Genomic DNA, 142,929 nt, shown 5'->3' with positions numbered 1-142,929 from the left:
GATTGCCCATTCCCCTACTCACCACAATTTAAGCCTAGGATGAGGCCCCATGAACACGCCCATTCCCCCCCCCCTCTGACCCAACAGCACACTGACGCACCTCACTTCCTACACACAACAAAGCTGTCTAGGACCCACCACTAACAACTTTGTCGGCCACATTTTCCGAGCCCAACGACTACTTCTTGATCAGACGATTATCGGGAATCGTTGGATGATCCAACCCTCTAAATTCATTTTTTTTAATTATATTAAATCAAACGAATGAGATTGCATATGAGAAATCTAACAGTAAAAACCAAATTTTGATAGCCTAAAGTTAAATCCAACCGCTAAAATCTAAATCAAATTTCACTAAAAAATTCTATAAATACTTATGTATTCATTAAAAAATCCACACAAATTTCACTTTCGTCATATAATTCTTTCATTTTCCTTTCATGTGGTAGGTTTAGTGATTCTTCATTATTTATTGAAATTTATATATTTTTAGGTTAAAATATTCATAAAATTAAATTAGTATAATCTACATACATTTTATTTATGACAAAAAATTAGACTAAAATCATTCTTTAAGAATCTTGGGCTAAAATTTTAAGCCATAACTATTAGAAGAGAAAAGTTGTTTCTAAGTTATGGCTAAATTTTTTTTGTACTTTTAAGCTTTATCCCAGACTAGTAAACATGGTTTTAGAATTCCTACGTAATCTTTATTCAAGATTTACAAAAGTACATGTGTTATAATTTGACTACTACATTATTATTATTATATATGTATATGTATATGTATATATACATATAAATCATATAATTAGTATAGAGAAAACGATTGACTATATATGTTGAAGGGTTAGGATCAGAAAACACTTTTTTTTTTAACACACACTCTATAAGGATCACTCTGTAACCTTTATCAGGGATCCTAGCTATCTATATTTTAATTCATCATTAAATTATCCTTACAAATATTTAGACAAATCCAAAACTACTAAAACAGTTAGTTGTAATGAAAAATGGACGGATACGGTTTTGCAAAGGAACAATAGTTTGATATCATTCAATTATTCAGTCGTACAGTTTTAAATTTGGGCAATTCTCTTTACTAAGTGAGCCCTACAAAATGTGTGTCAAATATATATATATGGAAATTTTTTAAAATGTCATGTAAACTTGTGGGCATTTTTTCAATTTGTAATATTGTTTGAGCCCAAAATATTATTTTGGGCCATCCTGGGATTATTCTCGGCCCAATGGCATTTATCTAGAATTTTCTTGTGGGCCGTCCAGTTAAAGCCAGCCGAATCCTGTTGCAAAGGGAATTGGTTTATATGAGAGTGAAGTAGTCAAAATCTAGTGCAACAAAGAGTCGTAAGGTTAAGGATGCTGAGAACTAGGTGATGAATCTAGTTTGTTTAAAAGCTTAGTTCAGAGTTCTATTAGAGTCAAGATTAGCTGAGACCTAATTAGATTAGGTTGAGGAGTTCTGATCAACACACAATTCAACACACAAATTACCCTGTGCAAAGAAGGGAGTGCATTATTCAAGCCCCTCCAATTCAACACACAAATTACCCTGTGCAAAGCTTCTCAACAATCCTTGAGATTTTATCCTTCTCCCATTTCTTCTGCCAACACATTTTCAGTTTGGATCAACAATAATGTGAAGGCAACCGGCGACCTCTCCAGTTTGGATAGACAGCACTAGAGTCGTAGAATCAGCTGATCAAGGAGCACCTTTAGTTTGGATAGACAATACTACTTCAAGACTAATTGATTATTTATCCAAGTCTCGGTCAACAAGGATTTCTAAGTCCTTGTTGGTAGAGGTCATCTTACCAGCTTTCTCGGCGAAGTAAGGTATTACCAAGTTACTACATTTGACACATTGAAAGCCAATTTTGAAATTGAACTTCACAGAACTAGCTGCCTTGTCTTCAGGTTTTAGAAGCCGAAAGCCGAGACGTGTTCCTTCCTTGGCCGCAGTCGTAGACCAAAAAGTCAGTAACGCGCCTAACTCCACATCAACATATTTTACTCTCCAGCCGAACTCAGCCAAATAGTTGGCACGCCCCGCATATAACCGAGTGACGTAGTTAGCTTATTAGTTACTCGATATGCACACCACGTAGGCTTGGTAATTTTTAGGATCAACATTTTGGCACACCCAGTGGGACCCAATGCTAAAGCTACGAAGTTTATGACCATTGAAACACGATCAGTAAAAAAGAAAACAGTCACAGGTAAGTCAACAATTAATCATCCACCAACCGTCCAAAACCCAAGACAAGATGGCTTGCCACAGGCACAGAATCCTTATGTTGCCATGACACCTGAAGCCACAAGTGTAACACGCCAAGAGAAGGAAATTAGTCTCAACGGTCAGTCTCGTGATGCAGAAATCCCCCCCAAAACAACAAAAGGCATTTTTGTTGAAGGATTAATGAAGGATTGTGACGAAGATGGCGGTGAGGCCACTGATCCACCAACTAGGTCGTTTCTTCAACGACGATTTGAAGAACAATTTCAGTAATTTGAACAAATGTTTAGCCGAGAGATAAAAAGCATACTCGAAGAGACGTGCAATAATAGTGCTATACATACCAGGTTGCTCGAACTACTGGTTAATAAAGCCCACGAAGGTGGACTCGTCGATTGTTCTCGACAGCCCCTACTTAAAAATAATCTGCTGCCAATGATACAAGTTGAGACAGGATCTGCTAGGCTCAAAATAATCAATTTAGAAAAAAGAGGTGGGTCAAGCAGTAGATTAGACAAATTTGACCAAGGAGCAAAACCGACAACTATTGATATGGTCGAGGTTCAGAGAATGATTGATTCGGCCTTAAAAAAGGGGCCGAAGTTTTCGAAATTCATTCACCCATATCTAACCTTTATAGAAAAGTTCGAGTACCCCAAGGGATTCAAAATTCCAGACTTCAGCCTTTTCGCTGGAGAGTCATCCCTATCATCGTTAAAACATGTGGCTCGATTCACTGCCCAATATGGGGACGTCAATAGTGATTTCCATAAGCTTTGATTGTTCAATTTCTCGTTAACTGGCTCAGCATTCGCATGATATATCAACCTTCCACCCAACTCCATCCAAAGTTAGGAGAAACTAATCAAGAAATTTCATGAGCAATTCTATTGACCAGGGATGGACGTGTCAGTATCTTTTTTGGCCTGAATGGCTCAAGCCTCTGATGAATCGCCAATGGAATACCTTACAAGGTTTAAGTTGGCCATAAACTGGTGCCGAGTACCTCTCCCTGAAGTCGAGTTCATTAGGCTCGCATTACAGCCTGGATGTGGAGTACAAAAAGAAATTCTTGGGGACAAACTTCTGAGATATGTTCAAACTAGCTCAACATGTTGAGCAATACGATTACTTGCTCTGGGAAGAAAAGATCTCGAAGTCCCCATCCCAAGGAACGATCTACAAGAACCCTCTGAAGAAGCTACCATCAAAACGTCGAAAGTTTATACTTTTAACATCACCAAGGCTGACGCCATCTTCGACTAGTTATTGCTCGTGAAAATTGTCAAGCACTGGCCAGGGCATAACATTCCCAAGGTCGATGATCTTAAAGGCAAGATATATTGCAAATACCATAATTTGAACAAGCATACGACAAATAATTGTGTCGTATTTCGCGATGCTATTCAAAGCTGGATCAATAATGGTAAGCTCAAGTTCCCCGAGAAACAAATAAGCATTGACACCGATCTTTTTCCTACGGCGACAGTAAGCATGGTAGATGCTCATCTACCAAGGAATAAAGGAAAAAGAAAGGCTGAGTTTGTTCTAATGCAATTTGTCCCAAAGCAGAACTCTCGGCCACGATTGAAGATTGATTTATTTTCAAACGAGCTACCCCAAGATCTGTCGGACTCCAATGCTGAAGAAACCGACGAGCCGATGGTCTTATGTAGTCAGTGCAAAATGAGCGTTGTCTTAACTGAGCCGAAAGAAATGCTACTTTATACTGAAATACCACGACAGCCACCCACAACTGTGGCATTATCCTAAAAGGTACTTAGGACAGGCCAATGCCAAAAAGTTTTTTATATGCTTAGCCTTCAAGCACAAGACAAAAGGCCATCTTCAGCGAGATGAAGCCTTGATTTCGACGCACCGTTTTACAACGAGGATTATTATGTGTGTAACTCTGGCAATTCGAGTTCACCCACGAACCAGCGCATTTTTATACCCCCTAAGCGACGTGATCAGCTTTGGTACACCTACAACTCCCTTACCGGTATATACCTGCGTTGTCCAAATCGCAGAAATGTTGACGCCAAAGAATAAACTGTATGGCCCGCCAACGAGTAGCCCAGGATACATCGATCACCAAATGGCAGCCGAAAGAAATGGTCGCCAACGAAGACGACCAACAATCCCCGGCAATCATGATTAAATTAATTCAAGGAAAAAAAGTAATTGATCCCAATTTTGAAACCATAATTAAAGAATCCGAGAAGCAAATCAAACTCCTTCTTCAACTTGGGGAAATGAAAATTCACCTCGAACACTTTCAGAAAGAATCCGAAAGCAAACTTCCTCTACTACCCTTACAAGAGCCACTAATTAAAGTCCAACGAAATCTCACAGGAAACATTCAGCGAATGACTTATACGGTTTGCTGAAAGCATGCCAAGATACTCTTGATCTCGTTTTAACTTGCCCTGATGCTGAACGGATCATCCAAAAGGCCTCGGATCTGGGGATAAAAACCAGGTTCCAACATATACATGAGGCTCGAGTTCTCGGCTTTGAGGTAGATCTATATATTGATATTGAAGCAGCTGAACTTCCCTTCCCTCATGAGGACCTTCAGTATTTGCGATACCATTTCGAATTCTTTTCAACTATCTCCCTTTTTGGCCTTACGGCAAATGAAAAGGAACGCGTAATACGACTGGATACTTACCTTGACACGAGATACACCCACATCGCATATCAGGAGCAAACTCGTATGACGCCATAAGAGCAAAACCCAATTCCAACATTAGGCAAACCCGAGGTCGACACGTGGAATGAAAAGGCTTCGGTGGATGTATCGTAGAAACATACCCTGGCGCTAGTTGAAGAAGATCAAATAAATATTATCCACGTGCAGGATACCTCGCCAGAAAGTCTAGAGGAAAAAGATGGCGACCCGATAGGTTATTCGGTCATCGATAACATAGAGATTAGCATGGTCCATGTCTTACCTACCAAGTTCTAGCTAACCGCATCACAACCACATTTCCTAGACGACGACATGGTTGTCGAAGAAGCCAAGGAAGCTGATTTTGTGGCTGCCGAAGAAATTGAGCTGGCAACAAAAGAAGATAAACTCAAAGCAGCTCTCGTAGAATTGTTTCCTTGCTCTTCATCAGTTAATCTCCATTATTTGAAGCCATTATATGTTACGGCTTATATTGAAGGATATTTGGTCTCCAAATTTTTCATTGATTGTGGAGCAATAGTCAACATCATACCCATTGCTATCATGAAGGCATTACGTCGTTCCAACAACGAACTTATTCCATCAGGGGTCACCATGAGCAGCTTTGTCGGTGACAAATCCCAGGCCAAGAAAGTGTTTTCGTTGGAAGTAAATATCGCAGGTCGTAATCACACAACAACGTTTTTCATAGTCAATTTGAAGACCGAGTATAATGCATTGCTTGGTCCTGACTGGATCCATTAGACGAGTTGCATCCCCTAGTCATTATATCAGGTCCTCATATTCTAGGAAAGCAAATCAATCGTGGTTTATTTGGTTGACAATCAGCCGTTCGAAGCTAATATGATTCAGGCTTGCTATTATGACGATCACGTTGGCTACATCACCTTACAAGGTTTTGACGATGAATGACGGTTGACTCGAATCTCAATTTAGAAAGCCATCGAGGTTGGTGCCGAGACTATTCACCAGGATTCGGTAAGGCTTAAGTTGGTGATGCGGGATTTATACGCGCACAAATTAAACCCTCTTTTTGTCAAATTATAGTATAAGTATAAGTAGGGATCGTTCTGGACCGGGGATTAGGAGGGATTGTTAATCACTTGGATTTGACTCAAAAACGTAAAAACACAAACTAAAACACTATACTAAACTCGAAGAATTCAAAACTAAAAATAAGAAAGATTAAGACTAAGACTTAAACGAAATATGGGGGGATTGATTTTGGACGAATTTAAACTAAAATGGATAGATTGTAAAGAAAACAAATTGTAAATATGAAATTGACGGAAATGAATGGATGGTATGGCTAGCTAAGGGGTTCATCTCCATACATGTTACACTTGCATAATAAAATGATTTCTAATTGTATTTCAATAAACCATGAATTCTCAACACCCCGGGTTAATTAGGTCCGCTTAAATTAACCGTCAAGTTTTCCTTAAGTTAATGAATTGGATGATTGCATACGACAACCCAAAGCATTCCTCACAAGTTCCCTACATGAATTGCATAATAGAGATACAAGCAAGAATCATTAAGCATCATGAAAACTATAAGTGTTGACGAGGCATTCGTTACTATGATTGCATGAAACTTATGCCAAGAATTTGTTTAACGCGATTGTTTATAAGCAACCTCCACTACTTGTGAATATAAGTTCATAACTATTACGTGAAACTCACTTATATTCTAGCGTCAAATTCATGCATGAAAATTAAGCGTTCATTCTTAATAAACATACATAAATAGGTTATCAATCAAACAGTTAAACAAATTGAATTCACAATTTATGAAACGTAATTAAAAGTAATCAAATCATATTACAAACATAAACATAATTTCAAATCACCCCCAAGCTAAAGGGGGGTTTAGTTCCTCATACAAAACAAAGAGAATTGAAATTAAACATTGAAATCAAAGAAACGCCTAAACATTCCAACAACTCAAACTTGAATTGTATGAACGTTTAGGCCCTCTTCTCTTCCTCTTTATTGTAGCATAAGGTCTAGGGATAATTGGTTTGGGGGATGGAAGTGTGGAATGGAAAAATGGTGTTTGGATTATAAGGGGAGAGATGGGAAGCTCACGGCTAGGGAAGGGAGAATGTGTTTGTAATGTGTTGTGTATGAAAATGAGATGTGAATTGAATGAATGAATGCAAGGGTATTTATAGGAGTGGTGGAGGGAACATATGGCTATGTCATTTGTAGGTGAAGTAGGTGGATGTTGTAGGTGAGTAGGTGGATGTTGTAGGTGAGTAGGTGGATGTTGTAGGTGAAGTAGGTGGATGTTGTAGGTGATTATGAGTGATAAGTGATAAGTGTATGATATGTTAAGTGATAAGTGAATGATTATGATAAGTGATAAATGAATGTATGATATGATAAGTGGTGAATGATAAGTGGTAGTGTTTAAGTATTTAAAATAGGGAACAAAGCCCTTCCTTGCATGGCAAGGAAGGGAGACACAAGGAAACACACGACAATGTCCTAAGGTTGCTAGGAATGTTGTTTTTGTGTTCTAAAATGCGTAGGAGTTTTCAATGATGCTCAAACATGAGGTCTTTTTAGGATTTAACTTTCCTACTTCAAGTCTTCAATTTCGTCCATCCTTTTGGCTCCAAGCATATGATATCCATTCCAATCTCTAATTTGCTCCAAAAGGCTCCAAAAGGCATCCTTTTGCATACTTTGCCCTTAGAACCTGAAAACACACAAAAGAAGCATAAAGAACTAAAATAATTAAAGAAACATAACGTAAATGTACGAGAACAAGCCATTTAAGTCGCATAAATATGCTCCTATCAAATACCCCCACACTTAGCTTTTGCTAGTCCTCGAGCAAAACAGAAAAACAAAACAAAAAGAACAAAACACAACCTACACCTTCCAACAATCGTATCAGGGACTTCCAATGCACATGACAAATTAAAAATCATTATTCTCACAGATTTGAGCCATCTTTATACTTAAGTACATTCTTACTCATAGTCACCACATACTAGTTCACAATTAAGCATTTAAAACCATGTTTTGAATGTAGTAACATGCCTTAGAGAATTCCCTCAATTTCTTACTAGATGTACTCTCGTTTTTCACACAGATTTTCTGACTACACACCCTACACTAGGTATATGTGAGAAGATTGATGTAATCATAAAAACAAACATTCACATATATGTATTTCAAAGGAAGCAATTTCTGGAGTTAATAAGCATGTTTAGATATGATCTCATGAATGGAATGCTACTATTTAGACGCGAGAACCAGTGATACCATAAGCTCATACCAAGTTCAAACTCCACAAATTGAAATACACAACACTCAAGATAGAAGTCAAGGGTTGTAACGGGGCTTGGGGTATGTGGATAACAAAGAAGGGATATGGAAAACAAAGGTTTTTAAAGAAATAGTGAGCAAAGCATTTGAATCAACTTAGAATTCACTTTTGAAAGAAAACTCAACTTTTGAACAAAAATGGAGAATTTAGACAATTTACACCCAGAATTGGTGTTTTGGAACCTTTCTTCAATCACTTATTCTTTCATTTTTTTCTTTTCTCTTTCTTTTTTTTTTTTTTTTTTTTTCTTTTCTTTTGAATCTCAAAACATCAACACTTAAACATTCTCTCCCCCACACTTATTTTCTTTCATAATGTAACTCAAAAGGAATTCAATTAAGTCATGCTCACTATCTTTTAAGAACAAGGGTGGGGATTGTCCTAAACTAGGCTAGGTGAGGAAAATGTGGGTAAACAAAGAATAAAGGCTAAACAAGGCTCAACGGGGTTAAAACTTACAACATATACGAAGTATGGGAAGTAAGGCTATTTGGCTATGGTGGTGGTCACTACACAACTTCTTCTTGAATATGTGTTATGCAAATCAATAACATGCTTTGAATGAAATGGGCATGAGTTCTAGCATTTGGAACTATATGATAAAACGCCTTCTAAGTAGTAACCAAGCAAAGAATAATGAGATCATGCAACGACTTTAGAAAACAAGAAATCACAGATTATACTCTCCAACGAACGTTATAGGCTCAAGTCTCTCAGGGTTGTAGCGTTTGTTTGAGTTCCTTCCTTCAAGCATGTTACAAAAACGAATTTTTCTTTTATGATTGCATGTGAAGTCATACATTATAACCATAACCAAGCATATACCAGGAGTAAATCAAACTTTTCTCTATGTTTATAACTCTTTCTAACCGTCATGCAATTATAAACCAAATCCTTATCATTGTGTTGGAAGGTACCCTAAGACACAAACACACAAAAACAACTCAAAACACTCTTTTTAGGGTTTTTAAAACAAGTTTTTCAAATTTTTATGTGATTTTCGGAGTTATAAAACAAAACACACTAAAACACTCTAAAACAACTTAAAAACACCTTAAAACAGCAAGGAACAACATTTGAAGTTATGGGTGATAAAATCCCACGAATTTGCATTAAATAAACTTAGTTACCCCCCCACACTTAAATCAAACATTGTCCTCAATGTTTTAAGCATATGGTTCACACAAAACATAAGTAAACACACAAAAAACATTTAAACATACTAAACATGGCAGAATGTAATTAACAAAGAGAAGAGTTTAGGGACGCAAATCTGGTTATGGAGTGTAAATTCCCTCTTCTCCTTAGTTATTGCATTGAGGCTTTGATCTTTGTGATTCCACAGGCTTACTCTTGAACTGGTTTCCGCCCATCGTTGATTTTCCTTTGTGCTACTCTTGAACTGGGCAGCAGGATTCCTTTTAGGGTCTCCCCCGAAGGTCTGAGCTTCCTCCTGTTATCTGTTTCTTTGTTCAAACTTTGCAGGAGTGGTCCCTTCTCTGGAAGTGTATCAACCGTTGAAGATGACTACTCGAGAGCAACGCTAGGTAAGCAATCAGGAATAGATTCCAGGCAGTTGGCTCCAGATCGGTAGACTGACTCCAAGTGCCGGCTGATTGCTTCTTTTACTTTGCCATGCAAGTAAGAACAAGGACAAAGAAAAAGACAGGGAAAGAGCATGATATGAGATATTTTTGCTTTTGACCTTGATGATATGAGATACCTTTGCTTTGAAGAAGCGGTGAATGAATCAGCACATGCTTCAATCCGCCGTTTCCTCTTGGGTCATATGTACTCCAGGCATCTGGTATCATCTTTGGGGAAGAAGAAAGAATTGAGTATTTCGAAAGGCTTTGCTGGGAGTGCGCCCTCAGAGGTGAGAGAGAGTTGGGCATTTTCTTCAGGTTTGCCCTGCCATAAAAGACGAAGGTCGACATATATAGAGATAATATCAAGTGGTGGTACCTTTTACCCTTGTCGACAAACGTTTTGATCCCGCAAATCCGGCTTTTTGAAATAGTGGCGCCTCTTCGATCTTTGAATACGCCTCTTCGATTTCTGAGCAGGCGCCCCTTCGATTTCTGAACGACGCCCCTTCGCTTTCTGAACGACACGTGGTAGTGCAGATGCGGCTCCTTTTGACAAAGCTGCACACGTCTTCTGAAAAGCAGAGAAAGCGTCGCCGAACTTTGCGCTTTGTCGGCTAAAGATGTGTAGTTGCGATGATGGCCTCCACGTGTTTTCAGCTTTGTTTGAAATCTTTTGACAAAGTTGAACGCGTCTTCTGAAAAGCAGAGAACGCGTCGCCTAAATTACGCCGGAAATTCCGGCTTTTCGAATTGGTGGACGCGTCGCCTTGGCTTCTTATAGAGCTATCGATCACCACAACAAACACACTCTGAAGAATTCCCATTCTTGAAAATCGACTCCGGCCCTTTGAGAATTAACTCCATCCACCCCATCTCTTTGAACACTTTTGAAAAATGGCAAACCCATCGAACATTAGCTTAGAATTGAGTCTCAGCAGTGATACGGCCGCGCCGCGTCAAGGTAACGTATGGCGCCCTTCTTTCTTATCTTCTAACGGTCCTCTCACAGGTGAAGACTCCGTGATGCAGGACGCCACAACAGCTACAATAGTAGCTAGGAACCTCCTCACTCCAAAAGATAGTAGGCTGCTGTCAGGACGGTCCGATGAGTTGGCCGTTCAAGAGTCCCTCGCACTTAGTGTTCAGTGTGCGAGTTCTGTGTCCAACATGGGCCAACGCCTGCTTGCTCGGTCCCGCCAAGTGGAATCGTTGATGGCAGAGGTGGAAAGACTTAAGCAAGAGATCCAGCAGCTTAAGTACGAGAATAGAAGTTTGCATGTGCTTGCAAATAACTATTCGTCGGGGATGAAGAGGAAGCTTGATGAGCTGCAAGAATCTGAGGGTCGAATTCACAGTGACCGTCAAAGGCTTGCGTCTTATCTCCAGAGGCACCTTTTTCCTGGGTCATCCAGCGCTTGGCCAAGTATTGAGGCCTGGAATGCTCTAGCTCCGATGCCTCCCGCTCCGATGGCTTCTGCTCCGATGCCTCCCGCTTCTATGCCTCCCGCTTCTATGTCTTCCGCTTCTGCGCCTCGTAGTGGTGCTTCACGCAAACAACCTTTGTGAAGCTCCACCTTTCTCCATGTTTAGTATCTTTTTTTTTTTTTTTTTTTTTTTTTATTTTTTTATTTTTTTTTTATTAACATAAATAAAATCAAACGGCATGGAATTGGTCCTTGAATGGAAGGTGATACTTGAAGTAAACCGGCAATGGTTTGAATTCTAGTGTAGGTGCCTGATTCATAAAAAACAGCAAGTTAGTATAAAATGTAAAGGAATTTGAAAAAAACTTACTTGTTTTGTCCGACAAGAACTCAATGACAAACACCACTCCTTTGAAAGTTTCAGGGATATTGGACTTGGCCAGATTGCAAGTGATGGTTATGACTTGTCCAATGTCATCAAATTTAACTTCTTTGGATTTTGTGGTTTCAAGAACGTCCTCTTTGATGAATTCATGACATTCCCTACTTGTCACCTTTGAAAGGGCTTCCAAGATGTCTTTTTCACCTTCTTCTTCCTTGGAAGTCATGAATCTGCAAGGAATAGGGATACTTGTTGGAACGGGGTTAAAAATAATGAAATTTGGAACAACCATACCTGTATTAGATGGCATAGGAGCAATAGGTGCCTCCGGTAAAGGTGTTTCCACCCTTTCCGTGGGTTGGGTGTATTCCTCTTCCTTGTGATTTGATTTTGATGGTTGAGGGTCCGTTCCAACCTCCTTGTCACTTCTCAACATGATAGCATTGGTGTTTTCAAATTCTCCCTTCTGATTTGCAATGGTTGAACTAGGGAGTTCACCTTGGTCTCGAAACTGTCCTACGAACTCCGCGATCTGCCCAATTTGCTTATCCAAGTGGTCCAACCTTTGTGGTGGCTGCATAGGCATTGAATAGAACTCCTCATATGGCTGCCAATATCCTTCTTGTTGAGCCTCATTGTCTTGATTTTGTGAGCCCTGCACCAAACAAATTAATTCATTAAGCTTTTGATTATAATCTATTGACGAACTTGAGTTTGGTTGGGCATATTGAATATGAGGTTGTGGTGGCTGCCAATATCCTCCTTGTTGAGCATTTTGAGGTTCCCACCACATAGAGTTTGAATGATCACTCCAATCCGAATTGTAAGTATTGGAAAACACGTTATTCCTTGATTGAAGATTAGATATATCAACTCTTTGCATTTGGGACCTTTCCATGAGCTGTGACAAAAGAGAAGCGTTATCAAGTGCCATGTTGTTCTTAACAAACAAAACACAAATAAAAACTAAATCTAAAAGACAATACAGAAACAAACAATCCAAGGGATTAGCAAATTTTCTAATCCCCGGCAACGGCGCCAAAATTTGATGCGAGAATTTATACGCGCACAAATTAAACCCTCTTTTTGACAATTGTAGTATAAGTATAAGTAGGGATCGTTCTGGACCGGGGATTAGGAGGGATTGCAAATCACTTGGACTCAAAAACGTAAAAACACAGTTTAAAACACTAAACTAGACTCAAAGAATACAAAATTAAAGTTTAAAACACTAAGACAAACCAAAAACTCAAAATGCTTTAAAAACACAAACTAAATTGAATTCTAACTAAAATGAACATTAAAGCAAAAGGGGGATTGAGGTTTTACGAAATTTGAAATAACGAAACAAGTTAATAAACTAGACAGAATGTAAATATGAAATTTATGGATGAATGCTAGCTAAGGGGTTCATCTCCATACATGTTACACTTGCATACAAGATTGATTCTCAGTTGGTCTTTCGATAAATTATGAAACTCAACGCCCCGGGTTAATTAGGTCCGCTTAAATTAACCGTCAAGTTCTCCTTAAGTTAATGAATTGGATGGGTTAGCGCAACGCAATTCACCACATTCTCCAAAAGTCCTTTACGTGAAAAGCACAATAAAGATACAATCAAAGATCATTAAGCATCATGAAAACTATAAGTGTTGACGAGGCATTCGTTACTATGGAATACGCATGAAACTAATGCCAAGAATTCATTTAACGCGATTGTTTATAAGCAACCTCCACTACTTGTGAATATAAGCTCATAACGATTAGGTGAAATTCACTTATATTCTAGCGTCATATTTATGCATGAAAATTAAGCGCGCATTCTTAATAAACATTCATAAATAAGTTATCAATCAAACGGTTAAACAAATTGAATCCACAACTTATGAAATTCCAACGAAAGTTAATCAATTCATATTGCAAATATAAACATAGTTTCGAATCACCCCCTAGCTAAAGGGGGTTTAGTTCCTCATATCTTTGAAATCAAAGAAACGCCTAAACATTCCAACAACTCAAACTTGAATTGTATGAACGTTTAGGCACTCTTCTCTTCCATTCCTCATACGTACAACACAAAGAGAATTAAAATGAAACATTGAAATCAAAGAATCACCTAAACATTCCAACAACTCAAACTTGAATTGTATGAACGTTTAGGTCCTCTTCTCTTCCTCGTTGTTGTAGCACAAGGTCTAAGGTGAGGTTTGGGGGATTATGGAAATGGATGAGAAGTGGTGGAATGGGGAGCAATGGAGGAGAAGTGGAAGGGGGACTCACGGTTTTGGATTCTAAGGGGAAGTGTTTGTGTTAGTTGTGGTGTGAGAAATGGAGATGAAAATTGAATGAATGAATGCAAGGGTATTTATAGGAGTAGTGGAGGGAACATATGGCTATGTCATTTGTAGGTGAAGTAGGTGGATGTTGTAGGTGAAGTAGGTGGATGTTGTAGGTGAGTAGGTGGATGTTGTAGGTGAAGTAGGTGGATGTTGTAGGTGATTATGAGTGATAAGTGATAAGTGTATGATATGTTAAGTGATAAGTGAATGATTATGATAAGTGATAAATGAATGTATGATATGATAAGTGGTGAATGATAAGTGGTAGTGTTTAAGTATTTAAAATAGGGAACAAAGCCCTTCCTTGCATGGCAAGGAAGGGAGACACAAGGAAACACACGACAATGTCCTAAGGTTGCTAGGAATGTTGTTTTTGTGTTCTAAAATGCGTAGGAGTTTTCAATGATGCTCAAACATGAGGTCTTTTTAGGATTTAACTTTCCTACTTCAAGTCTTCAATTTCGTCCATCCTTTTGGCTCCAAGCATATGATATCCATTCCAATCTCTAATTTGCTCCAAAAGGCTCCAAAAGGCATCCTTTTGCATACTTTGCCCTTAGAACCTGAAAACACACAAAAGAAGCATAAAGAACTAAAATAATTAAAGAAACATAACGTAAATGTACGAGAACAAGCCATTTAAGTCGCATAAATATGCTCCTATCAGTTGGCTGACCTAATCCCCGATCCTAATGTCTGATACCAAAATAGACAAACACAGGGCCGTGGTTTCATCCATCATGGAACGATTGATGGCTCATTAGTATGCTATTTCTAAACAACCGAATTCAGGCATGAACTTGGTAGAGTTTCTCGCCAAATGAGACAATGATCCACTTTTATCACTTGACAAGGTTCAAGCTGCCTTCGCCGAGTTAAAAAATAATCGGCCCCAAGCCAATGACCCTTTAAAGGAAATAAATGTTAAACAGTCGAAGACCCACGACCTTTATTTATTAGTACTTTTTTACCCCAACCTATGAAAACAGAGCTTTGTAATTTACTTAAGGAATTTAAGGATTGTTTTGCTTGGAGTTACCATGAGATGCCTGGTTTAGACTGAACGCTCGTCAAGCACGAATTATGAATCAAACCTGGTTGTAAACCGTTCCGCCAACCCCCCTCGACGATTCTCGACCCAAAGTACAACTCAGCATAAAAAACATAAAAGATGAACTCGTTCGACTTTTAAAAGCTGAGTTTATTCATATAGCTTGATATGTCGAATGGTTAGCCAACTTCATCTCAGTTTTAAAGAAAAATGGTGCTCTACGTATTTGTATCGATTTTCGAAATTTGAATTTGGCAACCCCTAAATATGAATATATAATGCCAATCTCAGATTGACGCCGCAGCAAACCACGAGATATTATCCTTCATGGATGGCCATGCTGGTTACAATTAGATTTTCATTGCTAAGGTCAATGTCCACAAAACTGCTTTCCGTTGCCCGGGGGCACTCAAGACTTACGAATGGGTAGTCATGTTATTCGGTCTGAAAAACACCAGGGCCACATACCAATGTGCTATGAAGAGGTCTATATTGATGATGTTGTAGTCAAATCAAAACGTTGCCGAACCCATTTAAATGATCTTCGGTAGGATTTCCTTCGTATGCGCCAACATAACCTTAAAATGAATCCTGCCAAATGCGTCTTTGGTGTATCAGCCGGTAACTTCTTAGGTTTCCTTGTACATCAAGGTGGATACAAATAAAGCTCGGGTGATCATTGATGCCCTACCCTGACAAGCAAGAAGTAATTACAATCAATACTTGGTAAAATCAATTTCCTCTGCCGTTTCATTTCTAATATGGTAAGGAAGATGAAAGTTTTCTCCATGCCCTTGAAACTCAAGGACTCTGATAAATTCGAATGGCGCGAGGAACACTAGGAGGCTTTCACACAAATTAAGGCCTCCCTCATTACCCCACATGTCCTTGTGCCCTCTCGGTGCACCAAGCCTCTCAAGTTGTATATCTTGGCCATCGAGGAATCTGTTGGTTATCTTCTTGCATAAGACAATGACACAAGACGGGAGCAAGCCAAATTCTATCTTAGCCGAAATCTTAACTCGACTGAGATAAATTATTCACCTATCGAGAAACTTTGTTTGGTTTTGTTCTTCGCTACATCCAAGCTACGACATTACATGCTCCCTTTTGTTTTGCAAGTCATTGCTCAAACAGATGTTATTCGCTATATGCTTACTCGGCCAATAGTGAAAGGCCGAATCAGAAAATGGATAATGGCACTATCTAAGTTTAGTTTGCAATACGTGCCCTAGAAAGTTGTAAAAGGACAGGCGATGGTCGACTTCTTAGCCTAACATCCCTCCCCATACGGTTTGGGGGCAACGGTGTCGAAATTAGCATGGTGGAAACACGTGATAATCATTGGATGATGTATTTTGACAGTTCTAGTACTTCAACCTCAGCTGGCGTTGGGATAGTTATCCAATCCTCGGATCATTACCGATGGTATTTTGCTTTCAAGCTAGATTTCGATTGTACGAATAATCAGGTCGAGTATAAAGCCCTTATCATCGGCCTTAATGTCCTTCATGACTTAAAGGCAGCCCGTGTGCTCATTCTTGGCGATTTACAACTTGTGATTAACCAACTCAGTGGAACTTTTCGTTGCCTGAGTTGTACTCTGGCACCCTATCATATGGTTGCCAACTATTTGGCCGAATTGTTTGAAGACACCACATTCAAGCACATCTCACGAGTTTGAAACACTGATGTAGACTAATTGGCTCAAATAGCCTCCAAATCACAACTTTTGGGGGGGCAAGCTAATATGGGTTATACCAGTAGTGCGACAACCATACTGGCCTTGGTTAATCACCAAGTTTTCCAACACGACCACATGATCCATACACAAGTTATATCCCTACCTTCGTTGTTGGAACGAGAAGATCATGTAGATTTTTACGCGGTCGAGACACTACCCGACAACTGAAGAATGTCAATTATGCAATATCTTGATAATCTCAATGGCAACCATAACCGCAAAACAAGGGTACATGCCACAAATTACGTAATGTACCAAAATGAGTTGTATCGAAAGGGTGAAGATGGTCTGTTGTTATTATGTCTCAGCCTGGAAGAGGTAACCTAAGCGATTACAGAAGTACATGAAGGAATATGCGGGGCGCATATATCGGAACGCAAAATGCGTTGGTTGCTCCACCAACACGGATATTTCTGGCCAAGTATGTTAAAAAATTGCATTGAATACATGCGAGGGTGTGTACAATGTCGAATCCATGGGCCTATATAGAAGGTCACGGCCAAGTTACTTCACTCAGTCACCAAACCATGGCCGTTCAGAGGATGGGCCATGGATGTAATCGGCAAGATTGTGTCGTCTTCTGGATTAGCAAAGCATGCATGGATACTCGTAGCAACTGACTACTTCACCAAGTAGGTCGAGGCGAAATCTTACGTTGAATTAACATCTAAAGAAGTTTGTAATTTTGTGGAAGAAAACATTATGACCAGATTCGGCATACCAGAAACGATCATAACAGACAATGGTACGATTTTCACGGCTAACAGTTTTAGAGAATACGCGGCGAGTTTGAAAATTCAACTAGATCAGTCCACGCCATATTACCTACAGGCAAACGGACAAGTTGAAGCAAGTAATAAAGTTTTAATTGGTATCCTCGAAAAAATGATAAAAGAAAAGCTTGGGATGTGGTATTTGAAGTTAAATGAAGCATTATAGGCATATTGAACCTCATTTTGATCAGCAACAGGGACAACCCCATATGCGTTGACTTATGGGCATGACGTGATGCTAGCATTTGAGCTTAGAATAAACTCGTTATGAGTTATTGAACAAAGTAGTTTGTTCATTGCCGAATATAGTCAGGCCATGAGGCAAAAGTTAGAGAACTTAGAGGAAGCTTGGCTCAATGCATGTAATTTATTAGCAGCGCAAAAAAAAATCGTCGAGAGAGCCTATAATCGACTAGTTAGGCAAAAGACGTTCAGCGAAAGTGACTTAGTATGGCAAACCAAGTTACCAGTAAGGATTAAAGATCCCAGATTCGAAAAATAGTCGCCGAATTGGGAAGGACCATTTGTCGTCCACAAAATCCTCTACAATGGGGCATACCACCTCAGGGATCGGACAGGTTTGGTTCACAAATTACCAATCAATGGAAAATTCTTAAAGAATATTATCCAGTCACTTGGGAAATGCAGGAATAAAGAATTTTTATCGATTTTCAAAGGGCATATAAGCGAATTACAAAAATCAACCAACCTACAGCTAAAAACATTCTTAAGGGGTCGAAGCAAGGAAGGCTTCAAAAGCGGCTTTCAATTCTAACCACCTTACCTTGCCCATCGTGACTTCGGCTTGCCTTGTCCTTTATCAAGTTATAGTTGTTGTATTCGATTTGCGCCATCCGCATATTCCGCCAGTAGAGGCTTATTCGACTTGAAATCCTTTTCAAGCTCTGAAGCAACGGCCGACCTTTGGCGTTGGAGTTCAGCAATTTGACGGTCGAGGTCGGTCATTCCTTCTTTTCCTTTATTACCTCGAGCTTCGGTCGGATAGCTTTATATGAGACCATTGCAGCCTTGAGCTTATCCTCTATCCGAAGAGCCTTCTAAAAAATAGTGAAGTATTCCCGGGTTCACTCTAGGACATCGAATAGGTGAACAACACACTTGTTGCTCAACAAGCTGCTAGTTGCAAGGTCGTTTAGGCATTCCCCTACGAAGTAGAGGCCTTAGGTTGAAGGATTTCCGAGGCCAAAAGGGACAGCAGATCCTGTAGCTTGACAAAGACATCAGACTCGTTCATAATCGCAGAAAGCTTGGCTGTGGAGGCAGAAGGCCCAGGTGTCCCAAAAGTGCTGGAGAGAAGGGCGTCAAGCTCAACTTCCCAGGAAGGCTATATATATATTTAGAAAACAAAAATTAAAAGAACAGCAGATAAGGAAGTTATGTTAGATCTGCCGAGAAGAGACTTCGGCCATGTCTGCTGGTTCATTGCTTGAACCCAGAATGTTTAATGGCTGAGCCCAGTGTTTAAGGTAGCATTTTAATTTATACGGCCGATGAAGGTTATCTACGTTTGATGGCCACTAGGGTGGCTAAGAAATATAAATAACGCCCTCTGACGTATAAAATTTTCGGTGAAACGAATGATTAGGCACCTGGCATTTAATGTTTTTCTTGGTTTAGAGTTCTTTTGAGGTTTGGAAATTGATATAAGAAAACTAGGACAAGATTTACATAGGCCAAGGTAACTTCTTGAGGAGGGATGTTGAGATTTTGGTCTTGGGGATGAAACGACATCTCTGCTTCGCTTCTAGCTCGACTAAGGGCGTCGTTTCATATCCCAGATCCGCTTTGGTCGTAGGAAGGCTGTTAGCAATTCGGTCGGTCGGGGGTGCCTTACCAGCGAGGGTCCTTCACTCTCATCCTCCTAGGCATAAAGAAAGATTGTTTGCTAGTTGGGAGATCTAGTTAAGAGATAGGAAAATTATCAATGAAAATGATCATACCTCTTCTTCCAGGACGCCACTAATTTCTTTTTTGGATTTAGGGGAGGGTTTCTCTCGGTTGTGGTCCCCACTTTCTTCAAAGCAGTAGCTACTAGGCCGACTTCAGAAGCAACGGTCGGCCTTAGGGTTACAGGACCCTTGACTAATAGAGTGACGATTGGTTCGACAACAGTTTGAGTAGTAGGATGAACTTCAGCTGCCTAATCTGTTGGAGGGTTTTGCAGTACTCTTGTCGAGGCTTGGACGATAGGAAAAAGGAGAGGGACAATAAGAATAGTTACCTTTATGGTTTGACTTGAAATAACATGTATCTCCCCTTCTTCCTTCTTTGCCTTTTTCTTGATGCGTTTTTAGGGTGGGGCAACAGTGCCAGTCATTTCGGCTTCTGGGCAAGGCCGTTTGCTCAGTCCAATTGGTACGACAGGGGCCACTACTGAAGTTGGATCAGTTGAGGGAGGTGCGATGGTCGCAACCTTCTTGGGAGGAGGGGCAAGTTTCTTCTTAGTCTCGACCATTGCGACCACAGCGGCTCTTTTTATTGAGCGGCCAGCTGGAAAAACTAAGTTTGAGTCCGAACAAAGTTTGAATTTGAATAGATAAAAAAAAAAAAAAGATATATACCTTGTGCTGTGTCTTTGGATTTTGAGGCAAGGATTTTCTTTGGTCGATCATCAAAGAGCTTCTTTGAAATTTCCTCAGCTGAAATATCGAAGAAATCCTTGATGTAGGCATCCCACCAGTCGACAAAGGTGCTAGTACAGTCGATTTCTGGGGTATATGGCTGAAGGCAGAATTTAGAAAACCATTCTTGGAACTCTTTCTCGACTTCTTTGCATTCTTTCTAAGGAACCATAGAGGCGCTCTTGGCTCGGTAGCGAGCGAAAAGTAAGTAGTGGCAAATGATAACCTTGGAGGTAGCCCAGTTGATGAGCCATGAAGTGAAGATGGTTGACTTCCCAACTGGCCTATCGATCATCATAGCCGAATGGAAGATCGCGAGCCAAGATGAACGACCCCAAGACTATTGAAGGTCTGCGTCTTCAGATTCTCCCTACATTGATGTAAGAAGCCTAATGAAATGTGGATATTTCTGGTGGCAGCAAACTAGAAACTCCTCTTCAAATATATCTTCAAAGCTGAATAAATATTTAAATATGTCTTTGGCTGAGTGAGAAGGAAGGCGGTGCGAGGCCAGTTGAAGACACATCGCTTCAGAAGAGTTGAAGCTAGGTATCTCTGACCTCAACGTGCAGAAGTAGACTTGCAAACAAAATTGGAAAACCCAGAACGGGCCATTCTGGTATGGGTTGACCTTCCTAGTAGAAGCCTCAGCCAAGCACAGAGTGAGATTGGCAAGGATGGTCGAGTTGAGATCCAAGACGTGATCACTAACTAAAGCTTCAGCCACTGACATGTTCTCGGCCAAGCATTTGTTCGATTTTGTACAAAAGATAAACTTATTATACCAATAAAATAAGAAGGCCTCATGCTCTCCCTTCTTGAGGCCCTCTCATTCCGGACCAGCGAAGTGGTTGATCATGGTGCTGAAGTTGAAGAAATTTTTGTGCAGTTTTTGCACGTCTTCTTTCGACGGCCCTTGGTTTTTCTTCATCAAGGCTTCGACGACACTATCATCGAAGACTACTTTCAGGTCGAGGTCGAATTTGTATCGTGAGATAATAACGTCGACTAGGAGACTAGAAGGGGAGGTGCTAAGTATGGCCGTAACATCTAACACAGTTGGGTCGATGAGGCCGAGGGGAATGACCATTGTGTTGGTGGCTAAGCACCAGAAGCTGAGGGTGGCTATCAGAAATTCCCGATCTATGATAATTTCATGGGTCGAAAGCTTGATGGTGTCAAAAATTCCAAGGGTTTTCCATTCATCGTCGAAGTGTGGCTTCATGCAAGTGACCCAAGCTGCGATGGTCGATGGCTAAGCTCCTTGGCCGACTCCCCACTTTGACCAGTCATACCCTTGGAAAAAGGGTTCAAGGCAGTGGGCCTTCAGCATGTTAGTAATTGACTCTAGGACATTATCCTTGAAAAGTGGTCCCAGAGTTTGGTGGAGGGCGCTCGAATCACCCTCAGATTGAAAGGACTTGATGGTGTTTCAGTCGATAAAGTCCTTGCACTTGTTGCATTCCTCGACAAGGTTGGTGATAAAGGTGTTGTCAGCCATTGATGAAGGTTTGAAGGTTTTTGGGTTTCGAAGTTTGGTTTCTTTTCTGGGTTAAAAGTAAATAACAAGCGTGTTTGGAGGTTTTTCAAGCGTAAAAATCCAAATGAAACTGAGCTGAGTATTTATAGGCATTTAGGAGGAAGATCAATAGTTTAGTATTAAAAGAATAAAGGGTAAAATCGACCGGAGAGTTTTGTAATCATGACTGATATCCAAAGAGTCCAAATGAAGAGACCAAAAAGCTCGCGGATTGAGGATGCACGTTTGTGTATGACGACGAGGTTTATGGCGAATGGACGTTTCAATGTTTGCACGCTTCAAATGTCATTATTAAAGACGGAAAAGTAAGTTGAGAAACTGCCACGTGGAAAATAATCTAACATGTTTAAGGGATTGTGCAATCGTGCTCGATAAATGCGCCTAGGTGGTTGGAGCATTCGAGGTTTTTGGGTTTATTAGGAATGTGCTAAGGGATTATTTTGCTTCTTCAAGGTTGAGGCTTGGCTATGACTTGCAAGTCGAACACCTCAGAAGCGAGGGGGCAATGTTTGGGCCCAAAATATTATTTTGGGTTGAGCCTAGGATTATTCTCGGCCCAATGACATTTATCTAGAATTTTCCTGTGGGCCATCCAGTTAAGGTTGGCTGAATCCTGCTGCGAATGGAATTGGTTTAGATAAGAGCGAAGCATTCAAAACCTAATGCAACAAGGAGTCGTAAGGTTAAGGATGCTGAGAATTATGTGATGAATCTGGTTTGTTTAAAAGCTTGGTCCAGAGTCCTATTAGAGTCAGGATTGGCCGAGACCTAATTAGATTAGGTTGAGGAGTTCTAATCCGAATACGATTGTAGCTTGGCCATGAGGGGGTTGGCTACTATAAATAGAAAAGGGAGTGCATTATTCAAGCCTCTCCAATTCAACACACAAATTGCCCTGCACAAAGTTTCTCAACAACCTTTGAGATTTTATCCTTCTCCCTATTCTTCCACCAACACATCTTTAGTTTGGATAAACAGCACTGTGAAGGCAACCAGCGACAACTTCAATTTGGATAGACAGCACTGGAGCCGTAAAATTAGTCGATTGGGGAACACCTTCAGTTTGGATAAACAACACTGCTTTGAGACCGACTGGTTATTTATCCAAGTCCCAGAGTCCTTGTTGGTAGAGGCGACCTCATCAGCCTTCTCAGGAAAGTGAGGTGTTATCAAGTTATTACATTTGGCACATTGAAAGCCGAATTTGAAATAAGAGCTTTGTCTTCAAGCTCTAGAACTCGAAAGTCGAGATGTGTTCCTTCCTTGGCCACAGTCGCAAGGTCAAGAAGTCAGCAGCGCGCCTAACGCCACATCAACATGTTTTACACCCCGACCGAACTCGGCCGACGAGTTGGCACGCCCCGCATATAAGCGAATGACGTAGTTAGCTCATTAGTTACTCGGCTTATGCACCACGTAGGCTTGGTAGTTTTTAGGATCAACAAATATAAACTAAAATTTTAAGCAATTTGTCATACCAATTTTTTGAAATCATTCATTTGTCATCTCTCCCTAACTCCGTTAAGTTTTTCATCTAAATATAGGTCATGTGCCTCGCACATGACTTGTGTTTAGGGTTATTTCGGTCATTTTAATACCTTACTTCCCTTTTATTAAGTTGTATTCGACAAACAATTGTAGGGTTCTTAGGCAATAGAACAATATTTTTGATATGATAGCAATGAAATGATCATGCAATGCACTCTCTTCTAGTTATTCCAAATATGTAATGATACACAAGTGGTAGTTTGCATTTAAGCATGTCACGAAGACATAATTCCATACGAGCTCTATAAATGAGAAACAAGTTGACGCTTTGTGCTATAAATGGAGTTGTAGATGCATATGCGCTAAAGAAAAGTAAAAAAATTTAAGTGTTTGTACTAAAGAAAAGTAAAAAACTTGTGAAGGGATGTTAAAATGACCTAAATAACTATGAACACAAGTCATGTGTGAGGCACGTGACTTAAAAACTTAACGGAGTTAGAATGAGATGACAAATTAATGATTTTGTAAAGTTAGTATGTCAAATTGCTTAAATTTTTAGTTTGTATGAAAAATTGAAAAATATGAACAAGTTTATATGACATTTCAAAAGTTTTTCCATATACATACACGTCTTTAATGCAAAGGGATCCCCATTTTTTCAAAAAATGGAGATTAGGTGTGGGGATAATCCATATCGAACTTCAATGATCTGAACCATCTATGTTGTAAGTCTCAATTCATATCATCCTTACAAAAATTCAATTCAGTCTCAAACCATTTGCCTGTGTAATTATCAAGATAAAATTTCATTGTTTTTTTTTATATAACAAAGTATTCATTAATTTCTTTAAACTCAATTAGTTGTCTTAAATATTTCTGATTTAGCTAATATTTCACATACATTCGTTTTTGACACACATTTTCACAAATGTTTTGTAGGACCTACTCCGTAACAAAATATTTTAAGGATTACCTGTGAATCTTTTAGATTTTTCCTCAAAGTTCGCGTCTATAAAAATCACAAAACTTTGAAATTATATGACCATTGAATTAATTGATAGTCTTTCTTTCTATAAAATCGTATTTGTTCATTTTTTTTATTATAAATTAATGTTTTAATAATTTTGGCTCTATTTAATTTTTTTGCATAAATCATGTATAAATGATGTATTGAAAATATAAAAAAAAATTCAAAATGAACGTCACAAAATGTGTGTCACAAAATAGGTGTCTTTTGATCCCCCTTCCGTTGAAGGATTCATCAAATAATTTTAGTTGAGTAGCATCTGTGATACTCATTATGTAATTTATCTTAACAATCAAAGGGCTGGTTTGGTATTGCTGTATTTTGAAAAAAAGCTGCTTCTGCTGTGCTGTGAGAATAAGCAGCTGTGAAATAAATCAGCAGAGTGTTTGGTAAACTTTTTTTGTAAAAGTGCTTTTGAAAAAAAAAAAAAGCAGTATTAGAGTGTTTGGTAAACTTTTATGTAAAACAGATGTGAAAAAAGCCGGTTTTTCAAAGCTAGGTTTTGCAGCTTCTTGTTTTTGGCTTTTTTTTTCATCCAAAACTGTGAAAAAAAGTTGAAGCTGAGTGTTTACCAAACACAAAAACAGCTCTCAGCTTTTTTTGATAGCAGCTTTTTTCATAATCATCTCAGTACCAAACCAGGTCAAAGTCTCCTGTACTTACATCATTCATGAATAAAAGTAAAAAAAAAATTTATGGATCATTTTAATAAAAAATTATATTTTTATATTAAAAAGTCAAACTTGCTCCTATTCACTTTATCATTTTTTTTGTCCTTATCGTTAAAACTCAAAGTTGTCAAACTCTTTTCATTAGTTTTCCTAAAAATTTAAGGAAAACTAATGAAAATAGCTTAAAAACTTTGAGTTTTAACGATAAAGACAAAATAAAGGGTAAAATAAATAGTATAATGATTGACTTTTTAGTGTAAAAATGTGGTTTTTCTTTAAAGTGAACAGTACCGGGAGCTTTCGTTAAAATTCCCAAAAATTTAATGTACTGAAGGGAACCAAATAAAAAAAAAACCGAATATGTTGCCTTTCTCTTTCCTATAAACCAAAGAGTAAATTGTAGAAATGGTTCCTCAATTTTAGTAAAATTAAAGGAATGGTCCGTCAATTAAAAATTCACAACAATGGGTCCCTCAACACATCAAAATGTGTAGTTATGTTTATTTTTGTCAATTTCGTCAAAATTTTGTCAAAATAAGTTATGCTGGAATGACCATTGCTATAATTGAGATACATCAACTCATCAAGAAGTGTAACTATGGTCATTTTCAACAACTTCACCAGAATTTTGTCAAAATAAGATAAGTTAGACGAACCATTGCTACAATTGGATTAAAATTAAGGAACCATTACTCCAATTAGGTTAAAGTTGAGGAATCATTTTTGTAGTTAGATTAAAGTTGAGGAACAAATGATAATGTATGTTTAGTTGAGAGATTATAGTTGCACGTTTTGATGAATTGAGAGACTAATGATAATAGATTTTTAGTTAATGAACCATTGCTTTAATTGAGTTAAAATTAAAGTATCATTGCCATAATTTACACTAAGGGAAGTGTTATTAGCAGTTCAAAAATCTCATTCTATACTTCTCATAAGTGTATTTTTCTTTCTGAATATAGAAAAATGTTTGAAATGTAAAATAAGATTTTTAAAATTCTGACAATAATTCTCACTCTAAAACCAAAATAATATTCTTTCTCAAGGGTCGAGAGGGAAATAGCTGTATCTCTCTGGACTGAAAGTCTCGGCAGCCATTGGAAACTGGGGCGAGCGATGGCTGCAGCGGCACCTGGGCAGATAAACACGGAACCGTTAACTTCGTTGGGTTCTCGAAGCGTCGACTGCTTTAAGAAACTCGAGCACATTGGCGAAGGCACTTATGGGTCTGTCTCTTTCTCTCTCTCCCGCTCTCTCTCCTCCCTTAAATTTAATCATGAACGATGATTGCCCTTGTACTAATTAGGAACTTAAGTATGTAAATAATTCATGTTTATTTGAAAATTTATCTGTTAATCGACAAATTCGAAATATGTTGTGTAAAATTGTGAAATCATGATTGCTATAATTAGGTTTTAATCTTGTGTTCTTGGTTGTGAGGATTTGGCCTCCTTGTTGTTGTCGTTAGTATTTTCTGATAATAGTTTGTATAATTATTAGCATGGGAAGAAAAAGTAAAAATGTAGTTAATCTCGATCTTTAAATAATAAAATTGATTAAAAGTGGAGATTATTAGTTTCTTTAAGACAACAATGGTGATGTAAACAGAAGTCCAACAGTGTGGAAATTATGTCTAATGTTTTATTTTTATTTTTTTCAAACAAATATGTCTAATCTGAAGCAAAAGCAAATATGCTTTTACATCATGAAGTGCAAATACTTGTGTGGATTTTTCTTAATTATGAATTAATCAAGCTACGTTTTCATCTCCTGCATGATTGTTCTTTTGCAGTCAAGTGTTCACGGCCAGAGAAACCAGAACTGGGGAAATAGTTGCCTTGAAAAAAATACGCATGGATAATGAAAAAGAAGGGGTATTGTTCTTTCCATTTACCATGTGTTAATAAGTCAGAAATTGGTTTGGATTATGTGAAACTACGGGTATTGAAGTACACGCACGTGCACAGTGCACACACACACCCAAGCTTACTCCGTTACGTAAATACACACACATTGTGGATCGCACTTATTTCACATCTTATAATAACTTGCGGAACTTTTGCTTTGTTTATCTAGTTCCCTATTACTGCAATCCGGGAAATTAAAATTCTGAAGAAGCTTCATCATGAAAATGTTGTTAAGCTGAAAGAGATTGTAACTTCTGCAGGTACTTTTGTTTTTATCGTTCATGTTTTATCTCACATCACCATTTTATGCATTTGTAACATTTATATTGGTTATGTTTTGCTCATAGGTCCTGAAAGGGATGAGCTGAGGAATCAGGGTCGTGAAAGGGATGAGCAAGAGAATCAAGGTCCTGAAAGGGATAAGCAAGAGAATCAAGGTACACAAATCTGTTGCATGAAATCCTAGTCAGTTGTGCGTGTTACATCACTGTGTATGTGATTTCAGAGAGTGTCACTTTGTATCAATTTTTTGTCTGAGGTGGTTATTCTAACATTTGTTTTTTCGATTACAGATAGTAGTAAGTCCAAGGGTGGCATCTATATGGTTTTTGAGTACATGGATCATGATCTGACAGGCCTTACTGTTCGTTCTGGACAGACATTTACTGTTCCCCAAATAAAGGTATTAGATATTTTTTAGAATATTGGATGAGAGAAGATTCTGTAACATCAAGTTACTAACAGTTCTCTCACCTTGTATTCTTCAGTGTTATATGAAGCAGTTATTGACTGGGCTCCATTACTGTCATGTTAATAAAGTACTTCACCGTGACATCAAAGGTTAATTAACAAGTTATATCATCTCCTTTGTCGGAGAGAATTGTTAATATGTTGCACCAGGAGCTATATCAGAATAATGCCTATTCTTGCAGGTTCTAATCTTTTGATAGATAATGAGGGGAAGTTGAAGCTAGCAGACTTTGGGCTTGCAAAGTATTATTGTAGTAACCATGAGGGAAATCTTACAAATCGTGTCATTACTTTGTGGTATAGGTAAACATTTCCTTCATAATTACCATTTTGTGTTGCTAAAGCATTGATTCATTTAAGGAGTATGCCTGATGTTTGGTCAGTGATATGATTGGAGCAGGCCCCCGGAGTTGCTGCTTGGAGCCACAAAGTATGGTCCAGCTGTTGATATGTGGTCTGTTGGTTGCATCTTTGCTGAACTCCTGCATGGAAAGCCAATTTTACAAGGAAGAAATGAAGTTAGTTAGCCAGTCATTCTTCTCTACCCTGATAATTGGTTTTAGAATTGATGATTTTACCACATTTTGCATTACATTTTGGCTAATATTGTGAAACTGCGAGGTCTTAATTCAATTAGCTATAGATTGCTTCAGATTTAGTTACACTATATGTTATTGAAAGATATGCACTGTTTTTCCGCAATCTAAGATTAAGATCTCAATGCCTTTTTGGAAATATGCACAGTAAAATCAAATATCTGTTGAGGAGCATGTGTTTGAAGGAAGTGTTCGGTGGAGTTTTCTTCCAACTTGTTTCATTCTAAGGTGTAAAAGTTCTTGCTGTGCCCTATTAGAGGCTGTACCAGGACTTTTGTTTTTTTATTTTTTATGTTTAATTGTTTTGATGTGTCTAACTTTGATGCGGTTGGTTCAAGAATCAAGATAATTTGTTTTTTATTTTTATTTTTATTTTTTCTCAATTTGGTGGTTTTATAAAGTATAAAAGACATACATGACTAGGGAATGGAAACATTTGTGTGCCTTGGTGTGACGACCTTGTGTTCATAGTAAAGCATGTTTTTTTGGCTCATCATTTTGAAGTTATGATTCTGTGCACTGGTATGTATAAATTTGTGAGTCGCATAGATCTGGGGACATGGACAAACAATTTCACAAGGCTAAGTTTTGTGATATATGTTTTATTCATATTTATTGTAGCCTGACCAACTGAACAAGATATTCGAGCTTTGTGGATCACCTGATGAGATCAACTGGCCAGATGTTTCAAAACTTCCTTGGTATAATAATCTCAAGCCAACAAAAACCATGAAACGATGTGTTGGGGAAATTTTCGGACAGTAAGTAAACAATTGATGAGTTTTGTAAGTACTATGATTGAATATTAATGTCATAAGCTATTTGATTCTGTTTGCTCATTAGTTTTCTATGTCCATTTCAGTTTTGACTTTCATGCTTTGGATTTACTGGAGCACTTATTAACTCTTGATCCAAATCAGGTACCGCTTAAATTGGACATGCTTGTCATAATTATTTTTCTAGTATACCTGAGTCTAAATTTGTTCTAGAATCGGAGGAGTTTCTGTTTTGCTATGTTTTTTTAGTAGATCAGCCATACTAGCATGATTCATTTGCTACCATATTTTGGTATGGAAACCTGAATTCAAATATATACTGGCTCAAACAAATAGTTGAGCTGAATATTTGTTTGAAGATTATGATTAATCATATAATGCACATTATCAGGAGGCTTCAAGGAAAGTAATATAATTGTATACTGACCAACGTTATGGATCATCGCTAACTGAAAATCAAGCATTTTGGCCACATTTGCTGCTACTGTGGAGGAATGAATTTGATAATGTAGATTGAGAAATTTTCCACACACTTCTGTAGTATAGGGTTTAAATTTTGGGTGCTTCAATAATTTTTCTTCTTATCTATTGTCTCCTATGTAGAGATGGACTGCGAAGCAAGCACTGAATGCTGATTATTTCTGGGCTGACCCTTTACCCTGTGATCCAAAGAGGTGTTTTGCTATTTTAAATTGTCTGTACTCCGTTTGAGTTTATTGAATCACTTGGCACATTCAATAGTTGTCCGTCCCACAAACAGTTCCCCACTGATGGTGATAAAAACCCAGTTGTGTTGTGCCTACCCAGGATGACAATTTGTATTTTGCTCCTCGTTTCATTGACTTACAAAACTTACCCCATTTAGCGATTCTTGCTCATCAATTGTGCATCGCTAACCAGGTTTAGTCACCTACTAGTCTAATACGTGTCCCTTTATCTGAAAGTGGCGGCATAGCATTGGACCCATCATTGTGGGAATTTGAGTTGTCGTCGTTTAGGTCTTTTGGAATGCCTATGATTCCAGGTTTCTCTTCGTATTTATATATTTTGTTAACCTGTACTTGTCTTTTCATTGTACAGCCTGCCTCAGTATGAATCATCACATGAATTCCAAACAAAGAAAAGGAAGCAGCAGCAGCAGCAAACTGAAGACGTATCAAAGAGATCAAAGTCACAGCATTCTCATAAGAATGATTGCCCACCTCCCATTCAACATACCGCGCAAGCTCCTCCACAACGGCACGGGTCCCATCATCCGATGACTGATAGCCAGCCCCCATTATCTGCTGGACCTAGCCACCACCACTATGGAAAGCCGCACGGTCCTCCTGGAGGCCCAAGCAGGTATCCTCCCAGTGGAAACCAGAGTGGGCCTTACCATATGAATCGTGGAGATCAAGCTGGAGGTTACAGTGGCAGACCATATCCAACGCAAGGACATGCTCCACCATATGCTGGGAGTGGAACGAGTTGTCCTAGCACAAGAGGAGCCCCTGCTGGTTATGGAATTGGCCCTCCAAACCATTCCCAAAACAGTCAATATGGAGTTCCTGCTGCTGATAGAGGTGTGAGTACACGAAATCAACAGTATGGTCGGAAGTAGTGACAGTTGGAACTAATGCATGGAATTAGGAGGTTATACCAATGCAACAAAGATAGTTATGGAATCGCGGTCGTGTTAGGAAAATCAGTAGGGTTAAAAGTCGCAGAAACAAAATCTGGCTGTACATTCTTTTGGGAGTCGTTTTTGTTCCTGCACATGGTCCTAACGTTTTTCATGAAACGTTAAACAGAACTGTAGACCCTAACCCTGCCGACATGTTTGCCGTTATAGGACCCAACCTGATGGTTCAAACTAGTTTGTGCATGCATTGCTTTTGTATAAGTTCCCCAAGTAATAAGATGCTCGATTTCCTTTGTTTTCTTTCTGGTTACGTTTCTTTCATTGTTATGACAATCTAGTTTTGCACTCTTGAAACTTGGATCAGCTTTTGGAGGAATTTTTCTGAGTCCGTGGTATCTAAGCGGTCATTCCTTGCGTCATAATACAAGTTGGGGGACACGAAAAAGTTCATCATTTTCTCTATTTGTATTATGACATGTGAAGTGCCGCTTCAATTCCCGACACTAGGAACAGTCTCTCCAAGTTTGGATGTATAGCATAAAGAATGTTAGAAGAGTGGCATTGTCCAATGAGTGGCCACTCGATCGGAGGTGAAAAATTCTTGGGCTTTTGGTTAAAATGATCTAAAATCAAATCGCAATTGTATTTTATTTATCATATATAGACTATGCATCAATGAGATATCATGGTATACTAAAAACTAATCATTTTAACAATAACGGGTAGAAATTAGATCATTTGATTCAAAAGCTCAAAACTATTATATAAAAGAGTGATACTTTGTACACCCAAGTTTCGTCTCTTGACACATTTGTTTCTCTAGACGTCCAATTTACTCACATTTCTTCGGACAGCCAAAAAAATTTACCACACTTCCAAGAATACCCTTCTTTTACTTTTTATTAATTTATTTTTCTCTGGACACACAGTTTTGATTTTTTTTTTTTGCACCCATTCTGCCTTCCCTATCTGATCGCGAATATCTCAAATCAACACCAGAGCTAGATCCAAATTAAGTCGCGGTTACGTCGTGGTTTGTTTCCAAACCTTATTGGTGTCCAAAGGAAATAATTGTTTTCCTTAAAAGTTCACTAAGCCCTTTATGGTAATTTTATATACGGATATAAAAGTCTTTTTCTAAATAAGTAATGGGTGTCCGGAGGTAAAACCCGAATGTACAAAAATCACTATTTAAAAATTGTGATCTCTAATTTGGTACGACCTTTAATTACCTGAAAAAACCTGCTCAGATACATTTATATTGACAATTATTTCCCACAATATATGCCCATTTATTCATGATTTTAATGATTAATTAGATAAAAACAAATTCTAAGCATCTGTAACTTTGCCCATTTATCTCAAAGTACTAGTCAAATACAAAACAATCAAAATCTCAAAATAATAATACACCCGGGTCAAGCACACGCAGCTTGCCCTTAATTCTTCTTTCACTATATGAGTTGACTGTTGCTTTCCTCTTGTAAGTTGTAACTACTCAAATGACGATGGAAAATCAAGAAAAATTACAAGCAAACTAATCATTCTCGACTAGTCATCCTCGACAAGAACCTTCGGATCTTTATATGGATTCAAAACTGTTATGTAGACTCGACTTTGAGAAAAATCTTCATGAACTCGTACACAAGATAACTTATGGCAGCAGATGGTAAAACCTGAAGAGTAAGGACATAAGAAAAACGTTAAGGAACTTCACCGTAAACCTGATGAAATGAGAAAGAGCTCGACAAAAGATCGAAAATCATTCTCATCTAAAGAATTGTAAGGGCACCGTACCTGCAATAGGCTTGGTGTTAATCCTGCATAAAGAGCAGGCACACCTCCTTGCTCGACAATTTTAATACAAGTTGCAATCGCGCTTAACTTAGTTGCTCGAACTTGCATTTGAAGGTGTCTCCTCACAACTTCAAATGGATATGTAGCAGCTTCAGAACAGGCACCAGCGATTGCCCCATATAGTAATGTTCTAACGGGACCCAACTCCAGTTGTTCCAAAGCATTCAGTTTATCACCTTCTTGTTTCATATGTTGGATCCTTTTCCTCCCTTCAGGTGAATGAAGATAAGCTGATTTCAGTATATCATAAACACCGTAGAAAACTGCACCTGAAGGTGCCATGCTCACAATCGAGGGTAGTAAACCCTTGTAAAGAGAAAAGAACCCTTCAGTTTGGATCATGTGGCGGAAAGCACCGATTACACCACCCAAGGCTTCTCCACCAGGTGCTACCATCTTTGTCCTGATCTGAAAGAATCCACATTTTAGAATGTGACTTGCGAAAATTCTTAATCTATAAGCACAAAGCCTGGAGTTGGGCAAATTCCAATATCAACATATTTGAGGCACAAACCAAGGTTCCAAGCAATGGCCCAAAAACACGAAACATTACTTCATCCAACGTAGGAAGCCGAAAACAGCTTCACCCGGAAGAAAATTTCTTCTCAGATGCCTTGTAAAAGACAATGGAATGATTTACTCCCATTATTTGTTTCTTCTTTTTTTTCTCTCCCATTCGACTCAATTTCAACGAAGAAATTAATTTGACCACAAATTAAGAAAAGAGACGCCAGGAAACAAATGTGCTTATGAGATGAAATCAGCTGAACCAATAAGTAATAACAGTAGAAAGTTGCGACATACAGTGTCCATAGGTAAGCAGAGCAAGGTAGCTGTAATTCCAGCCGCAGCACCAGCAAGAAACCTCTCGTAATTTGTGGACTCCTCACTCCGAGACAGTTTCCTCAGATGATTTCTGTAAGTATCATAAGCACAGAAATTGATAGCCTTAAAGGGTGCTGTGCGAAGAATATTGACAAAATTTCCTTTCCAAAATCCCTTCAGCCCTTGAGAAGCTGCAATCGTCCTGATGAGTTCAATAAGGTTCTTCTGTTCGCCACGAACTACATATTCCAGCTTTAGCCTCTCAAGAGGAGCAACGAACGTCCTAAGAAAACACCAAGACACTAGAATGGTAAGGCATGAGCCCTTACTCAACTAAAAAAACAATCCAACAGCCAAAATAGTAATATTGATTAATCCAAAACTCTATATATACCAATCCAAATTATTACTCAAATATCCACAGAAAATAAAAAACACATCACAAAAATTTATTTTATCGGAATTTGAGTTTTTTTACGGCAAAATGTTGATAAGAATGTTTATTGCGTCCATCTGTATTGATGAATAGTGGAAAATAATTATCCCTATGCATAGGCTCACATGCATGATACATCTATTTGGATCAATTTAAAAAATAAAAATCACGATTTAACGGCTAAAACACTTGGATAGGAGCACTATAATATAATTCTCTTGTCAATCCAAAAGAGTCCGGAAATTCACAAACAAAGACAAATAATTATTCACAAAATCATAAGTAAATAAAGATGGAACTGGGTTTTGGGTTTGGAGTAACCGAACCTTGAAATCATAGCAGCAACAGCTCCAGACCAAAGATGCTTGGTGGTATTCATAGCACCCGATCCCTTCCGTGCAGTCTCAGCCTCATCCTTCTCGAACACCGCCACGACGGCGACCTCCTCCGATGAAAAGCTTTTATCCCCATTTTGCCCCAGGACTTGTCCCGATTCCGGAACATACTCTTCCTCACTTCCCTTTATCGACAAACTCACAGACAAAAACAACGACGTGCCGCCACCGCCGCTGCTTCCCTTCAAACCTTCAAAACGCAGCGTCCTGCTGCCGCGGCGCCTTAAACAACAACCCGAACCGGAACGCAAACGGACATTGGGTGAAATCAAGGAAAGGATGGAAGGAGGGACGGTGTTACTCGGGTGCAGGAACAGGCCTCCGAGGAAGATGGGATCAGAATCGGGACCGCGATCGGACGGGTGGATATTGACGAAATGGGTGAGGAGGTTGAAGCTGGAGTGGTCGGATGGGAGCATTTCCGGGGACGTGCAAACGGCGTCGTAGAAGGGTGGAGGAGCGTGGGAAATAAGGACATTTAGAGAGAATGTTTATAAGAGAGTGGGGAATTAAGTGGAGAGGAGGAAGAAGGAAGCTTGAAGAGGACGAGAGAGAGAGAGAGAGAATAGAATAATTTGAGGGAGAATGTATTCTCTCTGGAATTATTATTGTGCGAGGGGCAGGAGATGAAAGTGGCAAAAGGACAAAAGGTGGGAATTTTGAATTGGTGATGGTGCATTTGGTGCTTGGTTTCAATCGCCTTCATTTCGGTATCTCTTGTTTGGACGATTGCTTGATTGAACCCTCTCTTATCTGTTCGATCTTTCTCTCTCCCCTCCTCCATGAGCTAAAATAATTGCACTAATCTCTAAGTTGTTATGGCCACCAAAAGCATAAGTCACAGAATCCTTTCGGTACTTTATGTTGCCTAGTGAAAGAGACTGTCTTTGCCTTTAGATGTTGCTAATATTTAGTCATGTCATTATTGTGTAAATAGAAAAATAATTTTATTTTTTTCTCTACTAAATAATATGATGAATTCTATGTAAAGGTTGTCTTAATTGTATCAATCTATCTTATTTTACACACCTGGATTGTCTTTTTTTCTTGGATACAGTTGGGGGGGGGGGGGGGGGGGGGTGGGCGCAGTGTTGAAAATAAAAAAATCGGTATTGTTTCATCTACAATTGGGATGTTCAAAATGATTCTTTAATATTACCAAGGTTGACAAACTTATCAATAGTAAAAACCATCAAAATATATTTTTTTTCATGTAAAAAATATTTAATGTTCTGGACCAAGTCTAATTACACGTAATAAAAATTTGCATATATCGTTTACATTATGCCAAATGACGTATGTGGTCTTTAGATCTACAAAAGATCTTAGGTAGCAGGTAACACGTGTGACCAAAAGTTAAAAGGGCTACCAAATGACCTATGTAGTTTCAAAAGAATCTTTATGGGGAAAGTAGCGTCTGTGATTCAAGAAATGTCTCTCGTATGCGCATGAGTGCGTGCTCAAAAGCTAGTTCTTGTAAATTACAGAAAAAATTCAAACTAGTGCATAGAATGAACACTAAAACAAACTCAACCCAAAGTGTTTTTAGACGGATATAGCGAGCGATGCGTGCACAAGTTTTTGAGTTTCTTCACTGAGGTTTTTTTATCAAGCACTTGGTTTGTCTGTCATCATCTACATGTCGAGATTTCTTCACAGTTGTCGAGGCGTGGTGTCGCGATCTGTCAATAGTTGCGAAGGCGTGCTGTCGCAATATCAGTTATTACATAGGAGAGTGCTCATATAGGCATTTGTGTTAAGGTAATTATATTCAGTTTACTATCAATTATCATTAGGCTTTTTCCTTTTTTTTTTTTTTTTTTTGTTCTCGCAGATTTATGAATAAGGTTGGGTATTTATTGCTGGTGATTTTATGATTGAAGTGGGTTTCCATTCTCCACCTTACTGATTCATTTTTTCGCCCTTGATGCTGGGCAGTCGATTTTTTGGTACAAAATATTGTTGTTTTAAGTGATCGAATCATATTTAAGGAATAATGTGGTAAGTACTTCTCTTTTTTCTTAACATTTTAATAGAGGTTTGCTTAGATGTCTTCATAACAATAGGCCTAGATTCATCAGTACTTGGTGAATTTGACATCATTGACACACCCCGACCCGGAATGTCCACTTGGAAATCCAAATCGAGCTGTGCTGGCCGACACCTAGAAGGTGACAAAGCCAAAAAATGTAGTTTAGTGGAAAATGTGAATAAATTTAAACTTAAAGTGCCTAAATATAAGAGTGCGCTGTGATCGGGAATGAACCCATTTCACATGTGATGTTAGAGCATAAGTACAGTATAGTAAGATAGGATGAGAATTATACCATTGAAGGTAATCATATTCACCATGATTTGCCAAGAATCCTTGTTGATAAGAAAGCTCAGCTACTAAAACCTAGAGGGGCAAAAAAAATAAGGGTGAGTGAGCCTGAAAATAAAGTTTTATAAAAACCTTTCTGAAAACATTGTAACCCTTTGCCGTAAAACAAGTATAGTTTCCAAAATATACATACTACGTATACTATGAAAATACCTATCGTAGCCTGCAAAATCACAAGATTGCCATACGTCGCAAAATTGCGTAAATGAACATATAATAACCAATAACATATAATCTCGCCTAAGCAAACATATCATATCGAGTGCTTATCGATACATGCTGACACACAAGTTCATGTAGAGGTATTTTGACATGAACAGGACTAGGTGTAACAATAATATACGCTTTAGTGCTACAACCACGTGAAGACTGATGTTATTCACGGTCACATACGAGTTAGAGTCATGTACGACAGGACTGGCACCTACTTGGATCCAAGGCGAGCATGCGGTGCAGATGTGAACGTACACGTGAAAGACTGTTCTTGGCCTTGGGCGAGCACTAACACTGGTGCAGCAAACGATGAGAAAATAACATAATTATAATCATGCCACTTTCATTCAACAATTCTAGTCAATAGCATACTATTCATGACCATAAATATAATTAGGGCATCCCCTTATAGTAAGCTTACCTGTGCATCCCGTAGGATTATTTCATCATTTCCCAACAATAAGGCATTTCTTATAAACATAAGTTTAATCATGGCAATCACGTAGAGATTTATTAATAATTGTATATATGGAAACTAACCTATATATAAGAAAAGACCTATGCACAGATCATGTCGCCGAGTCGAACCCGTCTCGTAGCATCGAGAGTTCTTGCGATCCATTTCGCCTAGAAATGAAACCATTTAGGTAAATATAATGTGCTAATGAAATTATGCGTTTTCGTACAAAGTACAGCTAATAAAGGAACTATCCTACAACGGTTGTATTTCGAAAAACGAATGGTGGATTCGGAATCAGCACGTCGAAATACGCTAAGGAGGGTCTATAACCTTACACAAGTCAATCTGGAACATCCGCCCATGGATTTTCGATCCGTAACTTCCCAAAGTCCACACTATGCTTCTAGAACAACATACTAAAACTTCTTTACGATCCAACGGTCGGATCTCTACCAGTTGCTAGAATTAGGTTGCTATCAACGTTTAATTTATAAACTTAGAAATTCAATTTGGGAAGATCCGTAAGTTGGATTCCAATCCGTCAGTTCATATGGTCTTCAATTATTACGTATTATAATGTATTAAAGTTTGGTGACGATCCAATGGTTGGATCGTCAAATCATATAATAACCAAGTGGCGGCCCTTAACAGAATTATAACTAAACAACAGAATTTTGTCAATCGGATGTCTAATATGGAATCGGGGTACCCATTTTAGCCTAGGGAGGTCAAGTGGTGTCTCTGCCCACACTTTGCCGCCACGTGGCGGGAGCTGCCTTGGAAAAATTCAACTATTTCCAAAAATTCTCAAATTTAACAGGAATGAAGGTCTCAACAAGGGGACCAAGTTTCATACATGTGACCAAGTCCAATTTGGCCAAAAAAGGCCCCAAATTAGCTCGCACCTGTAAGAAACCCTAGAATGGGTAAACTTCAATTCGTCGTCGCTGATGCTCTGCCGCCCCTACCACCGGTCTTGTTCCTGGGTCCAAGGGGAGTTGATTAAGGGTGGTGGTGGGTGGTGAAACTCACGAGAACGGCGGAATAGCCATCGAGTACCTCTGGTGTTCCGGTGAAGTTCATTGCAAGTTTGAACCTAAAACCCCATGATCTTGGGCGGAAATGGTAGAGGGGATGTTGTGGAAGAGGTTGCAGGTGGTGGATGGGCAATTTGGCCTAAAAAATGGCGGAAATGGCCGGAAACCATTCCGGGTTGAACAGTTTGGGTGCAGGTTGCAGGGGGTTTGGGTTGCAGGGGGTTCGGGTTGGGTGCTCTGCACCTCTCTCATTTCTCTCCTTCTCTTCCTTCCCATTGGTATGTCTCTCTCCCCTTTTCTCCTAATTGGTATGTCCCTCTCTTCTCTGATTGGGTAGCCAATGCTCACTCTCTTCTTTCTCCTCTGCCCCTCTTCTTCTTCCCTTTCTTCCGTTCCTCACTCTCATTTCCCTCATTTCTCTCATCTTCTTTCCATCTCAACCACACACATGACACAAGAAGATTCTCCAACAAGAATCATCGCCTTTGCCTCAAGGGCATTTTCATAATTTTACTCATTTAAAATCAATAAAATCGTAAAGTTAGGGTCGGGTTGTCACATCATGGCACGTATGCTCTAAATAGTTAAATTTTCGATTTTTGTATATACATTTTGGCTTTAAAGTTTTCTTAAGTTTTTTATAATTTAAGTTTCTTAAGTTTTTGATAATTTAAGTTTCAATTTTCATTTTCGTATCCCTTATAGCTTAATTTCTTTCTTTCATTTTATAGTTTTATGAGTTCCTTATGCCTTCTTTTTACATTCTTATTTTGGAGAATTTTGCATATTGGTCGGATTCTTAAAGGAATTTTCTTACTTTACTCTTTGTACATATATCATGGAACTACACATATAGTGTATGCATGTTTTGTTTTTCACCAATCATTAAAACCTTCTCCCTTACTTTTCATATATCACCTGAAACGAAGTATGCTTACATTCGGTTTGATTTCAGTACATTTTATCCACCAAAACAAGAAAAGAGAATAAGTAGCATGGAGTTTCTTTTTTTTTTTTTTTTTTTTTTTTTTATGGACCAAATTGTGGTTTTGTATATTATGCTGATGCAGGACAAAATTCCGATTTGATTTGATTGCATACCTTGCCTTTTACTCAAGGCACCCAACCCGAGCCCAATTATTTTTGGGGCAATATTTTTTGACCTGATAATATTATTTTACTATTATTTAGCTTCTACAATCGACCCCAAATGGTCTCGATCTATTGAATTAATTAAAAGTGACCTACAGTTCATTAATCTGATAATGAATCCAAAATTATTGACCTGAAGATCACTTTTCGACATTAACGATTCAATATTTTATTTCTTTTCTTTGAACTGTTGACATCCTTTCGTAGTCCCGAAGTGTTCACACTTGAGTTCCCAAAGAACCTCAAATCCAGTACACTTAAATCAGCATATTGCATTCTGTGTTCTTGCAAGAACCTCTCTTTTATGAACTAAACGTTCATAAACTAAATTGAACCTGTAGTTTCAAATTTAGTGCCTTTGGAACCCGATGTTTTCTTAAAACAATACACCCATGAAAACCCGACGTTTTTCATGAAAATCATGTCTTGGAACTCGAATGTTCTAACTTTAATGCTTATGGATGATTCCTTCCCATAACACCAATCACAATCTTGTTCCCTCCAAATTCAATGGATTGTCGAACTGTCACAAGTAAGATTTCCCTGATTTGGATGTTTCTATTAGAAACCACTTTATGTGAGTACAAGACGTGAATCTCTACTTGACTATCAAGAAGCTGAGAAACCATTGTAGCCAACAATGGCAAGGAAGAGCTGAATAAGCCTCTGCCATGATTTTCATTCGAAGACTTGTGCTTAAAGCATTACAAATGGAAATACCTCATGAACGAGGATTCCATGGCTCTTTGGCTCGCTTTTATGGACCGTTTGATCATGAAAGACATTGCATGAAGCACACCATGATTATGTCCATGAATGAGTACAATTCTGAAGTTTACAAATCCGATTGAATTTTGACTAGAGAATACTTTTCTTGTCCTTCATGTTTGTAACTCGCCCCCTGAAGCAGCAGTGTAGAAAGAGGAAGTTTACCAAATTCTCGAATCTAATTACTACCACAAATGTAAGAGAAAGGTAAGGACCCAGTTCAGTTGGAGTCTACTGAATGGCTCGACCCAGTTCGGTCAAAGCTTAACCAAATAGTGATGCACTGCTTTGGCAGGGATACACCGAATGGCATACTCTATCATAATCCAATTTGGAGTTTGTTTTTACAACATATGGTAGAATCAGGGCCTGCCAAGGTGTGGCATCATACCCGAAGCGTGATCCTTGGCACCTACGACCTAAAACTTCAAGAATAAGGGATAGTATTCCCAAACCTTAACCCTGCATAATCTATTTCCGTCTTAATGGAACAAATCGTTGGTTATGCACATGTTCGTGCCCCTACCAATATTGTTAAGGAGTACCATTCTAGTAGTCAATATGTGAGACTAATTTTTCTTCACCAAACATTGTTGGAAGAGCAAAATTTTGACATGGATGGCCTTGTTGACCAAATCCACTAGTAACTTTGGTTTACTTTGTGAACATTTTTCCATATTCTTGGATTCAAGTTTGGTTTATGTTTTACTTATGGATAATCTTATTGATATTGTCCTCGAATATGAGTTAATTGAATCATGTTTCTTAATACAATAGACCGATTCAATTAAACACGTGATTAGGTAGGAATGTGGGAAAGTTAGTTGTTTGGATCAATGCGTACTATGCACACTAACTTTACACCTAAATCACATCTCTAATAACGACTTCAGGTTTATCCAACCTGATTAAGAGCATTGGCACGCTCCTCATTGTATGAATGGTACTGAATTACCATTTAAGGAACCTTAAATTCTCCCTAATGTTGAGTTTTTAAAGATATTTGAGATGACAATGATCATAAATGAAACCACTGAAGAAAATAGAGTGAAATATCTTTGCACCACCTCCAAAAATGAGCCTAAAGCTTTGATTTAGGGCCAATGGGTTGTCTCCCAATTGGGAATACACCACATGTGGCCGGCCTGGAGCCTAATGATCGAGAAGTTTACTTGTTTTGGCATGACCGTTTGGACACTTAGGTTGAACAATGATGCTACAATGCATCTCCTTATCTGAAGTAAGGATATTGTGCCTACAAGCACACTTTGCCAAGCATGCTCATTAGGGAAATTGATTTTCTATATCATTCCTCGTAAAGATACAACACGCTCTCTTTTCACAGTGGATTCAAGGGAATATATGTGGACTAATCCAACCAAAATGCGGACCATATAAATACTTATGGTTTTGGTTAATGAATCGACAAACTAGTCATATGTTTGTCCACACACATTGCTGCTAAACCTTTTGGCCGATTAAGGGCTTACCACCCTACTTATCCCTTAAGGTTCGGGAGACTGGATAATGTCGGAGAGTTTATATCGATGGTTTTCGATAAAGTATTGCACGTGTTTTGGGTTTATAATTTGAACAGCGAATTCCCATGTTCACCCCAAATAGCCTCGCCTAGAGATCATAAAGCGCAAATTTAAATGATCGCCTAAATTTTGGTAAAAGTACCAAGTTTTTGGTTTCTGCCTAGGGCTATGCAATCCTTGTATGCAATTATGTTGGTCTGCCTGGAGGCCCATTGCCACCCAACCTATACAACGTTACAGTTGGTTACTGGGTATGAACTTGACTATTTTCATATTTACACATTTGGGTGTGCATTCCATGTGCCAAGTTGCATCGCCGCAACGTACCACCATAGGTCCTCAAAAAAGGATGTGTATCTTTTGTCGATCATGATTTTCCTTCACACTAACTCTCTTAGAGCCCTTGCATGCGATCTTTTTACCGCTCATTTGAGGGTTGTCACTTTAATGAGACAGTCTTCCTGCCGTTAGGGGGGATATAAGCAACGTTCCTATAGAACAACGTGAAGTTGCATAGACATTACCCACCATGTCTCATCTTGATCCCCATACCGCACAAGTGTGATGAATTCTAGTTTTTAGAACGTTGCTCCAGACGCATTCCTCTGATTTAATTAAAGTGACGAGATCATATACCAGCTGCAAACATGCCTGCAAGGATAGACATACTTAACGGACATCGAGTCCACATCCTTGGAAGGTGTGCCGCCCCTGTTAGACGGTTTGGACGCCCCTGTTGAACTGTCCGGTACACCGGCGGATAGCCAATCAATTTGTTTTGGCCTAGAGCACGATAAATCACTCAATTCGTAGGATTTGCTTCCCTATAAGAGGAAGGCACGACATAAAATGAATCTAAACTCGATTGCCGTCTCAAATCATTTCCATCTTATGAGATTAATACGGATTTCTCCCGAGACTTAAAGTTCTTGGTCTAGTATACTAGTTTGGATGAGCTAAATGGAATTGAAATGAGATTATCATCGATGATGTTTTCACTTATATGGTAGCTTCCGACATAAATGAAAAGCGATGATATCGAACTGTGTTCCGTTGATTAAGTGACAATGTAGAACTGATTAGACAACTAAAGTTACAATCCAGGTCAAATTTCTTACCAAAGTGTGTATTGGACCTGTCGTTCCTACACTGCCTAAGGTAACCCTGTTATGTTACAAGTGGGAAAGGAAGCGTTATGAGATGAATGAAATAGTGCGATGTGATGCACTCCTTACGGTGCAAGGTTTCTCTCAAACGTCCTGTGATTGATAGCAGCATTATGAAACGTGGTCAGTGTTTTCTCCATAAGGATATAGATACAGAGATTTACGTGTAAGTTCTCGAAGAATTACATGGACTGTTTCAAATAGTTCCAAAACCACATAACACCCTCTTAACTTGTTTTAAGGCGTTCACTTATGGACATGAAAAATCCGACGGATGTGGTATACCCGTCTATGTGATTATTTGATCAGTCAGGGATATGAATTATGCCCTTGTGTGTTAAACTATGTAGTTTTATTCCAAATTGCTAGAGTTACAGTTTATGTCATTAACACAAATCTCACTTAGACTCCGAAAGAGCTTGAGAAAATTTGCCTCACACCTGAAGATGGAATTTGAGATGAAGGATTTTGGGAAACTCATTTATGCCTTGACTTGAAGTTGAAACATTGCTCTGATCGTATTTGGGTCTACTAGTCGAACTACACCCCGAATGTGTTACCTTTGAGTATACCTATGATCGTCCATACGTTATATGCAAATGAGACACTTGAAGAGGTTATGGAATTCGAAATTCCATATCTGAGTTCAACTTTACGCTTCATTGTACTTAGCTCATTGTATTTAGACAGGACATCTCATTCACTGTTGATTTTGGTAAAGATGCAGCACCGCGCCTACATGCAACCATTGAATTGGTATTAAAGACGTACCCTGAAGATACCACAAGGGTAAATCCCAATGCATCTCAAGTGGATCTAACCCCCCTGATCCTTGGAAAGATGCTTGCCTTGTTTGTTATGTTGACGTTGGTTACTTATCAAACCCGCATGAGGCGAAATCCTCGAATGGTTATGTCTTTACCGTTAGGGGTATCGCAATATCTTGGAGGTCCACGATATGACCTTAGTTGCAAAATCTTTGAATCATTCCAAGACTCACCTTACTTCACTATGCCATAAGTGAGATATGGTTAGAAGTTTTTGTTGAGCATATTCGAAGTACTTGCTGTGTTTTCATCCATCGTTGAGTCCAACAATGATCCATGAAGATTATGCCGCATGTATCCACCCGACCAAGACATGATACATCAACAAAGTCAACACCAAGACATATTGCGTCTACATCTACATCAGCAGAGCATCAGGAGATTGAAGTCATGCAAGCCGATCCCAGACAACCTTGCCAACCTCTACATGACATCATTGCTGAAGTTAACCTTCCAAAAGCTTGTCCGAGGAATTGGTATGCCTAACTACTCATATGCAATGCTTGTAGTTCTCATTTGGAAGTTATGTCAAACTCAGGGGGGTATCCAGAAGTATACTCACTTGATCTTAATGTACTTTTTTTCCCTACGATTAGGAGCATTTTTCCCACTGGGTTTTCGCTAACCAAATAGGTTTTAACGAGGCACCCCATCCTGGGTTGATCATACCTTTAAAAGCTCTTCTACTTACGTCCAAAAGATGTGTAGTTTTGACTTAATGCAACTTTTCACTTTTCTCCTTAAACTATGGGTTTTTCCCCACTTTAGGTTTTACCATAGCGAGGTTTTGTGAGTTTTACTTTTTATGCATTCTTCCGTTGATTTGAGACTCACATTCGCTCATTGTGCCGACGACTTCATCAAATGTACTTGCTTCATCACTAAAGACCTGATGCACCATTTACTTGAGTATTTACACACTCAAGGGGGATTGTTGCAGTCCTATTAATTAAGAATGTGAATGTGTAAATCCTAGTATATCTTGGAATATCTCTTATATTCCTATTAGGAGTAGATTACCTATTAAATGTTGTAATCCTAAAGGGAAAGGTTTTACCTATCCTACTACTATAAATAAAGGCACAATGGGGTGGAATAGAACACACCCACAATTACACATCTCTTTCCTTCTCCCTCTAGGCCGCACCCTCTCTTTTTATGGCCTCCATAATTGTTCGGTAAATTATACCTACAACATAAATCATAATATTTTAATCTCAATTTTTAATATTTCATTTAATAATAGGTAATCATAGATATTTTTATCACTACACAACCAAGATAACGAGATTACGATATTATATACTTATCTTTCAACCAAAAAATGTTTAGCGATTAAAATATAAAATATAAAATACCGAGTAATGCTACACTTATCATTTATTTGTACTATCATTTGTATTATCTCTAATAGATGTATGATCCACCAACACATATGTCTTCTTTTTTTCTTTTTTTTGAACAAATGATATTATCTATATTAAGAGGGGGTAGGTGGACTTAGCCGGACTAGTAATAATGTGGTTCAAATTCCCCTTCAGTGATAATCGAACTTAAGACCTCTCATTTACAAGTGAAGAGGAATACCACTAGTCCGTAATATTAAATAGCGAGTCCCATCTTTATTAGAGATGATACAAATAGATAATAAGAATATTATTTTTGATAAATACCACCGAATTAAACCGTGGGTATTGGGGGCAAATTATAGACTTGGGTTTGTTTTTGAAGACGGTCACAGGAGCCTTTGAAACAATTGAAACTTAGAAGAACCCGTGACCGTCTCTAGTCTCTCATGTTCCATCCACTTTTTGTCTCATTGTCCGTGCCAAAACCTTTTCCTTCTACTTTAATCTTCACGGGCACAAAAATGCTACATCAAGACAAATTTGACACTCACACAAGGTATTCCACCAAATTGCTCAAGCCTCAAGGTTTGTCTAAATAATATTATGCCCTTCATTCTTTTTCCATTTTCTCTCCATGTTTTATGTGTTTATATTGTGTTTGCATCAATATCATAAAAATTAAATGACATGGTTTAGTCCAGTTGTTCAAGAAGTAGGGTGATTGATTTAAAACTAATGAAAAGAGTTTGAAAACTTTGAATTTTAATCAAAATGACAAAAAAGTGTTGTAAGTGAATAGTACTATGAGTGATTTTTTATAGTAAAATTGTTCTTTTTAGTTAAAGTGAACAGTACCAGAAGTGTTTCATTAAAACTCTCTTAAACCAATAGTGAATTAGACTACTAATTTTAGATCTCAATTCCTTCAATAAATTTTGGGTGTGATTTCAAATCTTCAAACACTCTTTTTTTTTTTGTCATCAAATTAAACAAAAACAAGAACATGATTACATTTAGGCCAATGGAGATGACCACAAATCAGTCCAAAGGAGATGGCCTAAAGGTCCAAAACCCAAAAAGTAAACTGATATTGCACAAAAACTCAAGGGAAGTGTTATTGGCACTCCAAAAATCTCATTCTACATTCCTCATAAGTGCATTTTTCTTTCCAAATATAGATAGTTTGGAGTGTAGAATGAGATTTTTGGAGTGCCAATAACAATACCCAACTCATCTCTAACCGATGACTAAGCTATAATTTTATGAAGCACACCAGACCATTATTTGGCCAAAGAGACATTAGACTAGCCATGTGTAGCCTCCTCTTAGTCCCTTTTTTGGGTCCCAGCTCATCTGTTGCAATAAATAATCTAAATTCAACGGTTAAATTTGAAAACATTGAACGGTAGTTTATTAAATTAACCAATAAATTTAAAGTATAAATTTAAAGCTAATAAATTATTAAAGAGACTATGTTTAATGCATTCACCTAGAGATGATATATGAGTATGATCTGATATTGTTCATTTAAAAATACTTTTTTGCATGCCTATAATTTTGGACAGAATATATTTAAATTTTTCGATTGAAAGTGACCTTAGAGTCGCATATTGTTTTTATTAAAAAGAAAAAAGTAAATTCAATCTATGGTTGGAAGAAAAAACAGCAAAGGGGCAAAATGGTCACTAATGATGAAGGGGATGGAACTTGTCGACTTAAGTGGGGGACGACGTCACAGCCAGTAGCCTTACCTGGCGAATCGCGCCATTAATAAAAAGAAAAAAGCAAAAAAGAAAAGCAAAGCGCTCCATCTCCTCCTTGATCCATTTCGAATACCCATGTAACTTGTGTAACGTTAACTTCTCTCTCCTTCTCTCCCCCCCCCCCCCCCCCTATCGATTCTTGAAATTGCTGAAACTTGAAAGGCAAGCAGTAGTGGGTGACTGGGAGTGGGGACGAAGAACTATCTCTCCGCATCTTGAAATTGCTGAAACTTGAAAGGCAAGCAGTAGTGGGTGACTGGGAGTGGGGACGAAGAACTATCTCTCCGCAATTCCAAATTTTGCTGCAATGCCGGCTGTTAATACCTCCGATTCCAATGAGGTATTTTTCCAATCACATTCTCTCTCTCTATAATTTTAGGTAGCATTTTGAATTTCTCTACTCTTTCACCTACTCAGAAATTTAAATTTCCATGTTGAAACGACAAATCATCTTTCACCTACGACTCTGGCTAGAGTTTCGGAGACACCCAACTTTATATGCACGATTTCAGCGCCTAATTTGTCATTTCTCACCTATTTGGATTTGAATTGAAATGGGTTTTGTTTTGTTGAAACTGCATTACAGTTACAAAGCTGGTTTCTGATGGCTTCGATGGTGGATAATCTGGATTATCCCTTATTTTTATGTTTAGTATTTTGTGGGTTAGTTTCTCATAGATAGCCTTGGAGCGTAGCTATTTCTTCTTTTTTTTTTTTTTTGGTCAAAACATCATACATACAGCTAGTTCCTGCTTAGCTGATATGTGTATGTGTCATTGAGATTGAGTCAGTTCTAATTAATCAAGTTCGGAGGATTAATCCCACACCGGGGAAAGAGGGACATTTCATGTGCTTATAAGTAATTGGGCTACTCCTCATATTATCAATTAATTTTGTGGTGGAACCAACTTTCTTCATGGTATCAGAATGAAGCCCAACAGCCACATGTGTTTCACGTCATCCTGTTTGTGTTGTCCACGTGCTAGACTTGATTTGCGTTGTCCACGTGCTAGACTTGAAAATTTGCCACACGTGAAGGGGCGTGTGCTTATAAGTAATTGGGCTACTCCTCGTATTCCCAATTGGTTTATGGTGGAATCTCAACTTTCTTTATTGAGCTTTCGCCGGTTCTCTCGAGCTCTATTCACTAAAACCCTTTCTTTTTTTCTGATTTCACATTGGTTACTGTATAAATCTTTGATCTTGGTAAGATTATCTTAAAACATATAGGTTTTCTCCATGTTCACCTTCTTGAGCTACCATCACCAACTTTTATATCGGCCTCCCAGTGGGTTTAGACGAGAATTGAGTGATAGAGTTGCATTGGAGAGATGTTGATGTTGTTTGGCTTTTGTTGAACTCGTCTATTGCACGAAGAAAAATTGAAGAGATATTTCAGGCAGTTTTGTCAAATTGTTTAAAACTAAGTATATTTTTTATTAAACACAAAAACATCGAGAGGGGGCACGTGCCCCCATAGCCCTTCATCAGATTTGCCTCTGAATGCAATCACTATCAACACCAAGACTTGTAAAGACAGCTCAAATTCTACTAACCTTCCCTTTGATTTTCCCTTCATTCCAAAGATCAAAACACAATGGCTTTACAACATGATTTTCCATTAGTCCACCCACCCACCAACAGTAAAATGAAAATCTCTATCAACCAGCTAATCATAAATAGACTAACTAATTGTTACGGCTGTCAACTAATCAAGGTTTAGACTTGAATGACTAAGGGTACTAACTAACTTGCAACTAACAGTCCACGTCCACATAATCACACTGATGTGATATAAGGCTAACTACTAGACAGCCCTTTCTCATCAAGGTTGCCTAGTGCTTTCCTGTATGTTATGTTGCTTGAGATTGTAATTTGCTTGTTCAACTTTCGAATGGCAAGTCTATGTTGTCTTTCTCTATTATTAAGTTTGCCTCAGATTATTCTTCGGTAACCATCCATATAATTCAGGAAAAAGTTTCTGAGATATGTATTGTTATGGAGTTATATGTTATCGCTTTGACGTTGCCAAAATGACTTAAGCACAAATGTTGGATTCAGGTGCTTAATGTTGTATGTCTTGCTTGTTTAGTGCAAGAATGAATGTTTGAGTGCGATAGAGTGGATAAAATCAATTCTTAAAAAATCGTTGTCTAAATATATCTACCCTTATATTGGCCAAAAGAGGAAAAGGCGACCAGGAAAAAAAAAATGAACTAATTTTATCTCCTTGTTTTGAAGTTTTTGGGATTCCTTAGGCCTGGAAATCATTCGTACAACACAGATGTTGTTCCAGACATGATATCTATTCCAACCAATACCATACGTTGGGATTAAAATTTTATTTTGAGGTATATTTTTAAGCAGGTATACATCTAACCCCTACGTTATTGGCAGGGGAAACCATACATCCAAGGAACTGTGGATAGAGGTTGCAGCTTACCTGCTAGCTGTTCAAGTTTTAAGTTGCTAAAGCAAACTATTGATGAGGTCGACCGTCATTGTTCTCTAGGTCTCTCTCTCTCTCTCTCTCTCTCTCTCTCTCTCTCTCTCTCTCTACACCAAGGAAAAAAGACAGCTGTAGTCAATTAGTTTGATTTAATGGCTATGTACGCTCTCTTAAATTCTTCAACATTTATGGCATTTTGTTTCAGATATTCAGCCTATTCTGTTAGAGAAGGCTCACCTTCCAGCAAAGCCAAAATATCCCTTTCACGGTTCAGATGTAAGTTCCTCCTTCAAACAGTTAAAATTGTGCTGGAATAGTTTTATGCTATTTATAGGTTTGTATGGGTTTCATTGCTAGTTTAATACTTAAAGCATAGTCCCCTTTTTAAGAGGGGTCCTTTTCTCCAAGAAGTATACAGGAGAGCATTGATGGGTCCATCCTGCAACGTGATCCAATGATCCAGACCCTCTAAATTTTGGTAACGTTATTTAAGAATCATACTTGCAAAAAATAAAATGAAATGGAAGTCGTTGGACCATTTGATTATCATTTTCAGTGTTTTTGGGAACACTGTGTGTCTATTTATTCGATTATATTTAGTGACTAAATGTCTTCGGATTTAGTTATATAATTATTTTTATTTTCATAAGGGTGGTCCTTTGATAGTGTTAACAAATAGAAGGTTTGGATCATTAGATCACAGAAGGCCACTTGATAAACCAAACATATGAATGCACCAACTGATTTGTGATTTTGTCTTACATTAGGAACTAAAAATATGCATTAGGAACTAAAAATATGTGTAGAATTTGACATCTAAGTGTATATTACTTGCATTTATCCAACAGATGATATATAGACATGTATGAATAAATTGATGTTTTCATCATATACCTAGACAGAACCATTTGACTTCACCCATTATGTGTTGTTTCCAAGGTTCTAAAAGACGCTAGGCGCTAGTTGGGCGGCGGGTTGGGGCCTAGCGCCTAGGCAGATTTAAGTAAATTGATTATATATTGTATAAATAAGTGCCTATTTATACTTAAAAACACACATAATTAAATGGGATACATAAATTGCAAAATAAAATGTCATACAAATTATAAAGTATTAGAACATATCGAAAACATGGAGAACAAGCATATAATGAGTGTTCATCCAAGTATTCAACAAGTCTCTTACATTTTATTCTTGTAGATAGGCACCAAAGTGCTCTTTCGCCACTCATTTGGCATCTTCTTCGTTTTCAAAATCCTATTGAAAAGATCTATGAGCCATGCTATACCCGTCTCTCCCAAGACTTTCCACAGTTCGAAGTCTTACATTTTATTGAAAAATTAAAATGCAAATAGAGTTATCGATTTTAAGTCTAAGTCAGAGTTGTGACCTAAGCAAGTTCAAGCGGACACCTAAGCGGGTCCAGGCGCACTTTCTTAATTTATTGATTATGCTATAAAATTCATCAATAAATTAATTTTTGTTTTTGGATTCTCTCATTGACTTGTGTTGGTGACATGGGGTTTCTGAAGCCTCATCTACTTCAGCTTCCTCATTCCGTTGTCAGTATTGATTATGCTAACAAAATCTCATTGATGTTTCAAGTAAGGCTTTCCTGTTTCAATTTACAACATTTTGAAGTTTTCTGTTTGTGAAGGCTACAGATGTGTATAGCATTTCAATGTTAGCCACAGAAGGCAACAGTCCACAATGCCCTTCAGTATTGGGATTTTTGAACTTTTCAGAAGTTTCTAATTCATGTAAAAGTCAGATGTGCATGGATGCTCAGCTGAGTTGCCAGAACTGCAATGATTTACAAGCAAATAGGGAAGATTCTCATCCCCCATGCATCATTGAGATAGATCTGGAGAAGGGATATATTCAAGCACCAGAATCCAAAGAGGAAGCAATTGAAAGTTTAAAACGCAAGGGCTTACTAGCTGTAAGTTACAATAGGTCATGTTTTTATGCTATATGATATTATCTAGAATAAACTTGAAACTCCAGATGGTCCAAAAATTTCATACCAACTATATTTTGACATTTTCTGTTTATGTCGTAATTTTAATATCATTGGTATAACACTTTCAGAGAGTGTTTCGGAGACAGCCTAGCCTAAACATTGGTGGGAAACTTTTGCAGCTTCTATTCAACCATGGCATTTCAAGAGGTATGTAAGCATTTCTATACCTTCAAATTTGTACTGTTTATTTTCTAAATTATTAATCGTTGAGCTACTATTTTTCGATACATCGTTGCAAGCAAAAAGAATAGAATTTTCTGCTGGTGAGCAAGCCCTTAAAGAGGCTTAACGATGTTTTCTACTTGGATGTAGTGGGTTGAATATTAAACATATCTTTTTAAGCCATAAGTTATGATAATCCAGGTGATAAGTCATAATTTATACAGATTCTTTTGTACCGTAATATGTTGAATCTTCCAGGGTCTTCTTTATATCGATGCATATTGCATCGATATAATCAATTTCTCTAGCAGCACTAGATTGAGGCATCTGTCACTTTAATGGAAGAGATACATATGTTTGACTTGTCCATAAATCTTCTCTTTTATTGGGGAATTAAAGCCTTGCATAGTAGTTTAAACCATCTTGAGTCTCTCCATCCACTGCCGATTGAGTTTGGGCTGGATGATCACGTTCGAATAAAATGGGAAGTTGATTTTTATTCTCATATTTCAACAGATAACCCAGTGACAGAGAAAATTCATGAAGCACCAAATAACCGGTGGAAAAGATGCAAACGCAGTGCCTCATTTGATTCCAGAAAAGTCGTCTTCTTGTTCTCAATCTTGTAAGTAGCAAAACAAACAAGCTGCTTAAATATTTGCTTTTAAAATATTTAAATGTTTCTTCCACAATACTTTAATTTTACTACATGTCATGAGTATTTTAAACCAGTAGTTGACTTGATCAGACAAAGTGTAATTTATCATTACAACAATGAGATGAGGAATATTGACATTTTAATGTTTTTCTTGTTTTGCCGTCAATATCAAAGCTTAATGTTGTACTTTTTACGTTTTACTATCACTAGTTTTATATTAGTACTTGACTCGATTGGACAAAATATAATTCTCAGAACAATAGTAGGATGGAGAGGCATTTTATCTTAGGGTTTGATGAACTGAATATTAAAGCTTTCAAATAGTTTGCATTAACATAGTTTATTGAGTTCTCAGATTCCATTTCATGCTTAATGTTATAAGAGGCCAAAGTAGACCTCAGGTCTTCCTTCTTACCTTTCTTCTTTAGAGGTGTAATATATATATTTTATATATATTTGAGTGTAATATTATTGATTGAGAAGTAAAATCATGAAGTTATTATTGATTCAATTATTTTTATACTTCCTTTGGTATGATTCAATGTATGATTCAATCATTTTGTTAGGGCATGAACATTTTTGCAGCAAATTAGATTGTACTTGCTAGGCTACAGTTAATTTTGTGCTTGCTGTATTTGCTTGATAGCTAAGCTACAGTTGAAATTTTGGGTTTTGTTGCATGACTAGATTGCCCCTTTCATATCTAGACGTCCATCCGATAGAAATGGATGCAACAGAATGATATCACAAGCTGCATACACAATCAAAACCTCATCTCCTTCATTTGGGGATTTTGCATAACCCATAACGGACATAAACTGCAGTGTCTCTGTAGTTCTTCTACCAAGGTTGGTCCCTAGAAAGCAGAAAGAGGCTGCATTACCGCCTACTAGGGAAAAGCTTTGGGCCAAAAACAGGATGCCCAATACAAAAAATGTAATGCCGAACCTGCACCATTTATAATTCAGCGAGCAGGGGAAAATTGCTTCAAATAGAGGAAGATAAGGTTTTTCCAAGTGAAAGCATGATGGGATAGTGAAGATTGTTGGCCATTTGGGGTGAAAGAGTCGATACACTGTTGTTTTGTTCACCCTTCTTGGTCCAATGTGTCTGCTTTTGATATTGAGCTTCAAAGTTCAAAAATTATGAAATAGATGGGATGTAATACGTTGCTGGATTTGTAGGGAAACACCATTCTAGTTTTTAAGATGGACATGAGAGATATGGGTAGTGAGTATCAGTGGCATGGTGTGTTAATGGCTAGGAAAATACATGGTTTCTAGTCGGCACGGACCAGTTCAATCAGGGAGACCATGTTTTGTAGTGGGATTCTAGTTGTTCAGCATGCAATTAGATTTGGAATCCCAGTACCAGGTACTGATTTACCGAAAATTATAGCTATAAAAAATCTGTGGTGTCTTGCTAATTGGTGCTTTCAAAGTAAGGCATCAGCAGAATCGGTGGCCCTTCTCTTGTCTACTGTTCTATAGCCAGGAGTTATGGACCTTCATATTCTGAATTGGCCTGCTCTTTGCGCAAAGGGGTGCGTCTAAAAGCTAATAAAAAGTTATCCCTCTTTGCATCTTTTGGTGCTTACGGTTTGGGTGGAACAGCAGAGCTTTTGATGACGTGGAGAATTCTTTAATGGACTTAAAGTTCAACTTGCAACCTGGTTGAATGTACTAGGAAGACACCATCAACTTAATTCTTTCATTGGTTAGGTTCTATGTCTCTTTTGGTTCCTAATTTTCGTATACAGGTTTGTTCTGGGCTGGCGCCCTTTATCAGAGAAGAAAAACGGAGGAAAAATCAGGACATTGGATCTGAAATAGAATGGGGAACTGCAGATAGTAATAGGGTAGGCTTTAAAGGACTACATGCAAATCTAAAGTATATTAATCTATTCATACTATATTAGCACTTCCTCCCCATGTATTTTGAAGTTTGGTTTGAATCATGTCGGCGTGGTTTCTTGTTATTGTTTGATCATTTTTATCTTTGCGGTTATTCTGCTGCTCTACAGCAAGGTGTGCTGTGTGGGTTGGAACTTAGGTATCAAGCGTTTTTTTTGTCTGTTTTGTATCGCTTTGGTGAAATGAGTTATATTTTGATTGAAAATTTGGAAGTATCTGCACCTGTATTGATATGCTAAGTATTTGGACTTAACATATGTTGTAAACCCAGGAAATTCGATTTCACTTTTCTTCTCCTTTCTTTATCAATGACGATCAACAATCTCCATTTTGCAGGTCAAGTTTGGGGACAATGATTTTGATATACCTAACATTGAGAGTTAGGCAGAGTGCAGACGGTTTCATTCGTGTTTAATTCGATGCCATCTGATTCAGGATGCCTTCTCAGCTGCTGTTGCTGCGTCTCATGGACTGGTGTTGAAGTAACCTTCTTCCTAATGTAAATATTGGATATTTCACGGTGTCGTAGTTGTACTTTGGATAATCTCCTTGACTCTGCATAATATTAATAGGCAATGCTTCTTTTCTAATCAAGTTGTCTATTGGAACTTGGGAAAAAAAAAAAAAAAAAAGTTCTAACCCACTGGTTTCTGAAAAGAAACATCCATTCGAATTCTTGATTGAAAAAAAAATATATTTATTCTATTTCTAATAAACAACTTGGTAGGTTATATAAGCAGCTGAACTCGCGCGATGCCACAGGTTTTAAAACTATGTTAAGGTTTCGTTTGGTAGCTCGGACTATACTGGAATAAATAGTCATCGGATAGTACTGACTAAATTAGTCGAACGTTTGATGCAGTATCGAATTAATGACCATATTATTTATACTGTGTTTGGTTGGATACTCTAACAGATAAGAAAGACTTAAAAATATTATTATATTGTTGAATGATGAATTTTGAACAATACTGTGAAATTACATCAAATCCAGATCTTGCTGCAACCAAACCAGCACAAGCATTGATATTATGAATTCATCAAGCTTCATTCCAGATGTAATCGCTCAACCCATTTCTTCAACTGGGTTCGAATTTTCAACATACCCAATTTAGGATCTTTGCAATTTTCAACACATAGATCAAATTTATTTATTTTTTTTTTCGGATCTCGAAGAAGAAAAATAAGAGGATGGCAGAACATAGAGAGAAGAAGAAGAAAAATAGGAGGTGGAGGGCGGAACAGAGAGAAGAAGAAGGAGGACTTGGGATTCAGATGAGAGAGAAGAAGCAGGAAAAAGACAAAGAAGAAGAACCTGGGTTCAGATGAGAGAAGTAGAAGGAGGAGAAGACAAAGAAGGAGAACCTGGGATTCGAAGGAGAACCTGGGAGTTGGAGAGAGTGAGAGAGCCATGTTTTCAACCCGACTAAATAATACCATGGTTTTGGAAAGGATAGTTAAGCGGATGTCAGCCGTGTAGAATAGGTTGGGCCGAAGTATTTAGTCGGCTGACTAATTAATACATGAGGACACCAAACATCTGATACTGTATAATTAATCTTATCCGGTGTGTTATACGGTGTACCAAACAAGGCGTAAACGTATGGGAAGTGTTAAAAAATGTGCCAAAGTGTAGCGTATATATACATATATTACATGACAAAGTGAGGATGCCGAAATACCTTGGTTAGGGAGTGCTATTTACATTTTTATATTACATGACTAAAATTGGGATGGTAGCCGGAATGGTTTCGGTACGGTTACAGTACCAAAACCCTTGTACCAATTACCATATCAAATTTTTGGTATGGCAAAATTGATTATCATTATCGTGCCAAATTTTCGATATATCAAATTTCGATATACCAAATAGTTTGGTTGATATGGTGTGGTAATGGTAAATTATCACTTTGTTTTGGACCACTTTTTTGGACCACAATTTGATTTTTTATCTTCAACCCAATTCAAGTCCCATACGTCTTCTCCTTCAAGCCAATTCAGAAGGGTGGGATTTTGAAGGCGGGCTTGGGGTGCTGTGGGTTATTTACTTTTTTGGGTTCACATACTGCTCTGAGTGCTCCCCAAGTTTATATTCAGAAGGGTGGGATTGGGGTGTTGTTGGGGATTTGGTAGGTGGGTAGTGGTTGATTTAGGTGGTAGTGAGAGGCATCTAAAGGATTTTTATTTTTTTATTTTTTATTTTTTATTTTTTTCTTTCTAATACTGAAATATTATATACATTACTATTTAAATATTATATATATATATTTATATGTTTCAGCATGGCATGGTAATATTGTAATGATATCGAATACCAATACGTTATCAAAAAAATTTCGGTTCGGTATAATACAGTGCCATTACCGATTGGCACAAAATCAGTATTGTACGGTTGGCAATTCGGTTGATACAGTAATTTGGCAAAAAAAAATTCACCCCTAGATGCTAGTATGCCATAGTTAGGGAGTTTTATTTACATTCATGTTATAGATGACAAAAATTGGGGATATTAGTACGTCATTCTCAAGGATTGTTTTTGAAGTTATGGTCTTTTCTTCTAAAACTGTACAACGCTCAAAAAGTAAGATTTGTTCCACTAAAGACACTCATATGTGTAACTCCATTAGTGGTGCCTCCTTCGTTTTGTATGACAATGTTGAACTGAAGATGCCCTTTGCTTCTAGGAGAGTTAGTCGTGCCTTGAGTTGGAAGTGGTGTGGTGGAGCACGGTCCTTTTCTTTGAGTTGTTGAAATTCCCACTTCCTAAACAAATTCTGTTTCTTTCTTGCACGGATAGAGATGGAGGTCGAGATAGCCGCAACACCGCGACAATTCAATGAGCGAGCCAACTTCGTCCCTGTACTCGAGTCTTCCCCTTGACCCGTGTATCATATCAAGGGAAGGGTGATCGACGGGACCAGACTTTACATCTGTTTCTTGCCAATTGGCATTTTCTTCGTATGATTGTGTACCCAAAAATCATGGATAACTGAAAGCAGTAGAAAAACGAAGAAAAAGAAAATCAAATCCTCAACACTCAAAAGTGTAATTGTATCAGTATCAATGTGACTCCTTGTCCTCAATGCGTTGCGGTCATTTGAAATGCTATCATGGTTATATATGCACATTGTCTTGTGTTTTTTTCTTCTTCATATTTTCAAATTCGAATAATCAACAAAGAATTATAGTTTGAAAGTTTCCACTGATGTTGTCAAGATTAAAGATGCATAGCATTCTGTGTTCTTAAGATTTCCGTGTGTAGTATATCTGGGTGTATGTGCAATATGGACAGCCAAAAGAGCAACACAGAAGGATTCAACATTAGAATAGCTTTTTGTTTTCTCACAATCATTTTTCGTTCTTTTCTTTTCTTTTACAAATTAAATATATAGTAGTTGTATGTTTATTATTTAGCATGTAAGTAATACATATTAAATTTAATACATTATTCACGTATCTTTTCTAGATATTTCATAACTGGGAAGTAATAAGGAATGCGACATCCCTACATAACGTGGTCAAAAAGTTTGTCGAAGATACTAAATCAGGAAGTTCAATTTCGACAGAGCTCAATGCTTTTTCGCAACGAACAATTTCGTCTTGTACTTGTGTGAGTATTTGGGATACCGATTTGTCATTATCTTTGATCCCTCGCACTGAGAAAGCGAAACCGTCTACCGCAAAATCATATGAATCTGCACATTGTTTTATTGCTTCAAAGCCCTTAACAATACCTTTGCCGGTGGTGTTGAGCGCATTGACAAAGAAAGCTTTGCTTTGTTGTGCATTTGTTAGTGCTAATTTAACAATGGTTGTATCAAGATCCTTGAGATTAGATGTTGATCGAGTTGGAATATCTTTCCAAAGAGATTTTACGCATTGATTGTAGTTGTAGCCGAATCGGTCTTGGGTTTGCTTGCAAACAATACTAATTAATGAAGACGCTGTTGCATTTGCAATTGATGTTGGAGACGATGAGAGACATAAGAGCAAAGATGCAATGAAAGTTACATATCCGATTGAGGAGTCCATTGCTCAAGGTGTATGTTTCTTAAATTGATGCTAAAGTGATTACAAATTATTTGTCTGATTTAAGCAATGGATGAGTGGAGATCATATTTATAGGTAAAGAAACCTATTTCTTTTGACGTGTTTAGTTTTATGTTCCTTTAGTTTTTGCTTTCTCCCTTACATACTAACCAATAACGCATTGGATGCAAACCACCTAACCTATTCTAGTTTAATTAACCAACTCATTTCTAGAAACTACAACATAACCAAAAGTGATGCATGCTTATCAAAAGGATTGTTTTCATTACATCGCAAGGATTAATTTAACCCATTTCATTTGTTTTTTTTATAAATTCATCTACATCCATATTTACTTATCAATATATATGATATGTTAGGAGATTTAAGAAATTCAAATTGATAGTGTTAGAGGAGTCTCTTTTAGCCTATTTCATCTTGTTCGGTTAGCAGGTTGGGAGACTCGAGCCCTATTAAGCGCGGTTACGATAGGCGGCCTACGGGCGTGGGACATGGACCCCTTACTCGGAAGTCAAACGTAATCTGGCTTTCGGAAAATTTATTCAACTTAAGAGTTGCGGGTTATAACATTCAGTCATGGGGTTTATGCCATTTGAAGGAAAATAACCTAAAGGGGGATGGGGAAATCAGCCAAGGGAGCATAATCGAGACATTTTGTGTTTGATTTCCATACATATTCCATTCACACCTATGTTTTAAACATTGCTAGGATGTTATCGAGCGTTGGGTAAGGTCCTAACTGGTGGCCTAGGGTTTTTTATTTTATTTTGTTTCTTTATTTTTTTTATCTTAATTAAATTTATTATATGACATATAAATAAGTGCATATTTATACTTAAAACAAATAAATAAATAAATAAAAACTATACTAGTAATGGGGAAACATAACTGGCATAATATAATTAAGTTATAAAGTACTATAATTTATTGACAACATCAAATAACCGTAACAAAGAGAGATGAACACATCACATTCTTGGTTTTTTTTTCTTTTTTCTTTTTTTGTCTGAGAGAGAGTGAGTCAAGACTCAAAGTCAATTAAAAAAAACAAGACACCTTTTTTGTCTAGGCCCACATAGGCGCCATACCTGATTTTCTAACTGATTAGTATTTAATTGTGGTGTTGGCCACCCTGCTTTCACCATCCATCCTCCGCCTTTTCTTCATTGGTCATCAGACCACATATGATACCAATCTAATTGGTTAACAAACTAGCTCTTAAGCTTTAATTTTTGCATACGAATAAACTGGATGACATATGATACCTATCAAATGAAGGCAACTTTTTGATTATTTAACTATGCCAAATTTCATTTGTAGCCATAAAAAGAAATTGACAAATTGAACTTGGGTTCTTTAGATTTTGTATTAGGTATCGAAAGTTACGTGAAAAGCCTCAAAATAACCAACCAAACATCCAATTTAATAGACGCCTAAGAAAAGCACAAGCAAAAACCAATTTCCCAGCCCTCAATCATTTATCAAGCACACTAAGGTCTGGTTTGGTACTGAGGTGATTCTGAAAAAAGCTGGTATCAAAAAAAGTTAGGAGCTGTTTTTGTGTTTGGTAAACATTCAGCTTCAGCTTTTTTTCACAGTTTTGGGTGAAAAAAAAGCCAAAAACAAGAAGCTGCAAAACCCAGCTTTGAAAAACCAGCTTTTTCACATCTATTTTACATAAAAGTTTACCAAACACTATAATACTGCTTATTTTTTTCAAAAGCACTTTTACAAAAACGTTTACCAAACACTCTGCTGCTTTATTTCACAGCTACTTATTCTCACATCACAGCATAATGAACTTTCTTTCAAAGCACAGCAATACCAAACTAGACTATCAAAGAAAAGCACTTCATCATTTATCAAAATTGAATCACTTTTGACCAACTGAGCATGTGGCTCAAGTCTGGCAAATCTCCTTTGGCTTGTATAAGCCAAACCACACCAACTATATCTTTAGTCAAACGAACAGTTTACTATGCAACGTTTATAGGACAAGGTTCCCTGTTGAGAGACTATTCATTCAAGAAGATGAAGAGAGAGATTAATTTGAAGGGCGAGTTTGTGCTTGATCCTTGAAAACAGCTTGGATGAGTAGGTCATTTCAGCTCGTGTCATTTTTAAGTTTGAGTTGAAAAAATTTGACGATCTTTTGCTCGGAGCATTTCTTGTGGTAATTCATTTTGGTCATAAAAACCTTTGTCGATAAATAATTCTTCACATGTATTCCAAATATTTCTTCGGCTGATTTTCCAACAATGATGGCATTGGTTTCGTCTATGCCATGGAGAAAGGTCATCGGTGATGCTAATTTCTCCCAACCGCCCTTTTACAACTACATTGCACTTCTGTGGCACATATCTTACTGACAATAGTTCCTATTTTTGCCACATAAACAATTTTGACGTATCTATTAATGGATTCTGACGGTGGAGGATAATATGAGACACAAATTTAGATTTCAAGAGAATGAAGTGACAATTTGAATTTCAAATAGTTAAGTGAGGCTCGAATTGAATTTCAAGAATGTAGATGTGATTAAGCCAATTCATTAACTATTCTTGACCGCAACCATTCTTCTTCTTCTTCTTCTTTTTTTTTTTTTTTTTTTTTTTTCCTTCTGATAAATCTAGGTTTTCCTTTTCTAAGTTATGTTCTCCTAGAGTCTAAGGTTTAAAGAAATTGTGGTTACCCACTATTCGATCTTAATTCAATGGTAGATGAAAAAATACAACAAAAAAGTTAAATGACGATTTACCGTTAAATGAAGTTCGAACAGTGAGTGACAACTATTTCTTTGAATCCTGAGGTTTAAAGAGACTTTCCATTTCTACAATTTCTATGTTTAATTTGTCCTTAGTTAAACACGTTGCACCATATATCCCTATCAAAGATATTGCCAAGTCAACTGTATGATCAGTCTTTTAATTTAGAGTTTCTCTTTAGTAGTCCGGACTACTGAGTAGTCTAGCTTTTTATCCATAAAATTGGCAAGACAAAATAGTATTTCCTCAATTCATTCATTCATGATCGCTCATTTCTACTATCGAGTAGTTCGTACCATTGAAAAAAAATGGCGTAATTTATTAGAACAATAGTTTCACTTTCAATATATCTTTTCAAAAACCGCAATTTGACACGGGGTTTTGGCATGCTTATAGACGATTTCCTTTTCTTAATCTCTCGATATTTCTGCTCCAAAACAGACAGGGAGCATTTCGCAATTCGCATATACTGCAAGAAAAAATATATGTTGTAGGAAATATAACAAACAATCCAAGCTCTCATATACTAAGTAGGTTAGAACAGAAGAATTGCTACCTCTAGTTTCCTATGAACACTTAGAAAACCGCCTGATACATGACGGAACAGAAAGCATCGACGCCACTTCACACTGCTGTAAATACATCTGTTGCTTGATCACCACGTTGGCTGGATTTTGATTATGCTACTTGCTTTCTCTTTTTCCTTCGAATAAATGAATGGCCGCCTAGCACGCACAGCCTCCCCCTTGCTGCTCTGTTTGGGATGAGTTAACAGTCGCCCTTAGATTTACATCGACCATGTCTTCCTGTTTTGTGGAAGAAAGGGTTTCCATCCCTGGCAATGCCGCCGCAATTTTACGGAACAGAGGCTGCAATTTTGCAATTTTGCAATTGTAGTAGTCAAACAAAAATGTGGGAAACCAAGAATACTTGTATCAGGCTAAATAAGTTAAGACAATTATCATGTCAATGTAGTATAAAAATCCTCCTGGGAAATATACCTCAAATAAAATTGATCAGTAATTTATTTATCTTTACCTTGATGTTAAATCCTGCTTTTGCACTAGTTTCAATGAACATGACTCCGAACTCACGAGATTTTGAATCTCCTTCCTCTATCGAGACTTGCCTGTTCGATCAACAAAACCATATAGTCAGAACAATTTTGAAAATTTAATAAATTAAAACAAACGAACTACTTAGTATTGTTTAAGTGACTGGATAAACTCAACAAATCACTCCATAAGTCTATTCCATATGCATTGTAATAAAGCAAGAATTGTATTGTATTCAAAATACAACATCAAATGGTGGCCTAGATTTCTTATCGCCTTAGAAAGATTGAATGGTAATGGTTCACTTGCAGAAGAAACTCCTATATGGACCGTGTAGGTTTTGGTTCTGTACATATGTCCAAGTGCTTAAGATGGACTGAAACTAAAATTGTTTAATCAGCATAAGTACAACATTACTGTTTGCAAAATGAAGGGGAAGGGAATAATTTTAGCCCTCACCTTTTATCAACGAGATCAGTCTTGTTCCCCACAAGCACGATGATGACATCAGTCCCCCGTTCTGTCCGTACTTCCTCGATCCACTTATTGGTGTTCAGAAATGACTGCCTATCTGCATGTGACGGTTCAACCAGGAGTTTAGAAAACAAAATGTTTGTATGAGGAGTAGAAAGTAAGGGTAAATGATGAATTGATCAACGAGTTTAATGCTCCATGTTGTAAGGGCTGTGCAACGAGACAAGAGTGCCCACATACATGGATGTGCAACCGAACAGAGGCAGAAGGAAAGAAAGTTGGTTTTTCTGTGTATCTGATTTCCAACCATCCAATTTTTTTTAACACCGAAACAAAATTGTTTAGTGTTTACCAACTAAGAGGCTCGGCCATGACAAACGAGCTCTATAGTTTTCCGGGTGAAACTGAATTCAGATTGAAAGAGGAAACTTTTGAATTGACCATATGATTCTAAAAAACCCAACTTCTCTTGATCAATACTCACTGGCTACATCATAGACGATTACAGCAACAGAAGAATCCCTGATATAGCTTGGAATCAGACTCCTAAATCTTTCTTGCCCTGCAGTATCCCTGTAAAGTAACAATACCATGGTTCAGAAAAATAAAGACCCTAAACAAACATATTATGTACATCATGTAAACAAACACAAACTAACAAAGCAACGAGTGAGTTACATTAACAAGCCCTAACATTTTCTTCACCAAATACTCATAGAAAGAAACACGAAATAGGACAATATATTTGCTTGTCAACTTAGACGTACCTACACATTTAGAGTCAAGCAACAAAAACCACTATGATCAGGTCTTATCAGGTATGCAGGAAACAAAACATTACAACTGGACGGCGGTATAAATGAAAAAACAAACATCTAATTTTGAAGAAAGCACTAATTCGTTACAAATGGGGGCTTGTGTCATTCTTAACACGGTTTCCATTCACTTATTTGGCTCCAAATGATGCAGTACAATCAAGATCTTAACCATTGTCATCCCCATCGGATCCGAGCTTAATATACGTATTTTAGGATACATGCCACATCCACCCTATCTCTCCCTCAAGCAGAGCAACATCCAATACATCAAAATTACTCTTATAAACAAATTAAAACACTACAAAGACACAATTATTCGTATCGTAATGTGTATGTATGGATGGCACGCAATCACATCGCAATCAACAAACAATCGGATCAGCCTCAAACAAATTGACATGTACATTATTTTGATTACAATCAACGTCCCCCTAATTAACTAAATAATCATTTATTTAATCAACCCATAAATCACAATCTTAATTCCAAAATCAACCGTAAATTACACAGGAATCTGTACCAGAGCTGCAAACGAACTGTCCGATCTTCAAGGTACATCGTTTTTGACAGAAAATCGATTCCAATCGTAGCCTGCAAGCAAATAAAAACAACATTGCACCAAAATATAAAAAAAAAATAAATAAATAAAAAACTGATCGATCGATCGATCGATTGAGACGAAGACGAACAAATTGGAAAACTGAAAAATTGGGAATTGACCTGATAAGTGGTGTCGAATTTGTCGTACATGAAGCGGGTGATGATGCTGGTTTTGCCGACGGACTGATCGCCGAGGAAGACGAGCTTGTATTTGGCCAGAGGGGATACCGTCGCCATTTTCAAGATTGATTTGATTAATTTTGTTTCAGCTCCCTCAATTCGTTTTCGTTTTCTTCCGACTGCTTTTTTGGATCTGAATCCAAAACATTGACTCTGCGTTATGTTTTTTTATGATTTTTTGAGTTGAACGTGTTTATATAGGGGGCGAGGGGAAACCGCCAACCACGACGAAACCGGCAAAAGTCAGAAATCTTTGATATTTTGTTTACTGCCCGAATTTGCCCCTCATCTCTTCTTAAATTTACGTACCTACCCATCACCACTCGATGACTGTTAACCACTCCAAAGACTCTTGTGAACACGCGATATTGGGTGTAACGTAAACGTTCTTGCAACCATGCGACTAATAATTAATCATTTGAGTGTGTCATGCCTCTTGTTTTAGTTATGTAAGAAATTTTTTTATCTTAAATGCATTTCAAATTCTACTTCATTTAGAATTGTGTATATTCGACATTTCCAAATGATACATTGTTTATCTCTACTCGAGAAGAGATTTTTCTGTTCAATGGTCAAACTACGGTCAAGAGAGAATGTGGGACCAGAAAAAAGGTTTGGTGAGCTTGAAAATAAAAAAGATAGAGCATGTGTGATTAAGCGTCTGTTGTTGTATTATTGAAGTGAGATTTTGTGATGACGTCCCACTTCCCCTTTCACCTGCATTGAAAAAGCAATGAAGATTCACCAACTCAAATGGGGTGGCACCGGACTATTCACATATCGGCACTAAAGTCTAAAGAAATGCCAACAAAATGTTGGCCTTTTCGTGCATATGCCTTCAATTTCTTTAGCTCAAATTGAAAAGGTGATGTATATTTTACACCAAACCGCATGTGTGCATGTGCTTGAACGAGTCGCAAAGACTCGCAACGTGCAAACACGACGTTGTCCATGCAAGTAGGATCTCAAATTAAGATCCAACATCGGAAAGGAGCAATAAGCTTGAATGCTGCTTTGTAAATTAAGCTAAGCTTTTGAAAAACCAATGAGACCCAGCATCTAACAATCTAACAGTATAATGTGGCAAACCTAGTATTTTTTAAAACTAAACAAAATTAATAAAGGAGAAATTAGCAGAACCCTTTAAGGTTAATCAGCATCTCTTCCTCTTACCGATAAGGTCTATAGGAAGGGTGGTCACGGTTAGGCTTGACATAAAAAATATAACCAAATCAATTAGCATTTAATGGTTTAATTTGATTCGATTTGACTAATTCCACTATTGAAACCAAACCAAATCAAATTATTGTTAATCAATTTGGTTCGGTTGGTTTAAGCCCATTCCAACATGACAATAAAAGACGTCCAAAATTTGAAGAGTGCTAATGTAATTTTTCTAAAAATCCACACATCACACACATCCTACCTGATGGTGGTACCTATAATAGGGTGTGGTAGCACCAATATTAGGGTATGGTGGTTAAAGTAGAGGTAGCAGTGCTAGTGGTGGTTGGGGTGTAGAGGTAGTAGTGATGGTGGTGGTGGCAGTAGAGACATTGTTGGGTTGGCGGTTGCAACGATGGTGGTGGTGATGGTAGTAATGGTGGTGCTGGTGGTCGTAATCGTAGGTGGTGGCGACTATGGTAGTGGTGGGGGCAGTAATGGTGAGGGTAGCTACATCGATGGTGATGGTGGGGTGTGGTGGTTAGGATGCAGATCTAGGTAACAATGATATCAGGGGTGACGTCAACCAATGACGGTGGTGGTGGTGACGATTATGGCAACGGCAACGATGGTGGTGGTAATGCAAGTGGTTGCGGTGGTTGTTGTGGGGGTAGTGGTGGTGGATTTGGTGTTGGGGCAATGGTGGTGGTAACAATTGTGGTGGCGGCGGCGATGGTGGCAACAATGGTGGTGATAATAGTGTGGTGGTGTCAAATCAGTGGTTATAGTAGTAGCCATTGCCGATCACTTTGCTCTCCAAAGGAATTTTTTTTTGTAGAAGGATATATAATGTCATTTTAAACACTAATAAGGCTATATGAGGAATTTAAAATATTCATAAAATGCTCACTCTACTGTTTACGGAAAAAGCTTTTCAAAGCAACCTACAAACTGCTTTTAAAAATTGTTGTTTGAAGGCTATTGCTTTTAATATATGCTGACAATTTATTTTTTTACCAAACACTTTTTTTTTTATTAAATAACTTTTAAGTAAAACACTTTTTGGTGAAAAGGTAAAACAATTATAATAATAGTTTGTGTAATTTTAAATTAATTAAAATTATAGAAAAATAGTTTGATCAAATCTCTAAGACTATTTCCAACTCTTGGGATAAAACCTAAAATTTAGGTTTTAAATTGACCCAATCCTTCTCTAATGGTTAGGCCTAAACTAACTCAATCATTCACCAATAGTTGGATGTAAAGTAACCAAATCTTTCTCCAATGGTTAAAACCTAAAGGCTTTAGATATTTGGTCTAAGAAATTCCAAAACCAAGCATCTAGATCAAAATGCCCCTAATTGTTTTACTAGTGCTTCCTTTTGGATTTCTTCTTGTTTATTTCATTTTCCTTGACCAAAGGGTTATTACATACTCCACATAAATACTTAGGGAAATGATAAAAGCACACGTTTTTTAACTCCTTACACATTTTAGTTTAATTTTGGCTCTTATTTTTGTTTGATTTGTTGTAACATCCCACATCGCCCAGGGGAGTGATCCTTATATGTATATTCCCATCCCTACCTAGCACGAGGCTTTTTGGGAGCTCACTGGCTTCGGGTTCCATGGGAACTCCGAAGTTAAGCGAGTAGCGCGCGAGAGCATTCCCAGGATGGGTGACCTATTGGGAAGTTCTTGTGTGAGTTCCCAGAAACAAAACCGTGAGAGCGTGGTCAGGGCCCAAAGCGGACAATATCATGCTACGGTAGTGGAGCGGGCCCGGGAAGTGATCCGCCCTGGGCGGGGATGTGACAATTTGGTATTAGAGCTTAACCCTAGCCGTGGTGTGCTGACGAGGACGTCGGGCCCTTAAGGGGGGTGGATTGTAACATCCCACATCGCCTAGGGGAGTGATCCTTATATGTATATTCCCACCCCTACCTAGCATGAGGCCTTTTGGGAGCTCACTGGCTTCGGGTTCCATGGGAACTCCAAAGTTAAGCGAGTAGCGCGCGAGAGCATTCCTAGGATGGGTGACCCATTGAGAAGTTCTTGTGTGAGTTCCCAGAAACAAAACCGTGAGGGCGTGGTCGGGGCCCAAAGTGGACAATATCATGCTATGGTGATGGAGCAGGCTCGGGAAGTGTCCGTCCCGGGCCGGGATGTGACATTTGTTCTATTTAACGGCCAAAAATAAAGAGAGGTTGTGTTAAAAGCTAAAATAAGTGTGTGAAAATCACCTTTCAAATACTCAATATGAAGGGTCTATTTTATCTTACTATACAATTATGGTTAAAGACTAATGAATTTAGTATAAAAAATAAATAAATAATTCAATTAATTCAACATCTGAAATAACATAAACCCTAACCCTATCTTTGCAATCCTTGTTACATTCGTGTTAAAGCCCTTAACCACTCTTCTTCTTACCATAATAACCCTAACTATATTAAAGACACTTTTGGAGTGAATAACAAAGTAACAAACTATTCTTTACGAATAGTGGGTCAGTTTGAAGTTTTGGAACCTCCCGCATGAGTCGACTTTTTGAGTTTCATTTTTTCACTCATTTGGTTGTGTGGTAATTGCGAATAAAGGTGACATTTTCGACCCAACCAGTTAACCCAACTTAACCCGTTAAAATTAATATTTGGGTGGATGCTCAATAGGTTGGGTCATTAACGGATGGACTCGTTAATCACCCGTTATTTTATTTTACGGATTATTCCGGTCTACTCGCGAACCCATTGACACCTATTAGTTGAGGATATGTATGTCACTTCATTAAAAGAAAAACTATATCTCAATTTCCTTCTTAGATCCATACTCCTCCCGCAGTCACTCATCCCTCTTCCGAGCAAACTTAACCTCCACGTGGTGGTGCAAGCAGGGACGAAGTCAGAGATCTGTATGGATGGGGGCATCCATTTCTGTTTTCCTCCAAATAGTATCATTGTTGGCGAAGTCAGACATATTGATACTATAGGGTTCATATGTAATTTAGAGAATTCATAAAAATTTATAAATTCGTAGTTAAATTCAAAATTGTAATGCCCAAAACAAAAATTTATAAATTAGTAGTTAAATTCACACACACACACACACACACTTTGTGGAGTGAAGTTTTTATGTCAAATTCCAATACTTGATTAGTTGAACTCCAACTATTATGAAACTCCCAATTTTAATTGAGTTTGGTTGAAAGGGGAGGAGAAGAACATGAAGAAGACGAGAACAAAAAATTGCTTTGTGGTGGTGGGGATGAGTTTTGGGGGCATTAGGGACCTAGGTTAGGAAACGGGGGATCCAAAACTATTAATTATTATTTTAGTTGTCATCACCTGGTCCATCTCTGCCTATTTTTTTAAGGAAATTTTAACGAAAAGCTTCCAGTACTATTCATTTTAACACTACAAAGTCAATACTGGTACTATTCACTTTACCTTTTATTTTGTCCTTATCGTTAAAACTCAAAGTTTTCAAGCCCTTTTCATTAGTTTTCCTTTTTTTTTTAGTTGTAGCTTAATTAGAGCTGATAACTTAGGATGTAAAACTATACACTTTTTTTCTAAAAAAAACTGCCCCCCTAGGCCTATAGTAGCTCCTTTCATGTGTGCAAGAACCTAACTCATGACCCAACCACCATTCTCATCGCTTGTGGCTCTTTAGCACACGATTCCGCCATCATGTTCTTACAACAGCTGAAGCGCCACCACTCGACCGTGATATGAAATGTAATAAGTGATCGGCTTAATCATTTAGTAGAGGTTAAGATGGGAGTTTAGTTGTTAATTAGATAATTAGTAGAAGTGCGAAATGGCACTAGTGGAATTGTGGAGTTGTGTTAAAGGCTCATATGGAGCTTGTGGGACTGACGGTCATTTGAATTGAAAAATATTATTACAAAAAAATATCAAGAGCTCAGCTTCCTCTTCCTCCTTATTTTGCCATTATTCCATTCCAATTTTCTAAGCTACTTGCAAGTTTAAGATAGGGTATCTGAGGTTAATCCTTATCATTGGTTGATGTCTTCCGATCCTGGTTTCCCTCTTGTCTGCCCCACCACACCACCAATTCCAAGTTTTCTACCATGGATTCTCATATAAGTACAGTGGAAGCTACCATCACTGACCAACCTCAGATTATTCAGACTGCTATTTCCGCCAACAATGCTTCCTTATCAGCATTGTGGGAACTCAAATTGCAAGCGTTCTTCAAGCAATTTCGCCGGAAGCGAGTTTGTATCGAGGAGGGGTGGCGGGGCAACCTTCAGATCCGTTATCATAATCCGCCGTTCTAGTTACTCCTTCTTAGATCCTCACTGATGATGTTAATCTTCGTAGTATTGAGACACCTCGCCATCATAGACGAGACACTTGCGATAAGGGAGGCCTTAATCCTCATCCTTAATGGCAACAACGACTGGATTTCCTTTGTTTCAGTGATGGCAATGATCCACTGGCCTAGATCTACAAAGCTGAACAATATTTTTCCAACTATGCCATTCCGAAGCACCGAAGGTAGTTACAGTATCAGTCCATTTGGATGGTGAACCACTACAATGGTTTCGATGGAGGAATTGTTTGCATTCAACGCCTACTTGATCGGAGTTCACCAAGGCCTTTTGCCAAGAGTTTGGTCCCACTGAATTCAAAGATAGTATTGAGTCTTTTTTCAAACTTCAGCAATTAGGTACTCTGAAGGATTACATTATTGAATTTCGTAAACTTGCAACTAGATCTGGTGACGTTGGTCCTGTGATGCTTAAAAGTTGTTTCTTAAGAGGTTTAAAATGAGAATTGTAGTATGATGTTAAGTTGTTAAGGCCTTCTACTGTGCATGATGCTATTTCTATTGCTCTTCAAGTTGATGCTAAATTCAATGCACTCAAACCAATGCTCCCTAGACTTGCAACTATTTTGAAACCACACGCTCCGGTGTTACACTAACTCCCTACCCCTCAACCTAGAACTCCTACCTTTCCTTATAAGAAACTCACCCCTGAAGAGGTTCTGTGCAAGAAGGAAATGGGAGAGTGTTGGTTCTGTGAAGAAAAATAGGTTAGAGGTCATAAATGTCTCCATAAACAACTGTTGATGTTGGATGTAGTTGATGAAGAGTTAAGGACTGACAATGAAAAATGTGATGTAGCTCCTAAGTTGTTGCACATGGAGTTAAGTAAATGTGCATTCTATGGCACACCTGCCAAGTAATCAATGCAAACAATGAAAGTTGAGGGTCTTGTGACGAACCAAACAGTGGGAATTTTGCTTGATTTAAGAAGTACTCATAATTTCTTGGACTCTAGATTAGCTAAGAAATGGAGTTGAGTAGCTGAAGGTACTCAAGCATTTGAAGTAATGATTGCCAATAAGGGAAAGATTAAGGGTAGTGGTTGTTATAAAGATGTCCCTCTGTTATTGGGTGGTTATGAATGCTTCATTGAGTTATTTTCCTTACCACTGGGAGGTTGTGACATGGTTTTGAGGGTCTAATGACATACAACTGGCATCACAATGTTCCTCCTATTTCTTTGGTACAAGAAATTTCAGTGCAACAACTTGATAAGGAATCTTATAACTCTAATTTGGGAATGTTATTGTACTCTATGTCCAGGCTAGAAGCCTCTAACCTCACTCTTCTTCAGTTGCAGTAGATTTTGAGGTAATTTGAGAAAGTTTTTGCAATGCCTACTACTCTACCACCTCCTAGAGACCATAACCATAAAATCCCCTTGATTCTTGGTGCAAAACCACCCAACATAAGACCATATCACTATGGCCTGATTCAAAAGTCTGAGATTGAGAAGGCAGTTCAAGAAGTTTTAGATGCAGGATTCATAAGGCCAAGTCATAGCCCATTTTCATTTCCAGTTCTCTTAGCGAGAAAGAAAGAGGGTAGACGGAGAATGCGTATAGATTATAAGGAGTTGAATGCCATCACTGTGAATGACAGATATCCAATCCCATTCATTGATGATCTACTAGATGAATTGTTTGGGGCCAGATACTTCACTAAGTTGGATTTAAGGTCCGGCTATCATCAAATTTGGATGCACCCATCAGATGTTGAGAAAATTGCATTTAGAACTCATGCAGGTCACTATGAATTTCTGGTTATGCCATTTGGACTCACTAATGCTCCTGCTACCTTCTAAAACCTCATGAATTATCTTTTTAGGCCTTTTCTTAGAAAATTTATCTTGGTCTTCTTCGATGACACTTTGATCTATAGTAAAACATGGGACGATTACTTGCTTCACTTGTAAGAAACCTTTGCAATTTTGCATCAGAATCAACTATATGTGAAAAAGCAAAAATGTGTTTTTGTTCAAAGCACTATGGAGTACTTAGGCCATATTGTGTCTAGAGAATGAGTATCAGTTGACCTTAGAAAGCTTAAGGCTATACTTGATTGGTCAGTTCCCACCACTGTGAAACAATTGAGAAGGTTCTTGGGATTAACTGGCTATTACAGAAAATTTGTGCTAGGATATGGGAAAATTTGTCAACCTCTATATTATCTCACTAAGAATGATAGCTTTGTATGGTCTCCCTCAGCTAATGAGGCTTTTGAGCACTTGAAGAGGGTAATGGCTTCACCATAGCTCTTGACTCTTCCTAATTTTTCAAAGCCATTCGAGTTGGAGTGTGATGCTTCTGGTAATGGGATAGAAGTTGTCTTGCAAAAGGGGGTAGACCAATGGCTTTCACTAGCCAAGCATTGAGGCCAAGGAACCAAGCTCTTTTTACATACGAGAGAGAACTCATTGCTATAGTGCATGCTATAAAGAAGTGGCAGAAATACTTGCAAGGAAGACACTTTATCATTAAGGCTGATCATATTAACCTTAAATATTTCTTGCAACATAGAGCTAACACTGCTTTCTAGCAAAAATGGACTTAATATGTTGGAGTGTAAGGCTATCACATATCCATATTTTGGATGGCTAGATGAACTGCGCAGAGGGTTGAAGCATGATCTATGGGTTAAAAGTAAGTCTAAAAAGGTGGCACACTCCATTGCAGATCCTTCACAGGGCACTAATTCCAAGTTAAGCATATTTCACATTGATAATGGATGTTTGAAGTACAAGGGCAGAATTGTTATAAGACTTACCTCTAGTTGGAAGTCCAAAATCTTGGAGGAACACCATTGCACTCCCACTTCTGGTCACCAAGGGGTGCTCAGAACATATCAAAGGCTCAAAAGGTGCTTTTATTGGTAGGGAATGAAGCAAGATATTAAGAAATATGTATCTAAATGTGTTATTTGTCAACAAAATAAATATGAAACCATGGCTCTACCAAGTTTACTTCAACCTCTTCCCATTCCAGAGAAAATATGGACTAGCATCCGCATGGATTTCATTATGGGGTTACCTAACTGGAAGGGCAAGACAATGATCATGGTTGTGGTAGACATATTATCTAAGTTTGCCCACTTTGTTGCTTTATCCCATCCATACACAGCAGCTAGTGTAGCCCAATTATTTGTGGACCATGTGTTTAAACTCCATGGCATCAGTCAATAATAGACTCTGTGTTCCTCAGTCAGTTCTTGCAAAAGTTCTTCAAATTGCAAGGCTCCAAACTAAGCATGAGTTCTGGATACCATCCCCAAAGTGATGGACAAACTGAAGTTATGAACCGGTGCTTAGAAACCTCCTTGGGCTAAGTGGAGTTATAACACCTCATACCACACATCTACCAAACTCACTCCCTTTGAAGTTGTTTATGGTATTCCTCTTCCACTCATTACTACCTATGAAAGGGGCACAACTAAGTTGGAAGTGGAGGAACAAGCATTACTAGAAAGGGATAAGATGTTGGCATTGCTGAAATCTAATTTGGAGTGGGCTTAGACTCAGATGAAGCATCAAGCAAATAAACATCGAACTGAGAGAGAATTTGTTGTGGGAGATTGGGTATATTTGATATTGATACCTTATCAGTTGCAGTCATTAAACTCCCATGCCTTTCACAAGTTGCACCTTAAGTTCTATGGTCTATTTGAAGTGTTGGAGAGAATTGGCAAGGTACACAAAAATTCATCATGTTTTCTATGTGAGCTACTTGAACAAGAAGTTGGGTTCTCAGACCATTCCTATTGCTGCTTTACCAGAGCTAGTCATAGATAACTTAGAAGCTAAGAAACCAAAGGAAGTGCTGCTGAGGCGCATTTACAAGAAGGGAAATGTTGCAAGAGTTCAAGTCTTGGTGCTTTGGGAGGGTTTGACAACCAATGAAGCCAACTAGGTAGACTTTGATGAATTCACTGCCTAATTTCCAGATTTTGTTTTTTAAACCTTAGGGACTAGGTTGTTCTTCAAGGGAGGGGTTAATGATATGAAATGTAATAAGTGATCGGCTTAATCACTTAGTAGAGGTTAATATGGGAGTTTAGTTGTTAAGTAGATAATTAGTAGAAGTGCCAGATGGCATTAGTGGAATTGTGAAGTTGTAATAAAGGCTCATATGGAGCTTGTGGGACTAACGGTCATTTGAATTAAAAAAATATTATTACAAAAAAATATTGGGAGCTTAGCTTCCTCTTCCTCTTACCGTCATTGTTCCATTCCAATTATCTAAGCTACTTGCAAGTTTGAGATAGGGTATTTGACGTTGATCCATATCAGACCGGTGGCCAGGAAGTACTTGCTAACCATCAAGAGAAAGTAGTTAGGCCATTCTCAAGTCGGTACACCTCCCATTTTTCATTTTCTTCATCCATTTATATCAAATATTTCTTTTTCAATTATATAAAAATTGAAAATTTGAGTTATATGATGGTTGGAGTTTTTTTATTGTGCAAATTAGGACCAAGATAGTGGGAAGATTCTGAATTTTGGTGATTGTTTGGGAAGCTTCACAATGTTTGACTAGAACTCATCACATGTATCGATCCTTGAAAAATAAAATAAAAACCATTATTCTCCACCAGTAAACTTTGCAAGTAAACATGGAAGAACTTTTGCCCCATCGAACATCCGCTCTACTTTTCTTTTAACTCTTTCACTTTTAATTCATTTATGCAAATTTTTTTTTTAAAAAAATGTTAATGGGTGAAATGGGTGACCCTAGCTTAATAAATTAGGTTTGGACAACCTATTAAGTTAACGGGTCGTGTTGAAATCAAGCAAACCTAATAAAACTGACCTGTTTACAAGTCTAATAGGGAATGCATTTGGTCAATCAACATAAGAAAATGTCAGCCTAATTCCATAGGTGGTTATTGAAATACCATGAAAAAGTGAAGATTTTGACATAGTACGAAGCTAGTAAGGATTACAAGCGTAAATCCTTGAAGGATAAAGTTCTGGAGTGCACCAGTTTGATAGAAATCCCAAAGAATAATTTGATTAATTGATTAAAAGCTTGAAAGATCATTACAAATGAGAAGCCAAATGACTTAAATAAGCAAATTACCACTTGCCCTTTCATAAGATTTAGGTAATTAAAATGAAGGAAATGACATTAATCAGACGAAAAACCAAAAGTCCGATTTTAATTACAAACATTAAAACCCTGTTTTGGAAGCTGAATACATTGTTTTTGAACTTAAACTTGACAGCTTATGGTTACCATTAGTCTTATTCTTCTCGCCATTCTCTTCGAATCCATATATTATGGCCCCATAACAAACACAACAAACCAAAGTTGTGTCAATCCGGACAATACAAAAATTTCAAAACATCCACTTTCGGGATATAGCAAGAGCAAATAATCTATTAGCACGTAAATTGCCAATTCTCCAATTACTTTTCTCGATTTCTTGCCGCTTCTTCTTTAATTTTATTGCATGTGAACTGTTGATGCACAAAATCGGCGAGGACTTTGGTACAACAGAAAGTGTCAAGTTTGTGACCTTCACTAGGTTACTCTGGTCATTAGTGTGGATAAGTATGTAAATAAATAGAGATAGGGAAGCAAACAATACAAGATGTACGTGGTTCACCCAGATTGGCTACGTCCACGGAGTAGAGGAGTTCTCATTAGTTGTGAAGGGTTTACACAAATACATAGGTCTAAGCTCTCTTTTAGTAAGTTCTAGTGAATAGTTTAGTACAAATGACATTAGGGATTATTGTGGGAGAATGATCCCCTTTTATAGAAGAGAGTTTCTAGCTTTGTTTTGACATTGACACGTGTCGTGTTGTGATTGGCCTCTGATATGGACACGTGTCGCGCTATGAGGCCTCTGATACCGACATGTGTCGTGTTGTGATTGGCCTCCTGGTTGGAGGAAAAGTCTTGTGGATCCTTGATGGTATGCTGTTGACCGGTGCTTAGTAGTTTCGGGATTGGTCAAGTATGGTACAAACAGTGCTCCCCTAATTTCCCGAGTGAGGGAAGCTCCTCGGCTGGGGACTTGCAAAGCCATTGAGTAATCACGAAACTTCCAAGTACCGAAGTGTGGTATCGCCTTCACTTGCCTTCTCTGTCTTGTAAGTAAATGTGGCATCTTCTCTTAGAAGTACTTTTCCTTCATCCAGGAGTGGTATCTTTGGTTGGCATTGACGCACAAGGTAATGTATCATTTTCATTTGGCGTTTACTTGTAGTTTCGGGTTTGGTCAAGTACGATACAAACCATATAGTAGGAGTCCCCCAAGTCTCTAAGCGAGGAGATTTGCCGAATGAGGTGGCAGACAAGGTAAGCAATCAAGGTTCTAAGCAATCAGTCTCAGATCGGTAGGTTGATCTTGGGTTTCCGTTGATTGTACTCATTCTCCCTGTCTCTCATTCAGCAATAAGGATAAAAAGAAGAAACAGGGAGAAAAGATGATATGAGGTACTCTTGTTTTTGGAGAAGATGGACAAATCGGCACGTGCTTTGTTGTACTTGACTTTCAACAAGTGTATTCTTGAACTGGGTTGGAGGGTTTTCTGGTTTCCTCCAAAGGAGCTAGCCAACTCCAGAATTTGAGGGTCAAAACAAGTTTGTCAGACCTGGAGTATGTTCGATCCTGATGATATGGGATACTTTTGCTGTTTGACAAAGTAGTAGATGTGGTATGGCGAAGCATTGTTCTTCGACGACGGTGCTAGCAAAAGGCTGTTGAGGCTTCTCTATCTCTTCAATTAGAGCAATGATGTCGAGATTGGATTTGACTTAGACTCTTCCGTCTGGATTGTGCGGTTCCACAAGAAGGGGCGTCGTGCTGTAGTGATCCGTTCTAGCTCACCGTTGAACCTTCTGCTTCAATCTTTTGTATAGTAGAAATGGTGCGCCACCTTTGCATTTAAATGGTCCTTCAGAACACTACTTCTCAGTGACTCAATCAATGCTTGGCAGCTTCAGTGTAAAGCGCCAATATCGTACCAACTATTCTGAGGTATTTGCCGAAGGAATTCATGACCTTGACAACAGTTGAGGATGAGTACTCGAGAGCAATGCTAGGCAATCGACCAGGCAAAGGTTCTGGGCAATCAGTTCTAGATCGGAAGTTTGATTTCAGGTTCCGACTAATTGCATTCTTTCTCCTTGTCCTGCAGGTAAGAGCAAGGGCAAAGGAAAAGATAGGGAAAAAACATGATATGGGATACTCTTGCTTTCAACCCTAATGATATGAGATATTCTTGCTCTGATGTGGCCGGTTGGCATGGGTATTATCGAAGGAGAAGAAAACGGAGTATTTCGAGAGGTTAAATTAGGAGTGCCATTTCGGATGTGGGGAAGGGTTGAGCATTTTTTTTTTGTTTGGCAGGTCTGCCTGGCTGTGGAGGATGAAGGTCAACATATATAGGAATTGTCCCAACAGCGAGTGGTAATGCTGTTCCTTTACCCTTCTCGGTCAAAGCAATGTAGTGGTCGCTGCAAGGTTCATGTGTTTTAACTTTGTCAGAGCACTTTGAAAAAGTGGTATGTGGTATCCAGAAAGCTGATATTGCGTGTAAGAATTGTGGACAAATTTTATCCAATGAAATCCGACTTCTCGAAGTTCGGGGAGCGGTACCTTTTCGATTTCTGAGCAGGCAATCTTGTTGGGGATATGGTTCTCGAGATTCGGAGAGTGGTGCCTCTTCAATTTCTTGGCAAGCAATCCTGTTGGGAGTGTTTTCTTAGATGTGAAGAAAGGTTGGGCATTTTTGCAAGTCTGCTTAGCCACGGAGCACAGAGGTTGACACACATAAGGATTTTCCAATAATCAAGCAGTGGTGCTATTCCTTTATCCTTGTGGGTAATAGTAGGGTAACTGGGTCTTCAACATTTACCTGTCTTAACTTTGTCAGAGTTCTCTGGCAAAGTTGTCCTTGGTATTCGAGGAACTGATGTCGCGTGTGGAGATTGCTAATAAATTTTAACCCAGGAAATCCGTTTTTCGAAATTTGGAGAGTGGTGCCTCTTCGATTTTTGAACAAGCAGCCCTATTGAAGATCTAGCTCTTTCTTTTATAGGAGCACCAATTAAGTTCAATGAGTCCGTTCTGAAAGTTATTGCTTCTAGGAATTTTTCCCTTATCTTCGTACTTTTGAGACTTACTGTACTTCATTTTTTTCTTCATTTTTATGAAAATGTCTGGCCCCTCCAACCATCGTTTGGACTTGAATGCTGTAGAAGAGGTAGCCATGTCTCCTCAAGATAACATATAGCGCCCATCCTTCTTATCTCCTACTGGTCCTCTTACTATTGGGGACTCTGTGATGAAGAATGATATGACCGCTGCAGTGGTGGCCAAGAATCTTCTTATTCCCAAAGACAACAGACAACTTTCCAAACGATCCGATGAGTTGGCTGTTAAGGATTCTCTGGCTTTCAGTGTTCAATGTGCAGGTTCTATGTCTAATATGGCCCAACGCCTATTTGCTCGAACTCGCCAAGTTGAATCGTTGGCGGCTGAAGTAATAAGTCTCAAACAGGAGATCAGAATGCTTAAGCACGAGAATAGACAGTTGCACATGCTCGCACATAGCTATGCTACAACCATGAAGAGAAAGCTTGACCAGTTACAGGAATCCGAGGGTCAGATTTGAAATGATCATCAGGGGTTTGTGAGTTTGTTCGAAAGGCATTTGTTGCCTTCGTCCTCTGGGGCTGTACCACATACTGAAGCTCCAAATGATCAACCTCTGGTGCCTCCTCTTTCTGGGATTCTGCCCAGTACTGAGGCTCCAAATAATCACCCTCTGGTGCCTCCTATTTCTGGGACTTTGCCGAGTGTTAAGACTTCTCCTGAGCAGCCTTTGTGAAGGTGCCCTCTTGTTTGTTTGTTTTGATTCATGTGTATGCACGTATTTATAATTTATCGAAGATATCAATAAATAAGCTTTACTTCATTCGCCGTGTTGTGTTAAATACACTAAGGTATCATTCACTAAGTTCTTTGAATTTTTTATTTTGTTGAAGTTTACATGTTGAAACTTCGTGGGTGGACCCTGTAGGTTGAAGTAGTGCTCTCTTAATTTCTTGAGTGAGGAAAGCTTCTCGGTTGGGGACTTGAAAAATCCAAGGTACTGAGTAGTCGTGAAATTTCTGAGTACCAAGGTGTAGTGGTATATGGTAGGAGTCCCCCAAGTCTCCGGTCGAGGGAGTTGACGAGGGAGGTATCTTGCTAGTAGGCAATTTTCCAAACAAGACTTCACAATTTTCCTTTCTAGGTGGTTGCCTAAAACTCCTCATTCATATATATTTGGTATGAAAGTTGTTAGGCCCAAAGAAGGGGAGGCCTAGGCTTTATTTTTTTTTATTTTTTTTATTTTTTGAATTTTTGAATTTTTGAATTTTTTATTTATTTATTTTATTTATTTTTTTTTTATTTTTTTTAATTTTCGAAATTTATTTATTTATTATTATTTTTTTTAATGGGTGAGGCTTTGATTTTGAAGTTTTGTAGGTGAAGTTTTAGTGTTGAAGCTTTTGTGTTGAAGCTTTGTAGGTGAAGTTTTGGTGTTGAAGCTTTTGTGTTAAAGCTTTGGTGTTGAAGCTTTGGTGTTGAAGCTTTGTAGGTGAAGTTTTGGTGTTGAAGCTTTGTAGGTGAAGCTTTTGTGTTGAAGCTTTGTAGTTGAGAGTTGAACCTTTGTAGATGAAACTTTGGTGTTGAAGCTTTGTAGTTGAGAGTTGAACCTTTGTAGTGAAACTTTGGTGTTGAAGCTTTTGTGTTAAAGCTTTGTAGGTGAAGCTTTTGTGTTAAAGCTTTGTAGGTGAAGCTTTTGTGTTGAAGCTTTGTTGGGCACCATAAATTGAGTTTGCTTCACACTATCTTGATCAAGAGTGTGTAAAGCTTTTGAGAATTGTAGTTGCTCTCCATTGATGAAGCTTTGATTTTGAAGTTTTAGTGTTGAAGCTTTTGTGTTTAAGCTTTGGTGTTGAAGCTTTGTAGGTGAAGTTTTGGTGTTGAAGCTTTGTAGGTGAAGCTTTTGTGTTGAAGCTTTGTGTTGAAGCTTTGTAGTTGAGAGTTGAACCTTTGTAGTGAAACTTTGGTGTTGAAGCTTTGTAGTTGAGAGTTGAACCTTTGTAGATGAAACTTTGGTGTTGAAGCTTTGTAGTTGAAGCTTTGTGTTGAAGCTTTGTAGTTGAGAGTTGAACCTTTGTAGATGAAACTTTGGTGTTGAAGCTTTGTAGTTGAGAGTTGAACCTTTGTAGTGAAACTTTGGTGTTGAAGCTTTTGTGTTAAAGCTTTGTAGGTGAAGCTTTTGTGTTGAAGCTTTGTTGGGCACCATAAATTGATTTTGCTTCACACTATCTTGATCAAGAGTGTGTAAAGCTTTTGAGAATTGTAGTTGCTCTCCATTGATGAAGCTTTGTTTAATGTTTAAACTTTGTAAGTGAAGCTTTTGTGTTGAAGCTTTGTTGGGCACCATAAATTGATTTTGCTTCACACTATCTTGATCAAGAGTGTGTGAAGCTTTTGAGAATTGTAGTTGCCCTTCACTTGTTGAAGCTTTTGTTGGCACCATAAATTGATTTTGCTTCACACTATCTTGATCAAAAGTGTGTGAGGCTTTTGACATTTGTTGTTGCCCTTCACTTGTTGAAGCTTTTGTTGGCACCATAAATTTATTTTGCTTCACACTATCTTGATCAGGAGTGTGTGAAGTTTTTGAGAATTGTTGTTGTCTTCCACTTGTTGAAGCTTTTGTTGGCACCATAAATTGATTTTGCTTCACACTATCTTGATCAAGAGTGTGTGAAGCTTTTGAGAATTGTTGTTGTCTTCTATTGATGAAGTTGTTGAGTTCCCTTTTTTTTTTCTTTTTTTTTTTTTTTTTTTGAGAATGGAGGGAACAGAAAATTTGAAGTTTGAAATTCCCTAGCTTGTGGAAGTTTGAAGACTTTCCATGTGGGACTTTCTCATGGTTTGAATATGAATTTTGAATTTGTTTGGTCTTGTTGAACTTATATAAGAAGGATAAGTCTTCACTCTTGAACTTGCCTTCATTTGCTTATTTTGTAGTAATTTTGGAAGATAGAGTGTTCTCTAGTTGAGAGGGATTACGGCATTGCTTTGCATCATCTTCAGGTTGGTAATCTTCTCCACTCGATCGCATGTTTTCATTCTGGTTGAATTGTTTAAGTGTTCATGTATTTGTTTAAGAACATGATGAACTGGTTAAGCTTTTTCTTCATGCCCTAGGAACTTCCTTATGTTTCGATCTTTCATGTAGTGATAGAGTTTGTTTCTGTTTGTTGTAGATGTCAGAGTCTGGAAGTCCTAGTGATGAGGGCTCCCCTAGCTCTAGCTCTAGGTTTAAGCTTGCAATGTTGGAGTCTTCAGGGCCTTTGTTGGAGTCTTATACCAAAGAAACGTTGGATGATTTTCGCAATTGTCAAACTTTAGCCAATATTGCTTCTTCCTCCTTCATGTCAGTGGGTGAGGGGGTTGTTCTTGACGCCATACCCATATTTCGTTTTGAGTTCACAGCGGATCTTTTAGAGAAAAACTTGTTAGATAGCGAAAAGCAGCTTGATGCTCTAAGGCAGTCATGTAGTATCCCCCGCAGTGTAGAAATGCGTTTGGTACATCATGAAGAATTGCCCTCTGAACCGCCCGAGGGTCATGTCATGTTTTATACTCAAATATTATTGACCTTAGGGGTGAAGTTGCCTTTGCACCCTTGGTTGCAACGGATGCTATCTTTCATTGGATATGCGTCTGGGCAACTCAATCCTAGTTTTGGGATACCTTGATCGGGTTTTATATTATTTGGATGGAATGTGGGTTAGGTGAGCCTTCTTTCCATCAGTGGCGCTACTGCTATAAGATGCGCCCAATGAAAGCATGCCCAGGATATGCCGAGTGTGCATGTCGGAGTGAGAGAGAGCGTATTGTCTTTAGTAAGAAAAATGCGTACTGCACTTGGAAAAATGGTTGGTGTTTTCTTTATGATGATTGGGAGCATGTTAGGGGTGTCACACCTGAGCGACGTGTTCTTACTCACTTCCAGACTGTAGGTTGTAATGTATCCATTGTTCGCATTGTTTGCTATTTGTTGTAGTTTCTTCTTGTGTCTAACATTTCCCTTCATGCAGTAACTCGAGGCAACATCAAATTGTCTGGACGGGAATTGGCTGATGTAGAAAAGGTGTTAAGGGTGCCTAAGGAGGATAGACATTTGGGCAAGCTACGACCTTTGTTTCGAAAGTACGGTTTCCAACCCCTAGTGTCGGAGTGCCAGAGACGAGCAAGTAAGTTGTATCCTTCGTTTCGCCCTCTCCTTCTTTTACAAAGTTGCATTCTTTACTTTGATTTTTCTTGTTCAGTGGAGAAAGTGAGCAAGAAAGGGGGGATTAGCACCAAGAAAGGGAAAGCACCCATGTTAGTTCTCATAGATGACATTTTGTTTCACAAGAGAGCTCATAAACATCGGGTGAGGCCAGCCCCTAGACCTAAGTCGCAAGAGGAGGTCCTTAAGATCGCTGCCTCAAAAAGAGCTGAAGCTGAGGCTATCGGGTGTGCTGCTGCTATAGTTGCAAGGGAGGAAAGACGATTGTTGCCTTCTCTTCCTACCATCGAGTCCATCTTTCCTCAAACCATGAAGTCCATTGACCAAGAAGGTGACCCTAGCTCCAACCGTAAGAGGAAGTATAAGGAAGAGGTTGGCAGCATCCATTAGAAGGATATGAAGGTTGCCATGCAGCCAAGTAGTTTTAGGTATGTCAATAATTGCTTGGCAGGACGTCGATCCACTGTTGACGAGCTTGGCGAGCCGCTAGATAAGAATGAATCAGATCGTGACCGGATGATGAGGCTATCTTCTTATGTAAGTGTTATTCTGTTATTTCTTTATTTTATTCCCTCTTTTTCTTGGTAGTGACAATCATCTTGTCATGTAGGTCATGACTGAGTACGACGACAGATTACGAGAGGTCGAGCAGTACAAGGCAAAGTTTAAAGAGAATAACCAACTTGTGAATGATGCTAGAAAAATGAGCAAAGCTTTGGCTGAGGCCATCCGCCTCAAAGATCAACACTTTGAGAGTTTGAAGAGGCGAAATGGTGAGAACGTGAGGCTCAAGAAACAACTTGAGGGGACTAAAAAACTGTTGGAGACTACTATCCTCGAAGTTTCCAAAGTGAAAGGGAAGTTGGATTGTGCCTTGGTTAAAGTTTCTGAGCTAAAGAGGAGTATCCCAACTGAGAGGGATGTTGTCGTGTAGGGGTTCTTAGGTTCCCAGGCCTTTCAAGATGCTTTTAAACCTCACTGCATCCGGGCGGCTAATTTTGAGAAAAGGAAATGGATGGCCGTCCTTGAGCGTTACGATAATGGAAGCATTATCCAAAAGTACCGTGATGAGATGGATGAGTACCGACAAAGAGGTGAAGCCTTCGTCCTGGCAGTGGATCCTAGTAGTGAGGATGACTCTGATAATGAGGCTAGTGTCGGTGAACAGTCTCAGGAGAGTGAGGATGGTTCTGGAGATACCGAGGATGGTGGCGATGGCGATGCTGTTGAAACGCAAAGTGATATTGTCAGGGGTTCGGCCTCAGATGAGGATGACTCATAGTGCCTTTTATTTTTTTTGCATGTATTTTGAATGTACTAGTTTGTTGTTTGTATGGCATATGCCATGTACTCTGGATGTACTAGTTTATTGTTTGTCTGGCACGTGCCATGTTATAAGGCTGAGGGTTTTTTGTTTGTGTATGTTTGCAACCTTGTACTATGCGCTTTGATGTTATTTGCCAAGTATTTGTACTATCATTGATGAATGTTTGGTTATGTTTGAATAAAGCCCTTGTTTGGATATAAGTCATGTTGACATATATATAGACTTTATTTCATGTTGTAAGCATTCGTGTTGAAGCTTCAAACCTAAGCGTTTCAATGGTAGGGATGTAAAGGCGTTAAGATCAAGTTGCCTAAATCACCTTTTTATTGAATTGATGCCAAATGGCCTTCATTACATAGGATGCCGAATGGCCGTAGCTCAACGCTTGTACAGTGTGAGTCTACTTGTAATAATACTTCAAGTGATCAGCGTTCTATGGATGGCCAAAGGTCTTGCCATTGAAGCTCCTCAGCTTGTAGGAGTCAGGCGACTGATGGCAATAACTTCAAACGGTCCATCCCAATTTGGGCTAAACGTGCCTTCACTTGGGACTCTGTCATAGAGTAGTCTTTTCTTCAATACCCAGTCCCCTACTTTGAAAGAGCGAGGTTTGACTCTTGAGTCATAGTAGTTGGAGATGCGCTGTTTGTATACGACATTCCTCAAGTGAGCCTGGTTTCTGTGTTCCTCGACTAGATCCAAGTTGAGGGTGAGTTGTTTGTCATTTTCACTTTGCATGTAGTTCTGGACTCGGAACGTTGCTTGCTCAAGCTCAACTAGGACAACAGCCTCTGTACCAAAGGCAAGTGAGAATGGAGTTTCTCCTGTTGAAGTCCGATATAAAGTGCGGTATGACCAAAGAACTTGAGGTACAAATTCTGGCCAACAACATTTAGCCTTGTCCAAGCTGGTTTTCAAAGTGCACTTGATTATTTTGTTGATGGCCTCAACTTGTCCGTTAGACTGGGGATGAGTTGGGGAGGCAAAACATAAGTTGATGTTGAACTTATAACAGAACATCCTGAACTTCTTGTTGTCGAACTGTCGCCCATTGTCCGTGATTATCGCATTAGGAATGCCAAATCTGCAAAGGATGTTCTTCCATACGAAGTCTTCTATTTTTGCCTCAATAATGGTTGCCAAGGGTTCTACTTCAGCCCACTTTGTGAAGTAGTCAACTACCATGATTGCATAGCGAACCTTGCCCTTTCCTGCAGGCATTGGGCCAATTAGATCAAGTCCCCATTGGGCAAAGGGCCAAGGGCTGATCATAAGAGTAAGAGGCTCGGGAGGGGAGTGATGAATAGTTGCGTAGCGTTGACACTTATCACATGAGCGGGATATTCTGATGGCATCTTGGTGGAGTGTTGGCCAATAATATCCTTGGCGAAAAGCCTTGTGTGCTAGGGATCGAGATCCAGCATGATCTCCGCAGACTCCTTCATGTATTTCTCGAATGACAGTTTCCGCTTCTGCAGGTGTGAGGCACCGTAAGTATGGTAGGTTGAAACCTCGCTTGTAGAGTTGGTCATTAATGATCAGGTAGCGGGTAGACTTGTATCGAATCTGTTTAACTTGGACTTTATCATTTGGAAGAGTGCCATAAACAAGGAATTTGTAAATTGGGGTGATCCAGCTATCCCCCTGTTGCAAGTTGCATACTTCTGTGACCATGGTGCTTGGTGTTGCCAACAATTCGACATGAATTTTTCTCCCAATCTTGTCTTCCACTGCTGAGGTGAGGCGAGCCAAAGCGTCTGCATGACTGTTTGCCGCTCGAGGGACTTGGGTGATCTGGTAGTGGAAATGCTTAAGCAAAAGCTGCGTTTGCGCAAGATACGCTGCCATGGAGTTATCCTTAGCATCAAAGTTGTTTGTGACCTGGTTAACCACCAATTGGGAGTCACTGAAGATATTAATTTGTTTAACTTCAAGGTGTTTGGTCAAACGTAAGCCTGCTAAAAGGGCTTCATACTAAGCTTCATTGTTTGACGCCTTGAATTTGAAGCGGAGAGCATACTTCATTGCCACTTTGTCGGGGGTAGTCAAGACTAGTCCTGCTCCACAACCCTGTTGGTTGGATGAGCCAGCAACATATAGAGTCCATACTGGGAGTGTTGGTTCTACTTTTCGGGTTTCCAAGGGTGATGAAGCCGCTGCCTCAGGTGTAGGAGAAATGTCAATGGGATAAGTGAATTCAGCAATGAAATCTGCAACTGCTTGGCCCTTTTCAGCTAGCTTTGGGTGGTAGGAGATGTCAAATTCTCCCAGTGTTATGGCCCATTTGATCATTCGCCCCAAAGTGTCTGGACTTTGAAGTATTTGTCGAAGAGGGTGATTGGTAAGCACGATGATGGAGTGTGCTTGGAAGTAGGGGTGAAGTTTCCGAGCTGACATGACTAATGCTAAAGCTAATTTCTCAATGTTGGAGTATCGTGTTTCCGTATCTTGTAGAGCTTTGCTAGCGTAGTAAACAGGTCGTTCGATACTACCATCCCTACGAATGAGGACTGAACTAACTGCTGAAGCTGAGACAGATAGATAGACAATTAGGGTGTCACCAACTTCAAGTTTGGAAAGCAGAGGGGCTTTACTCATGTACTCCTTGAGGTTCTTAAATGCTTTGGCACATTCATCGGTCCACGTAATGTACTTCTTACTTCCCTTAAGTGCTTTGAAAAAAAGAACGCATTTGTCTGTGGCTTTAGAGATGAACCTGGTCAAGGCTGCCACCTTGCCAGTAAGGCTCTGGATGTCTTTTGAGGTTACTGGTTCTTTCATGTCCATAATTGCTTTGATCTTCTCGGGGTTAGCTTCAATGCCTCGTTGGCTAATCATAAAGCCCAAGATTTTTCCAGAGCCCACACCAAAAGCGTATTTGTTGGGGTTCAACCTCATTCGATACTTCTTTAGGATGGAGAAAGTTTCAAACAAGTTGGCAATGTGTTGGTCAGCATGTTTTCTTTTGACTAACATATCATCAACTTAAACTTCCATGCTTTTTCCAATCTGTTCAGCGAACATTGAATTGACTAATCTTTGATAAGTCGCCCCTGCATTCTTTAGGCCGAATGGCATGACTTTATAGCAATATAATCCTCTATCAATAGTGAAGGCCGTGTGTTCTTGGTCCGAAGGGTTCATGAGGATTTGATTGTACCCTGAGTAAGCATCCATGAAGCTTAAGAGTTCACACCCTGCTGTAGAGTCTACAAGTCTATCAATGAGAGGAAGGGGAAAGCTATCCTTCAAGCATCCTTTGTTTAAGTCGGTGTAGTCGACACACATTCTCCACAAGATCTTTTGAAGCAAGAGACTTTCCTTGGTCGAATTTTTCTTAACAAGGACCACATTTGCTACCCACGTTGGATAATTGACTTCACGGATGAAGCATATGCTTTTAAGTTTTTCAACTTCTGCCTTCATTGCTTCATATCATTCAGCATTATAAGATCTTCGCTTCTGTCTCACCGGCTTGGTCTTGGGATCAATACTCAAGTGATGACAGATGATATCGGGAGAGATGTCTGGCATGTCCTCGTATGACCAGGCGAAGACTTCAGTGTTCTCTTGTAAAAAAGAGATCAATGCCAACCGAATAGGTGGTGACAAAGTGGTGCCAATCTTCACTATGCGATCTGGATAATCTTTTGAGATAGAGACCTTCTCCAACTCTTCAACAAGTTGTGCTTGCTGGGTGAAAGAGTCATCTCGAGGATCATCGGGTTGATTGTTACCACCGTGAATATTCAAGTTGGCTTTGTCCGAGCTGGTCTTGATGACTTGGTCATGTATAGAAAGTGTTTCTTTGGGTACATGCAAGTGTTGTTGCTTGACTGAAGTGTTGTAACATGAACGTGCACTAAGTTGATCTCCTCTGACGTAACCATTGCCATAGGGGGTTGGAAATTTCATCAACAACATATGCGTGGATACCATAGCCTTGAGATCATTAATGCATGTGCGCCCAAAGATGACATTGTATGTCGTTGGGCAGTCGACCACCAAGAAGTTAGTGGTGATGGTGGTTGTGTACGGGCCTATACCGATGGTAAAAGGTAAATGTACGCTCCCTAAAGGTTGCACTACATCACCAGAGAAGCTTATCAAAGGAGAAACCGAGTGATCAAGCAAGTGTTCATCTACATTAAGTGTTTTGAAAGCTTCAGCAAACATGATATTGACCGACGCCCCCGTGTCTACCAGGATTCGTCGTACATCAAAGTTGGTTATGTGAGCCTCCACAATCAGTGGGTCATTGTGAGAATAGATGATACCTCTTTCTTCTTCAGGGTAGAAACATGTTAGATCCCAGTTAGGCTTTTGATACTTGTCTCCCCTGATGTCTTCCACGTGAAACACTTGGTAGCCAGGCTTCAACGTTCATTCATTGTTTTTCATGGCCCTGTTGGAAGATTCAGATATGGGTGTGCCACCGCTTATGGAATATATCACATTCACTTGGCGTTGGTTGCGGTTATCCCTTGGAGGGTGAAAGAGGAACTGGTCAATTTTTCCTTCACGTGCCAAAGCTTTAATATGATCACGGAGAGTGATACATTTCTCGCCGTCATGGCCATTATACTCGTGGTAACCACAAAACATGCCTGTGTTCTTCGTGGACTTGAAATCTGGCTCCCTCGGCCTTGGCTTTGGTATCAAGTGAGCTATACTGGGTAAATGGCCGTGCATGTGGCGTTCAAAGGTGTGTATGTCTCATACCTCGAGGTAGGACCATTCTTGACACGTGTTTGGCCCACTGCATTGACCGCCTGAGGGCGGGTATTATCGTGGTGATACCTTTGGTTATCACGATAGTGCCCTTTACTCTTTTTATTAAAGTGAGACTGGTGAGGATGAAAGTCTTTCCTCTTGCCCTGAGAATGATACGCCTGTTGACTTGGCGAGGTATTAGGTAGGGCAGGGGGAAGCGTCACTGCTGTTTGGAAAGTTGAAGTCTTCTCATTCGGTTGGATTTGGCTTCCACTCCCTATTTGCTGATAAGGGATGGCCGTAGGGGGTTTCCCTTGATATGTCCTTGCCTCGGCGGAGGCATGGTTATAAGCCTGTGCCATTACCTCAGAGTCAGTCTTCCAAGTGTTAGCATTGATCATGTACTTAAAGAAACAGTCGCGTAGGCCTACCATGAAGGCTTTAAGGGCGGTCTTGTCATCTGCCTCAGCGTAACGAGAATACTCATGGCTAAAGCGGCCGACATACTTTCGTAGTGACTCATCCGGCTTCTGGCAAATAGTGTACAAGTCATATGCGGAATGCAAGCGATATGTTTGGAAGATGTGTTGAGAGACAAATAATTTCCTCAGTTCCTCAAATGAGTCTACTGTTTCAGGTGGAAGACGCCAATACCAATTCAGAGCTCCGCCAGAAAGGGTAGAGAGGAAGAGAAGACATCGTTCTTCGTCAGTGTGCATCCGGTATACCATGGTGGACTCAAAGAGGTTAAGGTGTTCAATCGGGTCCTCCCTTCCAGTGTAGAGTTGTAAGCCAAGCTTCTGCTTTGTCTTTGCTTGGAGGGGGGTGTCGAGGATTCTCCTTGTAAGAGGGTCAGGCCTAGGTTGGTTCCAGTCAGGTATTTTGGCCTGACGTTTAGCCTTCAACTTGTTTACTTCCTTAAGAAGTTGTAGGACAAGGGGGTCCTGAGTGGAGTCAGGTACTGTTGGATCCTTCTTCCGTAAGTCTACATCTTCTCTTGAAAGTAGGAAAGCTTGGTCAAGGGCATGGGATTTTTCTTTGGACTCACCGTACTGACTTCCAGGGCGAGCCTGTCGAAACGCCCCCGAGTCCCCCGTACCTTCATATTCCTCTAGAACATATCGCTCATTCCCTAGATTGGCAATTGGCTTGAGGCATGGAAGAAGACCGAACCTTTCAGAAACCCTTGGATCATTGACCTTCGAGCTTATGTGGATGGGGTTCTCTAGACGTTGCCTCAGGAAGTCCCGACAGTCGCGATACATGGCTTTTGATCCTTCTACTCCTTCTGCAAGAATGTGCCTTCCTCCACTTCTCCTGCTTCGGGTTGAAGCAGTTGGGTCGAGAGAGGTCTCATGTTGATCAACACCTTGATGAGTAACTCGCTCCCCATTAAGGATATCCATGTTGAAGGCAGGTGATCTCCCGTGTTGGGGGGCACCCAGGTGGTGGTTGACTTCCCCGAGGGCGATGAGTTCGTGTGTTTGAGTATGCCTAGCTTCATGGAGCATTCCGAAGAGCTTCTCATACTGCTCCTAGAAGATCTCATTCTTTATCGCTATCTTGTTGTTCTGAGCCTCTAGCTCATTGACTTTAGCCTGAAGAGCAAACCTTTTTCGTTCCTTCTTTCGTTGCTTTGCACTAAAGGCGAGGGGGGTGTCGTTCTGCGTGCTGTGACTCCCTTCATTCCCCATGTTGGAGAGGGGTGCCTGGTCAAAGGAAAGTGTGCGAATGGTGGTAACCAGCTTGACAAAGCTGGAGAAGGTAGGAATAAGTGTGATTCCCACAGACGGCGCCAAATGTTGATGCACAAAATCGGCGAGGACTTTGGTACAACAGAAAGTGTCAAGTTTGTGACCTTCGCTAGGTTGCTCTGGTCATTAGTGTGGATAAGTATGTAAATGAATAGAGACAGGGAAGCAAACAACACAAGATGTACGTGGTTCACCCAGATTGGCTACGTCCACGGAGTAGAGGAGTTCTCATTAGTTGTGAAGGGTTTACACAAATACATAGGTCCAAGCTCTCTTTTAGTGAGTTCTAGTAAATAGTTTAGTACAAATGACATTAGGGATTATTGTGGGAGAATGATCCCCTTTTATAGAAGAGAGTTTCTAGCTTTGTTTTGACATTTACACGACATTTACACGTGTCGTGTTGTGATTGGCCTCTGATATCGACACGTGTCGCGCTATGATTGGCCTCTGATATCGACATGTGTCGTGTTGTGATTAGGCTCCTGGTTGGGGGAAAAGTCTTGTGGATCCTTGACGGTATGCTGTTGACCGGTGCTTAGTAGTTTCGGGATTGGTCAAGTATGGTACAAACATGAACTAATCTAATAGAAGACGTGACACATAATTGAGCGCAATGACGTTTTATGATTCATACAGCCAACCCACTTAGTTGGATAAGGCTTTATTATTGTTTTATCAAATTTTTTGGCAAACCATCACCGGACTAAACCACCCAGATTCTAACTCTACCAAGCACCTTAACTCTCAAATATGACTTTAAGTACAAGATTAAGAGTTAAATTTGTTGATAGGAAAGTTTACTTTTGGGAATATTTGTGATGGTGGCGATTTCGGTGGTGTGCCGATTTCTTGCTTGACATGGGGTCGGTTGACTTATCTGTTTTTTATGTGGCTGTATTGTTGAAAAGGAGATTAGTACAACTTGTTGGCATAGATATGGACAAGTTAAATACAATCCACAAGGCATCCACATGGAACCCTTAAGTAGACCGGATGTTACATCAACACTTCCAATCATTCTCTGTAAACATGAGATTCACAAAAGTTATACAAGATATTTGCATAACTCTTATTTTGATCTCTGATTTAAAATTGATATAACCGATCCTTGAGTTTGCCAACTATCAATTTTTTTGGTTATTCTATGGAAAGTCTTTGTTAAATAAGGGGAAAATGACACAAAATATTCTCAACTTTTGTCACATGATTTTGGCTCATTGTTTATTCAATTGAGGGTGACTTTGTCATTTTGGTCCTCATTAACAGAAATTTTTCACGAAATGACCAAAATTATTGACAATGGACAAACTCAATGACTACTTCTATCGATTTCAAATCTCAATGACCAAAGTGAGAAGTTATGTCAATTTTAAAGATCATTTTGACTAAATATATATATATGTGTGTGCGCGCGCGCGCGTGTGTGTGTGGAATGGGTAGTAAGAAAGTTTGTCAAAAAAATTTGTCCCCGGATTCTTACTAATATATTGATGGAGTAAGATTCTTTCCCCTCTTATTCCTCTTCTCTCCCCTCTTCTCACATTTTGTTTTTTGTCTTTTTATCTCTATAAAAATCAATATAAGATATTGACGTGTCTTAACCATAGCCGTTCAAATTGGAGGCATAGAAGGGAAGAGAGATTAGGAGAGAGACGATTCCTCCTATATTGATAGCCACACAACCATCTGTTGGTCGCTTCCATGATTACATGGCAGATAATAGACCTGTCAGAGCTGATAAACTCACATTCTCGATCTCTTTCAAACAACATAACATTTAGAAATTTGTTAGTCCCAAGCCAGCAACAATTAGAGAACGGCACTCCACCAACCCTCATAAGGAGTAGATCTACATTCTTCACAACCACATACTCACTTCTCATTCATTTATTCACGTCACATCCCCACTCTCTTATATCATGCTATTCCATCCAAATCTCTCTACCGTCTCTCATAACATATCCGGCCAAAAGCGTCGCCGTGAACATGTCCCTAAATCCACCGCAAATTCCAGAGGCCGAGGCCGATTACGAGGGCTCCGACAAACTTCACGACCAGCGCATCGTTGTTCCTACCAAACACATCACTATAGCCGGTAGCTTCGAAAAGAAACAACTGTCATGGTACAAGGAGAGAAAGTCTTGTCTAAATTCTAACTCTGCATATATTCCATAACGAGTAAAGACATTTATTTGGTGGATTTGTGCAGGTTTATCAATTCTCATGTCCCGACAGACCTAACCATTCAAGTTCAAGGCATCACCTTCGACGTCCACAAGGTGAACTTACAGAGCAATACAAACATGCACGGCTCGAGTCATAACTTCAACACACAACTACACAGTAGTCAATAAGTTCATGGTTCATTTCTCTTTGTTTTTGCAGTATCCTTTGGTGTCGAAATGTGGCTACATAGGTCGATTGGAAATTCATCCTTCACCTTCAAATTTCGGTTATGACCTCAAGCTTGAAAACTTACCCGGCGGATCAGAAACCTTCGAAATCATTTTAAAATTCTGTTATGGTCTTCCAGTGGACTTGAACCCTAACAATATAGCTCCGTTAAGATGCGCCTCGGAATTTCTAGAAATGACTGAAGAAGTTCAAGATGGAAATCTCATTTCTAAGACTGAAGCTTTTCTCACCTTGGTTGTCCTTTCTTCACGGAAAGACACCATTTCTGTGCTTAAATCTTGTGAAACTCTCTCTCCGTGGGCTGAAAATCTTCAAATTGTCAGACGCTGCTGTGACTCAATCGCTTGGAAGGCTTCCAGAGAAAACGCCATTGGGGATGCAGATGGTCAAGAAGGCTGGTGGCTTAACGAAGTGTCTACCTTTCGAATAGATCATTTCATGAGGACTATAGCAGCAATAACGGCAAAGAGTAACAGACCAGAGTTTGTTGGTAAATGTATCGTGCACTATGCAGAAAGATGGTTGACAGGCGTGGATATAGAGTTTGAAGGACTAAGAGGATCTGGGCTTGGAAAAAATGACATGCAGTTCAGTGTATTGAATAGGAGGAAGGAGGACGGGGGTTACGAATACAGCAAGGAGCAAAAAGCAATTATTGAAAGCATAGTAAGCATACTACCTCCTCAAAACAAAGCTCTTCCATGTAAGTTCTTATTGCAGATGTTAAAGTTGGCCATGCTGTACTCTGCATCACCAGCGTTGATTTCAGAGCTTGAAAAGAGAGCCGGGATGATGTTAGAAGACGCCAATGTGAACGATTTGCTGATTCCTAGGTACTACAATGCAGATCAAGGGAAACTGGTTGAGTGAGTATTCTGCATTCTTTATTTACTATGAATTGGAAACATACAATAGATCTTACCAGCGTAACCAACCTTCATGTTCTTGTTAAATATCATAATGTGTAGTACAGTTCACCTGAAGAATGCACAATGCACGACATTGAAGTTGTGCAACGGATTGTGGAATATTTCTTGATGCATGAGCAGCAAGAACAGCAACAGAAGACTGGTAAAATTGCTGTTAGTAAGCTGTTAGACAACTACCTATCAGAGATTTCAGGAGACCCAAAACTCTCCATAACCAAGTTTCATGTAATGGCGGAATTACTGCCAGAAAATGCTCGAACATGTGATGATGGACTTTACAGAGCCATTGATACCTATCTAAAGGTTACCTTCTCACCTGTTTCTCTAGTTTTACCTTATTTATAACCTAAAATCTTAACCCTTTTTCTTTCAGACTCATCATACACTGCCTGAGCATGACCGGAGAAGGCTATGCAGAATAATGAACTGCAATAAACTATCACTTGATGCGTGCATGCACGCTGCACAAAATGATCGACTGCCTATGAGAACCATTGTCCAGGTAACATTTTTCAAGTTTCGAATTGGCCCCTGCTGAAACTTAGTCTAAAATGTTATGATATCATTTATATCGACCTTCTACCATGACAGATCTAAACGCTTGCATTCCAATTAAATTCAAAATATGTATATTTAACGTTTATCATGTAGTAACAGGAAAATGAAATGTAACCCAAGAACCTCCACCAACCACAGACTAAGGGACGTGTAGTTTATAAGCAGCATGATCAATGAAGCTAATTACAGACCTTTGAGAAGATGAAAATACATGGCAAGAGAAAACTTAAAAAAAAAAAAAAAAAAAAAAAAAAAAAAAAAAAAAGCATGAACTACGACTACAAATTGAAATAAGTGCCTCAGTTTTTGTTGCTTAGCACAATTTTTATGCACGCTGAATTCAAAGTGTAAACATATAGGCATCCGGCTAAGTGATGAAAACATGAGATGGGGCTCAGGCAGGTCTCGGGTTGAATAATCTAGCAATTGGAAGGAAAGACTTCAATCTCACACAAAACATGCTAGAAACAGAGTATTGTATAACAAAGTAACCGAACAAATTTCAAACTAAGAGTTCTCTAGTGAAATTTGAATTACACTGTAACCGGAAAAAAATTTGAATTACACCAGCATGGTTAAATATATAGCAGCAAAGACCATCCAAATATAAATTCCAATCCGAATCTCTAATACGAACCCTAATTAGACATTTAAATCTTGTATGGGCTAAATTGATTGATGCATGTCAAAGATCACTCAACTGTTGCCCCTTTGAAATGAAAGAAAAATTACATCATTTGACTAGAATACCTAAAATCATCAAATAAACAGAAAATTTTCAAAAACCTTAATACTGTTCTATATATACCCTTATCATAATGGAGAAGTAAAATCGTCACAAAGGTGTAGACGCTTAACTGAGAATTCAGCAACCATTGCATTTATCACACATGGAGCCCATAATCTCAGAGCCAACTAGAATGTGGTCCGTCAAAATTGACATCTCTTACTGTAGAAAGCAGTTATGTAACATGTGCAGGTTCTGTTCTCAGAGCAAGTAAAGATGAGGACAGTGATGCAAGATAAGGAATCACCAAGTGGCGATAACTCTGAACAGGAGAGGAACCACTCATCAACAGATGCAGAGATTAAAAATCTTAAAGCAGAACTTGAGAATGTAAAAGTAACGATGGCAGAGCTGCAGAGGGACTATTCTGAACTGCAACGCGAGTATGAAAGGATAATAAGCAAAAAGCAAAAGAATGTATCAGGTTGGAGTTTGGGATGGAGAAAAATTAAGAACTCTTTCCATACAAAAGTTGAGGAAAATGAAACTGGAAACAACCAACAAAGAACCAACCCATCTAGACGCAGAACCACCTCCATACAAAGGTCGTCAATGTCCTAAACTGCATTAGCCTAGGAGGCACAGACATTCCACACGATGTGGGAGTTACACCTTCAAGACCATCATTTGTATCAGCTAGTTTGTTTACGAACACCTGGGGATAGTTGATAATTCGTAATTGCATACCTATACGTAATGTATCAAATATACATTAAAAGAAATAAAGAGAACATGTCTGAAGTTTTCCTATCATTACACCTTACTTTTCCCTACAATAATCCTGTCTCCCATAGAACACCTGGCTCACTATATCCTTTGCTACAACTACAAGCCTGCAAATTTTCAGAACTGGATCGCACAAGGCGACGAAACATTTTTATGGACAAATATAATAAACTTGTTGAGTAGCAGCCGTCATTTTTTTACAACTTAAACCGATTGCCAACCAAACAAAACACATTTCTTTCATATCATGTCATAATAATCCCATTAAATTCCGTCCTCGACAATTTCAAACCTTATGAACAACTAACAGGTTAAGTAAAACACATAACCGCGCAATATAAGACAAGATTAACAATAAACATAGCACCGAAATGCTCCTCTAATCGAACACCAAATGCTGCAGTCCTAGCAAAGAGAGGTTCACTAGCAAAATAGCCACTAAATGGCCATATAATTCATCAAACCCTAAAATATCACAAATTCGAAATCTCCAAATAAAAACCCTAAAATCTCATCAAACCTGCCTAGCGAAACCTCATGTTGCTCCAGGGAAACTTGGCGGCGCCCTCGCCAAAAACAGCCGAACCCTTAGCGCTGCTCTTACCCCTGCGAGCGCTCTGCGGCTGCTGCTGCCATTCCTTGTTCCCGTAAAGCCAATGCTTCTCGGTGTCGCCCTCTTCAACGACGGCAGACTTGGACTGGTTGACCGCCTGCTGCTTGCGGTCCTGCTGGACGATTCCGATGGGATAGAGGTCCTGGGAGAGGGAGAGGGGGGCCTTGAGGGTGACGTAGGCCTTCTTGTAGTCGGGCTTTGCGATGAGAAGACCGCCGCGCTTCTTCTTCTTGCCCTCCATGTTTAGGGTGCGGACCTTGTCGACCTGGAAGCCGTAGAGGGACTCCATGACGCGCTTGATTTCGATCTTGGAGGCCGATGGGATGGTTTTGAGAGCGATTTCTGTGATGTTGGTGAAATTGTTGGGCATCAAAAGCTTGATGGGTAGGTTCGCGAAGTGGACTACCCTCCTTCCCAATCTGCTTCCCATGTCGAATTTCTCTCCTCTCTGAATTTGGTACGATGAGCAGCTGCGGGTGAAGAGCTTTGTGTGCGTGAGAGGAGCTTCGTGCTTCACTTTTCATTTCTCAGTGGAAGTGGGCCTCAGTTGACGACGGAGCCTAAAACAAGGTTGCAACGGCCCAATAATACACGCATGAATCACCTATCGACACTCAGATATGATCATTGGATGTCGTTACAACATATCTTAGTGTTAATGGGTTGTGTACTAAGTCATTACCAATCTTGTATTACAAACAAATAATAACAACGAAGTCTTATCCCATTAAGTGAGATCATTTATATAAATTCTAGAACATTATTGCGTTCCAAGTATTCCATGTCTTTTCTTAAAGTCTCTGTTTATATCTTCTGATGCCTTCCTCTACCCTTTTTACCAGGAGTCTCTGTCTCATAATCATATTTTCTAATTGAATCTGTCTCATAATCATATTTTCTAATTGAAGTATATGTAAATCTTCGTTTTACATGTCCAAAACGACCTTAACCAATTTTCTTTCATTTTATCGTCAATTGCGACCACTTCTATTTTATTTCAGATATTCTCATTCTTAATCTTATCACTTATCGTGTGGCCACACATCCAACAAAGCATTCTCGTCCCTAGCCAATACTGGGCATTTCATTCGTTGTAACCAACAATCTTGTGGGGAATAAAACATAAAAAGGTAACAATTTTATTGATCTCCAGCGTCCACACTATTACATATCCCATAGAAGCATAATCTTGCAATGATAAATCATCATCTCAAAAATCTTCATTTATCTGTTGGACTATTACAACAAGAAAACATTACAATTACCTTCGTACCAGTTGCCACACCGGTCAAAGAGGTATCTGAGCAAATGAGAACCCGGGTCAAATATTTAACCCGAAAACAATGCGTGATTGTATTTGGAATCAATCAATTCCAATACCTCTCCACCGTTCTGGAATCAACTAACTCCAATATGTCCAAACCATTTAAAGCCGTTTTGATCAGGGGGGCTAAAACAACTCCCCCGATGTTGCAACAGGACTTACGCTTCTTTCTTTTTAACACGGTATGGATACTTCTGGTATATCGAAATGCTGCTGACCACGAGAGGAAGCGCCAGGAGACAATACAGTGAAGGTGGTTTCCCTTCAAAAATGAACTGCAGCATAGCGGTAACAAGAAGGGCAGAAACAATAACAAACCCCTGCAACCATGTTAGATAGAGCTTCTGCGGTAAGTACATTTAAAACTGAATTGGCCTTTGCAAGAATGAAACTGTATAAGAAATTTGTTTATGGCTGGAGCGAGTTATCTTCCAGCCATTCGCACCAAAATGATCACTCAGAAACTATAAGTGCATGCCAAAGGATAGATTTAACTTACCAAACCATTTGGCATATTTTGTCAGATTTTGAAAGAATTTTCAATGAAGAACAGGATGAAACTTAGAAACTACGGAGAACTTATTCAGCTGAGATGTTCCGTGAATAAAGAAGATCAAGGTAACCTAGCTATTGTTTTCTTAAAGTAGGTAGCATGTTGATTATAGTGATCAAGCATAGCAGTGAATTAATAAACTATGTTAGGTTTTAACCCTTTCTCTTCGCTTTCAGCCTCAGTTTGCAACAAAATATCAAAAAAAAAAGCTAAAAGTAAGCTTGAGGGCAACAAGCAACCGCTCTTGTAATCCTTATTTTGTCAAACTTACCTTTTTAACGCCGCCAGCATAACTTGTGACTAGGCCAACAAGAATTCCACCAAGGGCATTGGACATAACTGGGATCTGAGAAAAAAATAACAATGATTATTATTATTTGAAAAGGCACACCATAACTCATGCAACGCATAGTTAACAGAGAATAACATTACATTTGTTTTCTTTGCCAAGTACTATTAATTAAAAAGTTATATCTTCTCAATAATAATTTGGATGGATGGTACAGATAACTTTTATTCTTTTAGTTATTTTATTTTGTTGATGAAGCAGGATGCTTCAAACTTAATATAAGATAATTACTGCCACAGATTTAATCCTCGCAACTTAATATTGGAACAACTGGGATAAAACAGGCCTACTATATAATTGTGTTTTGAACAGGGACTATAAAGTTTCTATGGTTACAACTTACAAATCAGACTCAAGTAAACAGCAAAGGAGAGCCGGAAAAAAAAAAAAAAAAAAAAACACAACACCAAGAAAGAAAGAAAGAGGAAAACAGATGTTATGCGGACGGATATCTAAACAATAACAGCTGACCAGAGAGGAGCAGCATGACCATCCAAAATTTTTTTTTTATCTGCTTTCGAAACTAAACTAATGGTTGTGGTGGTTTTGAGTATTGCATGTGTGTGTTACTAAGCAATTAAAGAAACTCCAGGTATGTTTGGATGAGAGCTTTAAGTTAAATTAGTTAGAAACGCACTACAAAAGTTTTGGTGGAGGCATTTGCATGGACAAGACACAATGCATTTAAACGCCTTCGTAAATGACTAATTGAAATTGTTTATGCCTTGTAATGATCATCTACTGCATTTAAAATCCCTCCATGCAATGCCTTGGGGTTCATTTGTAACCAATTTATCCTAAATTCCCTTGGTAGTTGCAAATTCCTCATCCGTGTATAGCCCCAAGGGAGTCAAACAAATATTCAAAACTCAAGGAAAATGTCAAATATCATAATGGTCATTACCCAAGTTGTCAAAGTCCATCCATAAAAATAGCCATGTTTTCTGATAGCTTCTCCATCTGGAGACTTAGAGGTACTAACCAACAAGCATAAACTTCCCACAATAGACATCTCTACGGTCATCAAATACGATGAGTGTTTCTTAACCTGGAATATAAGAGCAATAAAGTTAAATTGACCAGACTAGGGAATAGCATCTTCAAACTACCAAAACCGAAACGTTTTGCTCACCTGGGAAGCCCATTGACACAAAGAGGACGCCAAACCTGAGAGCACAGAGGCCACCAAAACGGGAATAATCCCACTAAACAATATCTGGTCAGAACTGCCGCCACTAGTCCCTTTTTTGGAGCTTTCCCCAAAACTTAAAAGGACAGCGGCCATAATCAACAAGAAGAGCGCCCCAATCTGTTGAATCGATTGCTTCTGCCTACACGCAACAGATTTGTACTCAAAGATCAATCTAATGGGTAATCTCAGAAACCTCAGAACTCACCAAATCATCTCACATTACGTTAATCCATCAAGTAGAAACCAAAAACCAATACATTGCAGGCTCAAACCACACCAAAACCAGTCTAATGGGTACCATACCATCGATATTCAAACGCCTTAGAGCTCTTTAAAAACTACCATAGCTACTTAACCCAACATGAACATTTCGGAGTTTACAATGTGTTCATCCCACATACCTCAAAATCAAATACGTAAAGAGGGCAGTGAAAATGATTTTAGTCTGGTTGAGCATTGAGAAGGTGAGGGAATCAAGGTTCTTGTAAGAAATCTGCAGCAAACTATTCTGCAATGCGTAAATGGCGGCAGGGAGCCCCGAGGCAGTCAACGCACCAACCAAAGTCCACTCTCTGTACACCTTCTTCAAGCTGCCGTCTCTGGCCATGAAAATTAGGGCACAGATAACCTTGGCTATCTCGCACGTCAGAACCGACGACGTTACGATCACTTCCCTACTGCGAGAAGAAATTCCAGACGAAACGTACAAGTTTCAGAGAACTAATGGATGATTTGGGGTGAAAATGTTAGGGATCGAGGAAGGGGGTGGGAGTACCTGGTGAAGCGTTTCGAGATGAGGGGCTGAACTCCGTATTGGAGTGTGAGTAGGAGGGAAAAGAGCCAGACCCTTGAGTTCATTTGCTCAGAGTTCGGCGGCGCCGGAGTTTTTTTCTTGGCGGCCGCGATTTTTGGCGGCGAACTTGAGGGAGAGAGACCGTTGGAGATTTTTCCTGTAATTTGCTTGACGTTATTTTTTCCGTATATTTCTGTTCAGAATCGTCTTTTGCTTCTACTTTGGGAATGCTCGGGGGCTGCGGCGGTCCCGACTCATAGTAAAATGGCATCGTTTGGATACACGGTTTTTTCAGAGTAAAATGGCGTCGTTTGGATACACGGTTTTTTTTTTTTTTTTTTTAATACATCGATATTTTTACATTAACAGAGGGGGAGTTTAGGAAAGCCACACAATGAGCAGTCTAATTTGGTATCGAATTCGCCATCCACAAGATTCAAACATAATATATTTCACTCCCATATGAAGAGGAATACCACCAGACCCTAATATTGAGTCTTTATAAGATTCTATCTCGCTTAACATTTTTACAAGGAAACTAACCTTTAGGGCTTAGGGCTATGCCTAATAAAATAGGAAATTTTAACGAAAAGCTCCTAGTATTGTTCACTTTAACGAAAAATCATATTTTTACACTAAAAAGTCAATCATGGTATTATTCACTTTACCCTTTATTTTGTCTTTACCGTTAAAACTCAAAGTTTTCAAGCATTTTTCATTAGTTTTCCTAACAAAATAACTTAATTAGGGAACGGTGAGTAAAAATAAGTATTTTTTAAGGAAAAACAAATCAAGGTAATTGGCCATTTACCACAGTAATGAAAAGGTGTTGAGCCTTTATATGACGGCATGGATTCAAATCTCGTTAATAACTAATCTAACATCTACTCTAACAAAATCTATCGTTTGACAAAAAAAAAAAAATCAGGTTTTCAAGAAGTGGAAAAGGAGAAAAAAAAGTTATGGATATAATAAAGAGGTAAAAGGTTTTTATATATTATAGTCTGGCGGTATTCCTCTTCACTTAGAAATGAGAGGTTCTAAGTTCGAGTTTTGTGAATGACAAATTCGATACCAAATTAGGCTGCCCATTGTGTGGTTTAACTGAACTTCTCCTCTTCTTAGTGTAAAAATATCGTTGTACTAAAAAAAAAAAAAAAAAATCTGATTCAAGAGTATTTGGTAAAATCAGATTTTATGGAATCAGTATCATTCCTACTCTGATTCCAGGCTGTATAGTAAATAACTTCCTTAAGAATTCGATTTCGATTTCGATTTCTGCTCGATCTAATTCCTCTTCAATTCAATTCTTCTCAATAGGAATATGGATTAGTAAATGTGTCATTAATCAAACCCAAATATTGATCACAGTCATAACCCTAGACAATGTTTATAACCCTTCTTTAGCTAACAAACATTTTTTTGTGAACAGAAATATCACTAAATCGTAACCCTAAGTGACACATATGCATTTTAATATTAGTTTTTAGTCTTTAAGTTAGGTGAAACAATATATGGAGTGCCAATATTACAACAGTTTTTTTATCACAAGCAATATTTTACAATAATTTATACCATGGGAAGAGAGTTGACAAAGAATGGCCTAACCATCAAAACACTAAACCACATTGTTCTTAAATTTGTTCAAATATTTTATAGGAGGAAGAAGTTTGTAACCACGTGAACAGAAAAAGATTCATGTACACCAAACCAAAATCTAGAATCTATGAGTTAAAACCAATCACAAGGCCATTCAGTACTACGATCTAGTAGTATTCCTATTTGCTTAGAAGTGAGAGACCTTATGTTCGAATTTTGTGGATCACAAATTCGATACCAAATTAGGTTGCCCCTTATATGGCTTAACCGAACTCCCCCTCCCCCTAGTATAAAAATTTCGATGTACTCAAAAAAAAAATTTTAAATAAGCAGCCACAATCTCAAAAGTGCGAATCTCTATGAGGTGCCAAGGAGCCCACGTAGAGTTTCACTTTGAGAAAATCTTCATAGCATCTCTAATTAGAGGAATGTGAAATTGGTACCAGGTGGAATAAGCTACAATTTAAAATCTATATACGTATTTGTCTGACTAGTCAGCAACACTCATCGACTAAGATCAGATATGTTAGTTTACTCACAGTGTAAGTAGTCAATTCAAGGCTCAGTTTACTAAAGTGTTCCTAGTTAACTAAGATCCAGTTCGGTGCACATTTTAACTCTTACAATCTTAGTTGCATTGACTTATTTTTTTGCCAATAATGATAAACATATATCACAAGTAAAGCGTAAGATAAGTAAACTTGAAAAACGATATATTGCACATGATGTTTTTGGCCAAAAAAACCCACCTCTAGGTTAAAAACCGAGAACTCTCCATTGAGTCCAATCCACTAGTGTAAATAAGGTTCATACAAAGACCACACAAGCTCAATTCCTAAATCCCTATCTACGGAGCAGCTTTACCTTTGTGCAACCTTGCTTTACATGGGATGAACTCATTCGGTCTTCAATAAGTGGTAACTCCTCCTAAGCTCTTCACCTTGTGGCACCAAGATCAACACGATCAATAATATAATATGATTTTATGATATGCACATGAAATCTAGATTCAAATGACAAGTCAAACAGTTAAAGAAAAAACCTAACTTAAATCCAAAAGCTTGGTCTAAAAATGAATTTAAAGCTTAAAACCAGACCAAGACATAAATGCAAAACCTTAAAACAATGCAACCCTAATATACAATGATTAAGTGCTTAATGCATGAGGAAGGTTTGGCAGCTAGGGTTTCATATATGGATAAGATGCAAGCTCAAAGCCTTAAAGCAACTCTCTCTCAAAATAAACTCTAAACCCCCTCCTAAAGAACAATATGCAACCCTAGAAGCAAATATACCAAAGGAAATCAAAATTTTCATTAGCCAAATTATCCCAAGGACACTTGTCAGCTGCAAAATAAATCTAGGCAGATCAATGGCCAGAAATTGACTACCAGCATAAAGATGTCAGTCAGCCCATATGGGCTATCTTAATTTGTGTGCCTAGATAGCTAGAAGTTAGTGCACTAAACTGACTGGACAATTAAACTAGAGAGAATGCAACACAAATAAAGATATGAAATGAACATGCATGAACAAACCTTTTGAAGTGAGGTGAGCCACAACTTCGAACGTTTAATCCCAGTAGCAGCATCCCATAATCAGAGAATGTAGTCTAAAACTAAATTGAGCTGTGGTACACAAATACAATATTTGTCAAGAAAAGCTAAACCCTTAAGACTAGACTTTACAATGTCCCCCTTTGGCTTTCCTTGAAAAAATAACCCAAGCCTAGAACTAATTTCACTCACCCACACTCTAGAGAAGAGCCAAGGTTGGTCCAAGGGTTTCCAGAGGGTGGTTGTGGAGGGGGACTCCAAAAATTTTATCAAAGCAATGAAGGGAAGTTGGGAGGTCCCCTGAAAAGATCAAAACGTTAATCGAGGATGCCCGTGGTAGTGCTTGCTCCTTTAGGCAGGTCGATTGGAATCATATTTACCGTGAGGTTAATTTTGTCGCTGATGCCTTGACCCACATTGGTCTTTCTCTAGAATCTCCACATGTTTGGGGTCATTGCATACCTACTAGTGCCCTTCTTGCTTTTAACTTTGATTTATTGAAAACGGTTGTACTTGTGGTTTTTCACTTTAATGGCTATTATTTTATGGATCTCAAAAATAAATAAATAAATAAATAAAGATAAAGTAAACTCACATTTATTTTTTGATGTTCAAATTTAGAGGGAAGCACTTCAGAGTTCTGATACAAATATAGCACTCAAAAGCAAAGCATGAAAGAGAATATTTTACCAAGTGAAAATAATTATGTACACACAACTAAGCCAAGAAGCCCTATAAACAGAAAACCAAAAGAAAATTGGAAGTCCACGTGTCGTAAAAACAGAGAGGCACCATAAAGCAGCTTTGCACATTGGGGGGCATCTTCACTTTATGGAGTGGATTTGACTCAACTTCACGAGGTTGAACAGAAAGATTCTTGAAAAAGAAGCACACTCACAAAAACTACAAGAACCAAGGACAATTATTCAGAGAAAAGATAATTGTCGGCATTTAGATATCAGACAACACATTTTCTTGTCTATATCACTTTATCTTTTCTTAGAGAAAAGCATTTCATGCTTTATTTCTTTGGACGAATAGGAGGACAGATCCCATAAAAGTCGTCTTTGTTATCATCTCCGAAGTCTTCATCCATGTGATGCTGGGATGACGCGACTTCTGATTCTATATCCTCATCATCTAACCCGTCGAGTTCAAGAATTTTCAAAACCTTTTCTTTCAAATTCTTTTTTTGAACAGAAAGGGCTGGACTCGATTAAAGACAGGTTTTTCAGTCTTTTTGAATGAATCAAGGGTAGAGCAAGGTAACTCAACAACAGGATGCCTATCAAGCAGGATTCTCCAAGCTTTGAGAGCTGATGCCTTTAAATGATCAAGATGAAATTTACACGGAAAAGCTATAGATCTTTCAGTGCTTCTTATGCCAGTGATAATGATATTATACACTAATTTTGGGATCATATAAATCTCTCTGTGGAGATATGCATCCTTCCATGAGTGTGACAAGTCGAGGTGTAGGCTGAACATGAAAGTACGTGGAGTGAGGGTCTTCAAAATCACATGTGATTTGCAGGTGGACAGATGATTTGGTAATTGTATGGGAGTCCTGAACTCGAACCTTGACTCCTACCTGCAGTTGAGGTGGTTTGACACCTTCAGGAGCATGCCAGTGGGGATCAAATTTATACACTTTTTGCATGGGCTTGGAAGAAACAAAAACTCCGCCTCTCTTTAGATAGCCAAAATTGGTGCTTCCTGAGTGTAGCCAAAATTTGAAATAAGTACGTATTACACTTTGTAGTTAAAAAGTTGTAGTCCGAGTCCGAGTCCGGCACGTTTATGTCAGCTGGGGCAATTGAGCTGCAAATACGTTTATGATCTCTGTATACTTGTATAGTTCCATTAATGTGGCAAATTTAAAGAAATACAGGGTCCTTGCTGTAGATGTTCATTCGTCCTTCCCACGTAGAGATCCGAAGAGCAATATATCGTACGATCACGGTCCAGCCTAGGTTTCGAAGAAGAGCAATATACCGTAGTGTTCTTGTCACGTGTATAAGAAAGGCATTGGCAACCAGCATACTATTCACAATCATTACTACCTAATCAAAACCGTCGTACAATGCTAAGGTGGTGTTTATGTACATGGAGGGGCTTTTGTGTACAATTGTAATAGGAAACATCATCCATAAACTAGCTCCAGCAACAGTAATAAACCTTTTGTTATGGTGATGATACAGCAACCATCAGAGAAAAATGCGGTCTACATTATGCATTCACCAACGGCAAATCCCAGGTGACTCCATACGGCTTAGAGCAAGTACTTCCTCATACTTGGTAGCATATACGAAGCCCCATAACTGCATTACACAAAAGTATATGACTTCGTAATATTTTCATCTATTTTCCTCGGAAACAATCTGAATTCATTACAAATACACACACGCACACATCCCTCGGAGAGAATTTGTGCATACCTCAACTTCTTTCACCTCAAAGTCTTCTGAGTTTGCAAGACAAGGATTCCCATAGGTTTCGGAGCATGAGCTTGATCCACTCAATCTGAGACCAAAAAAGCAAAAATTGAACAAAAGAGCAAAAAAGCAACAACTGAACAAAATTCTAAATCACTTTATAAAGAGGGATTGCTAAATAAGAAAAGAGTTCTACAATGAAGAGAAAAAATATTAAAGAGACGAAGGCAAAATTCTCACAGCTCACTGTCCAAATATAGCGCAAAATGACCACCCCCGCCAATTGCTAAAAAGTCATTGGAGCACAATGTGAAATAGCGATTTGCACCTGCTTGTACATTTTGCAGTTAATTCTAGCATAATTAGTTTAATATATTCCGCTCAGGTATTTAAAAAAGACGAAGAAGAAGAAAAAGAAGAGAACATAATATTTTAATACTTACACAGTGGTTTTCCTCTCTTAAGATGGTTTCATGAATGATAAACTATAACATATTCCAAATGCAATACTCAAGCCTTCCCCAACAGAAAGAAAACAACCATCGTATAATATTTCAAATGGTATATTTAGCATTGAACATCGACCATACAATTGGTTCTGTGCAGTTGCTTATAGAATCAAAAGTGCCAGGACTGCAATTGGGCATTAGGACCGGAACCAGATAAAGTCCATAAAACTAAGAATACAAGAGTTAAAGAAAACAATCATATAATACAAAAGCTACATCAGAAGAATGAAGGCTACGAAAAAGGTTTAACCTAATAGAAATTATAAGATTACATTGGTTCAAAACGCTCCACTACTACTACTACAACTACTATTGCTACTACTACTATATGTTGGACCGTGTGCTTTATACATTTTCAACATATTTAATGACGAGACATATTTTAGTTACTCCCTCACAGAATATTTATTGCAAGCAAAAGTATTCAAGTTTCTATCTCTATCTAATATAAATAAGAAAATAATTTTAAGGCATGAAAAGGACCAAGCCCGCCACCTAAATAAGTTGATGAAAATTTAGAAACTTTATACCCTGGAAGTAAATAGGATAAATTGGTACCTGTAGGGCGAAATATAACAGGATGGCCGGGTGTATTTGTGAAAACAAATGTATCATTTGTTCCCTGTTTAAAATGTCAGCATGATTACCAGACATAGAATGAAATCTTTGTGGATGAACTCAATAGACAAAATGCTTTTTAGCAGGACCTGATACTTCTTGTTGGTTGGTCTAAGAGGTGCCTCCACCAAGCCGCCAAAAACTGCGCCTTTACGGTCTCCAACAACCTGTGAAAAAATAAAAAAATAAAGTAGAACATTTTTATTTGGAGAATATGCATCGATATGAACTATGAACTTAAAAACCAGCAACTTTGATAACGAGTTACAGAAGCAATCCAAACAAATAATTAAGGCAATTGTTCATTATACTTTCCCAAACTGCATGAGCTCAAGGAATCTTATTGATAATTGTTCAGTTTGTGTCACGTCATGTTGCTTATTAGATGATTTGAACTTAACACGGTACTATAAACAAATTTAGTTGGTCTAAAAATGGTGATATAGAAATTTGTTGAAATGAATGATGCTAATAGTTTGGTTAATAATTACCAGCAAACTGAGGCCAGGCCAAAGCATGCTTCTTCTGTATAGGGTTGACAATGATATGCCATGCCTCCATGTACTGCAGGACACGAGGAATACATTTGTACGATGTTGCATAGGAATGATAAAATAAAAACTATCAAAAGATCTAACTGTAATGCTGCAAATGAATATTCATGTGTACCTATACAGCAACAACCATTTCCGTCCTTGAACAAGTGCTGGCATTGAAGTATAAAGAGCAGTTCTAGTTATTTCTGTAAGAAGTAAAGAAGGTTCAGAAATGTCTGGGTGATCAACCAAAGGCACAGGCGTTGGGGCTTTCTGCATAGGCCTCATCTCAACTCTAGTGAAGTTCGAATCATTTGCATCATCAACTTTCATGTCAGGGTTACCCTTGCGCTCTTGACTCCGATACCCACCAAATCTTGCAGCCTGGAACATAACTTTACTAAGCGACTGTTTCCCCTTAGAAAGCAAACTTCTCTTTCCAGCATTTCCTTTCATTGCGGAATCAGATGATGGGTTGCTCCTATCCATCTGATCATCAATCTGCTCATCTGAATTTTTATTAGTATCTCCAGACTCTGAAGACGACAATAGTGAGTAGAGGAATGCACTAAAGGAAGACGTGTCGGGCCCATCAACAACATTAGCGGGATTCTCTTCGCTGATTGATCCATTTTGACTTCTTTTGGAGTCATCCACATCTTCCTGCGGAAACAAGAACTATCCAATCAGAGCTCAAACGACTACTTTTAAAGGCTAATTGAACACACAGAGTCTGATGTTTTCCAATAAATAACAAAATGCCTCCATACTCCTCCTAACCCAACTATAAATTGATCTTAGCTTTCCATGGACATGATTTTATCCAGAATTCAAGATTTTATCCAAAACTCCTAAGTTCCTAACCATTAGTATTGAATTTTGGTTGTAACATACAGTTCGGTTGCAAAAACTAATCAAAGCAAAATTGAAATCCCTAATAACAGAAGTCTCTAAACAATCATATGTAGCTCCAGAAGAAAAGATCCAAGAAAACCCATAATCCAAGTTGAAGACAGAGATTCAGCATGAACTGGGTTTGCAGCCAAACGATCAGAAGACTAAATACCACAAAACACCAAACCATTTATATCATAAAACCCAAAAAAAAAAACCCAGAAAGCATTGAGAGAGAGAGAGAGAGAGAGAGAAAGAGAGAGAGAGAGAGAGGACTTACAGAGAGAGGAGGAGGAGGAGAGGGTTTGGAGGGCTTGTCAGAGATGGGGTTGAGGAAGACAGTGGTGAGATCAGATACAAAGTGGGCAGCCTTGCTCCGAAACGACCGTGGCCTACCCATCTCTTCCTTTGACATCTATAATCTATCCAACCAATCAAGCATCATCTCTATCAATCATCTGACTGACTCCATTGATTCTGAGTCAGACAAAATACTCCCGATTTCTTGATTTTCCTTTTTTCCGACCAGTTCGTCAAAGGGTCGATCCAAAAAGAAGGAAACTTTGAGCTTTATCTGATTCAGGGAAAAGGGTTTTTTAGATTGATGAATAAAAGATGGGTAGAGGAAAGAGTGAGCTCGAAGCTAATCAGCTATGGCCTTTCTTTTTCGTACTTTGTTGGGGTCGCTGGTCTGCTGGCGACTCACCTACGCCAAGGCTAAGAAGTACGCCAGCATTAGCAGTATAATTTTAATAAAAATATACGACAGTTGGAATAACAACAAGGACTTCATGGCCCAATGGATAAGGCGCTGGTCTACGAAACCAGAGATTCTGGGTTCGATCCCCAGTGAAGTCGGTTTCTATGTTTTTATTCCAATTTTTATGGTTTGCTTACTTATGCGGCGTTGGTTGACTTGAAGCATCGTCGGCTTTTATTGACAGTGGTAGACAGCTACACATACTCCGCGACACGGCAAAAAGCAAAAGAAAAGTACAAGAAATCCCTCGAAGAAGATTACATCGATTGTATTTGTGGAAAAAAAAATTAAAAAAAAGAAAGTTTAAATATCCTACTTTCATTTCAACTAAAATTCAAGTTTTTTTGTAATGAATCTTCTTATTTGACGGATTTTATAGGTGATAGTTAACAAGTTGAAAATAGTATCAATGTTGAAGTGGGCCTTCGGCTAGTCTCCATGATAATTTTCACATGGTATCAGAGACAAGGAGTGGGCCCGTACAGCTACGTGATAGGTTTGTCTGTTGACCTCACGTGAGAATGGTGGGTCCGTTGGCCTGCGCGTAGGATGAGTCCTTTTGACTCCACATGGTTGATGATATGTGGATCTTCCACGTGTGATCCACTAATTGGATCCCCACATGAGGAGACGTGTTGAAATATCCACATCGACATAATTTATGAAAGAAGGAGAGTTTAAATATCCTGATCCTATTTCAACTAATACCGAGGTTTTTTGTGATAAAACCCCACACGTAGAGATAGTAATTACCAAAACACCTAACGGATTATGCAAGTGGTAATTGTGTAGATGGTAATTACCAATACATCAAACAAGTGCGTGACCATTACATGTCCGATACGCAGGATTTGAAGGCTGACAAAGAGGATGAGTTCCTCAAACTACTGAGACAAACAACCAAAAGCTTGACCTTCCCTTAGAAATACTTTGAGAAGGTTCTTCGACAGGCCATCAACAAGCTGGGGACAGATGGAGGAGCACTTACTAGAGTTCTTACCACTCGGGCTGAGGTGACTTGCAGCGCATCAAAGAAGAATTCTAACGGAGGAACAACGTTCGTTTGGACCATGCGATTGTCAAGGACACTCGCGGGGACTATGAGAAGTTTCTTGTGTAACTGATCGGACATGAAGATGCTTGAGCAACGCTGCTGATCCCATAAGGGTTATTTTCCATGAGTTATTAATATTGTTTCGTTTCTCTTTTCTTTCTTTCTTTCTTTCTTTCTTAGATTGGTAGCGAGTTTAGGGTTCGATTATCTCTAGTTTAACAAAATAACTTCACTAATTTAGTAAATTAAGATTTTGTTGTTCACTGCGAATCTATGAAGACCTCAAACTACTGCTCTTTTTTTTTTTTTTTGAACACCAGATACCATATCATAAAAGGCCTACATAGAGGCAAACATACATACAATAAACAGGCAGTGACAATGGGTAAAACACAAAGACCCCTCCACCAAGTAGAGGTGTCACCCCTAGCACCACCAAATCAAATTAATGAGGACAAGGTAGTCCGTCATTATTCAATACAAAGACCAACGAAGATGGGGGCCTAACGACCCAAACGACATCACTCATCTCCGTAAAACCACCCGATGCAATCTTGTGAGCCACGCCATTAGCAGAACGGGGCACCCAAGACCATACTTGCAACTCCTTTCAGGAGAAACTTTCATGTCACGTCCCGACGCCACGGGGTGTATACACACCACACCAATGAGTGCTTCATTGGCTTCGTTTTTTTGCGCTTCAAAGGTGCAAATTAAACACAACTTATTTTTTTCACAAACTAGCCCCTTTAGGTCCATTTTCTTTCAGAAGGATCTAATAAGCTAGAGTTGGAACTGTAAACTTTCTTCAAGTAATTAAAATTGGAAAATCATTTTCGCATTCTCGTTTTCTCCACTCCTTAATTTATTTCTAAATTATCTATCACTTGACGTCCTTTGATTTATTCAATCCAATGACTAGGACAAAAAAAATGAGAGAGTAGCGCATGGGGAGAAAAAGAAAGTGCGGAAATAATTTCCCTTAAAATTAACCTAAATTACGAACTTATCCACCTTTTTCAATCCAAAAAACAGGATCTCAACCAGATTTTCTTGACACCAATGGCTGGACCAAGCAAGTAGAAGAAGAGTGTAAAAATTCTTAACTTATCATCTATTTTGTAAATGAAATAGGCCCAGAAACAAGTGAACACAAACTTGAAACTGAGATAAACATGCTTGTAATAACCAATTAGTCAAAACCTCCTGCATATTTTTCTGACTACATTTCATGCACTACCCACATATAACTGTATGGCTACAACTCAGTCTCACATCCAACGCCCCAAAACCCTAGAGATCGAAGATGCTCATCTCATCAGGGCGGGCAAGAAGGGTTTTACAAGTCAGAACACAGAGTCCGCTATGGGAAATCATATGATGGGACCGACTTTATTGATGATAAAGGAAAGTAACAAGTCAGGGATTATGAGTTAAACCAAGGCAATGCTGCTCTCTCCACCGGGGGGCTTGCGAACACCACCCAGATAGTCTCTGGATGATGCCTTTCCATCAGCAAAGATGTTGCTGCCATTCATCTCTCTCAGCTTAGCCGTGCTTAGGGGCTTTTCAGCAGACCCTGGAGCAACATCACCTTTAAATATATCATTCCCTGTCAGCTCTGCAAACTTCTGGTTATGTATTTTCCTAGAAGTCTTGGAAACAGGTTCCTCACTGAACATAATATTACTCTGACCTCCAGCAGGCTGTGTGACAAAAAGTAAATTTCAATACAACAATTCAAGAAATGTTACTTCGCAAGATAGTCTAGGATTACTCGGCAGAGTAATACATACCTGGATTACAGGAAAGTGTTCACCAGCAGGCTATCTTTCTAGGCTATCAATTTTGAACATTTGATCCAATTAATTCTTGTTGGAAAGAATGGTCCAAACTAACAGTCTCACAACCTAACATACCAGACGACTATTTGACAACAAACCCTAAACAGGAGAACCCTCAATTGCATACTTAAAACCAAAATTATGGAAGTCCAATTTATCTAGTGTTATATTTCCTAATTGATTAATTATCATAACTAAAGCTGAGAAAAGAAGATATGAATGAAAACATTCATTCACAAAAACAAAATGAATCAGTAAACTCACATTTGAAACTTTGACAGAGGTGCGTAGATTTCGGGGTGCAGGCTCCCCAATGTCTCTGGTTTCTCTAGTTTGCAGGGTGTGAGCAGCAGCCAATGATCGAGGCACGACTTCAGGAGGAGGGCCAAATATGTCATTTCCAGTGAGCTCCCTTGACTTGGCATTTGATCCGCTCTTCTTGGATTTTAAATCAGAGTTGGACTGCAATGTCCCACTCAATTCACGCTGCTTGGCAACCTCAGGAACAGTGACAGGCTTCTTAGGCGTGACATGTTCATCAACACTGAATGAGATTTGGCTGATTCCATTGAGTGCTTGCTGATAAATTCGAAGCCCTGTTTTGTTACTAGCATTATTAGATTCTGGTGCAGCATCCTTGCCTGAACCCGCTGCAAATATGCCATTTCCAGTAATCTCCTTCAGTTTATAGCCTGAACAAGGCTTCCTGTACCACATTTCATCTGGGTTTTAGATTTTCAATATTGACCATTAACCATATACTTTTAACTTAAAGTAGTGATTTTTTTTACCAAAAAAAAAAAAGTACTGATTTCTTGGTGGATCTAAGATGGGCAAATTTGAAAAAAAAAGAGAAAGAAAAAAATTGGGTTTCATTGCAAGCATTTGTAGACATATGTGGGTTAGGCTAGTCGGGCAAGGCAGTGAACTGCCTCGGATATTAGAGTAGTTTAGAATATCGTCTTATCGGAAAACATAAATTAGGATCACATGAATATAAAACAATCAAATTTAATATTCTTCTGATCAGAAAACAGAAAATTTTGTAGCCTTCATTCAGCAGTTTGAGCAGGTTAATGGGTAATTAGCAGAAAATTAGAGTAATGAAGCATGCACCACTAAATTAATAGCTAGATCTGAGTTGAGAGGAGATCTTACTGTTTGTTGAGGCTCTGAGCTTCTTCATCAGTGATCTGACCGCCATGGAGCACCTTGCTGATTCCATCCGACGGCTGAAAATGCACCTCTTGAGCTTGATTAGCTTTCTTAATTCACCATCACCAAGAAAGAAAGCAAGAAGAAATTTACATTGACTACTGAGTAATGTTGAAGTGGAAAGTACAGGAACCTGATGAGAGCGGTGGGCGGAGGAGGCGGTAGGCGGAGAGTCGGAGTGTGGGACCTCTTTCCACGTCAGCATATCGGCAGTGTCTCTGCGAGGCTTTCTCAGTGGTGTTCTCTCCATTGTTTTCGGTCTCACTCTCTCCCTCTGGTCTGAGTCTCTCTTCGTCCTTTGGCCGGCTATGGGGTTTTGAGATAATTTTGAATTTTGAATGAATAGAAAATAGTATTCATAAATAAATAAAGCAAAAGTAATAAAATCCCATAACATTTTGTCATTTTCGAAACAGGAGAACAGAAAGGTCTCGGACCATCATCATGTCAAAGTTCACAGGGACTTCGACTTTGAGACGGTAGATGATTAAATGTTTTTCTTTAGAAAAAAGGACAAGTGCCTTTAATTGGTACAGGGAATTACGTGGGTGATCTGTCTCTCAAGATGATAAAATTCAACATAAAGATTTCATAGAGGCTGGTTTGGAATTATAGTGCTTCTAAAAACACAATTTATTAAAAAATTTAGAACATCAAATTTGTTTAGTTAAAAAAGATGTTTTCTTAAAAATACTGCTGTCAATGACAGTAGAAAAACATAGAAAAGTATACCTCATATATATATTACAAAATTAAAATCATTGTCCTACATTATTTCCTTTGACAATTAGTCTATCATATAAAATATCATATACTTTTTAGTCATTTAACATGTTTACAACAATTTATATAAAAGTTTACCAAAGACTCAGACACTTTTCTTTTCTTTTTTTTGTTAAAAACACTTCTACAAAAAATAAAAAAATATACAAAATTCTCAACAACTTTATTTTATAGTTGCTTATTCTCACAGCACAGCAAAAGCAATTATTTTACAAAGCACAACAATACAAAACTAGCTCTTAGTATGTCAAACTGCTCTGACTATTTTTGTCGAATATACTAATTTGTGCATCAGATACTACTCTCTAAGACCATCTCCAATCCGTCACTTAGTATTACGGTCTAGTGGTATTCCTCTTCACTTGTAAGTAAGTGAGATGTCTTAAGTTTGGTTCTCGCCAAAGACAAAGTTGAACCACATTATTATGGCAAGCCTATTGTAAGACTTGACTTGCTTCCAATCCCATTAGTGTAGATACTATCGTTTATTAAGAAAAAAGAAGACTATTTCCAACCCTTGGTTAAAACCTAATATTTTTAACCTAAAAACTTTTTTTCTTTTTTTTGCTCCAATAGTTCTAGGTTAAAATATTAACTTAAAATTATTAAAGAATGAATTTAAGCTAAAATTTTTTTTCAGTAACTTTTTTCAAAATAAAATTTATGTAAATTATCATAATTTATTTGTATAAACATTTTCACATAAAAATATTTAGATTTCGAGAAAAGTTGAAAATTCACTAAACCATCCCATGAAACATATACTTATAGAGTTTTTGGATGAATTTTGATTTAAATATTTTTTTTATAATTGTTTTAGCAGTTGGATCTAACTCGACCGTTTTAGACTTTTTTTTACCATTAGATTGCTCATATTTGATCTCAGCCCTTGAATTCAATGTATTTAAAATTTTAAAATGACCCAAATTTTAGATTTTAACCCAAAACTTATTTTAGATCTAACCATTAGAGAATGATTTGAATAGTTTAAAACCTAAATCTGGTGGGCTAGCCTTTTAACCTGGCCTAAATTCTTGGTTAAATTTGCTCAAATTTTAGGTTTTAACCCAAAACTCAATTTAGGTCTAACCATTGGAGAAAGATTGGATTAGTTTACAACCTACATTTTAGGTTTTAACCCAACGGTTAGAGATGGTCTAAATACTCATGTTTGATGCAGTATTGAACTAAAGACCATATTATCTACCCACCTTAAAAAAAATTTCGTTCCCGAAATTTGAAATAAGTTCCTAAACATAAAATACTCAAGGATAGAAAGAAAATATATAAAGAAGAAATCAAGCTAGAGCGGTTGCATAAAAGAGACTGTCATTTTGCCACGATCGGATTGCAATGATTCCTCTTTCATACCTCCAAACTCAAATTTTCCCTCTTCTTCAGTACAATACTATACTATAATCCCTTCACAAGAACATAAAGTAATATATATGAGGATTAGGTGTGGGACCCACTCCACATCAAATTTCAACAATCCGAACCGCCGTCTATTTTGTAAGTCTCGATTAATAGATCATCCTTGCAAAAAATTCAATTCAATCATAAACCATTTACCAATTTAATTATTAATATCAAATTTCATTGTTTCTTATATAACAAAGTACTCGTTCATTTCTTTGAACCCAATTAGATGTCTTAAATATTTCCGATTTGGCTAATATTTTGCAAGGATGATCTATGAGATACAACTTGAAAAATGGATGGTTTCGATCGTTAAAATTCAATGTGGTGTGGACCCCACAACTAATCCCCATTTTAAAATAAAAAAAATGAGGATCCCTTCCCTTAAAAGCATCCTATATATAATAATAATAATAACAACAACAACATAACGTCAAAATTATAATAACATAAAATTAAAATAGTTATACTGAAATCAAAACTAAACATAGAAATGATTTTTCAATTACACACTCGTAGCGTCACGTACTTTGAAGATATGTGTGTAGTAACTTGGGTCAAGTCCAAACAATAAATAAATAATGAATAAATAAATAGCAATACTAACATAGACGAACCTACTCATCCACTTGCTTAACGAATCCAACGAATAATTTACCAGTAGCCTGCAATACCAACAACTCGTTGTCGTCACGATAAGCAAGCAAATAATTTCCGATGGTGCAATATTACCATCTTGCCCCCCATTGGGAAATACACATAAATCAACCAAATATTGCATTGATCGCGCTCACGTACTACCGTCTGGGGTGACATCGTCAAAAGTAAGCAATTTCCTATACCATAAACTCGATCCTTCGAATACTTGTTCGCAATACTCTTATGTCAATTATGTATTATCCATAGACCCTTTATACCACGTCTCGAACGGAGCTATACCAAAAATTGAAATAGTAACCGTAGTTATACACAACTCTAACAGGGATAAGTGTTGTTATAATCTTACTCAAAATGTAGAACGGATAAAAGCAACATGTTCAGTAAGGTCTGGATAGTTCGTTCAGACTGGCCGTTAGTCTGAGGGTGAAATGTGGTACTAGACAAAAACTTAGTACTCATAACGTTCAAGTAGGCTTTCAATGACTTGGAAGTAAATCGCACATCATGACGAAATACAATAGTCACATGCACACCATGTAGCCAAACAATGTAGTTCATAACGCCTTAAAGAGTAGATTCATAGTGAATTTCTCTCGAATTTAGCAAAAAAATATGTTAAGAATGTTAAAAGAACAATCACGGATTTGAGGGTCAAAACAAGTCCATCAAATCAAGAATACAAGGTAACTGGAATTAATGCATGACATCTCACTACAACGGTAGCTTCCGAGAGATTCAATCACCAACAATAAGGATTCATTTAGCAGAGTATTTGTTGGGTGATTGATGAATTATTGGTCATAACTAAAACTTCAATGTCCGAGCAATTCTCCCAGAGATAATACGAAGTGCAGTAGGGTAGACGCGTACTCAAGGTTGACTAGAATGCTTTTAGGCACAAGGAGGTGACTATAGAATCACAGTCGAAGTAGATGTTGATTGAAATGCCAGAAAATCTAATAAATGAGAAAATGAGAAAATTCACCAAGTGGTCTAAAATGTAGTTCCTCTGGACCAACGAAAAGTGAGTTAACTTATCAAGTCGGTCAATATTCACCGAAACATCCCCATAACCTCCATACATACAAGATACCTTATATCGAAACTTTATGGTGATATTCTCCATTTCCATTTGGATACAAAAAGTGATTATAACCACTCGGATGATTTCCTGATGATTTGTAGGTAACGTCATATCAATAGTCATGAATTTTCAATTGAAATGAGGTAAGACAAAATGAAGGTGTTCAAGGGTTGATATGTCTTTTGCTGTGGTAAATAGTAACTACATTTACATAACCAAGGTAATACACGATAATGCAATTGTAGACGTTCATTTGGTTCTTTCATCGCTGCTGTCATAAATTTAGCTTATTTCAAGTGAAGATGTATTTGAGAAGTCTATGGTTGGTAAAGATTTTGGACACGTTCTCCACAAAGAAGTGTCATCTGGTTTTCAAATAAAGATTGTAACGGTTGACTCTAAGTCATGGATAAGATGGTTCATTTCGTACGGTTTTAATCGTTGGAAAATATAAGTGATAATCCATCATGCTGCATCTACACAGCCAAACATCCAGAGAAAACGTCATCATAGATTTCAAAATGATCAATGTCATCGAAAGATGTAAAACAAATGTGAGGTGAGACAATAGTTCGATTGTTAGAACTTTATTCATAATCAACATCACAAACTAGACTAACTTTCCTCAATCAACAAGTGGGGAAAAACGCTATACCTGAGAAATCGCTAATAAACTGTCGACAAAATCGACAAGACCAAAGATATCTCGAATTTCACAACACTTCGTGAGGATTTCAACTTCCTTCCGTTACAAACCTTTTAGAAAAAATAAAAGAATATTGTCTACTGAGATCACGTGTCACGCTCCGATCCCGACATACGTTCAAGATCGACACATGACGTCAACAAATCCCTGTTTATTTATCATGTCTCTTCTTCGAAACAAGACCAAAACTAATCAATGATTTAACCACACATTCATTTTCTTTTATTTCATGACTACATCTAACCTTAGCGTTAGACTGCCTACGTACCCTAAGAAGGGGTCAAGCCATTCGTAGTTCACCATTCACTAAACTTAGACATTTATCCCAGTGCGTTCTAATAAAAAGGCATTGCATTCCTCAATCAATTATTGGGACTTGACAAGCATGAATTACTAGATTCAGGGCTACATAACAAACCCACATGACCATCAAGATTTCCATTTCATCCATCTCATAAATCACTATGTTTCAACATAATACCGCAATTTATAGCATGCAACACCTCAAAGAACAACCAACGAAGCACAATATTATTTTCTAGCCACATTGGTCAATGAATCTGATCATAGTAATAACAATCATACCCAACATCATTCCACAATAACTCTCCAATTAATCAATTGCAAGAATCAAATATGCCGGATATTAACATTTAACTACGTTAATCAATCAATAAGATCACATATCAATTCATGAAATTTAATAAAGGAATTCTACATAATTCCCTACCTAGATTCCAAGTAATAACATGATAAAACCAATTTATCAACACAACATCTACTGTGAGCAATTCCTATTCACTCGAATCTAGGATCGGACTAACCTTATGGAAATGAGCAAGAGTAGGGATTCCTGACCACTCAACGGAATCTAACTAAAATATGGTCGCCTATTGAAATGTACCTAGTACAACTAATCCTCATCACCCCTAGAATGCATATGGTCCCTCATTGCGGATATACCAATCAGAACCATATGCATAATCTAATCATGCAGGCAGTGATCACCCATCGCGGATATACCAAGCACGACTGTATCTTATAGCTCTAGGTAGTAATCACCCATCGCAGATATACCAAGCATGATCACTCCTATAATGCGTATGGTCCCTCATTGCGGATAAACCAAGCAGAACCATAGGCATAGTCTAATTGTGCAGGCGGTGATCACCCATCGTAGATATACCAAGCATGATCACTCCTGAAATATGTATGGTCCCCTATTGTGGATATACCAAGCAGGATCATCCTTGTACCACTACTACATGGTGCAGTCACATCATACATTCTATAACATACATCAATTCATCATGAATCTCAATTTCACAAATATACACTATCGACTCCACTTAACCTAACAATATGTAAATAATAACATGGTCACGACATAACATTTGTAAAAGTACTTCTTTAGAAAACATGGAACATGTAAAAGTCAAATATAAGTATGCCATCTTCTGAAATTAATTAAATGATAAGCAAATACCATATACAACCTTCTCCATATCGGCCTCTATACATAAAAACCAATAGGCATATAATTCGTACTGTAAATCCCTATTATACAGATCACATATCATGTTGTGTGTGTGTGTGTGTGTGTGTGTGTGTGTATAAAGCAATGAATCAAAATAGAAAGAGCCATCGGGTTTCCCTCTAATTACTACTTCTTACTTTTCTGAACCATAAACCATATTAGTTCTGTAAATAACAACTTACAATCAGTCATTAGAAGAATAAAGAAATTTGGAACGTTTACCCATATATGCAAGCTACAGGTTGACCACAAGTGAAGTAGTTTGTTCCCTAATCATTTCTTGCATTTGAAACTAATCAATTAGCAGCCAAAGTAATATCGTATATAAAGGATACTTGCAAAGGTAGAAATCTCGTAGGGTTGGATTTGTGAAGCTAATTCCACAATACTAATTCAAAAGTAGTTTTGGTGGATCAACTCCAAACAAATGTTTTACTTGAAATAGCTGAAACAATAAATATAAAAATATACACACGTGTATAGTTTCATGCCGTGAAAGCTAGCTTCGTTTAGTTCCAGTATATACATCCACACACATATACATACATATGCACACACTTGCTAAGAAATATGAATATATACTAGCTATTATGCATATAGCTTTTGACGATGATTAATAGTTGATGAACCGAACCGTTAAATACAATTATATGTAATTTATGGAAGAAACTTGGCAACGGCATAATCAAATCAAAAGGACACTTAACAAAAGTGAAAAACCTTACCTCCAATCCCTGAATTGAGCTAATCAGATAGCAGTTAAACTCTAACAACCCGGATTAAGCCGAAGAACATCCCATTACACAAAACTAAAACCTAACTTGATTAAATCCTCCAATTGATATTTCTATTTGGAATGAAGTTGTATAATAAATATCTGACAGCATCAAGATTCATGATACTGCGGAAGAAGAGTGAGATTTGGGTTGAGAGAATGAATAGAACCTGGGTTGGCTATTGAGAAGAGGCCCACCTACTTGTCAGAAGTATTTGCATCTCTTTCCTCCCAATCCCATCGCAGCTTCCCCTTCTCTCTCCCTTCGTTTTTCCTTTTTGTTCCCCCCAGGAAGAAGGTCGGTTCCCCCTTCTTTTTTCTTTTTCCCCCAATGGCTTTTGTTTTCTATCCCCCCTCCCTTAGCTGAGAGAGAAGTCGGATCCCAAGAAGAGGGGGTTGGTCCCCGTGGGATTAGGATCCTCTCATGATCCTTAAAAACTGAGTATGCTAAGCAAACAATCGTAATCGTTGAAATTTGATTTAACGGTTACAATTATTATAACTTTTAGAGGTTTTCCTGTTTATGGCCATTAGATCAAATTTCAAAGGTCACAATTGCCTACTCAGCATGCTCAATTTTTTAAGGTCAAGAGAGAGGATCCTGATCCATCCCCGTGAACCTAAATAACCAATACATTTATAGGAAAACTAATGAAAATGACTTGAAAACTTTGAGTTTAAATGATAAGGACAAAATAAAAGATAAAGTGAATAGTAGGATTAACTTTTTAGTATAAAAATGTGGTTTTTCGTTAAATTGAATAGTACCGGAAACTTTTAGTTGAAGTTCCCTAGATTTATCTAGAAATGAAGGAATTTTACCAAAAATACCCTTGACTTTAAAGTCCCGAAAAAACTTCGTTCGGAATCCAAATCTCTTTCATCTTGTGCCCCCAGGTTCCTAGCCATGAGTACTATAATATTATACTTAGTTTGACTTCATAAGGTCTATGATTTTTTTTTTAATGATTACTAACCAAAATTCAAACTTCGTAATTAGTTTAATCAAAATCTAAATTTAATATAAATTCCTGAAAATAATATAAAATCTCGTTAATACAAATACGTAGTTTAAAATAGTGAAATCCATGAACGGGATTTCACATCACGTCTCCTAAGAAGAGTACCAATTCAAACAAAACTAACATTTGAGAAATTTGGTATAAAGTTGACCATCAATGTTTAGAAAATTTGATCTCGTTGCTGAAGTTGGCGAAAAAGTGGTTGGTATGACTACTACGAATTCATCAGGCTATGGAAGAAAACTAGGGCTCCAAAAGTTGGTCGGAAAGACCATCAATTTGAAGTATGGGTTAACTTTTTTAATCATCACTCGATTGAGTTGCTAAAGTCTAGGTACGATCCTATAATTCAATTGCAAATAGGTTTGAGGTTCCCAAGATAAAGTGTTTGGTTCTTGATTGTGTAAATTACTAATTAGTAAACTTTGTCACTAACGTTCTCAATGACATCGGAGTTGTTCAATATGGAGCAAGGAGAATAAGTGGGGTATTAGAAAGGTGGATTGATGGTATACTCAACTTTCCGCTTTGGTGGTATCTCAGGTAGAATTTCAAGAAATGACACCATAAATATGTATCCTCGAAATGTACAATACTACTTCCTTTATCTATGACACGTGCTACAAAATTTTCATAACTTTCTTAATACTCATTTCACTTTTACAACGAGAATTTAACTAGTGCTACAATTCTAATGTTTGCATATGGAAGTGATCGGAAAGATGGCTAGTCAAAGTAGTTTTGGTTACCTAGATAGGTGATAAGGTTAAAACAACTACGAGTTTATTGTCCTCCTACAAGGCTTGGTCCTAAGTTTCCACGATTTTAATTTCTTCGACTTAGGTAATCATTGTTAATCAATCTATCAATCGTGCTGCTAATTAACGCATTTAAGTATTTTGATATTGTTCGTAACCCTGAACTTGTGAATCGGCGTTCTGGCACGAAGATATCACTTCTAGATACTACCATGTGTCCGGTATCAGAAATCATACCGCTAAGATACTGGTTGACAGCTTCTAGATATCCGATAGTATCGTCAATTAGTAGCACCACCGTAGGCTGATTACATATTAGAGCCCGCTCGGGTGAATGGTTTCAGATGATTGGTAAGGAACTGATCCTAAGAGGTGGTTTCATTGATTCTAGAGAAAATTGATTACTGCTAATCGAAGGTATAACAATTCATACTCTCATGCTTATACCCATCGAATTAACGAATACAACATCGAATGAATTTTGTGAACTAGTGTTGGTTGAAGTGTTCTAAGGTTGGGAAAAGAAATTTGCTAACAACCTACTTTAGAATGGACTTTAACGTAAGTCGATCTTCCTTCTAAAGATTCGGAGTTATAATTAGTGTGCGTGAAAAGATTAGTGATATCGGGGAGCAAAAGTGATTGTCCCCCAGATGTTCTTCAGTCAAGTGTTACCACTTTAGCAGTACATTGTCACTCGAGACATTTCCAGAAACTTCGTCGAAATATAAAATTTCATAGGAACTCATATAGGTGGTATTCTAACAGATACTGCTAAAGAATCAAAACTATTTTTGGTTTCCTATCTGGGAAGGATAGGTAATGATGGCTGGAAAGTAGTAGTGGGATTGATGGGTAAATCTCTAATGGTACATCGCTATCGATACATCAGCCCTACTTCAAGGCGATCAACTTGCCTTCGATCTAAATCTTTCCTCGAAAAGGGATTTCTTCACTTAGAGTCTAAGGGCATTTGCCAAAACAATCTTCTAGAGGTCGATAAGTCGTCTAAGATGCTCAAAGCTTATGAAAAACCAATACATTTTTCGTGCTCGACGAGGTGGCAAGATTCGACATTAGGTTCAAAAATCAAGACTGCTTACATCACGCTGTGATGAACGCAATACTACCCAAACTTATGCTCTGATACCAAACTGACACACCCCGATCCAAAATGTCCACCTGGACTCTGAAATTAAGCTGTGTTCGCTGACATCGGAAGGTGATGAAGCCATAATGTATAGTGATGTGGAAAATGTGAATAAATTTAAACCTAAAGGTAAGAGTGAGCATGTAAGCGGGAATGAACCCATTTCACACGTGATGTTAGAGCATAAGTAAAGTACAGTAAGGTAGGATAAGATTTATACCGTCAAGAGTATTTCCATAACAACGTTTTGCCAGAAAGTCCTCATCGACACGAAAACTTTGCTACTAAAACCTGGAGGGGCGAAAAATAAGGGTGAGTGGGCCTAAAAATAAAGCTTTGTAAAACCTTTTCAAAACATAATAATCCTTCACCGTAAAACAACTATAGTTTCCAAAATATACATACTACGTATAGTATGAAAATACTTACCGTAACTTGCAATATCTCAAGAATTCAATACGTCATAATATTACGTAAATAAACATCTAACGTTATGTAATCACACAATCTCGCATAAACAAACATATCATATCGAGTGCTCATCAACATATGCTGAAACACGAGTTCATGCAGAGATATTCTGACATGAACAAGACTGGGTGTTAATAATATACGATTTAGTACTACAATCACGTGAAGATTGGTGTTATGCACATCGCATACAAGTCCTAATTGCCTATAACAATCTAGGACATGACTGGCACCTATAATGGATCCAAAGTGAGTGTACGGTGCAATGTGAACATACACGTGAAATACTGGCCTTGGCTCGGGCGAGTACTAACACTGGTGCAACAACGATGAGCAGATAACATAAATGAAATCATACAATGGTAAATCAATAATTCACGTTGACATAATACTATTCACTGTCATAAATATAAATAAGGTATCCCATAATAATATGCACACCTATGCATCTCGTGGGATTCATAATAATCTCACAATTTTCATCATCATGAGAATTCTTATAACGTCAATTTAAATATGGCATCACTTAAAAAATGCATTATTAATCTATGTATGAAAACCCAAATAATATATATACTATATAAAAGAAAAGACCCACTCACAGATACTTGTGAAGTCGTAGCCGTTCGAACGAGTAAATACGGATTATCGATGTTAATTGTACCTAAGCATAATAGAGACCCATTAGTAAAACTCAATTAAAACATTTGAATTTGGAGAAACTGGCGGTGGATTCGAAATCAGTGTGTCAAAATTGTCACATCCCAGACCGGCTCCATCATAGCACAATATTGTCCGCTCTGGGTCACGCCCTCACAGTTTTGTTTCTGGAAACTCACGAGCAACTTCCTAGTGGGTCACCCATCCTGGGATTGCTCTCATCCAAACTCATTTAACTTCGCAGTTCCGATGGAATGCGAAGCCAGTAAGTTCCCAAAAGACCTTGTACTATAGGGAGGAAAGCATGTACATATAAGGCACATCACCCTCTATTCGTTGGTTGATGTGGGATTTTACAATCCACCCGACGTCCTCGCCGGCACATCCACACTGAACGGCAAAGTGGCTCTAATACCATTCTGTCACATCCCAGATCGGCTCCGCCGTAGCACGATATTGTCCGTTCTGCGCCACGCGCTCATGATTTTGTTTCTGGGAACTCACGAGCAACTTCCCAGTGGGTCACCCATCATGGGATTGCTCTTGCCCAAACTCGCTTAACTTCGAAGTTCCGATGGAATGCGAAACCAGTGAGATTCCAAAAGGCCTCATGCTATAGGGAGGAGAACATGTACATATAAGGCACATCACCCCATCTCCGTTGGTCGATGTGGGATGTTACAGAAATACACTAAGAAGGGTCTTGAGTAAATTTTGTAAAAAGTCTACCGAGCCACCGCAGTGGTCAACTACTTTAATACTTTGGAATTTCACTAAATGGACATCAAAAACAGACTTGGGGCGTCCAAATTTAGTTTAAGAGGGTTTCCGAGAAAATTCTGAAAGAGTAAACACAAGGAATATTCTAAGAATATTCTGAGCCCTTAGAACTGGGCCGAATTAAAACAACGGCCTAAAGGTTTGGGCTTAGGCCTATTTTTTTTTCGTCAGGTCAGGTTGACCCATTTGGATATGCAGGTCGCACAGCCCTCGTCAGACCCAACAAAGGAGAAAGCCAGATCTAGCTTTTCTTGGCCAGAAAACTTCCAAAGCTTGATTTGGGTTCAAAATTTAATCATTTTCAATGATTTAAAAACCAAAAATGAAAGTAAGAATGCTAGAACAAGAATATACCATCGTGGTCTCCTATTGTGGCCGGAGTTAGCTAGAAATGGTTTGCAAAATCTTGAACTTCGATGGAAAATCTAGAAAAATGAACTTGAGTTGAACTTTGTGTAAAATTTACCCAAAACTCGTGTGAGTTTGAAATCAAGCTAGAAATAAAAAAAAACATAACGAAACAGAGTGGTACAAGTCCTTACAAATGTTGGGAGTGCAAGGTTCACTGGAAAAATTGTCGGAGAGACGAGGAATAGTGGCAGCAGCCACTGACACAAGAGGGACATGGGTGTCCTAAGTGTTTATGGTTGAAGATTGTGGTGGTTCTACGGTCTGAAAACTCGCTGACCCGACAAGTTGGTGGTGACCTCTGTGGTTGCAGAAGGATAAGGGATGTGAAGGAGAGCTAAGAGGGAAGAGATAAGAGCTCAGGGAGGAGAGCTCGGGAAAGGGTTTGAGAGTCCAGAGAGATGGGAAGGAAGCCACGTGATAGGAGAATAGTGGAGAGTTTAGTGTGGGTGAAGGCCCCACGGGCCATAAATATTATTGAAATATTAAAATATCCCCACAGAGAAATGTTAAGATAATAATATATTAATATAATAATTAAAAGATGTACATAAAATATAAAATATTAATTTTTACAAAAGTATGTTTCGGATTCGTAGTTTCGTAAAACCTCCATCGTAACTTTAATTTCGATTGCGCTTACGCTTACACGTTCGTACTGTCAAGTACTTCAAGAATACGATAAAATAATAACTCGTACAAGTCACGAAATGATGGTCAACGAAAGTCAACAATCTTGCCTCTAGGGCATTTTTGTCAATTCACACTTTTAAAATTAATAAAATTGTAAAATTAGGAACGGGTTGTTACAATTTTATAATGTTACTCTATTGGATAAGAGGATTTCGAACCGTTATTATTTATTTGTAAAAAATAAAATTTAATTTTAAGAAGATGATAAAATGAAATAAGAGTATGGCATTTGAACTTTGGCAAAATGTTTTTCCTAACTTTTAAACACTTTGGCGTCAACCTCCCACAAATTTCTAGGATGTCTTGATTCAATAAACTCACCAAATTATGTCTAATTAAGGAAACATAAAAGGAAAAAAGAAGAATCAGAGTAGCAGAGGGTTTGGGACTTTGTGAAAGAAGAGAGGCGAGCCACAATAACCCTAGGTAATTTAGAATTATAAGATAGACAGACCATACGGTCCACTTTCAACAACATTGATACTGTCTCCAACTTGATAATTACCACCTGAACAATCCGTCAGGTGTGAGGTTTTATCACAAAAAGCCTCGGTATTAGTTGGAGTGAGGTTATGATATTTAAACTCTTATTTTCTCATTGATACAGTTGATGTGGGACATTTCAACATGCCCCCTCACGTGAGACCCAATTAGTGGGTCACACGTGAGAGATCCACACATCGATAACCAATTGGAGTCAAGGGGACTCACCTTACACGCGAGGCTAAGGGACCCACCATCATCGGGCAGGCCAAGGGGACCCACCCATCACATGACAGTACAGTATGGGCCCGCTCCCTGGCTTTGATACCATGTAGAATTATCAGAGAGACGAGCCATACGACTCACTTCCAACAACACCGATATTGTCCAAAACTTGGTAATTACCAAGTGCACAATCCGTCAAGTGTGGGGTTTTATCACAAAAAGTCTTGGTATTAGTTGGAGTAGGGTTAGGATATTTAAACTCTTATTTTCTCATTGATACAGTTGATGTGGGACATTTCAACAGGTAATACTTGGGGTAGAAATGATGGCTGAACGACGACAACAAGAAGGAGATTTGAGAACGATGTTCAAGCTAGATTCGCGAAAGAGGGACAAAGAGAGCGAGCGAGCGTGTTTTCTGTTAGCATGCTTCCTTTTTGATTAAATGTACCAACGTTTTGGAGAGGATAAGTAAGCAGGTGTGATGTGTATTAAACTAATGGGGTTAGATTATTTTATCAGGTAGTTATTTCACATATAAGCTCACCAAATAACCGGATTTGTATTATTACTATCAGTTTATTATACGAGCTACCAAACGAGGCCAAATGATATTAGAGAAAGGAAAATTGAAGATCTTGGATATCAGGTGTAAGGATGAATGTTACTTAAACTACAAATTTTGTGCGAAATGACCAAATTTAATACGACTCAAACTCAAAACACTACGAATTTGAATTGAACAAACGTGATCCACAACATGGGACATAAAGTGACAACTAGATAATAATTTAGGGTGTTGAAGATAAAGTATAAGAAATAGAGAACAAGAGACGAGAGACATGAGGGAGAGATTGAGAGGAGAAAATCCAAGTGTACTTTTCTTTTCATTAGAGTGCCATTTATAGGATTAAGATTTACGTAGAAAATGTCCTAACTAATTACATATTACATATTGACTCAAAAGTAAACAACCACGTAATATATAATATTTACAATACTCTCACTTGAATGTTAACCAATCAAGGATTGTTGTTTCGATAAAATCTTGCTTGGAAAATCCAGTTGGAAAAAACCTAAGCGAATGAGAAATAATAGGGCACCACATTTGTGAAACATTGATATGGTGTTGGAGGTATATAATGTTGCCTCGCTAAAACCTTGCCATGAAAAACTAATGGTTTAGAAACTTGGTCGAAAGGAAAAAAAAAAAGCGTAGTGCACATTTGTCCATTAAAGTGTATTGTTGAAAACTCCCCATAATGAGTAACTCGCTTGATTAGTGACTACCCCTGATGATAATAAGCATTAATTCAATTTGATCATCATTGTCAAGTTTTGAAATAATGAAACTTTGGTTTTTCAAGAAATTAAACTTGAGAAGAGCTTGATTTTGGGAAGTACAGAAGTTTATTGGGATCGACAATAGCCTTCCATTTTCCTGTAAATATGTTTAGCGTAGGAAGGAGAAGATAAAACGGACGGACTAATTTGGAGCATAGTGCCCCATAAATGGACGATCTAGAATCACAATGGTTTCTCAAACGGAAGAATAAGGAAAACTAATGAAATGGTTTGAAAACTTTGAGTTTTAACGAAAATGACAAAATAAATGGTAAAGTAAATAGTACTAGGATTGACTTTTTAGTGTAAAAATATGGTTTTTCATTAAAGTAAACAGTACCAGAAATTTTTCATTAAAGTTTTCGGAAGAATATTGGAATAACATAAATTAAACAGGGATAAATTAAAACTACATTATATTTATGAACAGTAAGCCAGTTAATTTTCAGATTTAGTCTAGATTGAATTTAAATTACCTGTAGGGCGAAAAATAAATGATGGTCAGGTGTATTTGCGAAAACAAATTTCATTTGTTTCTTTGTTTAAAAAGTCGGTATGAAACACTTTAGGTCTATAAACTTTGGTGTGCAGAACGGGTCCCACAAATTTTCTACACCCTAACTAGGAGAGGGCATAGTCCGATTCAGCTCTGATTCACTTTCAAACCAAAACCGAGATCGAAAAATATCAACGTGCAGTTTCGCTCAAATTTATTACTGATCATACAGTTCGGTTCATGACGATTCTCATTTGGTTCATAACTGTTTACAATGATATATATATATATATATATATATATTTAGAATCTTATATTTAGAATCTTCTACTTCCTCGATTTTTAAGTCCACTTCTAGGTAGTTTTACTCCACCAATACCGAGCTAGAGAATGCCATACATACACAAATATGTGTCAACAAGAAGTACAAATTCAACTAATGAGTCCTAACAATTACTTCTTACAACACTCTTAAATAAAATAAATTCTAATGAATCATTATAAAACATCAAGCAGAGTTCATAAAAAAGAAAACTTATGTTTTGGTTAAAATAAGATGGAGGTTACGTGTTGGGATAATGGATGAGGAGAAGAACGGAAATAAAAATTGAAGAAGAGAACTGAAGAAAATGAGAAAGTGGTAGGGGTGGGCACGGTTCGGTTCGACCCGGATCCACTCTTAAAATGAAACCGGAATCGGAAAATTTCAACGGTTCAGTTTGGTGCGGTTTTGCTTAAATTTGTTACTAAAACCGTACGGTTCGGTTCATGCCGGTTTACGGTTCGGTTCATGCCGGTTTACGGTTCTAACCAAAATTATATATATGTTTTTTCTAATATTCTACTTCTAATACCAAACACATATTTCAACCACAAATTCAAGTAAATTTGAGTTTCACTACTAGATCTACAAGATTTGTAATCGGAAGATAGAAAGTGTGCATATAAATATAAATAAAAAGATAGAAAGGCTCATATCAAGACCAAAGTGTAGATGTTAAACTAAAACTAAAATGTACATAATGTATAATATACTGGAAAAGAATGGAGAAAAATAATGTAGGGGAAAAAAGTGATAAAACAACAAAGGAAGGGGAGAGAAGTGAAGAAAATATTGGGCTTATGCACATGGTCTTCTTGGAAAAATGTCTTATTTATATAAAAATAATAATAAAACAATAATTTATATTAAAAGCGGTTCGGTCCGGTTCCTTCGGTTCTTAATATTTGCAAACCGGAACAGGAATCGTTGGAAACGGTTCGGTTCGGTTTTTGTTCCGATTTTGACTTTTTTTGGTCAATGTGGTTTTTTACGGTTTTTTATTGTCATGGTTAGATTCGGTTTTCCGGTTTGACGGTTTTTATGCCCACCCATAGAAAGTGGTGCGGTGCAAAAGAAGAAGAGAGTAAGAGATGAAAAAGAAACTATAATGCCAGTTTTAAACATTAGGGTTGTTGTAAAATCGACGATGTGTGTACAGTGGAATAAATAAAACAAGACACAAAATTTACGAGGTTCCTCTACAGTCAGTATCACTGGAGTACGTCCTCGAGCAGTAGTGGTGCTTTCATTATAATTGGAATAATAGGAGTACAAAGATAACTCTATGTATTCTCTCATCTCCTCTTCCTCTCTTTCTTTTTCTGCTCTCTTTCTCTACTCTCTATTCAAAGCATACGGAGTGCTCTATTTATAGAGCAACTCCAAGCACACATCTTTGACAATATAATCTCCACATATCAATATTCTGCCAAGGTTTTCAACACTTTGACAATGTTTTCAATGTTGTGGCAGGTATTCAATACTGTGGGCATTCATTATCCACTAGTATTTTCAACACTCCCCCTTGGATGCCCACATATCAACATGAGTTGCCTCGTTAAGATCTTGATCTATTTTTGGATGCTCCCCCTTGATGAGTATCTCCATTTGATTTCAAATTATTTAGGCTGATCATTGATCCTGCTGCTTTAGTGTTTTAGCGGTGATAGTTGCCGAATGAGGTGTTTCACTTGTTGTTAACTTTCCACAGACTTGTTCTTGAACTGGGTTGGAGGGTCTTCTGCTAGACTTCCTCCAAAGGTCTGAATTTACCTATTTCATCTGGAGCTGAATTTGATTTAAGGGTGGTGGACACTTGATCTTGAATCGGACTTGTGATTTCTTCAAAGACCGTCTAGGCTTGATCTTGAATGAAATTGGACCATGAAGAGCATCATGTGACAAGTGATCTTAGACTTTGTCGGGGGTGAACTGACATGTGTTTGTTGTGGTTGTCTCCACATGCTTCAATGTATCATTTTCACTTGCCTTACTTGCTCCTTTTGCAGAAGTGGTATTTTCCTTATGCAGGTTTGTCATCTTCTCTTGTAGTATTTGTCTTCTGATACAGAAGTGGGATGCAAACCTTGCATTTGAATGGACTATCACTTCTTGGTGGCAGCGAAAGTTTGAGTGGAGGTTCCGACATATTGCTTTCTCTGTAATTGTCTTGGCAGGTAAAAACAAGGACAAAGGAAAGGACAGGGAGATTGCATGATATGAGATACTCTTGCTCTCGTCCCTGATGATATGAGATACTCTTACTCTGGTGTGACTTGTTTGTAGAGGTATTCTCAGAGAGGAAGAAAACTGAGTATTTCGAGATACTTTGTGAAAGCTGCATTCTCGGAGATGAGGAAGAGTTAGATATTTTTCAGTTCTGCCTTGCCATGGAGAACAGAGGTTGACATATATATGGATTTCCCAATAGCAGGTAGTAGTGCTGTGCCTTTACTCATGTGAGCAATTGTGGTGTAATTAGAACAGTAAGATTCACGCGTTTTCAACTTTATCAGAGATCTTTGACAAAGTTACACGTGATATCCAAGAGCTGAGATTGTGTCTGAGAAATGTTGACAGACGTCATGCAGGGAAATCCAGTTTTTGAAATTCGAAAATCCGTGTCTCTTCGATTTTTGAATAAGTGGTCATGTTGCCCCTCCTTTTATAGAGATATCAATTTTGTTCAGTAACACTCAGAAAATTGTTGTCTGCAGAAATTTCCCTTTCTTGCACTTCTGAGATTTTATCTGACTTCCATCATCATTTCTGAAAATGGCTTGCCCATCTAACATTTGCTTAGATTTGAGTCTCAGGATTGATACAGACGAGCAGCGTCAGGATAACATATGGCGTCCGTCCTTCTCATCTTCTAATGGTCCTCTTACGGTTGGGGACTCTGTGATGAAGAATAACATAACTGCTACAGTGGTAGCCAGGAACTTCTCACTCCAAAGAACAACAGAATCCTTTCAAACCGGTCTGATGAGGCGGCCGTTCAAGACTCATTGGCTCTCAGTGTTCAATGTGCGGGCTCTGTATCCAATATGGGTCAACGCCTACTTGCTCGATCTCACCAAGTTGAATCATTAATGGCTGAGGTTGCAAGTCTTAAACAAGAGATTAGAGGGCTCAAGTATGATAATAGAGTGTTACACATGCTTTCAAATAATTACTCTACGAGCATGAAAAGAAAGCTCGACCAGCTACTGGAATTCGAAGGTCGGACTCAAAATGACAATCGGGGGTTCGAGTCTTTATTCCAAAGACATCCATTGTCTTAGCTGTCTGGAGTTTCACCAAGTATTGAGACTCCAAATAATCAACTTCTGGTGTCTTCCCCTTCTGGGGTACTTCCGAGTATTGAGGCTTCACATGAGTAACCTTTGTGAAGGTTCCATTCTGTTTGTTTGTTTTAACTCATGTGTATGTAATTTCTCGGAGATATTAATATATAAGCTTTATTTCATTCAGTGTATTGTGTTAAATACAATAAAGCATATATTTCACTAAGATGTGGTACTTCTTGACCAAATATCAATTTATCTTTACCCCTTGCGAAGATAAATGATCATTCTTAGTGTATTAATTATTTGAGTATTCAACTCAAAATCTTCAATCCATATGATTCTTTAATGTCATAAACATCATGGATAAGATTCGTGTTGGCATATTGTTCGATTCTGCAGTTCGAGACAATATTTCTCTCAACACTTTATAATCTTTCTTGACTCTTCAGGAGTCCTAATTTAATATTATCAACTCTTGCAAGAGATTTTAGTATGTTGCAACAATACCATAATGAAAGTACTCACTAAGACAATTTATACCATCCATTGGTATTGAGTACATATTTTATGTTTAACCTTCCGGGGCTTACTTCAAGCAATTTGAATCCTTCAGGGATTTTCTACACTTCATGACACATTTTATTTTAGAATTTATACAGAGCAATTCGCTTCCATGTATATTTGAGGGATTTACTCATATAGATATGATGTGGGCGACTCATAACCCTTTGTATATAATTCTCCATTCATATGAACTCTTTTACAACCTTGTGTCATATCATGTGAGTGTATTTCACAGTATTACAAATGCCCATATGTAACCTTCTAGGTTCAACATCTTTTGGCTATTTGTATTGTATCCAAGTATATTGGTCTATTTTTCCACGTTCTTACAAAATTGTAATGGAATTGCCTTTATCCATTTTGGCCCATAATTTTGTTGATGGAAAAAGAACGGGACTCGATATCACCACAGCTCATTGATGAATTTAGTAGCTACTTGTAAAAACCAAAATTACCATTGGTTATCATCAATCTGTGATCCCATATTCTCATGTACATGCGCATGCATAAAAGCTTTTCATTTCTTTTGGAATATCCATTACCTCTTCAAGGGCATTACACTATCTCTTCCAGGATAGTCATAATTTAGAGAATGCGGATCATAACCTCATTTTGAGCGTTATAGAGCTTGGATTTTAATCTCCACTTCGGGAGTTGAGTCATTGGAACTTATACGTCTATCATGCTTCATGCATGAGACATCAATATTCCCATGTCCGCAGATTGACCTTTTCGAGACAAGTATCCTTGCAACAACTGTCATGCGTCTGGCATGCGACAGTTATGCGATGGTTCAGTAGTGCCATATTCTTCTTATTTCGAAGGACTGAACCTTTTGAGTCTAAGGATCTGCCACGCTTCAGGTGTGTAACAGATAAATCATTTGCTGCCATATTATTTTGTCCAACAGGGATATTAATTCTTGTAGGCACATTTGCAGCAAGCATATGTGATTTTATCACTTTCGTTGCATTATTAAATGCATCTAGCATTTGATTTGCATATCGTTGTATCATTCAATTATTCTCACTTTGTTTGTATATTGATTGCTTCATGAATCAAAATACGACAAATTCTCTTCGTTCTTCTGGAACGGTTTTTTCTCATCATTATTCTGGAATGATATTTGCTCATTGTTCTTCTGAAACAAAGTTATTTTCTCCCCCTAACGGCGGGAAAATTGTCTTATCAAAATGATAGTCCGCAAACCACGTGGTAAATATATCCCCAGTCAAGGGTTTTAAATATTGAATAATAGATGATGTTCAACATCAATGCCTAATCTGCAATGATGCTTCATTTCAGTATGTTATGGTAGTGCAATAGGCACATAGATAACACAACCAAAAAACTCGTAAATGTATAATGTTTGGCTGGTTCCCAAACACGAGTTGTACTGAGAAGTATTGATGGTTGTCAACATGACTCAACCAAATCAATAATGCATCATGCAAAATAGCATGTACCCATGTAAAAACTGGCAATTTTGTTTTCATGAGCAGATCGCGGGTAATCAATTTCATCCGCTTAATAAATGTTTCTGCTAAACCATTTTTTTTAGTATGGACATAAGAAACTTCTGGTCCTTATTTAATAGTCTGCAGACTGAGACTCTTATGGCTTTTATTGCAATTAAGTTGAGGCACTGCGACACTTCAAACTTAAGGTACTTATCAAGGAACTTCAGGTCCAATCATTTTTATTTGATGAGGATCAAGAAACTGCAGGTTCTGATCTGATCAATGAACTTCGGGTCCAGTATGTACTCATCGTAACAAAAAGAAGTACAATAAATAAATTAAAGTAATAGGCGGTAATTCCAGCCATAATGAATAAATTGCATTTAAGTAAATAAAGCTTGTGACAAGGGTTTTAATTCAGCACCATTCACATAAATCAAAACTTAAAGCGGTAGGCGGTAAAACCGTCCATGATAAATAAATTGCTTTAAAGTGAATAGAACTTGTGAAAGGGTTTTAAACCAACACCAATTCACATAAATAACAAGAAGTATCATACCTCCTTTTATTTATTATTTTTCTTTCTTTTTGTCAGCACTTATTCAAACTTCATTATTGTTACTTTTATTATTTCTGCAACATGGTGTCATGCACCAACAGAAACCTATTTATATCATTTTGACTAAATGGTGTCATGCACCATTCAAATCCTTTTTATATATTTTTTTTTCTTCTCTGTCTTTGCCAGTCTCGAAACAAAAGGCCAACTGGGTAGTTATGGAGGTTGCTCAAATTCAATTCAATCCAAAAGGCTACTAGAGACTGGCGTTGTTCTTGCATGACCCAAGGAACATGTCATCGTTAAGCAAGAACTTCCTTACAGAGACATAGATGACAGTGGGGTTGATGGAGGCACAAGAGAGGGTGGCCTGTGTGGATTCATTCTTGCCATCACCATCTCAAACAACCAAGTATTCATGGGAGTTCTCGAGATCCGTCGAAAACAACGTGATCTGGGTTTCCAAGTCTGATGAGATTCTTCTGGATCTCTGGAAACCAGTTGTCAAGTACGAGTTTTCTCATCTCGTGACGACTTCAGGTCGTAAATTTCAATTTTCACCGGAATTCGGTGAGGCGCTTCTGGCGCAGTGGGAGAGACGAAAAATGGACATACCTTTTATTTTGTGAGATTTTAGATGACGGAGGTAAGAGGTGGATAGTGCTTCACCGGATTTATGGCGTTATGCTTTCCACTGACATGAGAGCTTTTCGTGCTGATAACGTGTTGTAAAATCGATGATGTATGTACAGTGGAATAAATAAAACAAGACACAAAATTTACGAGGTTCCTCTACAGTCAGTGTGACTGGAGTATGTCCTCGGGCAGTAGTGGTGCTTTCATTATAATTGGAATAATAGGAGTACAAAGATAACTCTATGTATTCTCTCCTCTCCTCTTCCTCTCTTTCTTTTTCTGCTCTCTTTCTCTACTCTCTATTCAAAGCATACGGAGTGCTCTATTTATAGAGCAACTCCAAGCACACATCTTTGACAATATAATCTCCACATATCAATATTCTGCCAAGGTTTTCAACACTTTGGCAATGTTTTCAATGTTGTGGCAGGTATTCAATACTGTGGGCATTCATTACCCACTAGTATTTTCAACAAAGGTTTAGTTATGGCTTTTAGGCTTGGACTTAATATTTGGGTCTATATAAAAAAATGGGCTAAATGAATCAGATATTTAAAAAATAAATAAATAAACGATTTGGTTTGGTTTTGGTGGCTCTGGCAAGATGAAAACTGGAACCCGCACTGGTATGAACAATTCAGTCTAGTTCTTAAACCCAAGTTGACTTTTTTTTTATTTTTTATTTTTTTAAATCAACATGTTTTTTTACAGTTTAGTTTATCGAATTTGCAATCCTAACTAGTGGTGTAGTTAGGATTTTTAAGTAATGAGATCATAATATCAATAAAAAAAATATTATTAGGCTATTTTGTCTAACACCTAGTAGGCACCTATTAATTCTTATCAACATATGCTGAAAGTTTATGCCAATATACGTCGACGACTACTATTATTTGTAGAGCTTGTTGAGAATGAATGCATGATACTGTGAAGTAATGTTAAAGATTACCAATATTTTTTAACGAAAGTATTTCATACGAGAAAAAAAAACAAATATAATAGAAGAAAATAGAGGTAGAAGAGGGTGTAATTTAGTTTTGTCGTACTGCCTCTGCGACCGCCCTTACCCTAACAACCAACAACCAACTATTTTCACCCTTTTTGTTCTTTTTATCTTCAGTTGGAGATGAATGAACGCAAATGGAGATGTCACTGTAAGATTTAAAAAGAAGAAATTTAGATCCAAAACCCACGGAGGCCACAGCTTTCACCGAAACCTCTCAGTTTTTTTATGGCTGCTTTAATTTCATTGACCGGTGAGACTCAGTTCATTCACAGTGTGTGTGCAATTGTAGTAAAGGGTCAGTGGAGCAACCTCTTGAAACCCAACAATGATTCTCTTCTCAGCTCGGCAACCATTCACCAGGTACTACTGCAACTCTCATTCCATGGCTATGGCCTTTCTCCTTCCTGGGCTTTCTTCAAATGGGTCGAATCACTTCCCTCTTGCAAGCACTCCTTGCAATGTTCTTGGACTATGATTCACATCCTCACCAAGCACACGCACTTCAAACCTGCACACCAACTGCTTGAAAAAATTGCCCTTAAGGATTTCTTGTCCTCTCCGTCGGTTTTGAATGCTTTGGTTCGGACCAATGACGATCGTGATGTGAATTCACATGTTTTGAGCTGGCTTGTGATCTTTTATGCTAATTCTAAGATGACCCAAGATGCAATTCAGGTCTTGGAGCTCATGAGGATTCATTTGTTTAAGCCCCATTTGCATGCTTGTACTGCCTTATTGAGTTCTTTGGTTAAAGATAGGATGACTAATATGGTATGGAAAGTTTACAAGAATATGATCAAGGCCGGGGTTGTGCCAAATGTTCATTTGTACAATGTGTTGATTCATGCTTGTTGCAAGTCTGGGGATGTAGAGAAGGCAGAGAGTTTGCTGAGTGAGATGGAATTCAAGTGTGTCTTTCCTGATATTTTCACATATAATACGTTGATATCGCTGTATTCTAAAAGGGGTATGCACTACGAAGCTTTGTCTGTTCAGGATAGAATGGAAAGAGCAGGAGTTAGCCCTGACATGGTGACATACAATTCTCTTATGTATGCGTTTTGTAGAGAAGGTAGGATGAGGGAGGCTGTAAGACTTTTCCGTGAAATCAAAGGTGCTACTCCGAACCATATAAGTTACACCACATTAATTGATGGGTATTGTAGAGTGAATGACCTGGAAGAAGCTTTAAGGTTGTGCGAGGTAATGAAGGCCAAGGGACTGTATCCAGGAGTTGTTACTTATAATTCAATTCTTCGCAAGTTGTGTGAACAAGGCAGGATGAGGGATGCAAATAAACTTTTGAATGAGATGAGTGATAGGAACGTTGAACCTGACAATGTCACATGTAACACATTGATTAATGCTTATTGTAAGATAGGAGATATGAGGTCTGCTGTCAATGTGAAGGACAGGATGTTGGCAGCTGGACTGAAGCTGGACGAGTTTACATATAAAGCACTCATTCATGGATTTTGCCAGGTTCTGGAGATGGACAGTGCTAAGGATATTTTATTTAGCATGCTTGGTGCAGGAATTTCTCCTAGTTATTGCACCTATACATGGATTATAGATGGTTACTGTAACCAGGGGAATGAAGCAGCAGTTATAAGACTACCGGAGAAAGGTCTTTGTGCTGATGTCTCTATGTACAGGGCATTAATAAGAAGGTTATGTAAACGTGAAAGGGTTGATGAAGCGGAAAAGGTTTTCAATCTTATGCGAGAGAAAGGTATATCAGGAGACAGTGTAATATATACTAGTCTTACATATGCTTACTTGAAAGCAGGAAAGTCCTGTGTAGTTTCAGCGATGCTAGATGAAATGTACAAGAGGAGGTTGATGGTGACACGCAAGATCTATAGATCTTTCAGTGCTTCTTATGCCAGTGATAATGATATCATACGCCTGTTTTGGGATCATATGGTAAAGAGAGGCCTAATGTCAAAAAATGTTATTACCAAGGAGATGCAGCAAACATAAATGAACGATGCAATGTCACCAGGAGCCCGCTTATAGGTTCAATATTTCATGCTATAGCACAAACCTCTCTGCCTGTGAAAGGTGTTGGAGACTGGTATTGACTGGGGCACCCAAAGGTGTATGGGACTGCTGAAGAATCCAAGAGACTAGTAAGTGCTTGTTGAGTAATTTTACTGGTCAAGTGAGGTTTTTTGGTCCCTCAATGTTGTTGATGACCAAGTACGTTGATGATATATGATCAGTCTTTAGTGGGATTTGATCAGGAAACAAATCTCGTCATGCCACTTTTATCTGTTGGAATTGCTCTCTACTACCATTTGGAGTAACTTAACAGTATACTGATTTTGCTGAGGCTTTCTGAGGCATCAACACAACTAATCAGGGTGTGCTGGTTAACTAAGGATGGGCGGTATAAATTACAGGAAACCAGCTGTTTTGGGCTGTGGTGAGACTCCATGGAGATGTGCATTAAATCAAGGAGTAGGCTAAACGTGAAAGTATGTGGATTAGGGTTCTGCAAAATTATATCTGGAGAGATGGTTTGGTAATTGTATGAAGAGCTGCATTGTTGACCGTGCGGTTGAACAATCCATCATGCTGCAGTTTTAAGGTGACAAGTTCATCTGCACTTCTGGTTTGGCATATGTGAAGCTCAAGCAACGGAAGCTACATACGGCAGTCAGTGTTTATAGGTTGGTGATATTTGTATATATTTCATTTTCTTCTATTCATTAGGAATTTAGAAAGAAAACTTAGAATTGGAATCTGATGAACTGGTAAATGACTGAGCCATTGTTGAAATTGATTTGCCAAACAAATAAATAGAGAATCTTTCAAAAAAAAAAGGAAAAAACTGGTTAGGGTCATTGTTTTTTTCCTTAGTTTGAGGTCTTAGTCATACCTGTTACTGATATGCTAAACAAAACTGTGCCAAGATGGAAGCTTTTTCAGAAAAAGAAAATTTCCTCAGAGAACACTCCATGGGAAAATCTGTGTTTTGGCACAATGCTTTTGAAGGCACAAGTTCACAACCTAGGTTTGAGTCAATATTGTCCACAATTGCCTAGACTTCAGTAATATTTTGTAATTGATGGAACAATTTCGTTACATTATTTTGTCAAATGTCTTTTTGGATTTTTCCTTTCATGGTTTGATTCATATATACAATTACAAGATAAATTTTGACAATCATCAGTCCTACAAGAAAATGGGTGAGTACGATACTAGTAGGAAAACAAAATAAAAAAACAGCAAAGAATGTTTACACCAACTAAAATCCCTCTTTGTGCACACACGCCAATTTTTTTGTGCCTAAAAAGCCTCTAGTGCAGCTGCTAGTGCAAAAATTTCATAATCTGGACAAGTGCAACCGTGACCATGACCGCTTTCACAACCACACTCATCCCATCTACTCAGCCTTCTGTTTTTCTGCCTCTTTTTCTCCATTTCCACATTATCTGCTTGAGCTCGAATCTTGATTCCTACTTGCAGTTGAGGCGATTTGATACCTTCAAGGCCATGCCTAGTTGTTGGAAGCACCGTGACCCACTGGTCTAACTCCATGTTTGGTGATTCAAGGACGTCCTTCCATGGAACCTGTGTCCTGCCCAAGAGTTGTGATCCTCCAATCCTTCCAAAAACCGGCACAGTGCTCCTCCAGCGGAGCTCGAAAACCACACTTTCTTGCTGTAGGATGTTGTCCATGGAGCACATCTCGGTTCCAGAGCACTCCAAAGAGACGGACTCATTCCAAACGTGGTTAGACTTGGCGGAGATTTCTCTGGTGTTGAGCATAATTCTTCTGTTGTTTCCTGCCGAAAGAGAGCATCGAACAAACAGGTTTCCCGTGGTCTTGAATTCGGTGTTTCTTGCTTGTATGATCCTCAGTTCACAGCCAAGGGAGGAAAATTTTGAAGGAATCATTGTGTGTGTTTGAGAGTTGTAGATAGAAAGAGAAAGTGCTGATGGATTCTTTGGTGAAGGGAAGGTGGTTTATATATGGTGTATGGGATATTGGAGGGAAGGTGGAATTGCTTTTTGAGGAAGCTGCTTTTGTGCATAAATTAATAGTAATAGTGTGCAAGATCAGAAGTGGAGTATTATAAATGATAATGCTTTAGGCTTCATATTGGGGAATCATGAGAGATTGAGTGGAAGATTTTGATGAGTTATTATAAGCCCCTTGAGATTCTTGAAGAGCTGGATTACATATAAACAACCCTTGCGTGCTTGCTGCTTCTTGCTACTTGCAATCCCCAGGGTTGGCTTACATCGCTTTTGGACCTGCCACGTGTACATTGTACATGCAAGGATATAAATCATGGAATGTGCCTGTGCCTGTTCTATGTGTTTTGTTCTTCCACTGCTACTTCCATTTTGATTTCTTCATCAGACCGTGCAGCATTATTGTGGGATTTGCTAATAAACTGATCATAAGTTACCTTTTTGCATGGGAATACTTTGATGTACAACTTGTGTTTTGTTTTTGCAACCCTAGACTGAAAGATTTACGAAGGGACTGTTTGATAACCATTTCGTTTTCAGTTTTCTACTTTTGTTCACTGTTTTTTGAAAACGGAAAACATGCTTAGCAACTGCTTTTAGTTAATAAAAAACTCTTAAAGCTAACAGCATGCTTGATAATCATTTGGTTTTAACTATTATTTTTTGTCTTTGAGATCTTAGAAAAGTATATGGTGGAAATTAGAGATGAATAAGATGGAGGACTGATCGCCGGAGAGATATAAAAGAGATGTATAAGAGTATACAGAAGGAAGACGAAAAATCCAACATTAATTCAAGTTTGTTTTTACTTTTAAGATTTAGTTTTCCTCAATTTTTCTTTATTCTTTTCCTCCATCGTAATACCATTCTTCATTTCTTCTTTTTCATTTATACTTTCCACATATTTGAAGCACATAATGTATAAAAACTAGGAGTTTCAAAACTTTAGTTCTTAAGTAAAATTGAAATTAATCATAATAATTTGCAGATATAATAAATTTGATTCTAGTCATTTGATTGTTGAATACAAGTCCCACATCGGGACATTAAGAAAATAAAGTACAATCCGTAAGTGTAGAGTTCTACTTCTAATACTGATAAGACCTCTCGTATGAAAGTCCCACATTTACCGTTTTGTGTTGGTACACGTGTGGCTAACTATGTGGTGGTCTCACGTGAGGCAGATATTTTATATAAAACCCCCACACCTACCATTGCATACAAGTGGCATTGCAAGTTGGGGTAACTTTCTCCCCACCACAAAAATAGAAAATATATAAATAAGTGGGCTTAAAGTGTCACATATTTTCAATGTTTGATCCTAGATTCTTGCCATTGGTTATGGACAACTTGGAAGATCACCTTAGATTGCCCAAAAGATTAGAAACTTGTGGTGCTAAATAATTATCTATAAACAACCTAAAAGTAGACGACGAAGCACCATAACCTATATTCACAAACTTGAAGTGGGCAAATAAAAGCTTAACAAAATCTGGCATCCTAAAGTGCAAGAAGATTTAACTTTACGACGCACAAGGAATGGATTAAAAGAGAGTATTGTATGCTCGCGAATATACAGACCAGGATCCCCACTTTGCTTTTTTGTATAATTAATAGTTTTGACACAAAGCAGATTTAGTTGTTCATGCTTTGGATCTTAAAGTAATTGGGAAGTTGCCATGATAATTGTTCAAAGGGTTGAAGTTGAAGACAGGGAATGTGCTTTACAGAACAGAAAAGTTTTTCTTCTTATCAGTATGCAATCGACCCTGGCATGAGATAAATTTGTTTTCAATAACCACTGGAATTTTCAATCATTGGTGGAATTCCTTTTTGTTGAGAACCATGGGTACAAACTCCACTGTGTGAAAAAGATGTACAAGGTTCGACGTTAACTGTACAAGGAAAAACCCTAATTACATGGAAATTATAGTTCTATAGTAAATACAAAATCGTTGACTCACGCCAATAGATATCCTCAAGTTAGTGCGTAGATATCACCTAAGTTCAACTTGTCAAGTGAGTCAAGAAACACCCCTTGTTGTCACATCATGGGTCAACATATCTGTTAACTGCTCTTCGGATCTCACAAACGAGATACCTACCAATTTCACATCTAGTTTCTCTTTGATGAAATATCAGTCCACCTCCACATGTTTGGTAAGATCATATTGACAGGATTATTTGCTATTTCTCTAGCCGCCTATTTAGCACAATAAAATTTCATAGTACCTTGAGGCTTGAAACCAATTTTCGTCCCTTATATGCGAAGCCACAAAAGCTCATAGATGTCGTGAGCCAATCCTCTATGCCCAGCCTCTATCATAGACCAAGCAACAACATTTTGTTTTTTGATCCATCAAGTAACCAAGTTACCCACCATAAACATAAAGTACCTTGAAGTAGACCGCCTGTCTGTCACATTTTCAGCCCAGCCTACATCAGTATACCCTTTAACCTTCAAATGTCCATATTTTCTAGAAATCAAATATTTACCAGGACCAGACTTCAAATAGTTCAAAATCCTCATTACAGCTATCATATGTTCCTCATTAGGACAATGTATAAATTGACTATCAACACTAGCAACATGCACAATATTTGAACGTGTAAATGGTAAATAAATTAACATCCTAACTAACCTCTGATGTCTGCCCCTATTAATACGCACTTTATCCAGATAAATACTCAAATGATGATTATGAACAGTCGGTGTATCCGTCGGCTAGCAAGCTAGCATACTTGTCTCTACCAGCAAGTCAAGCACATAGTTCTGTTGAGACAAGTATATGCCACCATTGGACTGCACCAGGTCAATCCCAAGAA

At 38.2% G+C, this 142,929-nt stretch overlaps 11 protein-coding genes, 1 long non-coding RNA gene, 1 other non-coding gene and 4 pseudogenes across 18 annotated transcripts; 7 read left to right on the top strand and 10 right to left on the bottom strand.

Annotated features, from left to right (window-relative positions):
• The first annotated feature begins 25,985 nt into the window (after positions 1–25,985).
• LOC137739579 (cyclin-dependent kinase C-1) lies at positions 25,986–30,917 on the top strand. The gene is made up of 12 exons (XM_068479204.2): positions 25,986–26,190; positions 26,757–26,838; positions 27,041–27,131; positions 27,219–27,308; positions 27,444–27,553; positions 27,639–27,711; positions 27,804–27,924; positions 28,022–28,139; positions 28,839–28,978; positions 29,080–29,137; positions 29,597–29,667; positions 30,074–30,917. The coding sequence occupies exons 1-12, from the start codon at positions 26,081–26,083 to the stop codon at positions 30,594–30,596; spliced, it is 1,587 nt and encodes a 528-aa protein (XP_068335305.2). The 5' UTR covers positions 25,986–26,080; the 3' UTR covers positions 30,597–30,917.
• Positions 30,918–31,947: 1,030 nt separating this feature from the next.
• Positions 31,948–34,853, bottom strand: LOC137714982 (putative mitochondrial adenine nucleotide transporter BTL3). Its single transcript, XM_068454173.2, has 4 exons — positions 34,062–34,853; positions 33,279–33,582; positions 32,415–32,882; positions 31,948–32,293 (listed from the first exon to the last, which is right to left on the bottom strand). Exons 1-4 carry the CDS (start codon positions 34,547–34,549, stop codon positions 32,219–32,221), a joined length of 1,335 nt encoding a protein of 444 aa, XP_068310274.2. The 5' UTR covers positions 34,550–34,853; the 3' UTR covers positions 31,948–32,218.
• Positions 34,854–46,788: 11,935 nt separating this feature from the next.
• Positions 46,789–54,584, top strand: LOC137713677 (uncharacterized). The gene is made up of 8 exons (XM_088686836.1): positions 46,789–46,951; positions 47,028–47,129; positions 49,187–49,301; positions 49,444–49,514; positions 50,896–51,180; positions 51,330–51,408; positions 51,940–52,048; positions 54,331–54,584. Exons 2-8 carry the CDS (start codon positions 47,097–47,099, stop codon positions 54,407–54,409), a joined length of 771 nt encoding a protein of 256 aa, XP_088542962.1. The 5' UTR covers positions 46,789–46,951; positions 47,028–47,096; the 3' UTR covers positions 54,410–54,584.
• Positions 54,585–57,381: 2,797 nt separating this feature from the next.
• LOC137730656 (uncharacterized) lies at positions 57,382–58,060 on the bottom strand. Its single transcript, XM_068469631.2, has one exon. The coding sequence runs from the start codon at positions 58,024–58,026 to the stop codon at positions 57,466–57,468; it is 561 nt and encodes a 186-aa protein (XP_068325732.2). The 5' UTR covers positions 58,027–58,060; the 3' UTR covers positions 57,382–57,465.
• Positions 58,061–61,260: 3,200 nt separating this feature from the next.
• On the bottom strand, positions 61,261–64,110 carry LOC137711465 (ras-related protein RABH1e). The gene is made up of 6 exons (XM_068450715.2): positions 63,877–64,110; positions 63,677–63,747; positions 62,823–62,911; positions 62,324–62,435; positions 61,848–61,938; positions 61,261–61,678 (listed from the first exon to the last, which is right to left on the bottom strand). Exons 1-6 carry the CDS (start codon positions 63,991–63,993, stop codon positions 61,535–61,537), a joined length of 624 nt encoding a protein of 207 aa, XP_068306816.1. The 5' UTR covers positions 63,994–64,110; the 3' UTR covers positions 61,261–61,534.
• A 13,510-nt stretch (positions 64,111–77,620) lies between these two features.
• On the top strand, positions 77,621–78,295 carry LOC148690609 (uncharacterized; annotated as a pseudogene).
• A 3,871-nt stretch (positions 78,296–82,166) lies between these two features.
• Positions 82,167–83,059, top strand: LOC148690608 (uncharacterized; annotated as a pseudogene).
• Positions 83,060–86,531: 3,472 nt separating this feature from the next.
• On the bottom strand, positions 86,532–89,503 carry LOC137742978 (uncharacterized; annotated as a pseudogene).
• A 1,822-nt stretch (positions 89,504–91,325) lies between these two features.
• LOC137748042 (BTB/POZ domain-containing protein DOT3-like) lies at positions 91,326–95,008 on the top strand (annotated as a pseudogene). Its single transcript, XR_015956853.1, has 6 exons — positions 91,326–91,689; positions 91,776–91,845; positions 91,952–92,847; positions 92,950–93,213; positions 93,284–93,412; positions 94,448–95,008. The product of XR_015956853.1 is annotated as a BTB/POZ domain-containing protein DOT3-like (transcript).
• LOC148690607 (uncharacterized) lies at positions 91,708–92,351 on the bottom strand. Its single transcript, XR_015956854.1, has 2 exons — positions 92,212–92,351; positions 91,708–92,111 (listed from the first exon to the last, which is right to left on the bottom strand). It is a non-coding gene; the product is annotated as an uncharacterized LOC148690607 (long non-coding RNA).
• Positions 95,009–95,194: 186 nt separating the features above from the next.
• LOC137748053 (Ribosomal protein L23/L15e family protein) lies at positions 95,195–96,351 on the bottom strand. The gene has a single exon (XM_068488155.2). The coding sequence runs from the start codon at positions 96,022–96,024 to the stop codon at positions 95,506–95,508; it is 519 nt and encodes a 172-aa protein (XP_068344256.2). The 5' UTR covers positions 96,025–96,351; the 3' UTR covers positions 95,195–95,505.
• A 359-nt stretch (positions 96,352–96,710) lies between these two features.
• Positions 96,711–100,077, bottom strand: LOC137746428 (UDP-N-acetylglucosamine transporter ROCK1). Its single transcript, XM_068486450.2, has 6 exons — positions 99,788–100,077; positions 99,414–99,689; positions 98,953–99,151; positions 98,725–98,868; positions 97,743–97,817; positions 96,711–97,238 (listed from the first exon to the last, which is right to left on the bottom strand). Exons 1-6 carry the CDS (start codon positions 99,868–99,870, stop codon positions 97,077–97,079), a joined length of 939 nt encoding a protein of 312 aa, XP_068342551.2. The 5' UTR covers positions 99,871–100,077; the 3' UTR covers positions 96,711–97,076.
• A 4,911-nt stretch (positions 100,078–104,988) lies between these two features.
• Positions 104,989–108,803, bottom strand: LOC137737159 (TLD-domain containing nucleolar protein). 2 transcript variants are annotated; one of them, XR_015956809.1, is made up of 8 exons: positions 108,233–108,728; positions 107,192–107,721; positions 107,014–107,086; positions 106,612–106,689; positions 106,463–106,526; positions 105,636–105,748; positions 105,399–105,483; positions 104,989–105,281 (listed from the first exon to the last, which is right to left on the bottom strand). XR_015956809.1 is itself a non-coding variant. In XM_068476561.2 (8 exons), exons 1-8 carry the CDS (start codon positions 108,365–108,367, stop codon positions 105,198–105,200), a joined length of 1,137 nt encoding a protein of 378 aa, XP_068332662.1. In that variant the 5' UTR covers positions 108,368–108,803; the 3' UTR covers positions 104,989–105,197. The 2 variants fall into 2 exon arrangements, 1 of the variants encoding a protein (XP_068332662.1); XM_068476561.2 differs by having other exon boundaries at positions 105,636–105,723; positions 108,233–108,803.
• On the top strand, positions 108,738–108,810 carry TRNAR-ACG (transfer RNA arginine (anticodon ACG)). The gene has a single exon. It is a non-coding gene; the product is annotated as a tRNA-Arg (tRNA).
• Positions 108,811–110,931: 2,121 nt separating this feature from the next.
• On the bottom strand, positions 110,932–120,194 carry LOC137717022 (uncharacterized). 4 transcript variants are annotated; one of them, XM_088686214.1, is made up of 5 exons: positions 119,960–120,194; positions 112,959–113,131; positions 112,769–112,842; positions 111,875–112,316; positions 110,932–111,472 (listed from the first exon to the last, which is right to left on the bottom strand). In XM_088686214.1, the coding sequence occupies exons 2-5, from the start codon at positions 113,073–113,075 to the stop codon at positions 111,200–111,202; spliced, it is 906 nt and encodes a 301-aa protein (XP_088542340.1). In that variant the 5' UTR covers positions 113,076–113,131; positions 119,960–120,194; the 3' UTR covers positions 110,932–111,199. The 4 variants fall into 4 exon arrangements, with proteins under 4 accessions (XP_088542340.1, XP_088542341.1, XP_068312442.2 ...); XM_088686215.1 differs by having other exon boundaries at positions 119,740–120,117; XM_068456341.2 differs by lacking the exon at positions 119,960–120,194 and having other exon boundaries at positions 112,959–119,641.
• Positions 120,195–136,141: 15,947 nt separating this feature from the next.
• Positions 136,142–140,631, top strand: LOC137712417 (uncharacterized). The gene is made up of 2 exons (XM_068451499.2): positions 136,142–138,791; positions 139,591–140,631. The coding sequence occupies exon 1, from the start codon at positions 136,342–136,344 to the stop codon at positions 138,097–138,099; it is 1,758 nt and encodes a 585-aa protein (XP_068307600.2). The 5' UTR covers positions 136,142–136,341; the 3' UTR covers positions 138,100–138,791; positions 139,591–140,631.
• LOC137712427 (uncharacterized) lies at positions 139,169–140,022 on the bottom strand. The gene has a single exon (XM_068451506.2). It carries the CDS (start codon positions 140,020–140,022, stop codon positions 139,411–139,413), a length of 612 nt encoding a protein of 203 aa, XP_068307607.2. The 3' UTR covers positions 139,169–139,410.
• Positions 140,632–142,929: the final 2,298 nt, after the last annotated feature.

This window comes from Pyrus communis, chromosome 15, assembly GCF_041283825.1.
Source record: "Pyrus communis isolate YQ-2024b chromosome 15, ASM4128382v1, whole genome shotgun sequence".
NCBI classification, from domain to species: Eukaryota; Viridiplantae; Streptophyta; class Magnoliopsida; order Rosales; family Rosaceae; genus Pyrus; species Pyrus communis.
This window is presented reverse-complemented; position numbering and strand designations above follow the sequence as displayed.

Bases quoted from the DNA above. Each gene is read 5' to 3' on its own strand.
- LOC137746428 (XM_068486450.2), bottom strand. From the start codon at position 99,870: ATGAACTCAAGGGTCTGGCTCTTTTCCCTCCTACTCACACTCCAATAC. The intron at 99,690-99,787 runs GTACTCCCACCC...TTCTTCTCGCAG, and splicing joins ATCTCGAAACGCTTCACCAG to TAGGGAAGTGATCGTAACGT. The intron at 98,869-98,952 runs GTGAGCAAAACG...CTTATATTCCAG, and splicing joins TGTGTCAATGGGCTTCCCAG to GTTAAGAAACACTCATCGTA.
- LOC137739579 (XM_068479204.2), top strand. From the start codon at position 26,081: ATGGCTGCAGCGGCACCTGGGCAGATAAACACGGAACCGTTAACTTCG. The intron at 27,132-27,218 runs GTACTTTTGTTT...TTTTGCTCATAG, and splicing joins AGAGATTGTAACTTCTGCAG to GTCCTGAAAGGGATGAGCTG. The intron at 28,140-28,838 runs GTTAGTTAGCCA...TATTTATTGTAG, and splicing joins TTTTACAAGGAAGAAATGAA to CCTGACCAACTGAACAAGAT.
- LOC137714982 (XM_068454173.2), bottom strand. From the start codon at position 34,549: ATGCTCCCATCCGACCACTCCAGCTTCAACCTCCTCACCCATTTCGTC. The intron at 33,583-34,061 runs GTTCGGTTACTC...GTGTTTTCTTAG, and splicing joins GTTGCTGCTATGATTTCAAG to GACGTTCGTTGCTCCTCTTG. The intron at 32,294-32,414 runs GTACGGTGCCCT...CTTACTCTTCAG, and splicing joins TAACACCAAGCCTATTGCAG to GTTTTACCATCTGCTGCCAT.
- LOC137730656 (XM_068469631.2), bottom strand. From the start codon at position 58,026: ATGGACTCCTCAATCGGATATGTAACTTTCATTGCATCTTTGCTCTTA.
- LOC137712427 (XM_068451506.2), bottom strand. From the start codon at position 140,022: ATGATTCCTTCAAAATTTTCCTCCCTTGGCTGTGAACTGAGGATCATA.
- LOC137711465 (XM_068450715.2), bottom strand. From the start codon at position 63,993: ATGGCGACGGTATCCCCTCTGGCCAAATACAAGCTCGTCTTCCTCGGC. The intron at 62,436-62,822 runs GTGAGTATTGAT...CGTCACATGCAG, and splicing joins AATCGTCTATGATGTAGCCA to ATAGGCAGTCATTTCTGAAC. The intron at 61,939-62,323 runs GTGAGGGCTAAA...TTGATCGAACAG, and splicing joins ACTGATCTCGTTGATAAAAG to GCAAGTCTCGATAGAGGAAG.
- LOC137737159 (XM_068476561.2), bottom strand. From the start codon at position 108,367: ATGTCAAAGGAAGAGATGGGTAGGCCACGGTCGTTTCGGAGCAAGGCT. The intron at 107,722-108,232 runs GTAAGTCCTCTC...TTGTTTCCGCAG, and splicing joins CTCCTCCTCCTCCTCTCTCT to GAAGATGTGGATGACTCCAA. The intron at 106,690-107,013 runs GTAATTATTAAC...ATTTTTTCACAG, and splicing joins GGCCTGGCCTCAGTTTGCTG to GTTGTTGGAGACCGTAAAGG.
- LOC137712417 (XM_068451499.2), top strand. From the start codon at position 136,342: ATGGCTGCTTTAATTTCATTGACCGGTGAGACTCAGTTCATTCACAGT.
- LOC137748053 (XM_068488155.2), bottom strand. From the start codon at position 96,024: ATGGGAAGCAGATTGGGAAGGAGGGTAGTCCACTTCGCGAACCTACCC.
- LOC137713677 (XM_088686836.1), top strand. From the start codon at position 47,097: ATGCCGGCTGTTAATACCTCCGATTCCAATGAG. The intron at 47,130-49,186 runs GTATTTTTCCAA...CGTTATTGGCAG, and splicing joins ATACCTCCGATTCCAATGAG to GGGAAACCATACATCCAAGG. The intron at 51,181-51,329 runs GTAAGTTACAAT...TAACACTTTCAG, and splicing joins AACGCAAGGGCTTACTAGCT to AGAGTGTTTCGGAGACAGCC.
- LOC137717022 (XM_068456341.2), bottom strand. From the start codon at position 113,222: ATGTTATGGGATTTTATTACTTTTGCTTTATTTATTTATGAATACTAT. The intron at 112,843-112,958 runs GTTCCTGTACTT...GTGCATTTTCAG, and splicing joins CCGCCCACCGCTCTCATCAG to CCGTCGGATGGAATCAGCAA. The intron at 111,473-111,874 runs GTGAGTTTACTG...TTTGTCACACAG, and splicing joins CCTCTGTCAAAGTTTCAAAT to CCTGCTGGAGGTCAGAGTAA.